The following is a 144,179-nucleotide window of genomic DNA, read 5'->3' as shown; positions in this document are numbered from 1 at the left end:
ATGGCACTCTTTAATCACACCCCTGTCATCTGGCAGCGCATCCTTCCCTCTTCTTCAAAGCAGAATCCCCCCCCCCCCCCACTGAACTATACACACACACTCAGTCACTGACATTTGGCAGTGCTTGCTGCCGTTGCTTTCGTGTCGTTCTTCGCCTCGTTTGTGGAAATTGGAACACCCCCCTTTCCGTGTCGTTCATCGAAATAGCTCCGCCCGCGACGTCATGACGTTCAACGTGACAGACGAACCCTTGGCGGAAGTGGCTGGAGCTTGGGGCCTCAATAGAACGTTCAGGTAGCGAATTATGTCTGGAAGGGGCGTGTCTGGGGGTGTGGCTGAGGGCGGGTGTATGAGTGAGAGTGAGTGGTGGCTGACAGGTTACAACAGTACAGGGCTTGAGTGTTTCCCTGCCACTCTGTGAGCTTCAGAATTGGAGGTGAGAATTATTAATATAGATATTCTACCTTGGATACTATTTGGGTGATTATAAAGAATTTCCAGGCCCGGGTATGAAGACACAGCATTTTAATCAAACTTGTGGCATGCAGAAGCTAGATTCTATGAGAATGGAACCTGAAATGATTGTTTTCAAGTACAAGTACTGACCAACTTAGTGTTAGTATGAAAATGATATTATAATGAATTAAGTTTTATATATTTGAAAATAATTTGAGAAATGTATTGCTCTTGATTGTAAATTTTCAGAGTGTATAGTCCTCGCATTCAGTGACATCAGACATCAATGTGCTCTTTTATTCTGGATTGTGTATCAGGCTAGTATGTTCGCAGTGTAGACTATTGTCTGGTTGTCTGGACTCCTTTACCCTGTTTTAGTAAGAATCTATTATCATGCTTGTCCATAATCAGTTTTATAACTAAATACAAAACGGGAAACATCTCAGTGCTACTTTCTCTTGTTACTTGTGCACAGTTTGGGTAAGCATAAAAGCTAGAAATATGATTATTTTTTAACACGCTCTCACAAAGTTCTTGTCTCAGAGGCGATTTAATTACATCTGCATTAACTTGGGAACCTAAACGTGCCAGACTTACTAGCTGAGATGTCTTTGTTAAAATGGCTCTCCCATTTGTCAGCCTGTGCTTGAAGTTCTGGGACTGCAGGAAAATAATCTCCTCTGGGGATTAGCAGAGGGCTACCAACTGCAAGCTTTGACAATCCTCAGTGGGCCACATTGGTTCACATTCACACAACCAGTCTTTAGGTTTCATCTTTGGCCGAAACCAGGCAATAAGTTTAGGCTGCAGTTTTGGTTTCAGCTGAAACTGGAAAAAGCCGTTTTGGTTGGCCTCTAATTTTGGATAGTCACTTTCAGTTCAGAGCAGTGACCTTTGTACTGGCTGTAGCACCTCAGACCTTCTCCAAGATCATGGTAGTGATGGCAGCCTTTCTTCAGACAGTGAGTTCAGATCCTTTCCTATCTGGATGACTGGCTCTTTCAAGCAAGTTCAGACCAGAAGTCCACGGAAGCAACAGCTTTGGTCATGCACTGCTGGAACATCTCAGATAGGTGATGAATTATGCCAGGAGCCAGCTGAACCCCTCCCAGGCCATGGAGTACTTGAGGATCTACTTTTGACACAAGTGAATGATATGGTCATCTTTCCAGAGAAGATCTTGCAGCTTCAGGCCCAGAAAATGAATTATGTGTACAATTTGCTCCCATAGCATGAGATTACATGCAGCTTCTGGGGTTGATGGCAGTGACCACAGAAGTGGTACTCTAGGATAGGGTGCACGAGGCCATTACAAAGAGCCATGCTCTCCAGATGAGCTTCCTATTTCCAGGATTTCAAAGTCCACCTGCTGCTTTTCCCAGCCTTGCAGGTGGTGTTGGTCTGGTGGAACAATTCAGCTCATTTGGACAGAGGTGGTTCTGTTGGACCCATCCCTCCCCCTGAGTAATGGTCACAACAGATGCCAGCCTGGCAAGCTGGGGAGAACACTGCAAGAGCAAAATAGTGTAAAGGAAGTTGCTTGGCTCCCAGGTTCTTCCTTCCCAAGCCTGATGGGGAAGGCTGTCTGGGTGATGTTTGACCATGCCACTGTGGTGGCTTATTTCAACAAGCAGGGAAGGACTAGGAATACAACATTGGCCCTGTAGATGGTGTGGCAGAGAACAAATTGCCCTCTTGGCAGTTCACATAGCAGGCTCAGAGAATGTGCAGGTAGTTTTTCTCAGCCACATCTCCCTTAATCCAGGAAAGCGAGAACTATAGCTGGAAGGCTTCAGTTTCATTGGAGACTCCCATGTTGCAATCTAATGGCCTCATGGCGGAATGCGAGCTGCTGCATAGCCACAGACCGGAGCCACAGGAATAAATGTGCTGGTACAACAGAGCCCCACAGGGACCTCACTTGTAGTCCCCTCATGGCCTCTGATTAGCAGAGTGCTGTGGTGGGTGCAAGTCATCCCTTGCTGGGAATTTTAGTGGCACCAGATTGGCTGTGATGCACAGGATACATAGACCTCCAGTGCCTCCTGAGGGATCCATCTTCCTTTACCAAGGATCTCGGGATTAGAGAGTTGCACGGGGACAGAAATCCAACCCGTCCCCGCAGGGAATCTAACCCATCCCTGCCCGTCCCCGCAAGAATTTAATGGTTCATTTAAAAAAATTGCTGTCGGCTCTCTCAGGGTTTGAGCTGCAGCAATGCAAGCAAGGAAGGAATGGAAGTTGGAACACTCTGGTGTGCACATGTAAGACTTCTCTGATTCACTGGCAGTATGTGCTAAGAGATCACCACATGCACATGCCAGTAGGTCAGGTGATATCTGATGCTCGTGCCTATGTCAGATCTGAGGTCTGCGCATCAGCCCAGGAGCAGAGAGGATTAATAGTAAATGATAGCAGATAAAAACCAGATCGGTCCATCCAGTCTTCCCAATAGTCCCAATCATTATCAATTCATGATTAAATCAACAATGAATGAGATATTATATACTTGCTTGTGGTCTTTCTTTGGTGTTTCTGGGACATAGACCATGTTACTATTAATCCTCTCTGCTTCCGGGCTGATGTGCAGACCTCAGCTCTGACATAGGCACGAGCATCAGATATCACCTGACCTACTGGCACATACATGTGGTGATCTCTTAGCACACAGTGCCAGTGAATCAGAGAAGTCTTACATGTGCGCATCAGATTGTTCCAACTTCCATTCCTTCTTTGCCTGCAATGCTGCGGCTCAAACCCAGAGAGAGACTGAGAGAGCCAACAGGAATTTTTTTTTATGGACCATTAAATTCTTGCGGAACTGGGTGAGGACAGGTTAAATTCTTGCAGGGACGGGATAGATTCCCTGCAGGGATGGACGGGGATGGGTTAGATTCCCTACGAGGACGAATGCGGACAGGTTGGATTCCAGTGGGGACGGTTTGGATTTCTGTCCCCATGCAACTCTATCCTAGAAATAAGCAGTGTATTTCCCCCAAGTCATTTTAATAATGGCTTATGGACTTTTCTTTTAGGAAGTCATCCAAACCTGTTTTAAAACCCTGCTAAGCTAACTGCTTTTACTACATTTTCTGGCAGCAAATTCCAGAGTTTAATTACACGTTGAGTGAAGAAATATATTCTCTGATTCATTTTAAATTTACTATTTTGTAGCTTCATTGTGTTCCCTCTAGTCCTGGTATTTTTGGAAAGAGCAAACAAGCAATTTGCGTCCTCCTGTTCCATTCCACTCATTATTTTACAGACCTCTAACATATCTCTCCTCAGCCGTCTCTTCTCCAAGCTGAACAGCCCTAGCAGCTTTAGCCTTTCCTCATAGGGAAGTCGTCCCATCCCCTTTATCATTTTCGTTGCCTTTCTCTGTACCTTTTCTAATTCCACTATATCTTTTTTGAGATACGGTGACCAGAATTGCACACAATATTCAGGGTGTGGTTGCACCATGGAGTGATACAAAGGCATTATAACATCCTCATTTTTGTTTTCCATTCCTTTCTTAATAAAACCTAACATTCTATTTGCTTTCTTAGCCGCTGCTGCACACTGAGCAGAGGGTTTCAACGTATTAACACCCAGATCCCTTTCCTGGTTGGTGACTCCTAATGTGGAACCTTGCATTATGTAGTTATAGTTCGGGTTCCTCTTTCCCACGTGCATTACTTTACACTTGTTCACATTAAATGTCACCTGCCATTTGGATACCCAGCCTCCCAGTCTCGTAAGGTCCTCTTGTATTTTTTCACAATCCTCTTGCGATTTAACAACTTTGAATAACTTTGATATAAGACCAATTACTACTCTAACTGATGAAAGGTTATTCCATTGTGATTGTGGACATCCCTATGCTGCACAAGCCAGCATGTTTCTAAGTATAACAGATAAGATATCAAGAAACAACAATGTGGATGCAGCAGCAGATAGTTTGTTTTGGACATACTAAGATGGCAGCTGCTCAGTGGTGTAGGAAGGTGGGGGGGGGGGGCGATGGGGCGGTCCGCCCCAGGTGCATGCAGCTGGGGGGGTGTCGGCTTCGCTGGTTCCCTGCTCGCTCTGCTCCGGAACAGGTTACTTCCTGTTCCGGGGCAGAGCGAGCAGGGAACCAGCGGAGCCGACGCAGCTCCCAGCAACGTGCAGTCGGGGCGGATCGGCCCTACCGCCCGTCCTTGCCACTTTGCGATGTAAGTAGGCGCTCCAGAGGGGGGAGGGTGTGCCGTGCTGCACCTGGGGGGGGTGTGCGCAGCAGCGACCCGCCCCGGGTGTCAGCTGCCCTCGCTACGGCACAGCAGCTGCTGAGAGAACCAGCTTCAGCCTTATGACGTCATGTCGTCTACTGTCATTAACTCTCTTTGACCCTCTTCTCCGAGTTCCATGAGAAGTAAACACCCGGCGCCCCCAAAGAGGTTTGACTGAGAACAGGAGACAGCATGACGTCAAAAAGTTGAAGCCACTTAGGTTAGTCTATGTTTCTTTCCCCTTCTCCACGCAGCAGTCATTCTGTGTACACTCAAAACAAAGCAAACAAACCTATGAGCTGCTGCATCCACGTTGTCATTCTTTATGAGTGGTAGCATTTTTATTTAATCTCACTTATATTTTCAAACATGCCAGCCTGCCTTGGTGGGATTATGTGGGATATAAATGTTCACAATAAATAAATAAATAAATAATCAGTGTGTTATTTGATGGGTCTGGTTATAGGGACACCTTTGCATAAGATATATTCGTGCAGAGATTTTTTTTTCTCCTGAGCATCAGGTGCTCAACATTCAGAGTTTCTTTCTATCTATCTGTTTATTTATTGGGATTTATTAACCGCCTTTATGAAGAGACTTACTTATTTATGGCAGTTATATCCCACATTAAACATGAATTACATTGAAACCTGGGAGCATTTAAAATCTTTTTTTTTCCTGTGCCTAGATCCAAAGAGAAAGATGATTTGTGGGAACTTGCTCCTTGATCTGTTCACAAAGGCGCGCTATAGGTGCATTACCATTTTTAACACACGTTAATGGTTGATGTATGTTAAATGCTAGCTCGCCTATAGGAATGTATTGGCGCATTAGCGTTTAATGCGTCTTAACTTTAAAGGCACATTAAAAACGCTAACATGCCTTAGTAAACATACCCTCTTTTATTTTGTAGAATGCAGTTGTATATTATAAAAATGCAATTACTAATATTTATTACTACTATTTAAAAGAAGGATATTAAAAAATGAGGGCAAAGCTACCTTCATGCAGAAGTCCTGAGTCAGCCTAAATGTGCCAATATTTTCCAGTTCTGTAATATTTATTTCTTCAAGTCAGTTTTCAACAGCATCTTCTCAGTTATTACCCAAATGCGAACACAAATTTATAATATTAATGTGTTTTAGATCTTACTGAATTCTATTATTCTGTCTCACTGTATTTCCAGTTTTGGCACAGCATAAGTCATCATAAGGACAAAATATAAGAAAACCCAATGGACTGCATTAGGGGCTTATAGCCCATTTCGTTGTGTTTAAACAAATGAGAGATCTGCATAAAAGAAAATATTTATTTTTATTATTTTGACTTATGGAAACCATTTGTTCCTGAAACATGCTCAAAACAGAATAATCCGTTTGTACAAAAGAGATGAGGTGATGTGATTTCATATACCCCAATGAGAGTTTAATTTTACTTCCAATCTTTCTAACACCAGACTTCCCAATGCAGATTACAACAGCAGTTAAGATGCACCCATCAGTAAACGGGATATCGTCACTGAAATTTGGCCATGTATTGCTGTATTGTATAGTGTAGAAAAATGAGCACAAAATACAGCCATTATTAGTGTTGTTTCCACCAGCTACAATAATTTTTGAAGCTGTTTTAGTGATATTCAGTTTTTCATGATATTTATATCTACATATGGGAAGCTTTCAAATAAAAATCTATAATATATATAGATTTTATCCTCCACCTTTCAAACAACTGGAACAGCTTTTGACTTTTTACAGATGGACCACGCATAGGCAGTCCCTTATTTCTAATAATCGTTTACAGATTGAACCGGAGTGTTTTCTTTGGCTAATGCGGGATATAAATGTCTTAAATAAATAAAATTATTGCTTTCAATAGCGTTTGCTATTGTTTTGGGTGTATTTGTGACTCCGCCTACTACCAATAAGCCACGCCTACTGGCTTCAACCCATATAACGGGCTAGATAGCCTCGTACCGGCTTCTGTTCTCAATCTAACCTCGGGCGCACAGGCCTCACCCCAACCCCCTCCCAATTCGGCATCTCCCTGATCCTCATCTTCGTCCTAACTTCAAACTTGTCTTTGAGGTCGCCTGCAAAAGGCAGAAATTCACACAAGTAACCTAACCAGGCTACAACTGGCCCCGCTATTTCTCTCAGCAACCCACCCCTTCTCTGATAGGATGCACTAAGTGCCCTTCTTTCAGCCGGCACGCCTACCCTGACGCGACTTCCTGCTGGAAGGAAGTGGCGTCAGAAGGGGGTGGGGAGACACTGGAGAAGGACAGGTAAAGAGGTTAGATTGAGCTTTTTGAGGAAAGCTTCAGGCCGTGCCACGGTCAACCGTTAGCAACCTATACGAATTTCTACCTCTGATAGTGACCTTAAAGCCAATCTTGAAGGTAGGAAGTGGGAGAATGAGAGGAAGAGGGACTCGGGATCTTACATGGTGTGAAGAGGGATGCTTGGTGTATGAATGTAATCAAATATGTGTGACTTGGTAGCTCTGAATAAATTACCCCCAAAAGAAAACAGAGACTGAAACAAGGAAAGGAGTGCTGAGCAGCTCCTATGAAGCTTCCCCTCCCCCATTGTTTTGTGGGATAAATGTATATATTCTTAATTTTGAACAAACTCGTGCTGCTAACTTTAGGTAGATTTTGATTTAATGGCCTAGTGAAAATGTGGTTGTTGCAGTTTAAATGCTACCATATGTAATGTATGCACAAAAAAGGTGAAAAGGCAAGAGTTGTATTACGTTTTTGGAAAATAAATGAGAATAAAAATCTATGGTTTCCTTTCCCTCCCCTTAATGGCTTCATTTTGATTACTGTCTGAGGAGGCCTTTTATTAAGTTTCAGTAACAATATACCTTAACATGCCCTTTATATGTGTCTCTTCCACACGCTAAACATTGTTTTCCATTAATGGCAATGTACTAATGTTACTAACCTAAATGATTGATCTACAGGAATCTAAACCTCAGCAATGATATCAAAAGAAACCTGTGTGGAACAAGAGTTTCTAATTTATATATTTTTTAATTATGTTTTACTTACAATAAAGACACTTTTATATATAGAGGGAAAAGAACTCAGTGGCTCTTGTATCTTCTGTAAGGAGGATATGGAAGACCCTTAAAAGATTACCACCATCATTGGTCATAAAAACCCTCACTTGTTTGCATTTTTTAAAAAGTGGCATAATTCTAACTGTCTACACCGTGGGATCACTTAACATCTATTTCCTTAGCATCCCTCCGGACCGGCCCAGGATTGGACTGATGGGTTGTGCTCGCCTTCCAGCAGGTTGGAGACTGAGAAAAAACTCTGACTCTAGCGAGCCAATAGGAGCCCTGGTCATGTGATCCTAGCCTCAGTATTTTCTCAGTCTCCCAGCAGGTAGGAAGTGAGCCCATTAGTCTCTCTTTCTAGATTTATAATTCTTTTAGTATTCTTTTATTCTATCTTTTTCTGTGCCACAGGAATTCTTATGAGGCTTGTTAGTGTTTTGTCAGCTTATTAGCTCAGCCTCAGGGGTGTATACTCGGGTGCCCCGGGTCACTCCCCCTTTTCCTCCCCACCTCCCTCCTATTCTTCAATTTGCTAAGGGAAGGGTTCCTCTTTTGGTTAGCAAAGAGGCTTTACCTTTGGGAGAGGCAGCCAGCTTAAAATTACAAAAGTGAAGCACTGTTTGCCCATTGTTTTAACGAGCAGGCGGCTCTGTTTATTGTGTGGGGTGTCTGTGTTGTGTAGCTGCTCAGCAAAAAAAAAAAAAAAAAAAAAGCAAAGGTTTTGATTTTTCTTCTCCTTACATCTATTTTGTAGGCGGTAAGGGCTTCTGTGTTATCTGTGCACTAACCAGTTAGCACACACTAATGTATATAGCTCATGAAGGCTTATTTTCTGCCCCTGAAATGTCCACTCAAAAATAAAAATAACAATTTTAGTTACCACAGGACACCTGAGCACATCACATTCCTTAGTACTCTATTTTTTTTTTTTTTTTTTTGCTGTGTTAGGCACAAGTTAGAGTCCAAAGCAGTTTAGTAAAGGCTCCTAAATTTTAAAGATGTTTTCCAATCCCTGCTTCTTTTTAACACTGTTATTCGTCCTCATTATCTTAATATATTTGAAGATTGCTATCAAGTCACTTCACCGCTTTCTCTATTCTAGGTTAAATAGCGTTTCCTGTAGCCACACTGTGTGCCAATGCCTGTTCGGCCACCAAGCAAAGAAGCTGAAGAAATGGAAGGGGAAGCAGAGTCTGGTGCAGAGCTAAATGGGGAGGGAGAGGAGAGCGAGGAGGAGCAGAGTGGTAGCCAGTCAGAAACTGAAGAGGAGAGTTCTGGTAAGAGAGCTCATTGAGACCATCCTCCTAGCCGCTCTGAAACTGAGATGGACATAGAACCTCTGTGCCCATGTTCTGTTGTCTTCTCAGCCCTAGGACCTCGGAGTCATCAGAAAAAGCTTTATCACTGATGTTGGTTGTACTATTTATGTGGGAAGTTAGTTTGGTATGAGTGCTTCCTGGGCTCAGCAGGGAGCAAATCCTTTGTTTTCAAGAATGATGGAGAACAGCTGTTGACAGTTATGAAGAGGCTAGGTTGGATGAACCCTTCGATTTTTTTTTTTTTCTTAATTCTACTGTAGAAGAATTTCTGAGTGAAATCATAGGTCTGTCAAACCTGGCATCCTATCTCTGATGGTGGCCAGTCAGGGTCAATATAAATTAATCTGGCAGAGCCCAAAGATCAGATGCATTACTTTCTGCTCAACTTCAGGAATAAGTGATATTCAGTAGCCCAGCAGTGGGAGGGAAGACTATCCAGTCTTTTCCCACATGCATGATTGTCTAACAGTTGGTGAGAGGTTGTATGTTCCACTGGCAACCTTTGTGCTACCTTGGAAGGAAGTGCATCACCTTGATGTGGCAAGAAACAATCCTGTAGCTCAGACCTGCCTTCAAGTTGTGTGGTATCCTCTCACACAGTTAATGTGTCTTCAGGGACAAGCCCAGGAGGGAAGGGTTAGGGCTGCTGTCTGTAGTAGTGATTTGATTGTTAGGAATTTAGATAGCTGATGGATTTGAGGATCACTTGGTCACTTGCCTTCTTGGTGCAAAGGTAGCAGACCCCACCCATCTCTAGATAGGGCTTTAAATAGTACTGGGAGGAGTTAATTGTTGTGATACTTGTGGGTGCCATGTACAGGAAGGAGGTTCTAGAAGCCAAAATTTAAGATTTGAAGTAGAAAATTGAAATCCAGAGCCTTCAAGATAGCATTCTGAGGACTGCTCCCTATTCCATGTGCAAAGTCCAAAAGGCAGGCAGAGCTCCAGAATCTTATTGTGTGGCTAAGGTGATGGTGCTAGGAAGAGGGCTTTAGGTTTAAGAACTGGGCAACCTTTTGGGGAAATGAGGCTGCTGATGCATTTCAAAACATGGAAAAAGATCGGAATAAAGAAAATAGAAAAAGGCATAACCATGTTAAGTTAGATGCAAAGCACTGATGATAAAGGCAAAAAGAACTTGAAAAGAAGCTGCTATAGAGGTGAAAACGTATAATAAAAATCTTAAAATATTGTTTTAGGTACATTTGAAGCGAGAGGCCTATGAGGGAGTCAGTTGGACCATTAGTTGATTGAGGAGTTAAAGGAAGAAAGGAGAACAATGCCATAACAGAGTCTAAATTCATTTTTTGTTTGTCTTTACTGAGGAAAGGTAAGGGAAAAACCAATGGCAGAAATATTTTAAAATTTGGAGGAACTGGAGCAAATATCAGTGAATCTGGAAGATATGATAGGCCAAATTGACAAACGAGTAACAAATTACCTGGGTTAGATGGTATATGTCGCATAGTGTAGGAAGAGTTGAAAGTAAAATTGGAGATTTACTGTTAGTAATATATAAACAGTCATTAAAATTGTTTAGGGTGCCTGAAGATTAGAGGGTGGCTAGTGTAACACCAATTTTTAAACAAGGTTTCAGGGATGATTCAGTGAGCCTAACATCATAAAGTGTTGACATTTTGTCTTTGTGTTTCTGTCAGAGATGGATGAACAAGATTGTGAACAGCGGCGAATTGAGTGTTTGGATGAGATGTCGGACCTGGAGAAGCAGTTTTTGGAGCTTAAGGAAAAGTAAAACTAGGGTGTGATGGGGTGGGGGGTGGGGTGGACCATTCCGTTTTCTTCTTCAGTCTTAGTTTACCTCAAAGTAATGTATCTGTTGAAGTGATCACTAGCGTCCCGCATGTTGAGCAAATTGGGTGGGGGTGGGGTGGACCATGCCATTTTCTTCTTCAAGCCCTAGTTTACCTCAAAGTAATGTATCTGTTGAAGTGATCACCAGTGTCCCGTATGTTGAGTGAATGAGTAAAGTAATAAGAGCCAGAGTAGAACTCTAAAATTCGCTTGACTTGGGAAAGTATTGTACCTCCCTTCTACCACTGTGAATGCAGTTGAATTTTCGATTGCATAACCAACTCAGTGCACTTTTTGCTTTAAAACCTTTGGGTGTTAGAATCTGCCATTTATTCACCCAAGCAGCATTTCACATTCTTTATTATTAATCAACTTGATTATTGTAATGCCTTATTAAATGGTGTTCATGTCGCTGACATGAGTACAAAATACAGCAGTCAAACTTGTTACTAACTCTCAAAAATACATAGAGGCATATTTTCATAGCACTTAGCCTTCCAAAGTTCCATAGGTTTCTATGGAACTCTGGAAGGCAAAGTGCTTTTGAAAATGAGCCCCATAGTAACATAGTAGATGACGACAGAGAAAGACCTCTACGGTCCATCCAGTCTACCCAACAAGATAAACACATATGTGCTACTTTTAATTTCTGTTTATTAGTATATAGTCAATTTACAAGTCATAACACTTGAACATGAAAATCAGAGAGGTAAAAAATTACATCAAATAATACAAAGAAAAGGCAAATGGTTAATCTTCTTTTAGACCACAATTTAAGGGGGCCTGTGTAACATATAACTCATGAGATAAACTTCAAAATATTTTCACAAATAAACGCTGTAACACGCTATTACCCTCCCCTTATTATTTATTCTCACCCGTGGGTAATACTGTGTGGACCTTTTTTTAAATCTATGAAGGCATGCAGTTGTTCTGGAAGAAAAAAGACATATTTTATCCCAGTATACGTAACAACACATTTGCATGGATAATTAAGATAAAAAGAAGCCCCCAATGCCAAGGTGTCCATTCTTAAAGCCAGAAACGCTTTCCTCCTATCTTGTGTTTGCTTTGTAACATCCTGAAATATCCAAACTTTTTTACCATAGAACAAAGTTTGTAAATTTCGTAGGGATAGCCTTTTCGATGCTTCCAAGTCTTGCTCGAATACAAATGAGACCAATAAGGTCGTCCTTTCCAATTCTGCTGATAATGATGTTTCTAAAAGTTCAGATATATTTAATAAATCTTCCTTTCCTTGACCAATCATTTCCAAAGAGTTCTCTGAGATTCTCTTATTAGTGTTATAATATATCCGATTTATCGGTGGAATAGTTTCCGGGGTAAATTTCAAAACTTCAAACAAATATTTCTTAAACACTTCCAAAGGGGTAATGCCCGGAGATTTTGGAAAGTTCAGGAAATGAAGATTTAATCTACAATTGTAATTTTCTAACTGTTCAATCTTTCGATGTATTATCATTTTATCTTTTACCACCATAGCGGAGCAATTTTGTAAGTTCTTTAAATCTTCTTTGATTTTATTCACTCACTAAAGTCGAAACTTCAGTTGTAGATCTGGCCACTGTATTATCCAACCATTGGAGAATTTCCCAATTGCTCTCCAATGTTACCGACTCTGGCTGTTTTAATAGCGCTATGCACTCAGTCGAAGCACAAACAGGCCTCAGACCTCCCTGGGGTCCCGTCTTCTCAACATCTTGATCCGGAGGTCTTCCCTCAGCTTCTTCAAGTTCAGGAGGCCTTGATTGAGACAAACATCCTTTGGGGAGAGGTGGTTGGTTGAGAGCCGGGGAGAGAGAGTAACATCTAGCCCCAAATCTCCGGGGTCTCCTTCACCTGGAGCAACAGTAGGGCTCCTCCCATCATTCTGGGTAGTGGCTCTCGTGGCGAACCTTTCGATGGACTGTTGCTGAGGTGAGGAGGTTCTGGCCATCGAGGAACCAGCCTTGACCGTCCCCTTGTGTTTAGTGTGAGGCATCGGATCTGTGGAAAAGTTTTAATTCAGTGCAGCCCACGAGAGAGTCTGACCACAATCAGCAGTGTGCTACCATCTTGACACGCCCTCCTCATATGTGCTACTTTGTGTATACCTGACCTTGATTTGTATCTGCCATTTTCAGGGCACAGACTGTAGAAGGCTGCCCTGCCTCCCACCACCGGTGCTGCCACCCAACCTCTGCTAAGCGTCTGAGGATCCATTCCTTCTGAACAGAATTCCTTTATGTTTATCCCAAGCATTTTTGAATTCCGTTACCATTTTCATCTCCACCACCTCCCGCGGGAGGGCATTCCAAGTGTCCACCACGTTCATGTAACTCCTTTATTCTGCCTGAAGTATTGGCTACCAATTAGCCATAGAATAATTTTATAAGATTTTGATGATGGTTCACAAAGTCTATTATTCTGGACTCCCACTTTTCCTATTCTACTTCTTGATTTCCTATGTTCCCATCAGGTCTTTAAGACATACACGACACAGCCATCTAGTGGTCCCCTTATTTCACATTATATGCCTTGATAACATCAAAACAAAGATTGTATTTCTGGCCCCTCCCTCTGGAATACTCTTCCTATCTCTCTTAGATTGGAACACTCATTTCTTCAAGCCTTGTTTAAAGGTTTGAAGGCATTTTTAATTAACGATTCATAAGGCATTAAAATGTCCTTCCCTTCCCCTGCCCTTTTCGCTTCTCTAAGGGAACAGTAGACAAATCAGTGCTGAAATTTTTTTCTACAGCCTTTTTACTATCTCCTTTCAGAGATTGTGTTTCCTCTCATACTCTTGTTTCTATTTCAATACATTGATAATACTGAATAAACTTGGAAACTTGCAGTTGCATCCTGTGACCAGTAGAGGGTAGGTTCTCCCTTTGGTTTACTCCTCTCTCTTCATCCCCCCAGGCTATTTAAGGAGAGACTGAGCCAGGTGAAAGCCAAGCTGGAGGAAGTGGCTGCAGGGAAGGCGGCTGAGTACATTGACCCTCTGGCAGTCCTTCAGAATAATATGAAGATCCGAATCGAGGTAGCAGGTAAGGGATGGATGAGCCATTGCTGGTGGCTTATCATGGTCTTCCTGCCTGGTGGGTGCAGCATGCAGTGGGACAGGGTTCCAGCAGGTTTCTGCTTTGTCTCCTTGCCTGGCTCCCCTGTGATTTTTTTTTTTTTTTGTCCCTCCTCTTGTATAGTTTTTCTTCCCCTCCTTTGTTGTTTCCCTTTCCTGGCTTCCATCTGCCCTACTCTCTTTCCTCCTTTATGTTCCCCTACAACACTTAATTTCTCTCTCTTTTCCAACTTTTGCTTCCTCCCTGTCTGCCAACACCGTTTTCCCTTGTTGCTGAATTTTCTGTGAACTTTTGCCATTCTTAGTTTAAAATTATTTTATTGGTGAATAACAAGAATAACCCAGGCCTTAAATGATCAAACAGTCAATACAACATAAGAAACGTGAAGTCGCAGGAGGGCAGATAATTGAAGTTGCCAATTATTTCACATATCAATGAAGAGTTCCCCCCCCTCCCCCCCCAAATCCACACATACACAAAAGCTCAAAATGATACTAGACCCATGACGTCCCGATCTTACAAACACTGTCTGGTAGTTATGTGGGTGTAAACAGGTCATACCATGTCTACAGCCTGAACAACTTCCATTTCCTGATCCTAAGGTCCCCCATCTCTTTAGGCTCCACCATGATCAGTCAGTATCATGAAGCTTGGAAGAGTCTTGCGACTGATGAAAGGAATTGAAGAATCTGTCCTTCCCTCTCTCCACCTCTTGAATAAAAAAAATATATATATATATATATATATATATATATATATATATATATAATATGCCAAGCCACACTAGATAACCCTCAACGTTACCACCAAAGTATTCACAATTCCTCATGTTCTTAGTGAAAGAGATTTGAATGTAACTCTCAGACCAGGAGAAATGTTTTCTTCCTTTTAAAGCTACCTTTTGTGTCCTGCTGTTCTAAGAGCATCAGACCATGGAAGCTATTATGATAGCTCCAGTGAGAAGGCAAATCATCTTGCATCCAGTGGTGCAAAATACAGTTCTTGGCTACCTTCAGATCCTTCAGGCCACCACCAAACCATAAAAGCAAAACTGTCAGGATTTAGCCTGATAACCTGGTCTATAATATGCTCCAGATATCTCAATATTGATACCCAGAATTGAATTACCAAGGGACACGTCGATAAGGCATGTCTGAGTATTTCTGACTGCTTTACACTTTAAACAGATTGGGGAGTCCACCAGGGGGCTTATTTTCAAAGCACTTAGCCTTTCAAAGTTCCATACAAACCTATGGAACTTTGGAAGGCTAAGTGCTTTGAAAATATGCCTGCAGGCCTACTTGATAACACTAGAGTCTGAGCAAAGTATGCTATATATATTGTCTTGTATTAGGTATTCCTTCAGATCAGCACTACAGACTAGTCCAGGAATCCTTTTCACCAAGTCACTCACCTTGGAGGAGCCCTAACAGGAGGATAAGACTATACAGGGCATCTTGTAATTGTGACACAGAGGAACAATCCTGAGAGAGATTCTCAAAGAACTTCTGGTAGTTTGTTTGTTTGTTACATTTGTATCCCACATTATCCCACCTCTTTGCAGGCTCAATGTGGCTTACAATTCGTCATGGATACTGAAATAGAAGAGAGTATACATTTGGTTTTACAGAGTGTTTTGGGTTACATGAAGATGAAATACATGATAGTGTAAGAGCAAAAGGCATTATAAGATAATGCTGGATGTATTAAGGGTTGTACAGTTACATGTGTTGATCATTGTGATATATCTTGTCAAAGAGAGAAGTTTTTAATGTTTTACGGAAGTTGGTCAATTCATAGACCGTTTTCAGGTGACGTGGCAACGCGTTCCAGAACTGCGTACTCATGTAGGAGAAGGTAGGTGAGTGCATTAGTTTGTACTTCAGGCCTTTGCAGTTAGGAGGATGAAGATTGAGGAATGTGCGAGAAGATTTTTTTTGCATTCCTGGGTGGTAGGTCTATTAGGTCCGACATGTAAGCTGGGGCGTCACCATGGATGATTTTATGGACTAGGGTGCAAAGCTTGAATGTGATCCGTTCTTTAAGTGGGAGCCAGTGTAGTTTTTCACGTAGAGGTTTCGCGCTTTTGTATTTTGGTTTGCTGAATATTAGTCTGGCTGCCGTGTTCTGGGCAGTCTGGAGTTTTTTAAGTATTTGCTCTTTGCAACCAGCGTAAAGTGAATTACAGTAGTCCAGATGACTGAGTACTAATGATTGTACCAGATTGCGGAAGACAGTCCTTGGAAAGTATGGTTTGATTCTTTTTAGTTTCCACATTGAGTGAAACATCTTTTTAGTTATGTTTTTCGCATAGTTCTCAAGTGTCAGGTGTCGATCAATAGTGACTCCAAGAATTTTTAGGGTGTCCGAGACTGGTAGATTTAGTTTAGGTGTGTTGATGGTGGTAAATTTGTTCTTATTGTATTGTGAGGTGAGTACTAGGCATTGGGTTTTTTCTGCATTGAGTTTCAACTGAAATGCATCTGCCCAGGAATTCATGATATGTAGGCTTTGCTTGATTTCGTTGGAGATTTCTCTTAGATCTTCTTTGAATGGGATGAAGATCGTTACGTCGTAAGCGTATATGAATGGATTTAAGTTCTGATTCGATAATAGTTTGGCCAAGGGTATCATCATTAGGTTGAAAATGGTCAGTGAGAGGGGGGATCCCTGTGGAACTCCGCATACAGGCGTCCATGTAGCTGAAGTGGTCGAATTTGAAGTCACTTGGTATGAGCGTGTGGTTAGGAACCCCTTAAACCACTTGAGGACTTTACCTCAAGTGGTCTAGTGGTTAGGGTGGTGGACTCTGGTCCTGAGGAACTGAGTTCGATTCCCACTTCAAGTACAGCTCCTTGTGACTCTGGGCAAGTCACTTAACCCTCCATTGCCCCAGGTACAAATAAGTACCTGTATATGTAAGCCGCATTGAGCCTGCCATGAGTGGGAAAGCGCGGGGTACAAATGTAACTAAAATTAAAAAAAAAACCTCCGATTCCGAAGTATTCAAGGATGTGTAATAAAATTCCATGGTCAACCATGTCGAATGCGCTCGACATGTCGAATTGTAACAGTAGTATGTTATTTCCGTTTGCTATCAATAGTTTGAATTTGGTCGTGAGCATAACTAGTACGGTTTCAATAGTAGTTCCAAACCTCACTGTTAGCCCTTGAGAATCTAAAACAATAATATAGTGGCATAACTGAGAATAAGCAAAGGGATTCCCCAGATGATCCGAAATACCTTGTGGACATTCAGAACACAGTTTCAAAGTACCATTATTTTGCAAAAGATGTTCGACAGGTCAGCCCGTCCTCTGTCCAGCGACCAAATGTAGCTTTATCATTTCCAGCAGGAAAATCAGCATTCCACCGGGTTAGCAACTGGTCACTACTTGGCACCTATTCCAGTACAAGGTCATCTCATGCCATAGTTCCCGAAGAGGCTTCAGAAGCACACTACACTGCAAATTTTGTGGCATCCTCTCTGTTCAAGCATGTAAAAGAAAGCTAATGTGTCAAGGGGAAAAGAGCACTGTTGCATGATTCATGGATATACATATCTGTCAAATAGCCAATCGTACAGGTGACACATTAATCAGGACTGGTTATACTTTTTTAGGTCTGGCATACCTAGCCCCCCATATTGCCACTTGCCACAGAGAGATTCCAAGTGAATTTTTGTCTCCTCCCCCACCCCCCTCCCCCAAGCAAAATTTAGTCGCTAACCTGCTCAGAGTTTTGCAGTCTCTCTGTAAGAGTCATAGGAGAACAATTTTTAGCTGAAATTACATTGGTTGCCAATTTCTGCAAGGATTACTTTCAAGCCATTATGCCTTGTTTATAAGGGCTCCCCTAAATATCTTTCCAGTAAGCTGTGTAAACAAGTGAGTCTGTGCTCATTGTGCTCTTCCAGCACTGTCTTGCTTCAGTTTCCTTCACTCAGTTCAGTCAAATTGACTTCAACTGGGAACAGTGCTTTTTGTTATATGGAACCTTCCTTGTGGAACATGCCAGTCAAAATCAGTTGTACCATCATCTATATTGATTTTCGTAAAGCCTTAAAAACTTGCTTTTTGAAAAAATACTTTTGGTAGTTCTTAATTTCCTCTGTTTTTATGATGTCTTGCTGTAATGTCTGTTTATCTTGTAATGATATGGTAACATTTTTATGATTATAAACTGCTTTAAAACCTTGTACTAAGCAATATATCAAATCTATTTAGGGAACAGGGTCATGCGGAACAAACAGACCATACTACTTATAGAAAAGGGCAGCACTGACCAGGTCTCTAGCTGTCTCTTAGTATCTACCAAATGCGTAATCACATTTTAAAGAGAGAGACTGTGAGTGTCCACTAGAAGCTACGGATATAAAGGAGATATTACCCAATGTAGAGGGAAGGACGGGCTCCGCTCTCTTCTGTAAAGCATTGCTTGCCAAAGCCTTCGATTTGGCGAGGTTCAACTTTAAACCCTGAAAAGTCACTAAATTCCTGAAAACTTTCCATCAATATCAGCAAAGAACGACAGGGCTCAGTGGATGCAGCAATTTTGAAGCCATGACCACCAATCCTTATTGGAAAACACAGAAAAATGGAAGAACACTAGGTACCAGGGTGATATAGTAGGCCAAAGGTAATTTATTCATCTTCCAATATGTACAAGTCCCAGATAGGTGTCCTCAACACTAGCCGTGTTTCAGCATGACAGCCTTCATCAGGAGAACACTGCTGACTCATCTTATGGGCACGAATTCTTCACAGGCAAAATGCCTGTGAGGACATCAGAAGTAAATGCTACACCGTTCAAACTTCTGGCTTTCCTGCCAACTATGAAGAATTTGTGTCCATAAGAATATTCAGCAGTGTTCTTCTGATGAAAGCTGTCATGCCGAAACACGGCCACTGTTGAGGACACGTAGCTGGGACTTGTACATGTTGGAAGGCGAATAAAATACCTTTGGCTTATATCATCCTGGTACCATTAGCCAGTGGTGTGCTGGTAAATGTTTAACAGGCTTTCTCCCCAGTCCCCCTCTGTGCCCCCCCCCCCCCCAAATTACAGAGCTGGCTATAGTCGGGGAGAGAGCCTGGGGGGGGGGGGGTGGCAATGCATTACTCCAGGAAAAAAAAATTAAATGATCCCAGGTTACAATCTAATTCATGTTTAATGTGCGATAAAATGCCATAAATAAGTAAATATAAACTTTTAATGTTGAGCACCTGATTCTCAAAGTGAACATACCTTTGTTGTCTGGTGACTGTTTTTCTGATCATGCTGGCCCAGTATCCGATTCTGCTGCTATCTGTCCTCTTAACTCTGTTTCCAGGGCTTCCTTTCCATTTATTTCTTTCCTTTCCTCCTTTCTTCTTCATTTCTGGCCCTCAGCTTCTGCCTATTTTCTTCATCCATGTGCAGTTTTTCTCCTCTCTTCCTTTTCCCTCATCTCATCTCCTTCCTCACTCTTCCCTCCCCTCCATCCATGTCCAGCATTTCTTCTCTCTCTCCTTCTCTCCCCTGCCACCCCTCCCGAGTTGTTCAGTGGCGACTTCTCCTCCTTCCCTGCGGATCCATCCCTCACCGACCTGTCCTTCAAATTCTTCAGAGCAGGCAGTCTTGCCTGCCCGCTGCCAGCGCTGACTCTCCCCCGCTGCCGGTTCGCGCTTCAAAATGGCCGCCGAGACTTCAGCAGAAGTCTCGGGAGGCCGCCTCTGGAAGTCTCAGCGACCATTTTTAAAGCGCGAACCGGCAGCGGGCAGGCAAGACTGCCTGCCCCAAAGAATTTGAAGGACAGGTCGGGGAGGGACGGATCCGGAGGGAGGGAGGAAGGAGAGCCGGCTCGCGGGTTTTAACAACCGGCTCGCAAGTCGGAAGAAAAGTTAACAACCGGCTCGTGCGAGCCGACTCCAGCACACCACTGCCATTAGCCTATATCATCCTGTTACCTATGTTTTTCCACTTTTCTACGTTCTCCGTGTTGGACCTATTAGTGGAAGCCTTTTGTTTTCTTGTATTTTGGAACAACAATCCGTATTCCCATTGTATCAGGGTTTGACGGAATTTCCCATCTCAAAGGGTCTAATGTAAGCACGAAAAGCAGAGGGGAATGGGGAGGAAAAAAATAACATTTGCCTAAACCACTGGAACTGTTCCCTTTTTCATATATCATTGCTTGTGGTGATTTTTTTTTTTTTGCCTGAAAATTTACTCCTGTGTCTTATGTGTCAGGAATATACAAAGGGTTTTGCTTGGAGGTCATTAAGAACAGGAATGACTGTGAACTACAAGGGGCAAAGCAGCACCTGGAGGTAAGGAACACAGACTATATATCTCAGTAGCATGCTAGGTGGGGAGAAATGGGGAGTAATTACATTCTGGGTTGACTCAGTTGTCCTCTTTGCCATCACCTGGTCTACTTTCTAGAGTGAAAAACTTCTGCTCTTTGACAAGATGCAGAGTGAATTGCTGGAGCGGATTCAGCGGCTGGAGGAGGACCGCCAGAGCATTGATATCTCTTCTGGTGAGATAACTAACCCAGTCCTAATTTTCTGATTTCTCTCTCCTCCCTCCCAGCCCTGCTCTAATACAAGTGTTAGGTTAGCACTTGTGCATTATGGATCATGCACAAAGAGGCATCTGCATCTCACTGGCGTAGAGGAGTAGCCAAGTGGTTAAAGCAGCAGGCTGAGAATCGGGAAAGCCTGATTCAAGCCCCACTACTACTGCTTCTGATCTTGGGCAAGTCACTTAAACCTCCATTGCATCAGGTACAAACTTAAATTGTAAGTTTCAGGGACCAGGGATTCAGTTGTACATTCAACTTTCTTCGTCCTGCATTGCATCCGGTTTGTTACTTTCATTGCATTGCATCCGGTTTGTTGTTTTCTGTCACCCATCTGTATCCATACTTTCCTGCTTGCCCTAGTTAGCTCCCATCTCGATTATTGTAATTCCCTTTATGCTGTTCTTCCTCTCGGCTCTTAAAATGCTTCCAACTGATCAGTCCACTGCTGTGGAGCTCCTACACCATGCTTGCCAATTCAAGCATGTAACACCACTCCTCTGGGCGCAGCAGTGGCTGCCGGTCTTGGTGCACATTCAGAGTCCTTGTCACTGTTTTAAAGGTCATCATCCCTCAGCCCCTGCTTACATAAATAATCCACTTATTCCTTATGCTCCTGTTCATCTGACAATAACAATCTCTTCAGCATCCTACCATCTTCCACTGTTCACCGTAACATCTCCCATGAAACAGCCTTCATCTATCTCATCCCTAAGTTCTGGAACTCACTCCCACCTCCCTTCAGACCTGAACCATCCTTGCAGAAATTTAAAGCACTTCTCAAAACCCATCTTTTCTCTCTTGCCTTTGGCCTTTCTACCTAATCCCTCTTCTACACCCCCCCCCCACCCCCATTTTTTTTTTCTTTTTCCTTTTTACAATCGCATAGTTGCCTGCATTGGCTCCCTTGTGTTGTGAAACAAATAAAATAGCTCCTGTACCCTTGAACTGCAACAGAAAATGGCATGAGCTAAATCTGAAAATCACTACACTATATCGCCATGTGCATGTCTAGTTTACTGGGACTGTATACATATGGTGACGCTGTTCAACAAAGAGATGCCACAATTGCATGTTTTAATTTATAAGTTTACACAAAGGTTGAACAGCACAGTGACACTTAAGGAGAGACCTATGGCAGGCAAAAATTAGCTGCATGTGTGATAGCATGACCCATAGAGGGGGGGTGGAGAACTGATGTAGAAAGCATGCATTATGGGTGTTTTCCCCCTTGCTTCTACCCTTCTTAATCTGTATTCTGATTTTCTCCTCTCTTGTGTCTGTGTCCAGAATGGTGGGATGATGAACTCCGGTCCAAAAGGAACCGCAGGAAGTGGGATCCCTTCAGGCCGGAGAAGAAGAAGAGGGCCCCTCTTGTAGCTGATATCCTTATCTTAACGTGTCATTTTTCACAAATAATGTTTTGCACAGGAGGTTAACACAGCCTGCTCAGTCCTGTGTATTACCAAGAACACATGTTTCTCTTCATAGACAAAACTCTGGCAATGAGTTTATTTTTCAGCTTATTTCCCACCTTTATGGGGGAACTTCACTAAAGGCAATAATATTACAGCTTAAAAATGGGAAACCACATGCAAAACACATACACATCAAAACCTAAAATAGCAAACATTGCAAACTGTGACACGTCCAGGAAAAGGATTAGTAAAACCTAGTAGGATATAGAAACAAATTTATCATACCGGTCTTATCTGCTGTCATTTACCAGTTTACCTTGTATTATACTACTCCAAACATTTATAATAAAAGGAAGCAGCAGGAGTGTAAGTCCCCAGAGCAAAATCCTGTCGAGTTAAAACTGCATGAGACACCTGCCTTTTGCCATCCAGCCTGCATCAGGGTCTGTTGATATTTCATGTGAACCTGGTCATTTGGTCAAAGATGAATGATGCCTGGGAGTATAAACAAAGGAAGTGGAAGGGAAAAGGGGGTAACGAAAAGAAAGGAAATAATAATAAGACAAAAGAACTCCCCATTGTTTTTATTTAAAGATAAATTGTCAATATGATACATGAAAAATATTTTCTTTTGGTCCAACCAGACCAGTCAGTAACTTGTAGATTATGTCCGTCGACCAGAGGATAGAGACAGAAAAGAAAGTAGTTCTTCGTGATTTTTCCCTTTGCCCTTTAAGGGCGTCATGCAGCTCTAGTACCCGCAGTATTTTCTTTGTCCAAGCGGATGGTGGTACTTTCTTTCTTTCCACTTCGTTATTTCTTTTGCTTGGGCCTTTCATTGTTAACTGGCTTTGGCCTCTTGCTGTTTAATCTGCTTTGGTCTCTCAGTGTAGGCTATGTTCGACCCATCGCTGTTTCCTATACTTCAGCCTCTCACTGTCTGCTGTATGTTAGCCTCTTGCTGTCTACAAGGCTTCAGACTCTCACTGTTTGCTTTGCTGTGACTGTTGGGCTTTTTGTCATTCCTACGACTTCCCTATGGGTTCAGTTTTGTTATCATTAGATTTCAACTCGCACCATAGTTGTGAACTGCTTTGCTACATCCCACAAGTTATGGACTGGTCTAGTTGTACACTAAGGAAAAATTGTTTTTCTTGATTCATTTTCTTTCTTGTAGTCCTACCAGACCAGACCAGTCCAGAAGCCTGCCCTTGAAGATTCTGCCATTGCTTTCCTTATGAATTGTTCTTTCAGTACTCAAGTTTATTCTCCTTTGAATAGTGGGTTTCTATGCTGTTTTTTTTTTTTTGTTGTTGCTGGTTTTAACAATTCAAGCCACCAGCAGTTGGAACGTGTGTTGCTTCATTACATTAGCTCATCCTTCAGTGCCAGTGCTATAGCTGAACTATGTCTATTCTAGCTTCATTGCTTTGTCATTTGAAATACTGAGGATGCTGGAGCTGTATGATCCCTTAAATCACAAAGAACTACTTTGTCTCCCATCTGCTGGTCAATGGACATAACTACACGTAATGGACTGGTCTGGTAGAACTAAAGAAAATAAAATTATCAGGTAAGATACAACTTTTCCATTAAAAGGCTTATCCTGTGTACATAGGATCCTATATATAAAAGCCACTGATCCCATATGGATGATGACCTTTATCAGGGTCATCATCTATCAGGCTGTGTTCAAGAATACCCAAATAGGAATGCCCAAAAAACACCAATTATTATATAGTAACATTAAGAGATAGGAGAGGAAAATAATAATTAAAAAATATCCAAGCTTAAAATAAGGTTCTCGAGCATCCGAGTGCCAAAAGAGAAAGAAAGCAAAAATCACATTCATAGGGCTAAATAGTACCAATCTCTTCTTTATACATAGAAAACAAGAACCAAACCACTTTACTAAAGACATCACACCAAGTAATACATAAAACTGAAAAATGACTACTGTTGGCCAGTGGCGTAGCTACGGGTGGGCTTGAGGGGGCACGGGGCCCACCCAGTGGCCTCACCCTACATCAACATCTCTCCTCCGCGGCATCCCAGTGTCTGCCCACCTGTCACTGTACCCTGTCCCTCCCTGATGTACCGACGTCCACAGCGCCTGCAATGACTCATTATTGCCTCCTGCGCTGGCCCCACAGACTTCCATCGGCCGGGTTCCGCAAGATGGGAAACAGGAAATGACATTGGCGAGGGTGAGACCTGGCCGATGGAAGCCTGTGGGTCCAGCACAGGCAGCAATAATGAAGCACTGCAAGTGCCGGGGATGCCTGTAAGGTACACCGGGAAGAGATGGGGGTTAAGCGTCGGGCAGACATATGCTGGGATGCCACAGAGGAGGAGAGATGTTGATGGTGGGGTAGGTGGGAAAAATGTATAACTTTTTTTTTTTTTTTTTTCTAATTTCTCAGGGCTGGGGGGGGGGTTAACATGGCGTGGAAGGGCCCATTTACGTTCATTCTGGGCCCATCCAAAATACTGGGTCTGGCTATGCCACTGCCATTGATAAACAAATCTGAAAGGTGATAGACAAAGCCTTCAAACCAAGATCACTTCTGCCCTGCATATAAAACTCCAGAAGACCAAGGTAAGGCTCCCCTCTTTCACCTACTTTATTTAATATCATGTTACAGTCATTGGGAGAGGTATTAGAACAAGCTAAATTACAATTTTTTATATGTGCTGATATCTGTTTTGTCCTGTTTCAGATGACTGGACAGAAACTTATTTGGGCATTTTAAATTGCTTTTATTTAATTAACTAGTAAAAAAAGGCCCGTTTCTGACACAAATGAAACGGGCACTAGCAAGGTTTTCCTCGGAGTGTTTCATTCCTCCCTCCCTCCGAGTTCCAGGGTCGTCGTCCCTCTCCCTCCCTCCCTCCCAGTTCCAGGGTCGGCCCCTCCCTCTCAGTTTCAGGATCCCCCCCGCCTCGGAATGCGACGTCAAATGCATGAGGGTGTTGTCATCTCTCCCTCCCTCCCTCCCAGTTCCAGGCCCCCTACCTCCAAATTTTAAGTCATCTTCACTTACGAAGTTGGGTTTATGGCAGCAGCGGTAAAAGGAGTGCAGGCTCAGCCCTTCTCTCTCTCAGCTCTGGTCCCGCCCTCATTTCCTGTTTCCGCAAGGGCGGAACCAGAGCTGAGAGAGAGAGAAGGGTCAAGCCTGCATGCCTGTTACAGCTGCTGCTGCCGGTTGCCGTAAACCCGACTTCGTAAGTGAAGTTGACTTAAAATTTGGAGGTAGGGGGCCTGGAACTGGAAGGGAGGGACGATGACACCCTCATGTGTGTGACGTCGCGTTCCGTTGCCTGGCAACTTTTTAGCGTTCCCTTCCAGTGATTGGTCTTTACGAACACGGAAGTATGTGACGTCATTTCAGGAGATGGATACAGCAGGAGCACGAATGCTTCAAGGCTTCACTTTCACGGAGTCAGCTTCAGAACGTTGGAGGTGCTTTTTATTATATAGGATAGTTAGACTACATCTCATAAGTTTAAACTTAATAAAGAGTGGAGTGGAGGAGTGGCCTAGTGGTTAGGGTGGTGGACTTTGGTCCTGAGGAACTGAGTTCGATTCCCACTTGAGGCACAGGCAGCTCCTTGTGACTGGGCAAGTCACTTAACCCTCCATTGCCCCATGTAAGCCGCATTGAGCCTGCCATGAGTGGGAAAGCACGGGGTACAAATGTAACAAAAAAAAATTTTTCATTTGGTTAGAGTCAACTGCCCATCCTTTTACGTATCAGCAGGATACTATAGGAGCAGACAATTCTTTCTTTGTAGATTCTGCAAGAATTCTGTGGATTGAGATGGATAGTAGGCTTAGAGGGGCATAATTGAACGCAAACGCCCATCTCCATGGGCATTTATCTCCGAGGACGGGTCCGCGAAGGGGCGGGCCACACCGTATTTTCGAAAAAGATGGGCGTCCATCTTTTGTTTCGCTAATACGGTTTGTGCCAGGCAAATGCATCGGATTTGGGCGGGTTTGAGCTGGGTGTTATCGTTTTTCAGCGATAATGGAAACCGAAGGCGCCCAGCTCAAAAACGAACAAATCCAAGGCATTTGGTCAAAGGAGGGGCCAGGATTTGTAGTGCACTGGTCTCCCTCACATGCCAGGACACCAACCGGGCACCCTAGGGGACACCTGTAACAAAAAAAATTTTAAAATACCTCCCAAGTCCATAGCTCCCTTACCTTGGATGCTGAGCCCCCCCCAAACCCCCCGCCCCCCAACCCACTGCCCACAACTCTACACCATTACCATAGCACTTATGGCTGAAGGGGGGCACCTAGATGTGGGTACAATGGGTTTTGGGGGCGGTTTGGAGCGCTCCCATTTAGCAGCACAAGTGTAACAGGTAGGGGGGGATGGGCCTGGGTCCACCTGCCTGAAGTCCACTGCACCCACTAACAACTGCTCCAGGGACCTGCATACTGCTGTGATGGAGCTGGGTATGACATTTGAGGCTGGCATACAGGCTGGAAAAAAAGTTTGTTTTTTATTTTTTTTTTTGTGGGAGGGGGTTAGTGACCACTGGGGGAGTCGGGGGAGGTCATCCCCGATTCCCTCCGGTGGTCATCTGGGCAGTTGGGGCACTTTTTTGGGACTTGTTCATGAAAAAAAAGGGTCCAAAAAAAGTGACCCAAATTCTCGCTTCTGGCGCCCTTCTTTTTTCCATTATCGGCCGAGCGCGCATCTCTCCTCGGCCGATAAACACGCCCCAGTCCCGCCTTCACCACGCCTCCGACACGCCCCCGTCAACTTTGTCCGTTCCTGCAACAGATTGCAGTTGGGAGGCGCCCAAAATCAGCTTTCGATTATACTGATTTGGGCACCCATGAGGGAAAGGCGCCCATCTGATTTGGGTAGAAATATGGGTGTCTTTCTCTTTCGAAAATAAGCTGGTTAGTATGACGTTTTATGTAACTCATGTTGTGAAGTTACTGGAAAAAAGTTTGCCTTTATAAAAACAGTATTTTGAAATATTTACATTTAGGCTTGTTCAATCTTTGATTCTGTGCTGACTTGACTATTGTAATATCATTTTTTCAGGTTCTCAAAATCCTCTTTGAGGTGTTTGCAAGTGGTACAGAATATGGTGGGAAGATATGTTTCTTTATCCCCTTATATATCTATTACATTGGCTTCCTTTTGAAGCTTGGATTCAATTCAAATTGTTCTGATTCTATATGGTGTAGCCCTAACTTATTTGGTGGATGCAGCCAATCTTTTATATCATAAATCAATTTGGTTACGCAAACAATTTTTATAAAGTCATCCCTCGCTGAGGAAAATCAGGTCTGTCAAATTTTTGTCTGCTTCACTTTATCAACTTTTGATGTTGTGGAACTCTATTGATCTTAAAATCATTGGGATCTACCAAACTTTTAGGTGGTCGCTTAAGTCTTAAATAAGAAATATATGGTGTTAATTTCTAATTGAACTATGTGGTTATCTGTATTTTATTAATAGACTAGTAAGGCCCGTTTCCGAGGCAAATGAAACGGGTGCTAGCAAGGTTTTCCTCCCTCCCACCCACGCATGCACGCAGTTCAATTAACCCCTTCCGCGACCCTGTCAACCCCCCCTTCCCGGCGAAAACCGTCAGCCGAAGTTCTGTTGTCATCTGTGCTGGCGTTGCTTCCTGAATGAAGTTGTGTTCAAGTTTCTGTGCATGCGTCTGAAGTCAGACGCACGCAGAGGAACTTGAACAGAAGAGCATTCAGGAAGCAAAGCAGCGAAAGGTAGAAGAGGAGTTCGGCTGTCGGGGGTTGGGGTCCCCCGTCAGCACAGGTAGTGAACGGCGGCAGTGGTCGGTTTTTGGCGGTAAGGGGGGGGGGGGTCGACAGGGTCCCGGACGGGGGGTTCAGGGGGTCGTAACGCGGAGGGGGGGTGTTGAATTCGGAGGGAGGGCGGAGTGTGGAAGTCGGTGGGAGGGGATGACGTTTAGATTCGAGGGCGGGGCAGGTGAGCGATGCTATTTGTTGAGTGTCATTGTACTGCCCTCGACGTCATAACGTTTTGACGCGAGGGCGGGGCAAACACTTATGGACGAATTTGGGTTTCACCACCATGCACTTAGGACTTGTGGAGGCTTCATTAGAACGTTGGGGTTGTGAATTATGTGCGGATGGGGCGTGGCTGAGGGCGGGTCTATGAGTGAGAGTGAGTGGTGCATGAGTGACAGTGAGTAGTGCTGACAGCCTAGCCTACCAACAGTGCAGGGCATCAGTGTTTCCCTGCCACAGACTGAGCTTCAGAATGTTGGAGGTGAGAATTATTTATATAGATTATTTTAATTATCTTTATGTATTATCTGAACAAATGGTTCATATTTCTTTTTTTTAACTATTGTAACCCGCATTGAACTAATCATGGTATTTGTGGTTTATAAATTTTGTATAATAGCAGCCAGCTTACAAGGACAGTATAAGCAGTATCTGAAGGGAGAACCACAGCAAAGTAGTTCTTTAATGCTGTTTGTTCCTGCTGAAACCTTTGACAGCTGAACCTGAATGGGGAAAGATCAGGCTCAGAAAATTAAAAACCCCTTTTAAACTTCAAGAAGTTTAATTTAAAAAAAAAAAAACTAACTAAAAAAAAATAGGGTAACACTTTTCATCATCAAAACAATACAAAGGATTATTATTTCAAACTATATTTGTAAAATCAGAAGACTGGTTGTGGGAATCACCAGCTACACAGTGTTTATTCTTTATATATATTATATTTTCTCCAAGGACAAGCAGGCTGCTTGTTCTCACTGATGGGTGACGTCCACGGCAGCCCCTCAAATCGGAAACTTCACTAGCAAAGGCCTTTGCTAGTCCTCGCGCACCCATGCGCGGCCGTCTTCCCGCCCGAACCGGCTCGTGTTCATCAGTCCCTTTTGTGCGCGCTCGGTACAGTTGTGTTTGCGCCGTTCGCGCCCCTTAAGTTGACCCTCGCGCGTCTTTTGACTTTTGCTTCTAAAAAAAAAAAAAAAAAAAAGGGATTTCGGAGAAGGGCCTTTCTGTCTTTTTCCCCTTCCCGTATTTCCAATTTTTGCCCTTTAAGATTTCTTTCGTTTTCGGGGTAGGCCCTTTTGAGGCCTCGGGTCGAGTTTTTTCTCCCCCTCTTTTTGGTGCCTTACCACAATTACGAGTTTTGATTTCGCCGGCATGATTTTTCCGCCCATGTCATCGAAGTCTCCCAGCGGCTTCAAGAAGTGCACCCAGTGCGCTCGGTTAATCTCGCTCACTGATAGGCACGCGTCGTGTCTTCAGTGTCTGGGGGCTGGGCACCGCCCGCAGGCCTGTAGTCTTTGCGCCCTTTTACAGAAAAGGACTCAGGTAGCGAGATTGGCCCAGTGGAACGTGTTGTTCTCGGGCTCTTCATTGGCATCGGCACTGGGAGTATCGAGTGCATCGATGTCGACAGCGTCAAGACCTCCGCCCTCGGCCGCGACTGTATCGATTGCATCGAGGCATCGACCCTCTGCATCGTCGGGGCCGAGACATCGGAAGGCTTCGTCGGCGGTACCGGGACCTCCACTAGTGCTGATGTCGTCGGACGGTGGTGCTTCGACTGGAGTGCAGGTGAGGACTGTCCATTCCCCTGCTGGTGGCGGTGAGCCTTCGGGTGGGTCTCCCCCTACCCTGAGGGCTCCTGCGGTACAGCCCCCCGAGACCGACCTTCTTCGGCCTCGGCCCCGAGGAAGCGACGGCTGGATTCTACGTCCTCCTCGTCGGTACCTTGAAGCTCCGGTGACATGCTTCGTTTGAAAAAGTCAAAGAAGCATCGACACCGGTCTCCTTCCCTCGTCGGTACCTTGAAGCTCCGGTGACATGCTTCGTTTGAAAAAGTCAAAGAAGCATCGACACCGGTCTCCTTCCCGCGTCGGTACCGAGAGCTCTGGGTCGCCGAGGGAGTCGGCACCCAGTAGGCATCGGCACCGGGAGGACCGCTCACCCTCTGTTCAGGAGGTGTCGATGCGCTCCACCTTGGACAGCCCGGAACAGCCTCCACGCCCGGAACAGACTCTGACTTCGACACCTGCATCGGCTTCCATGTCTTTCACAGCCGCCCTGCACGAGAGTCTCCGGGCCGTTCTCCCAGAGATCCTGGGAGAGCTGTTGCGCCCTTCCCCTCCGGTACCGGGGGTGCTTGCGCCACCGGTACCGTCGAGTGAGGCGCCGGCTGGCCCCTTGCCCGGGGTGAGGTCTCCGACATCGGTGCCGCTTGCGGTACCGACTGCGGTCGCCTCCCAGGAAGGCTCCCCGTCGGCGGAGGGAGCTTCGCCGGTGCGGGCGAGGGAGTCTACCTCTCGACGCTCACACCGTGGCCGTGTTTCCACGGAGTTGAGCCGGGCACGGCTTCAGACACAGGTTCATGAACTTGTGTCTGTACCGATGGTGAGGCCTCGTGGGAGGAGGAGGAGGACATCAGATATTTCTCTGACGAGGAGTCTGATGGCCTTCCTTCTGATCCCACTCCCTCCCCTGAAAGGCAGCTTTCTCCTCCCGAGAGTCTGTCTTTTGCGGCCTTTGTCCGGGAGATGTCTACGGCCATCCCCTTCCCGGTGGTTTTGGAGGACGAGCCCAGGGCTGAAATGTTTGAGCTCCTGGACTATCCTTCTCCACCTAAGGAAGCGTCCACAGTACCCATGCAACATGTCCTCAAAAAGACATTGCTGGCGAACTGGACCAAGCCTCTAAGTAATCCCCACATTCCCAAGAAGATCGAGTCCCAGTACCGGATCCATGGGGACCCAGAGCTGATGCGCACTCAGTTGCCTCACGACTCTGGAGTTGTGGATCTGGCCCTAAAGAAGGCTAAGAGTTCTAGGGAGCATGCTTCGGCGCCCCCGGGCAAGGACTCTAGAACCTTAGACTCCTTTGGGAGGAAGGCCTACCATTCTTCTATGCTCGTGGCCAAAATCCAGTCTTACCAGCTCTACACGAGCATACACATGCGGAATAATGTGCGGCAGTTGGCGGGCTTGGTGGACAAGCTCCCTCCTGAGCAAGCCAAGCCATTTCAGGAGGTGGTCAGGCAGCTGAAGGCGTGCAGAAAAATCCTGGCCAGAGGGGTGTATGACACCTTTGATGTTGCGTCCAGGGCTGCTGCTCAAGGTGTGGTGATGCGCAGGCTCTCATGGCTGCGTGCCTCCGACCTGGAGAATAGGATCCAGCAGCGGATTGCGGACTCGCCTTGCCGTGCGGACAATATTTTTGGAGAGAAGGTCGAACAGGTGGTAGAGCAGCTCCACCAGCGGAATACCGCTTTCGACAAGTTCTCCCGCCGGCAGCCTTCAGCTTCTACCTCCACAGGTAGACGTTTTTATGGGGGAAGGAAGACTGTTCCCTACTCTTCTGGCAAGCGTAGGTACAATCCTCCTTCTCGACAGCCTGCGGCCCAGGCTTAAGCCCCAGCGCGCTCGCTCTCATCAGCAGCGTGCGCCTCAGCAAGGCCCCTCGGCTCCCCAGCAAAAGCAAGGGACGAGCTTTTGACTGGCTCCAGCAGAGCATAGCCGACATCAATGTGTCAGTGCCGGGCGACCTGCTGGTCGGGGGGAGGTTGAAAGTTTTTCACCAAAGGTAGCCTCTCATAACCTCCGACCAGTGGGTTCTCCAAATAGTCCGGCAAGGATACACCCTCAATTTGGTTTCCAAACCTCCAAATTGCCCACCGGGAGCTCAATCCTACAGCTTCCAGCACAAGCAGGTACTTGCAGAGGAACTCTCCGCCCTTCTCAGCGCCAATGCGGTCGAGCCTGTGCCATCCGGGCAAGAAGGGCTGGGATTCTATTCCAGGTACTTCCTTGTGGAAAAGAAAACAGGGGAGATGCGTCCCATCCTAGACCTAAGGGCCCTGAACAAATATCTGGTGAAAGAAAAGTTCAGGATGCTTTCCCTGGGCACCCTTCTTCCCATGACTCAGGAAAACGACTGGCTATGCTCTCTGGACTTGAAGGACGCCTACACGCACATCCCGATACTGCCAGCTCACAGACAGTATCTGCAATTTCAGCTGGGCACACGTCACTTCCAGTACTGTGTGCTACCCTTTGGGCTCGCCTCTGCGCCCAGAGTGTTCACGAAGTGCTTGGCTGTAGTAGCAGCGGCGCTTCGCAGGCTGGGAGTGCACGTGTTCCCCTATCTCGACGATTGGCTGGTGAAGAACACATCCGAGGCAGGAGCTCTACAGTCCATGCAGATGACTATTCGCCTCCTGGAGCTACTGGGGTTTGTGATAAATTATCCAAAGTCCCATCTTCTCCCAGTGCAGAGACTCGAATTCATAGGAGCTCTGCTGGATTCTCGGACGGCTCGTGCCTATCTCCCAGAGGCGAGAGCCAACAACTTGTTGTCCCTCGTCTCGCGGGTGCGAGCATCCCAGCAGATCACAGCTCGGCAGATGTTGAGATTGCTGGGCCACATGGAGGCTCATTTTCAAAGCACTTAGCCTCCCAAAGTTCCATAGAAACCTATGGAACTTAGCCTCCCAAAGTGCTTTGAAAATATGCCTCATGGCCTCCACAGTTCATGTGACTCCCATGGCCCGCCTTCACATGCGATCTGCTCAATGGACCCTAGCTTCCCAGTGGTTTCAGGCTGCTGGGGATCTAGAAGACGTGATCCACCTGTCCACGAGTTTTCTCAAATCCCTGTATTGGTGGACGATTTGGTCCAATTTGACCCTGGGACGTCCTTTCCAAATTCCTCAGCCACAAAAAGTGCTGACTACGGATGCGTCTCTCCTGGGGTGGGGAGCTCATGTCGATGGACTTCACACCCAGGGAAGCTGGTCCCTCCAGGAACGCGATCTGCAGATCAATCTCCTGGAGTTACGAGCGGTTTGGAACGCTCTGAAGGCTTTCAGAGATTGATTGTCCCACCAAATTATCCAAATTCAGACAGACAACCAGGTTGCCGTGTATTACATCAACAAGCAGGGGGGCACCGGATCTCGCCCCCTGTGTCAGGAAGCCGTCAGCATGTGGCTTTGGGCTCGCCGTCAGGGCATGGTGCTCCAAGCCACATACCTGGCAGGCGTAAACAACAGTCTGGCCAACAGACTGAGCAGGAGTATGCAACCTCACGAGTGGTCGCTCAACTCCCGAGTAGTGCGACAGATCTTCCAGGTGTGGCGCACCCCCTTGGTAGATCTCTTTGCATCTCGAGCCAACCACAAGGTCCCTCAGTTCTGTTCCAGGCTTCAGGCCAACGGCAGACTGGCACCGGATGCCTTCCTCCTGGACTGGGGGGAGGGTCTCCTGTATGCTTATCCTCCCATACCTCTGGTCGGGAAGACTTTGTTGAAACTCAAGCAAGACCGAGGCACCATGATTCTGATTGCTCCCTGTTGGCCGCGTCAGATCTGGTTCCCTCTTCTTCTGGAGTTATCCTCCGAAGAACCATGGAGATTGGAGTGTTTTCCGACCCTCATCACACAGGACGAAGGGGCGCTTCTGCATCCCAACCTCCAGTCTCTGGCTCTCACGGCCTGGATGTTGAGAGCGTAGACTTTGCCTCTTTGGGTCTGTCAGAGGGTGTCTCCCGCATCTTGCTTGCTTCCAGGAAAGATTCCACTAAGAGGAGTTACTTCTTTCTATGGAGGAGGTTTGCCGTCTGGTGTGACAGCAAGGCCCTAGATCCTCGCTCTTGTCCTACACAGACCCTGCTTGAATACCTTCTGCACTTGTCTGAGTCTGGTCTCAAGACCAACTCTGTAAGGGTTCACCTTAGTGCAATCAGTGCATACCATTACCGTGTGGAAGGTAAACCGATCTCAGGACAGCCTTTAGTTGTTCGCTTCATGTGCTTTTGTCAAAGCCCCCCGTCAAACCTCCTACAGTGTCATGGGATCTCAATGTCGTTCTCACCCAGCTGATGAAACCTCCTTTTGAGCCACTGAACTCCTGCCATCTGAAGTACTTGACCTGGAAGGTCATTTTCTTGGTGGCAGTTACTTCAGCTCATAGAGTCAGTGAGCTGCAGGCCCTGGTAGCCCAGACCCCTTACACCAAGTTTCATCATAACAGAGTAGTCCTCCGCACTCACCCTAAGTTCTTGCCAAAGGTTGTGTCGGAGTTCCATCTGAACCAGTCAATTGTCTTGCAAACCTTCTGCTCAGTGTGCTGCTGCGGCTAGGAAAGCGAATAGAATGTTGGGTGTTATTAGGAAGGGTATGGAGTCCAGGTGTGCGGATGTTATAATGCCGTTGTATCGCTCCATGGTGCGACCGCACCTGGAGTATTGTGTTCAGTACTGGTCTCCGTATCTCAAAAAAGATATAGTAGAATTGGAAAAGGTACAGCGAAGGGCGACGAAAATGATAGTGGGGATGGGACGACTTTCCTATGAAGAGAGACTGAGAAGGCTAGGGCTTTTCAGCTTGGAGAAGAGACGGCTGAGGGGAGATATAGAAGTGTATAAAATAATGAGTGGAATGGATCCGGTGGATGTGAAGCGACTGTTCACGCTATCCAAAAATACTAGGACTAGAGGGCATGAATTGAAGCTACAGTGTGGTAAATTTAAAACGAATCGGAGAAAATTTTTCTTCACCCAACGTGTAATTAGACTCTGGAATTCGTTGCCGGAGAACGTGGTACGGGCGGTTAGCTTGACGGAGTTTAAAAAGGGGTTAGATAGATTCCTAAAGGACAAGTCCATAGACCGCTATTAAATGGACTTGGAAAAATTCCGCATTTTTAGGTATAACTTGTCTGGAATGTTTTTACGTTTGGGGAGCGTGCCAGGTGCCCTTGACCTGGATTGGCCACTGTCGGTGACAGGATGCTGGGCTAGATGGACCTTTGGTCTTTCCCAGTATGGCACTACTTATGTACTTATATTCTTTCCCCGTCCTCATTCCTGCCCTGCTGAACGTCAGCTGCACACATTGGACTGCAAGAGAGCATTGGCCTTCTATCTGGAGCGGACACAGCCCAACAGACAGTCCGCCCAATTGTTTCTTTTGATCCCAACAGGAGGGGAGTGGCTGTGGGGAAACGCACTATATCCAATTGGCTAGCAGATTGCATTTCCTTCACTTACGCCCAGGCTGGGCTGGCTCTTGAGGGTCATGTCACGGCTCATAATGTTAGAGCCATGGCAGCGTCGGTAGCCCACTTGAAGTCAGCCACTATTGAAGAGATTTGCAAAGCTGCGACGTGGTCATCTGTCCACACATTCACATCTCATTACTGCCTGCAGCAGGATACCCGACGCGACAGTCGGTTCGGGCAGTCACTGCTTCAGAATCTGTTCGGGATTTAGAATCCAACTCCACCCCCCTAGTCCCATGTTTTTTCTGTTCCAGGCTACACTCTCAGTTAGTTGGATAAATTTTTTAGGTCAATCTCAGTTATGTCCTCGCCGTTGCGAGGCCCAATTGACCATGTTTGTTGTTTTGAGTGAGCCTGGGGGCTAGGGATACCCCATCAGTGAGAACAAGCAGCCTGCTTGTCCTCGGAGAAAGCGAATGCTACGTACCTGTAGAAGGTATTCTCCGAGGACAGCAGGCTGATTGTTCTCACAAACCCGCCCGCCTCCCCTTTGGAGTTGTGTCTTCCCTTGTCTTGTCTTTCTACATATGGGACTGACGAACACGAGCCGGTTTGGGTGGGAAGACGGCCGCGCGAGGACTAGCAAAGGCCTTTGCTTGTGAAGTTTCCGATTGGAGGGGCTGCTGTGGACGTCACCCATCAGTGAGAACAATCAGCCTGCTGTCCTCGGAGAATACCTTCTACAGGTATGTAGCATTCGTTATATACTTATATGCTATATATGTATGTGTGTGTATATATATATATATATATATATATATATATATATATATATACACTTATATGCTATATGTATGTGTGTATATCAAACATATAAACGGCGAGTGACCGTACTCGCAAATGCGCAGTAGGTCGCCCCCACGTCAATACGTGATGACGGGGGGGGGGGGCGGAACAGAGAGGGAAACCGCGAAGGGGAGGGAGCCGCCGAGGTCGCCACCGCTCCCCCTCCCCTCCCCCCCCCCCCCCCAGTTTGCTGCCACTGGTACCCCCCTCCACCCGGCCCGTCTCTTCGCTATTCAACTTACATCTCCGGAGCAGGCAGAGCAGCTGAGCTGCTGTTGGCCTTTCTCCTTCCCTGCCTGTGTCTCGCCAACGTTACGTCACATTAGGGCGGGACACAGGCAGAGAAGGAAGGCTGACGGGAGCTCAGCTGATCTGCTTGCTCCGGAGATGTAAGTTGAATAGCGAAGAGACGGGCTGGGTGGAGGGGTGGCGGCGGTGGCGACTCCGGGGGGGGGGGGGGGGGGGTACCGGCAGCGGCGACCTCAAGGGGAGGGGGCAGCAGCGATCCAATAGCCCGTTTTAATGGGCTCAACAGCTAGTATATATATATGTGTGTGTGTATGTGTATATATATGTATATATATATATATATATATAGCCTACATGTTTTCTGTAGGGATCTGCTGTATTTTTTTAAACTGAAATATTTTTGGATGTGCCAGGAATAAGGGAGATTTTGGTTTAGAGAGGGAGTCCTAGCCTTCTGATTTCTTCTTATATTGAAAACATTTTAATTTAACACTATCTTTATCTAAGAACACTATAAAAGATAAATAGTGATTGTCTTGGTATACATCAGATAATAGCATGCTGAGATTTTAAGCTGGAGAAGGGGTCAGAAACACCCCACAGTTCTTGGTGGTTTTTTTTTTTTTTTTTTTTTTAATTACATGGCAGTAGCAGATACTCCTTTATTGTCCTCCAAAGCTGTCCAGATAAAAAGGTTATGCCCCTCCATCAGCAGATGAGGACAAAACAGACTGCAGTTACAATATAGCCCACATTGCCAGTTGTGCTCTTTATAGGACACGTGCAGCTAGCTCCTCAGTTTTCTCTGTCTCCAGCACAAGGTAGGTACATATCCCATACATTGTCAGACTGATGCTGGAGTATACCCCTTGGCCCAATTGGAGAACTGGTAGAGGAAAAAATACTTGCATCCTGTTGGACTCTGCTTCTAAACCCATAGGGAACAAGCTGAAGGAGTCCACATCCTTCTACCGACTCTGTTTCTGAAGGAAAGAGGAGATTCCATCAAGATTCTTGGTGTCATATTTGACAGCAAGCTTAGGTTCAAACCTCATTAACTCAGTAATTCAGGCCTCTTTTTTTCTTTTTTTTTCTCTCTCAATCATATTTGCTCATGGCCCCTATTGCCCACTCATTCATGCACTGATTATATTGCATTTAGATTACTACAATTCTCTGTATGTGTGAATCTCTCTATATTCTTTTAAGCGTTTACAGCTCATTCAATGTACAGCTGTTAAACTTCTTCACAACACACACTGTTTGGACCATGTCGCCTCACCTTGAAGGCTGACTTCCTGTTTCTGCATTGTCACATTCAAACTCCTCACCATGGTTTACAAACCACATTTGCCTTCGGCTCCCACATACCTCAATACGCTCCTCATACCCTATGCTTTCCTTCATTCTGCTGATCAAAATCTTCTTTCTTTACCACCATTGTCAGCTCCACCAGGCCTCTTCCTGTCATATGGCTGTTACCCGGTCAAAATGGCCCTGATAAAAAGCCCCTACACAAAATAGCCCTGACAAAAAAAAAAAGCTCCCGACATAACAGCCACTGTCAAAACTGCCTGCCCACAATAATAACCCCTGCCAAATTAGCCCCCCGACAAAAGGGGCCCGATCAGGCTGCCTAGAATATGGACAAAGTAACCTGAACAGTAAGACGGGGGAACTTACCTTGCGGCACACTGCAAGAGGATCCCTGTATTGGAGGAGAACTGATCACCTGCCGATCCCGGAAGTCTTGTGTCTGGCTTGTCCCTGCCACGTCCCGCCTATGCGGTAACAAGAAGTAGCAGTAGAGAGAGAGTTCTGGGTTTGGCTGGTGATAAGTTTTTCTCAAATACAGGAAGTCTGCTGAAGTCTTTGCCTTGAGCTAAAGTTTTTAATCCTAATTTTATAGGTAATAATAAAACTAGTTTTAGGTTAAGAGTTCCAACAGTCTATTTGGGTAAATGCCTTTGTTAAGATAAACAGACTGTGTTGGAACTCTTAACTAATACTAGTTTTATTACGTACAGTACTGACAAGCTCATTGTCTGTAGCCACAGTTGTCTGAGGAAATAAAACCTTAAAGTGTATCTAAGCATTATGGTTGCTTATATGAGCAATAAGGCTTTTATTTTCACTAGTGTAATTAAATACCAGAACTATATTTCTCCTATCATCTTTGATTAATACAGTAATATACAATTCATAATGTTAAAATTTGGTTCTTTCTTCAATTTTCTTCGCTACTGATTTCCCTCACATTTGTTGGGGTCGATTGTGTTTTCCTGGTGTGTTTGTATGTCGCTTTGGCTCTGCAGATCAAGGCAATTGATAACCTACAAATATTTTTTTTAAGCTTAACACAAGTTGATTTGACGTGCACTATATTTAAGGAGCATTAAAAAAAAAAACCTGAATGCGCACTAATACACATCTCTGGTACACCCCAATCTGTGAACGTATTAAACCAGCAGCCTTGGTTGAGCACGGGGGGGGGGGGGGGGGGGGGGGGAGGTATTTTGGAGGTGTTTTCTCCTGTATTTGTACTTTTAATGCACAAAACCTTCTATATGAAGAGGGTCTTTGGGGCTGACCAACGTGGATCAGGGTATGTCCACAATCCTTACAATGTCAGGTGCTGGCAAAGAGGCCAAGGTCTGCGGTGGAGGATCTGGACAACATAACCTCTGTTCCTCACCTAGGTTCCTGGGATCCAGCTAGGGATTATTGGGGGGGGGGGGGGGGGGGGGGTCATAGATTTGATATACTTCCTTTTTGTGGTACAACCAAATCAGTTTACATTTATTAAATGTATGCAGGTACTTTCTCTGTTCCTAGTGGTGGGCTCACAATTCTAAGTGTTTGTATCTGCGGCAATGGAGGGTTAAGTGACTTTTTCAGTGTCACAAGGAGCTGCAGTGGGAATCAAACCCGGTTCCCCAGGTTCTCGGCCTGGGCTTCTCCTCCAGGGTACTTGCAGGGAAGGGCCTCAGTAGTGAGGATTTTCCACTGGGATGAGTTGCCCATTCTGAACGCCTAGTGGACAGTGCAAATGGTTTTTGGTTTATTAAAACTTTCTATACCACTCCTACCATAATACCATAGCAGAATGGAGTGGTGTACAATCTAAATTCACAGAAAGGGAAAGGAAACTCTGGAATTCATTGCATGAGAATGTGGTAAAGGCGGTTAGCTTATCGGGGTTTAAAAAGGGTCTGGACGGCTTCCTAAAGGAAAGTCCATAGACCATTATTAAATTGACTTGGGGAAAATCCACTGCTTATTTCTGGGTTAAGCATCATAACATGTATTGAGCTTTTCTGGGATCTTGCCAGATATTTGTGACCTGAATTGGCCACAGTTAGAAACAGGATACTGGACTTGATGGACCTTTGATCTGTCCCAGTGTGGCAATACTTATGAGCTCCATTATTGACATGAAAGACATGTATTCACACCTGTTGGAAACAGGATACTGAGCTAAATGGACCATTGATCTGACCCAGTATGGCTACTCTTATGTTCTTATGGTCTTGTCCATTGCACACCCAGGAAACCCACAGGACCCATCAGTCTCTGAATGCTTGCCTAAAAAGTCAGGTCTTCAAGTTACCCTTAAAGGATTTAAGCGAGAGGTCACTATGGAGACGAAAGAGATAAGGTATTCCAGATGTGAGGTGAAAGGGGGAAAAAATGCACAATGTCTAGTGCTTTCAAGGTGAGCAAATTTGGGGGCTGGGTAGGACCAAACGGTTATCAGTAATTGAACAAAGTGCTCTAGTCAAAGAATAGGGTATGGTAAGGCTGGAGAGATCATCAAGGATACCAATTCAAAAAGCTTTAAAGGTAAGAAATGCTGTTTTGTAAGTGATCCAGAACTCAACAGGCAGCCAATGTTAACGTTTTAGCAAAGGAGTTATATGATCTGTATGATGAGCATGGTGTAAAAGTCTTATTGCAAAATTTTGTAGAGTTTGTAACCTTTTTAGTGTGAACCGTGGTAGACCAGCATAAATGATATTACAGTCGTCAAGTTGCGAAGTAGAGTGAGAGAACAAGTATGAAAGTTGTTCTGATCAAAAAAGCGGCGAACAGTCCGCAGTTGATGGAAAGTAAAGAAGCAGAGTTTTTATATTTATTTGAGAAATCTGAGTTATAAATGAAAGGGAGGAGTCCAGAATAACTCCCAAATAGCGAAATGATGGCACTGGTTGGAACAGAGACCCAAAAAGTGTGATGGTTGGAACCGAGACCCAAAAAGTGTGATGGGGAAGATGAAGGGATAGAGAAACCTGACAACTAGCTTATGACAGTTTTATCCTTATTAAGAACAAGTTGTTCAGAAACCCAAATTGCTACAGCTTCAAGGCAGGTCTGTAGTGGAGTGATCAAGAGAGATGAATCAGTAAGAAAGATGAGAAGAATGTCGTCTGCATATAAATAGGCTGAAATGCCAAACGAGTGAATAAGAGTTGCCAGAGGACTTAGACGAAATTGCTCCCCTTCAATCCAGAATTTTAAGTAAACGTCAACCATCACCATGGTTTAATGACGTACTAAAAAACCTAAAATCACAAACTAGAAAAGCATGGAGCAGATCAAGAAATAACTTCACCTTTAACGCCTGGAAACAGTCACAGCGAATTTATAAGAACGCAATAAAAAGAGCAAAAAGAACCTACTATACTCAAAAAATCACAACCAATGGCACAGATATAAAGAAACAATATCAACTAATAAAGAGTCTCCTCAACACTAATCCAGTTACCTTCTCACCTTCAAATTGCCCATCTGCAGACCAATTGGCTAAGCACTTTTATAATAAAATTAATAATCTTCGTAACTCAATTCCCCATGACGGTAACTACATAGATACCTTTCTCGATGAATTGGATCCCAGCATTAATGAAATTCTGGCTGACCGATCGTGGGCAAGTTTCACCCTCCTCACCACTGAAGAAGTTTCCAAGGCGATCTCTAAACTCTCCAGATCCCATTGTCATCTAGACTCCTGCCCCAGCCACTTAATGAAAGATGCCCCTGAACGCTTCATCACAGATCTCACTGCCCACCTTAACTTCTTGTTACAACAAGGTTCCTTCCCTATAGAACACGGTAACATATTACTCACACCAATACCCAAAGACTCCAAAAAACCTATAAGTTATGTTACCAATTACCGACCAGTGGCTTCCATCCCCCTACTAACTAAATTAATGGAAAACAGAGTGACCTTTCAAATCAACAAGTATATACAAAAATTCTCCATCCTTCATGAATCTCAATCGGGGTTCGGTCCTACCCATAGTACAGAAACAGTATTGCTTACTTTAATATCCAGATTCAAGCAAGAAATATCAATTGGAAATAGCGAACTCCTTTTGCAGTTTGATATGTCTGGAGCATTTGACATGGTTGACCATTGTATTCTTACTAGACTTCTGGATAAGTTGGGAATTGGTGGCAATGTTTTAAAATGGATTGAAGGCTTTATTACCTCTAGATCCTATCAAGTGAAATCATCTACTGCAATTTCATCTCCATGGTCATCAGATTGCGGTGTACCTCAGGGTTCTCCCCTATCCCCAATTCTGTTCAACCTTATGATGATTCCTCTGGCTAAATCCCTTTCCAAACATGGTCTCAACCCTTTTATCTATGCTGATGATGTTACCATATTTATTCCCTTCAAATCTAACCTGGCAGAAATTTCCAACAAAATCTTGGGCCAACGGTTTCAAAATGAAATTGAACAAAGACAAAACTCAATGCTTAATCCTCTCCTCCCAATATTCCACATTCCATCCAACTACTCTCACCACTCCTGATATCACAATTCCTATATCCAACAATCTGAAAATCCTTGGAGTTGCATTGGATAAATACTTAACCCTTGAAGACCACGCAACATCCATCACCAAGAAAATGTTCAACATGATGTGGATGTTGAAACGTGTGAAACCTTATCTCCCCTTGAATACCTTCCGCAATTTGGTACAATCCACGGTACTCACCCATGCTGATTACTGTAATAGTATCTTCGTTGGATGTAAGGCCCAAATCATGAAGACTTCAGACTGCCCAGAACACGGCAGCTAGACCTATTTTTGGGGAAACCTAGATTCGAAAGTGCAACACCTCTCCATATGAAACTTAATTGGCTCCCTATTAGAGAACGAGTCAACTTTAAGGCCATTACACTAATACACAAGATCATCCATGGAGTATCACCAGGTTACATGGACAATCTATTAGATCTTCCATCCAGAAACAGGTCAACATCATCATGAACATACCTTGACCTGCACCTTCCCAAATGCAAAGGACTAAAGTATAAAACGTATCATGCATCTAACTTCCCCTACCTGGGATCCCACCTCTGGAATGCTGTACTCAGATAATTCGATCAACTAGTGAATACTTTCCCTTTAGGAAACTATTGAAAACCCATCTAATCAAACAGATTTACCCAAATGACTTGACCTACCATAAGCAAACATAAGCAACCCATCCATTTACCGGTTCATCTAATCATTAACGACTCGGAAATTACCTCCTACCAATCTTCTTACCCTCCATGCTCTTCCCCTACCTCTTCTTCATCGCTCCACTTCCTTACCTATCTCTATCCTTTTTCTCATACCTCTTTTATCCCATTTACCCTTGTTCATTTGTCCTACCACATACCTCCTTTGTTGATTCAGATACTACAGATTGTATTCTCTTGTTACTATGTAAGCTGCATTGAGCCTGTGATGAGTGGGAAAGCGCAGGATACAAATGTAATAAATATAATAATAATAACAAATTAAATAAAAGCGGAGAAAAGATTGAGCCCTGGGAAGCACCACATCAAAGTTATCGCTTTTGAGATATTGAGATAGGGGTAAGTACCTGAAAGGAGCAGTTTAGAGAGGGTGTGAATCCAGGCTAGAACAACATCTGAAATTCCCATTGAAGATAGATGAGAGAGAAGAATAGAGTGGTTAACAAGGTCAAAACCAGCTGAGAGAACAAGGGAGACTGCTAGAACAAATTTATGTTGGTCAAAGTAAGAATGAAGTTCACTTAGCAGGGCAGAGGATCCCTTCTGGAGAGGATCAAGAAACCCTCCAAGACCTTCCCTATGTGTAGGGCTATAAAGGAAATGATTTTGGCTGAATGAGGAATCCTGGAAGCAGCTTTACCCTATTCTTCTGGAAGAGGAGGAGGAATTGTGCCTGTGGAAAATGGGTATTGTGATCAAGAAGACGGTGATTCCTGTAGAAGGAGGAGCAACCTTGAGGGACCCAGTAGATTTCCAGCTGTGGAGGCTCTGTTAAAGCAGACCTTTGTTAGTGGCCCTAGCACTCGGGCAACAGTATGTGGGGAATGTGGCTCGAGTATCTTTTTGATATTTGGGACAGTTGTCAAAGGGCTCCATGGTGGGCTCTGTGATGAGTCTCCAATGCAGATTTGGTTAAAAATGGGATCAGCCTTTCTAGTGGATACTTTGTATGAACTCGTATTGACGTTGGCCAAGAGTATGGCTTTGGTGGCCTCATGGCATTTCCAATAGCTTAGAAATTGGTGCACAGATGTTACATCGAAGGCTTAGCTTAGCAAGCTTTCATTTGAAGGGAGGCTATTGTTTAGTGAGGTCCTGGAGAAATTGTTTAAAAGCTTAGGGAACTCTATTGTGCCTCGGCTTCCAGAGGATGGTCCTAGGGTGTCTGGTAGGGGAGCTGACTGCCAAAGGGGAATTCAAGGAAAGTGTAGAAGGAAAAGGCCTAAGAGAGTGAGTGGTACCCAGCTGATCCATTTTATGGCCAGGGCCAGTCTTTACAGAGTGGTTGCCATACGCAGCACTGTTCACTAAACATGTCCCTGCATGACAGAGTTTACAATCTATTCAAGACAGACAGGTGCCAGATTGTCTGAGGAGATTGGTGTGTGGATTTGATCAAACTCAGATCAGAAAATGTTTGGAGTTACCACAGGACAGGGGTTGGCCCCTGTGGCAAAGTGATAGACAAGGAGAGACCTGTGACAGGCAGGGTCTTCTGGTTCAGGGCCCAATATGAATGGAAGATGCATCTCCCTTTCTGTGCCAAGCTCCTAACATTTTTGCTGCGCTAAATCCACCCCTGTTGTTACCCAGTTTTTATGCTTCTAAATTCAAGTGTTTAGTGAAATTTAGAGCATAAATTTACATAGCATAGTAGATGACGACAGATAAAGACATGTACGGTCCATCCAGTCTGCCCAACAAGATAAACTCTTAGCATAAGGTATGATGTGATACTACATATGCACAAGAAAAAGTTTCACACCATTACTGGAAATGGATCTTGGGAGGGCAGATGATTATTTGAGGATTTTCCTGTCCCTTCTTTACTCCAACCCACCAAACAAGGTGAACACCAAAGGGAAATTAAAGCAACACCCCAAAAAGAATATTACCAAGACCCAGTTTTCTATACTGTCCCTAACAGCAAGAGACTTCAAACTTTGTGGCTTTCCAGTGGAAAAATATGAGACAGGGAAATCGTACCTGTACTTTTCAATTTGCAGCTTGTACACCAGCTTCATCATGTAGCTGCTGCTAAAAAGACATTGGTGTTTAACCGAAGTAAAGTTATGATCATAAAACCTTTGAATATTGGCCTTAAAATGTGTATAGGAGAAAAGGGAGCATGGTGACTGGAAAGGATAAACTAAAGTTCAAATTCCAGTAGCACAGGACAAACTAAACAAACAGAAAAAATGGTTAAACAAAGCAAGGCAGTTAAAATGTAGCACTAATTTAAACAAAGGAAAAGAGGTAAACCTGAGAAATTCAAAAGATATAATCAAAACACTTAGACTGCAGGGCTTCCGTGGGTTCCTCTCCAAAAGGCAGGATGACCTTGAATAAAAGAGTGATGCCAAACCATTCTGATTCCCTGTATAAGGAGAAACACAGTGCATATGGTCATGGTAGCATTGTTGAGCAAATATCATTATTAATAGAAAAAAATAAATCATTTGGAAGCAGAGCAACAAAACACTCCAGCCTTTCCTCTGCTTCCTGAAATAAAAATAATCCGGATTAGGTTTAATTCTTTAGGGAGTGAAGGGAGGGAATTGCAAAATATTGTCAGACAATTTGGGCAAACTGTTCCCTTAGATATACTGATCTGTTTTCTCTTAGGGCTTTACCGGTAGTTATTAATGTATTTAAATTTGTCACTGTGCAACTGTTAACCACTGGAGGTTCTGTAAGGTAAGTGAAATGTGTGTCCAATGCTTGTAACAATCTGCAGCCTTTTGAATCTATTAAGAATATAAGCATTGCCATACTGAGACAGACTGGTATCTTGTTTCCAACAATGGCCAATGCAGGACACAAGTACCTGGCAAGATCCCAAAAGAGTGAAACATTTAATGCTGCTTATCCTAGAAATAAGCAGTAGATCCAAGGCCATTTCAATAATGGCTTATGGACTTTTCTTTTAAGAAATTATCCAAACCTTTTTTAAACCCAGCTAAGCCAACTGATTTTACAGTTAGCTTATTGAAGCTGGCACCAGCACTGTTTATTTTGTTGCATTTGTATCCCACATTTTCCCACCTCTTTGCAGGCTCATTATACAACTCATTAGCATAATCCAGCCACACAGGTGTATTGCAGCATGAACCACATGCCTTCTTAATAAAGAGCCTTAATTTATGCATACAGCACTGACAATTACAAGTTCTGTTCGCCTTAACTCATTTGCACGCCCATACATAGTATATATGCTGAGGGATCTGGACATCCTGGAAGACTGGACTGCAATTAAGAAGGTATAACTGCTCTTCCCCATTAGTCTGGGGGGAAAAAAATTCAGTACAACACTTCACATTCATAGTAACATAGTAGATGACGGCAGAAAAAGACCTGCACGGTCCATTCAGTCTGCCCAACAAGACAAACTCATATGTGCTACTTTTTGTGTATACCCTACTTTGATTTGTACCTGTGCTCTTCAGGGCACAGACCATATAAGTCTGCCCAACACTATCCCTGCCTCCCACCACCATTCCATCTACCTCGGTTAGTAAGGAAGAGTTGTTACCTGGCAAGCTGTAGAGCCTGCAGTAGTTTTTTGTTTTTTGAGGGGATGGGTGTGGGGATGGTGGAGGGGATAAAAACCAGGAAGGAAGAATTGCAGCATAGAAAAGACTCAAGTGGAAATGCTGCCCTAATGTTTTCTTTAATACAAAAAATGGAGGGAGACACAGGAGCTTTGCTGCCTTATCTTAGCTAGTACCCTCCAACAGCTCCAGGCACTTGTCAAAGCAGATGTGTTTTGAGCAAGAGCATAGGGCTTCTGATCTGTAGGCCTTGTCTTGGCTCCACCAGCTCATCATTTTACTACGTGACCTGACGCCAGTTATTTGCATTCTTAGAACTGTAAGAGTAAACTCTTGTGACAAAAAGCTTCACAGCCATGTAGGTCAGCTTGCACAGTGCTGATGAATTGCTTTCTTTTGCCAATGGCCCTGGATAAGCTCCTGTTTGACTCTTTGCAATCCTCTCCCTTGTCTCTCGCAGGCCAAGGCGGCAGTGTCCCCACAGAAGCGGAAATCGGATGGTAAGAAATGCATAGAGAGGGTTCTCAACAGACAGATGCAGCCTGCACATAAGTTGTTTTATTCTAGTTTGTAAAGAGTGCCTGAAGTTTTTTTTTTTTTTTTTTTTTAAGCTTTCTGTCATTCTAGGTTTAATGTTTATTAATTATTATTCAGTACCTTGTGAAATTGCTCAGTGTTCATCTAACATATCCTTCCATGACACAGCTGGGATTGTGCTGAAGGGCTCACTGTCCCCATTACACGGTCTGCTGTGACAAAGGCCAAGTAGATGACTAATAGCAGGAACTTTATTATTAGTGAAAGCGGTGCCATATATTAGTGCAGCAGGCAAGTAAGGGCCTTATAGAAGGTGCCACAAAAATTGTGAACACCTCTCTTTCTAATGGGCAACTACCAATAGCATTAAAAAGAGCAGTGGTTCACCCTCTGCTGAAGAAAAACAACCTTGACTAGGACAAACTTGAAAGTTACAGGTCAGTATCCAACATCCCGTTTCTAGGGAAACTAATAGAACAAGCAGTCTGTGTTCAACTTAATGAATGGCTAGAAAAGAGTAACTGGCCAGATCCATGTCAATCTGGATTCAGACCCTGTTATGGAACGGTCCTCGTATCCCTGCTAAATGATCTTCACAGAAACCGAGACAAGGGATTCGCCTCTGTTAGTATTGCTAGATTTCTCAGCAGCTTTTGACACTGTGGATCTTGATATCTTGCTAGCACGACTGACAGAAACAGGTGTCAATGGTACAGTGCTTGCCTGGTTCAGATCCTATCTATCAGACAGACAACAATCCATAATGTTTGGCAGCAACTCATCACCTGCATGGACACTGACCGGGGTACCACAAGGATCGATACTGTCACCTATTCTGTTCAGTATCTACCTCAAGCCACTAGCTGAGCTGATTCGGTCAATGGACACTCAGTTCTACATCTATGTGGATGATGTGCAGCTACTCATACCCATTGAACCTGACTTACCTACAGCTTTGAATAAACTGATTACTTGCCTAGCATCAATTCAGGAATGGGCTAAACACAACAAACTTTGCCTGAACCCAAGTAAAACCGAGCTTCTCTGGATCCCTAACACAAGTGGATACATACCTGACATCAAAAGCCCTTTTGGGAAGTATGAACTCCCCCCTCAAATCACAAGTCATGAACCTTGGAATACAGTTAGATTCAACACTTACTCTGGTTCCCCAAATCCAAGCAACCTTCAAGAGCAGCTTCTACAATTTGCGACAGCTACGCAGCCTCTCTCCTTACATTGAGAAGATAAATCTTATCCTAGTTGTGCATGCCATGGTAACATCAAGACTGGATTACTGCACAATGGTCTGACTACAGCTCCAGTTGATTCAGAATGCAGCAGCAAGACTCATAGAAGGTTGCAAGCGACGTGACCACATCACAACATTTATGCAAAAACTTCACTGGCTACCAGTACAATACAGGGCTAAATTTAAAACTCTGATCTTCAAGGCCCTAAAAGGAAATGGCCCCAAGTATCTGAAGAATAGGATGATCCTCTACACACCGCCAATGACACTAAGATCCTCCCAAGGACTTTTACTAACTACACCCTCTCCAAAACACATTACACGATGTGATACCTGCAAGCGAGCCTTCTCTGGAGTAGCCCCCACACTCTTGAATGTATTGCCTGAAAAGCTCCGCTTAACACAAGACTAGCTCTACTTCAGGAAGCAAGTGAAAGCTTGGCTCTTCAACCAAGCCTTTAATTGAAGAAGTAACTAACTTGTTAGTCTCACACACACACACAAGGATTGACTCGGGCTGCACATACTGCAGTGGGACATGTTTATCCACTCCTAGCCTAACTGAGATATTTAACCATCTCTCAGTCACCTTACTTTCAAATTCTTCCTACTTCCTTACTCATCTATATGTTACAACTTTGCCTTACCCTTCACTACCAATTATAATGCTCTATTACGTATTTTGTTATTGCAAGTAGTATACCATGCCATATTTTGTATTGTTAATTGAATATTTTTACTGCTGTAATTGCCTATTGCTCATGTTTGATCTATTCTTACTGTACACTGCCTTGAGTGAATTCCTTCAAAAAGGCGGTAAATAAATCCTAATAAATAAATAGAGAAGCTCAAAAGGAGAGCTAGGAATAAGACAAACAAAAGGGAACAGTGAGTGGGGGATCCTCTGAGTGTGCCCAAAGCTCTGGGTACACTCTGCCTAGTCTTTCCATACAGCATAGAAGGCTGCCTGGTGCATTCTGTGGCCTGCCTCAGAAAGGGCTTTAGCCAACTCAATGCTGGTTATTCTTTGGGTTTTTTTTTTTCTTTCTTTTCTCCAGTAGCGTTGAAGGCAGAGAAGCAACAGTACTCTGCCAGGTGTGAGGATGGGCGGCTGTACTATGAAGGCGAATGTTTCTGGAAGGGGCAGAGTATCGTAGTTGAGATCAAGGATGAAGCACCGTGCCAGTAAGTAAACGGTGCACCTGTTAACCATGAGAACTTACCTGTGGAAGGGCAGAATTGCAGAGTGTAATGTGAGCAGTTTATTTATTTGTTGCATTTGTATCCCACATTTCCCCACCTATTTGCAGGCTCAATGTGGCTTACAATTTCCGTCATGACTTATGCCATGTCGGAGTACAGATACAATGTGCAATTGGTATCACATATTGAATACGAATTACATGATAAATAGGGAGAAAATAATCAGACTGTTAAGTAGATGATGAAGAATTATAGTTCCAATTATGAGTTAGCGTCTTTGCATTGATAAAAAGCTGATATACTGTGGTGCCCATTTAAAAGATCCAAATCCCGATTTTGGAAAGTCAGAACTTGGATATATGCCCAAATAGCAAAGAGGGGGAAGGGGTTTGGGCAGGACTAGTGAGTGCCCAAAAGTAGAACATCAGTGATTTTTTTTTTTTTTTTTTTAACGGGAAGAAACATGTCTAAAAAGGACATTTTTATCTAGACCTGTTCAGTCACATCAAGTTACATAAAAGGTGCTCTGATGGAGCAGCTGACTACTGGAGGGATTAAGGCATGACTCATTAATCTCCTCCAAGAACAGAAAATTACATACTGTTCCTGAATGTGCACCACTTCAATAGCCTTCAGACTTGCAGGTGCCCATATCTAGGTACAGTAAGTATTTTTCTGTTCCTGGAGGGAGCCTCAAGAATTAAATTACTGGAGTTACAGTGGGATTTGAACCTGTATCCCTTGGTTTATAGTCTCCTGCACTAACCACTAGGCTGTTCTGTAAGGACATGTGTGTGGCCATTTTTAAGAGTGCTGCCAGACGACCCTGTGTCTTGTTTCAGTCTGTAAAATGGTTGTTCACGATAGACCTCCAGTTTAAGGATGTCTTTCTCACATATTTTTGACCAGGAAATCTGGACAGGTTTTTTTTTACGCTGAATATGACGTCGCAATTTTGACTTTGTTGTTCTTTCGAAAATGCCCCTCTGTGTTTCTAAATGCTGTAAAGGTCTAAAATATAGATTAATACATGCGTCCAGCTTTTCATATTTGAGTTCGCAAATGTGGAATGCTTTACCACTCAACCTGAAAATAATTCACAACATAATTAACTTCCGTAAAGCACTGAAGACACATCTCTTTAACATGACATACCATAGTGACTCATAATTGGAACCGTAATTCTCCATCATCTACTTAACAGTCAAATTATTTTCTCCCTATTTAGTACTGCCTAATTTATCATGTAATTCATGTTCAATATGTGATACCAATTGCATGTTCTCCCTTTTTTATATCATCCATGTTTCTATATATATTACCAATTGTATCTGCACTCTGAAATGGCATAAGTCATGACGGAAAATTGTAAGCCACATTGAGCCTGCAAATAGGTGGGAAAATGTGGGATACAAATGCAATAAATAAATGTTTTCAGCCTTGTCATGGAAACATATCTAAATGGTCTTCTGTTCATGATATCCCCCAATTAATAGTGATATCTCTCTCATTATTCCATATAAAGATCCTGAAAACTAGTCTGGCTAGATGTGATTCGAGGGCACTGACCCTAGTGCTGTGAGAGAGAGCTTTGTAGTATTTCTGGCTCTCCAGGGTCCTTAGACCTATGTGATTTGAGCTTTGTCATGTGTGTCTGAGGGGCCCTGTGACAGAATTTATTATTTTGTTTTAAGGCCTTTCTGTCCTGTTTTACAGTGCGGTGATCACAGCCATCAGCACCGGCGAGGTCTGGCTCAGGCGAGATGATGGCAGCAAGACCAAACTCTACGTGTCTCAGCTGCAAAAGGGTAAATACGCTGTGAAGAGTATTTAACCTCTGTCCACAACGCCAGAGGATCAGAGCTGAATCCAGCACTGTTCTAGGTCCTGTTGAGAACAGGCCAAGGGAAACTTATTTAAGCTGCTGGCGGAGTTCAATTCTCGCTGCAGGGGTAGGGGCAACCCAGAGTAGGTGCCTCTCTTCCCCTCCTCCATCCAAGAGACTCCCAGTGTATTCAGTGGTCACTTTTTCCTCCATTCTGGTGTGTCTGCTTAAGTGCAACAGAAAGACTTAGCTGGGTGAATGCTGGTAGGGGCTTAGTGCTCTGCTCTGCTTTGAGAAATGCCCATTTTGGGACAGGGAAAAAAGAAAGATGGAATTCTGAAACTCATCAACATAGAAAATATAAGTTCTCTTCACTTTAGCCAGGATCATCTTTAGTGGTGATTTTTGCCTCTTGTGCTGTATGCAGCAGCTTGCAGCAGGAACTTGGTCTCGCTTTCCCATCGCAGGTCATACCTCTGCATCACACTGATACTGTAATACACAGGAGACAGCAAAGGGTGAGCAGGTACCCTGGAGTCAGGCTTCAAGCCTCTGCACTGTGAAAAGGAGGCCTGGCTTGTGCTTGCTCAGTGATGGAGTACAGCAGTTATACAACTATGCAAACTAGTCAGTTTTTCAAGCTTTTGTCCATGACCAGTAGAAGAAAAGTAGTTCTGGTCAGGAAAGATTTTATTATGTTGTCTATAACCACCAATGCAAAGATTGTTTGGAGCAATATGTTTTAAAGTTTATAAATAAATAACTTTTCTGTGGATTATTTTATCATAAATATGGTCTTTTTTTTTTTTTAATGAATCAGAACGGAATAATAACCCTGCATGGTTAGAAGCAGCCCAGGTATATAGAGCAGTCAGCCCTTCAGAAGGGAAAGAAGAGGTAATGCTCTAAGGGCAAGGCAGTTGGGATCATAGTCAGGAAGTTGTGACTTAGAAGAGACAGGAAATGCTATTTACAGCAAGGGCTACTGGCTAATGTCCCAACAGGGTGGCTCCTAAAAAGCAAGATAAAAACTAAATGGAGAGCTTTTTGGACTGGGAGAAGTGTGTTCTATAGGGACTGGAAGAGATGGACGTGAGACGGCCAGGAGCATCTGCTCTAAATATAAATATTTAGGGTCCTGGCTCTCTTATTCAGAAATGTACAGTTGTGGTTTTGTAACAGTCCTATCAGCAAACATGCTCGATGTCTTCTTCCCCCCCCCCCCCCCCCATACTGTATGGCATAACTTCATTTGTTCCCGTATATTCAGTGTGATTGGCCCTTCCCTTTGGAATGTCCTACCTGCATTTCTTCACCTGGAAAGCTCATTTGGTAAATTTTAAACAGACCTTAAAATGCATGTAGGCTGTAGTTCAGCCAGCTGGCTTCTGGCTTAGGAGGCTAGCATCTTGGCTTTGAACTTTTCTCTCCTTTTTTTCCCTGTGCTATGAGATGTGTAGTACCTTTCTTTTTCTAATTTATATTTACTGTAAACTGCCCTGACAGCTGCTTTAAGAGTAGTATTTCAAGCCTTATTAAACTTAAACCATCTGTAAGTTATGCCTGAAAATGTTGGACACAATGGCATACCAAGGGCGAAGCAGTGGGGGCAGTCCGCCCCGAGTGCAGGCAGCAAGGGGGTGTGCGAAGCAGGCATGCGGTTGTCGGCTCTGCCGGTCTCCTGCCCCCTCTGACGTTACTTCCTGTTCTGGGGCAGGGGACTGGGTTGAGAAGCACGGATTTAAAGGACATCACACCCAGCCAGCCAGGTTTCCAGGATCTCCACAATGAATGTGCATGAAATAGATTTTTATACACTGCCTCCTTGGTAAGCAAAACTATCTCATGCATATTGGTTGTGGAATTCCTGAAAATCTGACTGCCCAAAGACTGGGTTGAGAACCACTGCCTTAAATTATAAAACTCTGCTGTTATATTATCCTCATCCATTTTTAAAAGACTGACTTGTAGAGAGCATAACACATACTCTGGCAACTACATTTATATACCAAGGACTAGATTCTAGAAATGGCGCCTAAAAAATCGGTGCCGAATAAAATCTGGTCCTGGAGGCACCCCAGCCAGTCACGTTTTCGTGATACAATGAATATTCATGAAAGAGATTTGAAGGCATTGCATACAAATCTCTCATGAATATTCATTGTGGGTATCCTGAAAACTTGACTGGCTGGGGTGCCTCCAGGACCAGGTTTGGGTACCACTGGCTTACCACTAGTCTATAAACCAACCTTAGTTACGTATGGTTTATAGACTAGCGCTTAGCACCGGTAACCATAACTGCATTTACATGTGACAATTTACAGCAATGAAAACCTGGGGTAAATCTCTGCGTGTAAATTAAGTACAGATCCCCTCTTAATTCTATAACAACACGCACAAATTGCAGGAACGCTCCTGACCCGCCCATGCGCCTCCCATGGCCATGCCCTCTTTTTGGGTCAGCACACTAGAATTTACACGTGCCTCTTTAAAGAATACGCCTAAAAAGATGCACGCATAAATTCTAATTACCAGTCAATGCCCATAATGGCTTTTTATTTCCCAATCATTGGCACTGATTGGCTCATTAATTCATTTAAAGTTGTGCATGCCTGAATTTACATACACAACTCAAAGTGCCATATATGGAATCCAAGGGCAAGTGTGCTCATAAGTTATAGAATACTAGTAGGGCACTAAGGGGTATTCTATGTTTAGCGTGCAACTTGCTTAGCATGTGAATCGGGTGGAGGAATAGTGGAGTGGTTAGAGCAGAGTGACCAGGGTTCAAATCCTACTTCTCACACTGGTGTCTTCCTACCTTGGATATGAAATTTAAGGCCTTATTTCTTAATGTGCATTAATGGGAGTTAACACTTTTCATAAATAGTAATGAGGCTTGTGTTAAATAACATTAAAGCACACTGTGTTATGTTAACCAGGTTAGTAAATACCCTATGGGGCAGGGAAGTATCTACTGTACCTGATTTTAAATTGCCTGGATCACAGATTTGCAAAGGTGTTAGTAATCAAATCTGTGTAGTACAATAATAGATATATTAATGACCCTTCCAGGTGGGTAATTAAAAGGGCAGACACATGAATGTGGAAAGTGTTTTTGCATTATGCAAGATTGATTAGACTGATGCTAGGATCTGCCCTCCTGGGGATGCAGTGTCCTCTTACATGGAGGATGTGTCTTCAGGGGCTTCTGCCAGGGAGGGATAGAGGTAAGATGGCCATTTTGGTTGGAAATTTGATCATTAGGCATGTAGATAGCTGGGTGGCTGATGGGTGTAAGGATCACTTGGTCACTTGCCTGCCTGTTGTGAAGATGGCGGACCTCAGGCATCACTTAGATAAGATTTTAGACAGTGCTGGAAAGAGCTGGCTGTCTTGTGGGTACCAAGGACATAAGAAAATATGGGATGAAGGTTCTGGAAACCAATTTTAAGCCCTTAAGTAGGAAATTGAAATCTAGAATCTCCAATTTAGCATTTTCAGAAATGCTCGCCACTTCACGCTTGAGAGACAAGTGGTAGAAAGAGCTCCAGAATCTCAGTGTGCGGACGAGGTAATAGTGCAAGGAAGAGAGATTTTGAATTGTTAGGAACTGAGCAATATGCTAGGGTAAGGGGGGGTGCCTATTCTGAAAGGATGGGCTTTACTTTAACTGTTGTGAAAGCCAGGATGCTGGCATCAACATTTTAAAAGAAGAGAGAGCAGTTTTTAAACTAGTTCCTCAGGAGCACCTGGTTCGGGTTAAGGTATCTTTGAAGGATACTATCAAAATGAGGAGGTTAGGGTATCCTCCTCATTAATTCCCCCCTTCCCCCCCCCCCTCCCCCCCCCCCAGGGCCTCTCCCACATTGTTCTACCATTCCCAGCCTCTTTCTTTATCCTTTTTAGTTCAGCATCTGCTTCCTCTTTCTTCGCTCCCCACTCTCATAGCCCAATAACTTCCTGTCCCTTCCACTTCACCCTCCAGCATCTTTCTATCCCTTCTCTCCTGCCCTGCTCCACCGTGTTCCAGCATTTCTCCCTCTCTTCTGTCCCCGCTTTCCCTCCCATTGACCTGCATCTCTGCCTGTGGATCCAACATCTCTTTCTCCCCTCCCCCCATGTCCATCTCTCCCTTTCTCATTGTCCACCATTTCTTTCTCTCTCCCTTGTGCCCCAGGTCCAATATTTCTCTGTTTCTCCCCCCTCTCCATGCAGCATCTCTCCTTACCTCCCCTCCACTGCCAACATTTCTGCCGCCCTTGCAGCATCTCTTCTTCCTATCTACGTACAACCATGTCCAACATTTCTCCCTCCCTTCCCCCTGTCCAGTCCAACAATTGTCCCTCTCTTCCTCCTTCCTGTTATCCAGCCTTCCTGATCTGTGGGAAGTAAGCTGGGCTTGGCTGAGGAGGCTCCCATGGTCCTGAAACTCCCTCCTTCTCAACCTTAGCAATGGCAGCAGTTCCTATAGGCTGCCTGCACCTGACTCCCAATGCCTTCTTTCTGCCACGTTCTGCCCAGGCCAAATTAGGACGTGGTGTCAGAGGGGGTGGGATGCAGCAGAGAGGGTGTCGGAATCTCTGCTGCTGCTAAGGGAGAGCGGGAGGGTGCTGCATGACTGCAAGAGCCTTTGTTGTCAAGTGTGTGCACTGCGGTTGGGTGGGCCTAGCTATGAGGTTTATAATAAAATCCCTAAAAGATAAAACCTAAATATGTCTATGGGAGAGGAGAGCCGGGGGATATGAAGAGACACTGGTGTATATATTAAAGAGCAAGAGTTCATGGTCTGCAGCTCCATGGAGTAACATCAGGAATTATTTCTGCATGGAAAAGGTAATAATGGAACTCAACAATTTGGAAAATGCATGCTATTGATCTTCTGTGCCACCTTTACGTCCCAGTAAATGAAAGGTAGGCTGGGGGATCAACAGTAAAAGTTGTCAGGTAAACTAATTTTGTACCAAATTCAAACAAACTATATCTCCCCACTAGCTTTTAGTCTGTGTCCCCTATGCAGAATGTAAACAATTTCCAGGCAGATGGATGGGCAGACACACCATTGACAATAGATATTTTCACATGAGCGAAACATTTAGGATAAGTAAAGAAGATCCCTATTGACAAAATAGGATGGCAAAGAAGCACTGGAAGGGCATTTGGGCTTCCACAGATTCACAAATGTGAATCTTGGACACTCAACAAAGTACTAATTGCAGATGCTTAAAATAAATCAGGCTTCCAACTTCCAAGAAAAAATTGGGGCAACAGGAGTGGTATGAATGCAGCATGGGGAGGATCTTGGTTAAAGTTCAGACGTCTGTGAGCATAGGGAGGCTGGAATGTTTTGGGCAACAGCCTCACTAATTTTGGTGGCCATGGGGAATTGTTTAAAAACATGGTAAATAAAATGCAATGAGGGATCTAGCAAAGTTTGAAGAATGGTCTACAGCAGGGGTTCTCAACCCAGTCTTCAGGACACCCCAGCCTGTCAGATTTTCAGGATATCTATAATGAATAGGTATGAGAAATTTGCAAGCACTGCCTCCAATGTATGCAAATTAACCTTATGCACTTTCATTGTGGATATCTGGAAAACGTGACTGGTCGTGTCCCAAGGACTGGGTTGAGAACCCCTGGTCTAGAATATAGCAGCTGAGATTTAGTGCTAAAAAATGCAGGATCTAGGCTGCAAAAACCGAAGGGCGAGGTACAGTTAAGGGGGTGAAGTACTTCTGTGCAGAAAAGAAGAATGGGACCTGGGGGTGATCATATCTGATGATCATAAGATGGCCAAACAGGTAGAAAATGTGATGGCAAAAAACCAGAAGGGTGAATAAGGAGAAGAATGGCCAGCAGAAAAAAAAGGTGAGTCCTGGGTAAGTCTCTAGTGACATCTCATTTGGAGTACTGTGTGCAATTCTGGGGATCACACTTCCAAAATATATATACAGGATGAAGTTGGTCCTGAGGGTGGTTGCTACAACAATCAGTTGTCTTTATCATATAGCTTATGGGGATAGACCTAATGATCTCAGTATGTGTGAAAAATGGGAAGGGAGATAAGACATTTAAATATTTATGTGGCAAAAATACTTATATGGTGGGCCTGTTTCATTTGAAAGGAAGCTCTTAACCAAGGGAGCATAGGATGAAGGTGAAAGGTGACAGATGCAGGAGTAAATCTAAGGAAATATTTATTGGAAGGGTGGTGAATGCATAGTACAATCTCCTGGTGAAGGTGGTGGAGATGAAAACTGTATTTGAATTTGAGAAAGCATGGGAATATCTGTTGATCTGTACATTATATTATCTGTATTCTTGACACTTGTCAATAAAGGTCTTTGGAAAACCAAAATAAAACAAAAAAAGGCATGTGACAAGCACAGAGAATCTCTAAGGGAGAGGAAGGGTTAGTAGGTGGTATGGATGGGTAAAGTGAAAAGGTCATATGGTGTTTTTCTGCCATCATTTTCTATGTGTCTTTGACAGGGAAGGGGCCTGGGTAGTGAATCAAGTACTTTTCTTGTCAAAATCAAAGTTGGCAATGACAATACCTGAAATAGCCAACCAATAATAATGGGGGAGAGCACTTTTAAAGGATTTTTGGCACACTTGGGAGTATGGTGGTGATGAAAGGGTTGAAAGATCAGGTAGAAGAGAAGGGGTGTATATGTGTGTGTGAAAATGTGTATGTTCATCTATATATTTGTAACTATCTATATAACTTGTATGTGGAACAAACTCAACTAGACAGCCAGATGTGCCATGTTGGATTTCATCTGCCCTGTTCTACCATGGCTAGATAAAACATATTTATTTAGATTTTGCTCACACCTTTTTTCAGTAGTAGCTCAAGGTGAGTTACATGCAGGTATACTGGGTAATTCCCTATCCCTGGAGGGCTCACAATCTAAGTTTGTACCTGAGGCAGTGGAGGGTTAAGTGACTTACCCAAGATCATGGGCACCTCTGGATGTCAAGACAGGATCTCTAACCACTAGGCCACTCCTCCACCACTAAAATGGTTTAATCATGCATTCATAATAATTGTAGCTATGCTGAGGCCATAATAATAAAACCACATGTTGGCTTTTGTCATTATTCTGTGGTATGGTGTGCAAGACTGCATCATATCTAACTGCCTATATGGGATAGGAATGGTGACAAATTGCTGACTGCCCTAGCAGTTTGCTGAGAGAAATAAGTTCACATTACGCGGGGGCGCTTTTTTGTTCCACGTGGTTAGAGGCAACTCCTCTGTTCAAGACTGTTTCTTTTTTTTTTTCTCAGACTTTTGTCTACAAAGTCAGATTGTATCTTTCTACTGAATGACTGATATATTTGTTTCTGTACATGACCCCTGACGCAGGTGGTTTCGCTGAAACATGGACTATGTCAGGTCTGCTTAATACCTATCTGACGCCCTCCTGTTCTTGAAGGTTCCTTGTGCTTTTTTGGCTACTTTGCCCTGGCTGTGATGCCAGTGTTTAATCATAAAGGTCTCTTAACTTCTGGGATGCTACCAGTCTGAGGAGCAACAGCCTGAGCCAGGAATGGAACCCAGGTCTCCTATTACTGCAGCATTCTCAATTCAAACAGCAGGAGCCTGAGCCTGGAATTGAATTCAGGTCTCATATGCACTGCAGCCTTCTGAGCAGGATGTGAGCAGACATGTTTTCCTGTTTAGATGGTGGGGAAAGACATCAGTGGGGAGGTTTTCTCCTTGTTTTTTCCAGTGAGGTCATTGCATTCACATGTCCGCGGTACAGCTTGTGCAAGAATCCACCACGAGAGGGTAATGAAAACATTAAAGACTGGACACAAACACTGGATTAAACAGGCTGTGGATACAGCTTGAGGAGTTTAGGGGTTTCACTATCTTTTTTTTTTTTTTGGGGGGGGGGGGGGGGGGGGGCAGGACCAGGTTTGAAGCTGAGTAGTAGATTTCACCTCCTGCTGGTGGAAGTCTGAGCTAGGCCCAGTTTTGGTGGGTACCAGTGGGCACCTGGCCACTGCATTTCCTTCTCTTCTCTCTAGGAAGTATTCATGCTCTCCCCTCCATTCCTCAATTTCTCTCTCATGCCCTGAGCCCAATCAATTTATTTCTTACTCACCTTTCCATATAAAATATTCAAAGCAAAATAACAATCAGACAAACTTCATAATGTAAAATCCACAGCAATATAAAATGATTAAATAGATCAAATTTAAAATCACAGTAACAACAGAATTGGCAGCTTATAGTCTAACCATTTTTTTGAGACCTGAGCTTTTGTCAGACCCTCAAAAGCTTAGGTCTCTATAAACTGGTTGGTGTATAAGGTGCCACCTGCCTTTGTCACTTTTGTTACACCAGACTAATATGGCTACCCCTTTTAAAGTAACAACAGAAACATAGAGGCCATTTTACTAATCAGTGCTAAAAAGTGGCCTGCGCAAGCCCCAACATGGGTCTTTCCTGAATGCTAAGGCCACTTTTAGCGCTGCTGGTAAATGGCCGATTTTTCCCATTTTTGCAATAATGTCTATTGTATATTCCTTCCTATATTAGGCCTGTAATATGGCGCTGCTAGCCCTCAGTTTTCCTTGCTTTGTTGTCGTCAGCATATTTTTAGTCTCTTCCTGCAGCTGCATGTAAGCTACAGTGCTTTCTCAGTAAATGGAAAGTACATGTTAAATGTCAATGTGAAACTTAGGAGGAACTGAGGCTTTGCGGCCCCTTATATGGCAGATACAATTGGATATAACCTTGGTGGTGATGAGAGACAGGACCCTCCAAAGAAGGAATTGTTCCTGGCAGATAGAAGGACACCAGGTGTTTCATACTACTTGTATGCTACATGGGTTTTTTTTGCACGCTGTGAGCACACATTACTGATAAGGAATTAGCCAATTGCCACAAAGTTTGCATGTGCACACAAGAGGAGAGGAAGTTACAATGTAGGAAATTGCCATTTTTGTATACATATAAAAAATAACAGAATATTACAGGAAAATCCATATATGATCACAAGTTAGTTTAGGAGAAATCACATGATTTAGGAGAAACGGAACTTACAACAGTACTTATGTGATGGCTAAGAGTTTTTGCTGAGCAGTTTTGTTATTCAGTCTGTGCGTCTGGCTACTGTGTGACAACCTGCTCCAGAAAGAACAATTATTTTGTATTGACTTAGTGAGATACCAATAAAGATTTTTACTGGTTGCGTCTATATCTAAGTCTGATTGTCTCTCTTATTCCAGCCTCTAGGGCTGAAGTGTTTTCCCCTCCCCAGGGGCAAGGGACAGGATTACACACTATGCACACACATCAGAGAGCAGATGGGGATTAACTTGGAGTGGAGGAGTGGCCTAATGGTTAGCATTGTGGGTTGCAGACCTGGAGCATAAGGTTTGGTTCCTGCTGCTACCTGACAGTCAGCAGTGGGTTGAGATCCTGGGGAACCTGTGACATTGGGCAAGTCACTTAGCCCTCCATTACCCCAGGTACAATACACAACTTAGATTGCGAGCCCATTAAGGACAGTACAAAGTACCTGTAACAGAAACTGTAAACAGAGCAGATCAGTTCAAACCTTTATTCTAAACTGATTGCCCGACACAGACTGTGTTTCACCCACAAGGGCTGCATCAGGGGCTTGAAATAGAAACAAGGCTCAATCCGGAGAAATAAAACCAGCGCGGTGTCTCCCTCCAGACAAGGCTAAATAAATTAGCTCAGAGGAGAGACATCATATGCCTGCTGCCTTGTGGGCGAAACACAGTCTGTGTTGGGCGATCATTTTAGAATAAAGGTTTGAACTATACCATTGACTGATCTGCTCTGTTCTGTTTCCACATTGGATTTTGCGGATCGTCTGCCTTCTTGCTTTTTGGGACAGAAACTGTAAACTATGTGGGGGGGGGGGGGGCATAATCGAACGCCCATCTCCATGGGCATCTATGTCCGGAAACGGGTATGTGAAAAGGCGGGACAGACCGTATTATCAAAAAAAGATGGGCATCCATCTTTTGTTTCGAAAATACGGTTAGGACGGACCAAATGCCATGGATTTGGTCCCTTCTGAGATGGGCGTTTTTAGTTTCCATTATCACAAAAAAAAAAAAAAAAACGCCCAGCTCAGAAACGTCCTAATCCAAGCCATTTGGTTGTGGGAGGGACAAATGTACAACACTACCATAGCTCTTAGGGGTGAAGGGGGCAACTACATGTGGGTACAGTGGGTTTTAGAGACCTCCCATTTACCACCACAAGTGTTACGGGTGGAGGGATGGGCCTGGGTCTGCCTGCCTGAAGTGCACTGCAGTACCCACTAAAGGTGCTACAGGGACAGGACTTGCTGCTGCTGTATAACCTTGGCACAGCAGTTGACACCTGAAGACTAATCTCGTTGAAAACATCCTTTATTTGAATAAGCACCTTTACTCACAGCTAACTGCAGATCAGAGGTTGTGCCCCACTGGCAACGAGTCTCGCTGGTACTGAGATTAGCAGTAGGTCAGAGCTGGTAGAATGGTGTACAATGCCCTCTTTCATAGTAACATAGTAGATGACGGCAGAAAAAGACCTGCACGGTCCATCCAGTCCGCCCAACAAGACAAACCCATATGTACCACCCCCTGTGCACACCCCACCCTGATCCGCACCTGTCCTCCCCAGGGCAAACAAATGGCCACTACCTCATGGACTACCGGAAACAAAACAGGGCACACTCTGACCCAGTAAGCAGAGGGAAAAGCACCATGGGAGTAGAGCCTACCAACTACCAACATCGTGAGCATTTAACACAAGCTAGTGGAATCACAGAGCTCAATACCCTACACCCACCACAATGCATTGCTGATGTGACTCTGCAGTGCCCTTAACAGAAAAGGTGTCACACTCACCCGAGAGCCACATCAGAACCAGGGAAAGGCTGTCACAGGATAGAACACATTCTGCTGTCATGGAGGTGGGTACGGCATTTGAGGCTGGCATACAGGCTGGGAAAAAAAGTTTGTAAAGTGTTTTTTTTTTGGTGGGAGGGGGTTAGTGACCACTGGGGGAGTCAGGGGAGGTCATCCCCGATTCCCTCCGGTGGTCAGTTGGGACACTTTTTTGGGACTGAAAAAAAAAGGGTCCAAATAAAGTGGATCAAATTCTCGTCAAAAACGCCCTTCTTGTTTCGATTATCAACTAAAGATGCCCATCTCTCCTCGGCCAATAACCACACCCCAGTCCCACCTTCGCCACGCCCCCGTGATCTTTGTTCGTCTCCGTGACGGACTGCAGTTGAGAACGCCAAAAATCAGGTTTCGATTATACCGATTTGGGCGCCCACGGGAAACGGATGCCCATCTCCCGATTTGGGTCAAAATATGGGCGTCTTTCTCTTTCGAAAATAAGCTGGATAGTAACCTACTTGTGGTATATGAAGTGTTGAAAATAAATAAAGTTATTGATAATGATGTTTACATTGGATTCAAGGAAGGCTTGTAATTTATCATTTCTGCTACATTTACATCCTATGCAGACATCTTTGTTGTACTCTCTGTTAGAAAGGTAAGAACAAAAAAAGATAAAGGGTGTTTTTTTTTTAGTGGCAGAAGCAAGTCTTTGGAATTTGCTGCCAGCTGAAATTAGATCTCTTTCCAATTCTATCAATTTCTAGTAAGGAGCAGTAACCTAATGGTTTGTGCAGTGGCCTATAAACACAAGAACTGGGTCATAGGAGCCGGCTCTGTGGGTGCTGTGGGTGCTTGAGCACCCCCAATATTGAGAAAATGTCTTGTATATGTCCAGGAAGGGGTTAATTGCGCTGGGCTTAGCACCTCTATTAATTTTGAAAAGTTGGCTCCCATGAACTGGGTTCAATTCCCAATTCAGTTCCTGCCCCAGGTACAAAATAAGTGCCTGTAAATAAACCACTTTGAATGTAACCACAGAAAGGGTATGTCAAATGCCATTCCCTTTCACAACAGAAGTAAAGATATTTTTGCTTTCTCAAGCTTTTAATATGCAATATCAGAATTGCCTAAAACCATGGTGATTGGGCACATATAAAATTTTTAAATAAATAAATAAAGCTCCCCCCCAACACACACACACACTCATACACAGAGCAGAGAACTGACAAGGGCAGTGCATGCTTCATACACCCCTCCCCCCTCTGCAAACACACACACGTTCCAACAGTGGTCAACCCAGGTCACAAATAATAAGTGTATAAGTGTGCATTAGGCTTGTATGCTAAACTTCAGTGCACAGGTTCCTAATGCATGCACTCAAAGGAAGATTTATTCCACAAACAGTAAACTGTATGCAAGCAATCGGTGCATAAAAGTTTTAAGCGGGTCTGGTGAAAGGCAAACAAGCTTTCGTCTACTAAGTTCTCAACCCAGTCCTTTGGACACCTAGACAGTCAAGTTTTTAGCATACCGACAATGAATTACCTAACTGGCTTGATATTCAAAGCCATTTATGTTGGTGTTTAGTTACAATGTTCTATACCGCTTTTCATACAAAACATTAACGGGGAAAATGGCTTAGCCAGGCCTATCCACTGTTCTTCATACTGCTTTTCATGCATTTATTTCTCAAATAGATTATTGCAATGTTATTTATGGAGGTTTACCTAAAATTTAAATTCTCCGGCTTCAGACACTACACAATACTGCACCTAGAGTATTATGTAAGGCAAAAATATACGATAATGCCACTCCATTACTAATCCTCTTCATTTGTTCCCATTCCCATATCACATTTGGTTTAAGATTTTAGTGTTTGTTCATACAACCTATTATTCTGGTGAACCTGCCTATTTATCTTCACCGCTCGTTCCGTATACACCCACTTGGTTATTACATTCCTTAGATGCCAACAGACTGGTTCCTTCCTGGCCCAAATCTTGCTGTATATGAATCTATTCACCAATCAGCTTTTTTCTTTATGGCACCCAAATTGTGGAATGATCTCCCACCACAGATATGGGGTGAAATGTAATTTCCTAAATTTAAAAGTGGATGGAAAGATTATTTTACCCTGGCTTTTCCTTCATAAGTACTTTTTGTTTTGGGTTAGCCAAATAGCCAGTGGCCTGGATTTAGACTACGTGTGTATTATGTTGGGCTTGCCTGTTCTTGAATGATTGTTTTCTCTTTCCTATCTACAATATGGGGTTCCTTTTACTGATTTATATATTTTTAGATTATTGTATTGTACATTCTCCGAGGACAAGCAGGCTGCTTGTTCTCACGACTGGGTGACGTCCGCGGCAGCCCCCACCAACCGGAAAACGCTTCGCGGGACGGTCGGCACGCAGGGCACACCCACCGCGCATGTGCGGCCGTCTTCCCGCCCATGCACGACCGCTCCCGCCAGTTCCTTTTTTTCCGCGTCTGGAGAGAGTCGTGCCTCGCCGCTCTCTCTGTTTCAGCCGCCGGATTTCGATCGCGTTTACGCGGATCGTGCTTTTTCTTTGTTTCACTTTGTTTGTTACCGTCCGGTTTCTTTTTAAAAAAAAAAAAAAAAAAAGAAACCCTGCGCGTGTGGAACACGCGCTCCCTTTTTCCCTCGCTTCCAGCGGGGACGCCGCGTTGCGGCCTAGTGGCCGCACGGTCGTTTTCCTTTTCGTGGTGTGATTTCAGCCACCATTGACGACTTTGACTTCGCCGACGCGATTTTTCCGTCGATGTCCTCAAGGGTCCCGAGTGGATTTAAAAAGTGTGGTCGCTGCGGCCAGCCGATCTCGCAGACCGACACCCACGCTTGGTGCCTCCAGTGCCTCGGGCCGGAGCACAATATCAAGTCGTGTTCCCTGTGTCTCGGTCTCCGGAAACGGACTCAGGTTGCGAGGCAAGTTCTGCGGGACCGTCTTTTTGGAACTTGCGCCGGCCCCTCGACGTCGACCTCGACGGCATTGGTATCGACGCCCGGCCCTTCGGTACCGGTATCGATTCCCGAGACATCGGCACCGATGGCATCGACCCCAGGAGAACAGGTCCCGTCGGCCCGCCGGTCCGCTGGCGAGGGTAGAGGTGAGCGGCCGCGTGGGCAGTCGGCCCCGGTCACTCCCTTAGCCCGTGGCCCTCGGGACCGAACCCTGTCTGACCCGGCTCCCCGGGACCGAGGGGGATCGTCCTCCTCCTCCTCCATACCTCCCGGCATCGGTGACGCGCATCGGAAGAAAGACAAGAAGCGTCGTCACCGGTCGCCCTCGGTGCATCCGGACATTGGAGAGGAGGCGGCGCCGAAGCGTCATCGTCGAGAGGAGAGGTCCCCGTCGGTCGTGGAGGTACCGACGCGTCAGGGTTCCGGCACCTCGGTGCCGTCTCCTGGCCCCCATCAGCTTCTGGCACCGACACCCCTACCGGCCCCACCGCCTTTCCCGGCAGCGGGCCTGGACGAGTGCCTCAGAGCCATCCTTCCGGGGATCCTGGAAGGGCTGATGCGCCAGGCTGTGCTGGCGCCGGGGGTGCTTGCGCCCTCGGCGCCGATGTCTGTGGCACCGGTGAGCTCTAGCCCGGCGCCGGGGCCGTCGACACCGCCGCCGCTTGCGGCGCCGGTCTCGACCGCCACGCAGGTGGAGTCCCCGTCGACGTCGATGGAGGGAGCTCCGTCCCCGCCGGCGCGGGAGTCCACCGCTCGACGACACCGAGACCTCGGTGCCTCGACGTCGAGCCAGGCCCGGTTCAGGACTCAGCTACATGAGCTTATGTCCGATACCGAGGATGAGGACTCGTGGGGGGAAGAGGAGGACCCTAGATATTTCTCCTCAGAGGAGTCTACGGGCCTTCCCTCGGACCCCACGCCTTCACCGGAGAGGAAGCTCTCACCCCCCGAGAGCCTCTCCTTTGCCTCCTTTGTGCGGGATATGTCTATCAGCATTCCCTTCCCCGTGGTCTCTGTGGAAGAGCCGAGGGCCGAGATGCTCGAGGTCCTCGACTATCCATCGCCACCTAGAGAGTCCTCCACGGTGCCGCTGCACAATGTCCTCAAGGAGACACTGCTTCGGAACTGGGTGCGACCGTTAACTAACCCCACCATTCCCAAGAAAGCAGAGTCCCAATACAGGATCCACTCCGACCCAGAGTTAATGCGGCCCCAATTGCCCCATGACTCGGCGGTCGTGGATTCTGCTCTCAAGAGGGCAAGGAGTTCGAGGGATACCGCCTCGGCGCCCCCGGGGCGGGAGTCTCGCACTCTGGACTCGTTTGGGAGGAAGGCCTACCAATCCTCCATGCTCGTGACCCGCATCCAGTCATACCTGCTCTATATGAGCATCCACATGCGGACCTATGTGCAACAACTGGCGGACCTGGTCGAGAAGCTCCCGCCGGAGCAGTCCAGGCCTTATCAGGAGGTGGTCAGGCAGCTGAAGGCGTGCAGAAAGTTCCTGTCCAGGGGTATCTATGATACCTGTGACGTGGCATCTCGTGCTGCGGCCCAAGGTATAGTGATGCGCAGGCTCTCATGGCTGCATGCCTCTGACCTGGACAACCGCACCCAGCAGAGACTGGCCGACGTCCCTTGCCGGGGGGATAACATTTTTGGTGAGAAGGTCGAGCAGATGGTGGACCAACTGCATCAGCGGGAAACCGCTCTCGACAAGCTCTCCCACCGGGCGCCTTCAGCATCCACCTCAGCAGGTGGACGTTTTTCCCGGGCCCGGCAGGCTGCACCCTATTCTTTTGCAAAGCGTAGGTACAACCAGCCGGCCCGAAGGCCTCGTCAGGCACAGGGACAGCCCCAGCGTGCTCGTTCCCGTCAACAGCGTGCGCCTAAGCAGCCCCCTGCGCCTCCACAGCAAAAGCCAGGGACGGGCTTTTGACTGGATCCACGGGAACATAGCCGCCCTCAAAGTGTCCGTACCGGACGATCTGCCGGTCGGGGGGAGGTTGAAATATTTTCACCAAAGGTGGCCTCTCATAACCTCCGACCAGTGGGTTCTCCAAATAGTGCGGTGCGGATACGCCCTGAATTTGACCTCCCTGCCTCCAAATTGTCCTCCGGGAGCTCAATCCTTCAGCTCCCATCACAAGCAGGTACTTGCAGAGGAACTCTCCGCCCTTCTCAGCGCCAATGCGGTCGAGCCCGTACCACCCGGGCAGGAAGGGCAGGGATTCTATTCCAGGTACTTCCTTGTGGAAAAGAAAACAGGGGGGATGCGTCCCATCCTAGACCTGAGAGGCCTGAACAAATTCCTGGTCAAAGAAAAGTTCAGGATGCTTTCCTTGGGCACCCTTCTGCCAATGATTCAGAAAAACGACTGGCTATGTTCCCTGGATTTAAAGGATGCATATACTCACATCCCGATACTGCCAGCTCACAGACAGTATCTCAGATTCCGCCTGGGCGCACGACACTTTCAGTACTGTGTGCTGCCCTTTGGGCTCGCCGCCGCTCCACGAGTGTTTACAAAGTGCCTCGTGGTGGTGGCGGCGTACCTACGCAGGCTGGGAGTGCACGTGTTCCCATATCTCGACGATTGGCTGGTCAAGAACACCTCGGAGGCAGGAGCCCTCCGGTCCATGCAGTGCACTATTCAACTCCTGGAGCTGCTGGGGTTTGTGATAAATTACCCAAAGTCCCATCTCCAGCCCACCCAGTCTCTGGAATTCATAGGAGCTCTGCTGAATACCCAGACGGCTCAGGCCTTCCTTCCCGAAGCGAGGGCCAACAACCTCCTGTCCCTCGCTTCGCAGACCAGAGCGTCTCAGCAGGTCACAGCTCGGCAGATGTTGAGACTTCTGGGTCATATGGCCTCCACAGTTCATGTGACTCCCATGGCTCGTCTTCATATGAGATCTGCTCAATGGACCCTAGCTTCCCAGTGGTTCCAAGCCACCGGGAATCTAGAAGATGTCATCCGCCTCCCCACCAGTTGCCGCACTTCACTGCTCTGGTGGACCATCCGGACCAATTTGACCCTGGGACGTCCATTCCAAATTCCGCAGCCCACGAAAGTGCTGACGACGGATGCATCTCGCCTGGGGTGGGGAGCTCATGTCGATGGGCTTCACACCCAGGGTCTGTGGTCCCTCCAGGAAAAGGATCTGCAGATCAACCTCCTGGAGCTCCGAGCGATCTGGAACGCACTGAAGGCTTTCAGAGATCGGCTGTCCTACCAAATTATCCAAATTCGGACAGACAATCAGGTTGCAATGTATTACGTCAACAAGCAGGGGGGCACCGGATCTTGCCCCCTGTGTCAGGAAGCCGTCGGGATGTGGCGTTGGGCGTGCCGGTTTGGCATGCTCCTCCAAGCCACGTACCTGGCAGGCGTAAACAACAGTCTGGCCGACAGACTGAGCAGAGTCATGCAACCGCACGAGTGGTCGCTCCATTCCAGAGTGGTACGCAAGATCTTCCGAGAGTGGGGCACCCCCTCGGTGGACCTTTTCGCCTCTCAGACCAACCACAAGCTGCCTCTGTTCTGTTCCAGACTTCAGACACACGGCAGGCTAGCGTCAGATGCCTTTCTCCTTCATTGGGGGACCGGCCTCCTGTATGCTTATCCTCCCATACCTTTGGTGGGGAAGACCTTACTGAAGCTCAAGCAAGACCGCGGCACCATGATTCTGATAGCGCCCTTTTGGCCCCGTCAGATCTGGTTCCCTCTTCTTCTGGAGTTGTCCTCAGAAGAACCGTGGAGATTGGAGTGTTTTCCGACTCTCATTTCGCAGAACGACGGAGCGTTGCTGCACCCCAACCTTCAATCCCTGGCTCTCACGGCCTGGATGTTGAGGGCGTAGACTTCGCTGCGTTGGGTCTGTCTGAGGGTGTCTCCCGGGTCTTGCTTGCCTCTAGGAAGGATTCCACTAAAAAGAGTTACTTTTTCAAGTGGAGGAGGTTTGTCGTGTGGTGTGAGAGCAAGGCCTTAGAACCTCGTTCTTGCCCTGCACAGAACCTGCTTGAATACCTTCTGCACTTATCAGAGTCTGGCCTCAAGACCAACTCAGTAAGGAATCACCTTAGTGCGATTAGTGCTTACCATTATCGTGTGGAAGGTAAAGCCATCTCTGGAGAGCCTTTAGTCGTTCGATTCATGAGAGGCTTGCTGTTGTCAAAGCCCCCTATCAAGCCTCCTACAGTGTCATGGGATCTCAACGTCGTCCTCACCCAGCTGATGAAACCTCCTTTTGAGCCACTGAATTCCTGCCATCTGAAGTACTTGACCTGGAAGGTCATTTTCTTGGTGGCAGTTACTTCAGCTCGTAGGGTCAGTGAGCTTCAAGCCCTGGTAGCTCATGCTCCGTATACCAAATTTCATCACAACAGAGTAGTACTTCGCACTCACCCTAAGTTCCTGCCGAAGGTGGTGTCGGAGTTCCATCTTAACCAGTCAATTGTCTTGCCAACATTCTTCCCCAGGCCGCATACCCGCCCTGCTGAACGTCAGTTGCACACATTGGACTGCAAGAGAGCATTGGCCTTCTACTTGGAGCGGACACAGCCCCACAGACAGTCCGCCCAATTGTTTGTTTCTTTCGACCCTACCAGGCTAGGGGTCGCTGTCGGGAAACGCACCATCTCCAATTGGCTAGCAGATTGCATTTCCTTCACTTACGCCCAGGCTGGGCTGGCTCTTGAGGGTCATGTCACGGCTCATAGTGTCAGAGCCATGGCAGCGTCAGTGGCCCACTTGAAGTCAGCCACTATTGAAGAGATTTGCAAGGCTGCGACGTGGTCTTCTGTCCACACATTCACATCACATTACTGCCTCCAGCAGGATACCCGACGCGACAGTCGGTTCGGGCAGTCGGTGCTGCAGAATCTGTTTGGGGTGTAAATCCAACTCCACCCTCCAGGACCCGAATTTATTCTGGTCAGGCTGCACTCTCAGTTAGTTGTTTTTCGTAGGTCAATTTCTGTTGTACCCTCGCCGTTGCGAGGTTCAATTGACCTGGGTTCTTGTTTTGAATGAGCCTGAAAGCTAGGGATACCCCAGTCGTGAGAACAAGCAGCCTGCTTGTCCTCGGAGAAAGTGAATGATACATACCTGTAGCAGGTGTTCTCCGAGGACAGCAGGCTGATTGTTCTCACCTACCCTCCCTCCTCCCCTTTGGAGTTGTGTTTCATATTTTATTGCTTGTCATTCAACTGGCGGGAGCGGTCGCGCACGGGCGGGAAGACGGCCGCGCATGCGCGGTGGGCGTGCCCTGCGTGCCGACCGTCCCGCGAAGCCTTTTCCGGTTGGTGGGGGCTGCCGCGGACGTCACCCAGTCGTGAGAACAATCAGCCTGCTGTCCTCGGAGAACACCTGCTACAGGTATGTATCATTCACTCTGCTTAGATACAGTGGGGGAAATAAGTATTTGATCCCTTGCTGATTTTGTAAGTTTGCCCACTGACAAAGACATGAGCAGCCCATAATTGAAGGGTAGGTTATTGGTAACAGTGAGAGATAGCACATCACAAATTAAATCCGGAAAATCACATTGTGGAAAGTATATGAATTTATTTGCATTCTGCAGAGGGAAATAAGTATTTGATCCCCCACCAACCAGTAAGAGATCTGGCCCCTACAGACCAGGTAGATGCTCCAAATCAACTCGTTACCTGCATGACAGACAGCTGTCGGCAATGGTCACCTGTATGAAAGACACCTGTCCACAGACTCAGTGAATCAGTCAGACTCTAACCTCTACAAAATGGCCAAGAGCAAGGAGCTGTCTAAGGATGTCAGGGACAAGATCATACACCTGCACAAGGCTGGAATGGGCTACAAAACCATCAGTAAGACGCTGGGCGAGAAGGAGACAACTGTTGGTGCCATAGTAAGAAAATGGAAGAAGTACAAAATGACTGTCAATCGACAAAGATCTGGGGCTCCACGCAAAATCTCACCTCGTGGGGTATCCTTGATCATGAGGAAGGTTAGAAATCAGCCTACAACTACAAGGGGGGAACTTGTCAATGATCTCAAGGCAGCTGGGACCACTGTCACCACGAAAACCATTGGTAACACATTACGACATAACGGATTGCAATCCTGCAGTGCCCGCAAGGTCCCCCTGCTCCGGAAGGCACATGTGACGGCCCGTCTGAAGTTTGCCAGTGAACACCTGGATGATGCCGAGAGTGATTGGGAGAAGGTGCTGTGGTCAGATGAGACAAAAATTGAGCTCTTTGGCATGAACTCAACTCGCCGTGTTTGGAGGAAGAGAAATGCTGCCTATGACCCAAAGAACACCGTCCCCACTGTCAAGCATGGAGGTGGAAATGTTATGTTTTGGGGGTGTTTCTCTGCTAAGGGCACAGGACTACTTCACCGCATCAATGGGAGAATGGATGGGGCCATGTACCGTACAATTCTGAGTGACAACCTCCTTCCCTCCGCCAGGGCCTTAAAAATGGGTCGTGGCTGGGTCTTCCAGCACGACAATGACCCAAAACATACAGCCAAGGCAACAAAGGAGTGGCTCAGGAAGAAGCACATTAGGGTCATGGAGTGGCCTAGCCAGTCACCAGACCTTAATCCCATTGAAAACTTATGGAGGGAGCTGAAGATGCGAGTTGCCAAGCGACAGCCCAGAACTCTTAATGATTTAGAGATGATTTCCAAAGAGGAGTGGACCAAAATTCCTCCTGACATGTGTGCAAACCTCATCATCAACTACAGAAGACATCTGACCGCTGTGCTTGCCAACAAGGGTTTTGCCACCAAGTATTAGGTCTTGTTTGCCAGAGGGATTAAATACTTATTTCCCTCTGCAGAATGCAAATAAATTCATATACTTTCCACAATGTGATTTTCCGGATTTAATTTGTGATGTGCTATATCTCACTGTTACCAATAACCTACCCTTCAATTATGGGCTGCTCATGTCTTTGTCAGTGGGCAAACTTACAAAATCAGCAAGGGATCAAATACTTATTTCCCCCACTGTATGTGCGAGCAGTACAAGTGGATTATCAAGTTCCATAAATGAATGAATGAAATTCTAATAATGACACTGAATTTCACTGAAGACCACCCCAGCACCATCCGGATACCAGGGCAGAGCAAAGGAGGAGCTGAAAATTATCTAGTTAGTAGTGATATTCAGTCCACTAACAGGATAACTATCCAGATAGGGCCCAAAAAGGCTGTCCTACCTTTATTCGGTTAGTTCTCCGGATAGTAGGCTTAATATTATTCGAATAGCAGCACCGGTCACCGCTCTGTCTAAACATTCAATGCTGTCTACTATCTGGATGTCAGATTTTTATAGCTGTGGTAGCTGGCATTTAAAAAAGAAAAGCCGGCTGCTGAGACTGAATATTGGCCCAAATATTTTTTGTTTCTTTATCATATTCTTACAGTAAATATAACTGTTTCACGGTGTCCAATGGTTATTTGTGGCTATTAATCACCTACTAATAGGTGTTTCAAAGTGAGGAAATGTTGTGAAAGCGTTCTTCCTTTAGCTCTCAGTGGGTAAAGTCAGTAAAACAAGAAAAAAGAGTTGAGTTAGTTCATGATGGCACAAAACCCTCAGTAACACTAGCTATAGGAAAGTGAGCTTACTTTTTACTCCTCAGACCAACAAGGTAGTAATCCTTGAAGTCTTTTGTGCACTTCTCTGCCTATCAGTTTGGGGACGAGATAGTTGAGGAGGAATATGATAGATGTCTACAAAATTCTGAGTGGAGTAGAATGGTTAATGTGAATCAATTGTTTACTCTTTCAAAAAGTACAAAGATGAGGGAACCCTCCATGAAGTTATGTACATCCTAATACTTTTAAAACAAATAGTAGAAAATATTTATTTTCACTCAAGGAATAGTTAAGCTGTAAAACTTGTTGCCGGAGGATGCGGTAGCACTGGCTACTGTATCTGGGTTTTGGACAAGTTCCTGGAGGAAAAGTTCATAAATGCTATTACGGAGAAAGCCACTACTTCTCCCTGAGACCCCTAGCATGGAATATTGCTACTATCTGGGTTTCTACCAGGTACTTGTGACCTGGATTGGCAACTGTTGGAATCAAGACACTGGGCAAGATGGACCCGGGTCTGACCCAGTATGACAAATTCTTAAGTTTTTATGTTCTTTTGATTCGTGTTTAATTGCTAACGCCTTCATTACCATCGGATTTAAGTGAGCGGTGTGCTCATGCCTAGGCATTTCTTTGCCCATAGTTTTCTAATGCACTAAGGAGCCTTAAGGAGTCTTTTTACTAAGCTGCAGTAAAAAGGGTCCTGTGCTAGCAGCAAGGGCTGTTTTTGCCGTGTGCTGAAGCCCTTTTTACTGCAGTGAATAAAAAGGCTGAAAAAGACATGGCCATGCGGTAAGATTGCTCTTACCGCATGGCCATGCCAAGGGGGGTGGGGGGTGGAGCGCTTACCACCAGCCACTGAGGTGGCAGTAAGGACTCCCGCGCAGCGCTAACCCAGTGGTAATCAGGTAGAATGCGGCACTGCCCGATTACCACTGGGTAACCCCTGCAGAAATATTTGTTGAATATTTCTGCTAGCGCCGGAAATTATTATTATTATTTATTATTTGTTGCATTTGTATCCCACATTTTCCCACCTATTTGCAGGCTCAGTGTGGCTTACATAGTACCGTGATGGTGAGCGCCAATTCTGGTGTCAGAAATACAGAGTAGTAAATTGCGTTAAAGTTAATGAGTAACAGGGTGTCGTAAAATAGTTACTACTTACTACTTAACATTTCTAAAGCGCTACTAGAGTTACGCAGCACTGTACAAATTAACAAAGAAGGACGGTCCCTGCTCAAAGGAGCTTACAATCTAAAGGACAAAATGTCAAGTTGGGGCAGTCTAGATTTCCTGAATAGAGGTATAGTGGTTAGGTGCCGAAGGCGACATTGAAGAGGTGAGCTTTGAACAATGATTTGAAGATGGGCAGGGAGGGGGCCTGGGTATGGGTTCAGGGAGTTTGTTCCAAGCATGGGGTGAGGCGGGAGAATTAAGTGTTCTGTTCTGGTACAGGTTTTGTTGTGTTGCAGGGTTCAGGTGTTTAGGTTGGATCGTTGTGGTAAGCCTTCTTGAACAGATTTGTCTTTAATGATTTCCGAAAGGTTGCTAGGTCATACATTGTTTTCGTGATATTTGGTAGTGCATTCCATATTTGTGTGCTTATATAGGAGAAGCAGGATGCATATGTTGATTTGTATTTTAGTCCTTTGCCGTGCGCTGGGGTGGAACAACCACCAGCGCCCGCATTGCGCCTCCAGTAGCTCCAGATTGGCGCACGGTTCGGGCTTACCCCCGCTTAGTAAAAGGGTCCCTATACTCAATTCTACCTAGAGCAGCCATAATAGCTTCAGGAAATTTTGCACAGAACCCACACTAACCTGTGCGTTAAGCTTCTCACGTTTTATTATATCAGTCTTTAAAAAAACAAACAAACAAACAGGTACAGCAGCAGTATGTTACACCTCCCCCCAACACGGAAGAGCTCAGCCTTATACTCCACATACCCTGGCTTAGGAGTGAGGGCCATTCCTGTCATAGTATAACCCATTTGGAGAGATGATGATCCCCCCCCCCCCCCCCGAGCAAACAGGGGCGGTGCATGTTTCAAACGACTATAGCAGACTGGCAGCGTGTGCAGAGCTTCATACCCAGACACGGGCAGGAGCAATGCAACCTTCACATCCACACAGAGCTAGAGCAGGGTGTGCTGGCTTGGAAAGAGAAGGAGGCGGGGTGATCTTGCTCGTGGCTCCCGGAGGGGAATTTCTGCAGGAAGGTGTTAGTGAAGTTCCTGAGTAGTGAGCAAGCAGTGCTCCTCCCTCCTGCCCAGACACAGTCACTTCCTTAGGGGAAGGCTGGACGGGTTCCTGGGCGGGCTGCAGCATGCACACTCCGCTCCTCGTCCAGTCCGTGTCCGGAGAGAGGGAGAGAGTTGCGGAGGGAATCCCCTATCCCATCCCGATCTGTGGCAGGGACTTCTCCGTGCCAGCATGCAGGTATGTCACTAGGATCCCGCTGCGGTCACACGCTCATGTCTAACAAGTTACAGTGGCTGGCTGCTGCTGTCGCACACGGACACACCGATCTGCCTCTCTCTCTCTCTCACACACACACACTCACTATTTCGGTCATGCACATATGTCACAATTTACAGCTCCTGTCACACACGTGTGTCAGCCAGTAACTGTCTCCTTTCATAGAATTTTCTCTATAGTTATTGCGTGTGGTTCACATGTTACTAAGTGGTGTGGCTGGCCACTTGTATGTGTAGCAATGGGTTGTCCTTAATATACAGGTTACCCATAAAACTTGTACCAGTGTGCACAGCTTCTCTTTTCATGTTCTTATGGCACATGAAAAGACAAGGGCATTGGTTCCCTCTTTAAATGGTGCCCTGCTTTAGGAAAGCTCGGACCCTTCCCTGCCAAGTCTTTAGATCAGCACTGGTGCCCCCTGCCCTAGCTTTCACAGCAGTAACTTCAGTAAGCTGCTGCAGACCCATCTTAGCATTTCCTGGGAGGGAGCATGGGGACACGTGCCTGTCCATCAGAGAAATGTAGCACTGGTACAGGAGTGCGGCGCATTGGCAAAGCTAGAGTTTTCCTAACCCTTAAAACAAAGCCTTAGTTCAGGCTGCAGCTGACGTCACCAACACATTATTCCAGCATGAGGAGGGAATTTTGAGGTTTAGGGCTGGCTGGTGTTACCATGGATACGATGAGCTGTTTGAGTTGGGATGGTAGTGCAGACTGTAATTACAGGCGCGTGGGTTGGGCGCAGACCTGCCCTTAGTAGAGAGCCTGAAGATACTGCCACATGCACGCCATGCAATCCCCTTCCATCTACCCCAAATACACACCCTGACTCTCCTCACACCCCAGCACAGTCCCCACACTACCAAACACTCCTCCAAAATTCTCTCACAATATCAAATACACACTCTGATTCCTCTCACACCCCAAACATGCCCAACACTTTCTCAAATCCTTTCACAACCCCAACTCCTCTAACACCCAACACACACTCACCCAAATCCTCTCTCACCCTGTCTCCCCTCATACTGCCAGACACACACCCCAACTCCCCTCATACCCCCAACACAACCCCAGACAACCACCCTGACTCTTATCACACCACAACCCCTAACTCTCCTCTCACCCCCAACACCTCCTCACACTAACACTTCCCAAAATCTTCTCACATTCCAAACACCCATCCTTACACCCCCACACTGCCAGACACCCCCAGCATCCTCACACTGCCAAATAAACACACACACACTTAACACCCCCATATCCTCTCACACCCCCAAACACTCACCCTGAATCCATCACACCCCTAATTCAGCCCCACAATGCTCTCACACTCCAAAATACACACCCTGACTCCCTTCACCCCAACACGGCCCTCACACACTGCCAAAGACATACCCCTAATGCAGCTCTCACTCCCAACACCCTCCCCAAATCCCGTCACACCCCCCAAATGGCCCCAACACACCCCCACATGGCCAAACACACCCTAACTCCCCTCACACCCCCAAATCCTCTCATAATCCCAAACATCCATTCTAACTCCTCTTGCACCCCCAGCACACTTCCGTACTGCTAAACATTCTTCCAAATCTCCTCATACTCTAAAATACTGACTTTCCTCACACCCCAGCACTCCCTCACTCTGTCAATCCTTCCAAATCCTCTCACACCCAACACACACATTCACATTGCCACACATTCCAACTCTCCACACATCTACAATTTCAACCCAAATCCTCTCATACCCCCAAATAGACACACTGACTCTCCTCACATCTCCAACACACAGTCTGATTCCTCTGACACCTTGACGTTCACCTCCCCAGACATAACAAAAATTTAGGACTCCAGCCCGCCCCCACACATACACCTTGACTTCCCTCGCACCCAGCACTAGTGGAAGGGTACTAGGCACCCTAGGCAAAACCTTACTTTTTGGGATCTGTTGCATACTGTTGTAGACAAGATGCTGGACTCTATGGACCTTGCTCTGACTCAGCGTGGCTTTTCTTATGTGCTTCTGGTCAATCTTGTGCCCCTCTCTTTCTCAATTATCTTTCAGGCCCTAAGACCTCCTCCTCTCTGAGATTTTGATAATTGCATTCAAAAATCATAATACCAACATCAGCCTTCTCAGAGCAGTGTATGTGTGTGTGTTCCATGCTATACATTCCATCCTATGACTACCCGTACATTGACAACCTGTCTCATACATACCCCATACCTGGACATCCCATCCCATATACACCCTGATACCTCATTACATCATCTAGGCACCCAGACCTGAGCACATCCTTCCACCTATATCATGACACTCCACGCCATCTTCCGAGCACCCATACCCAGACACCTCATCTCATACACATCTTGACACCCCATTCCATCTTATGGGCACTCATACCTAGACACCCCATCTCGTACACATCTTGACACCCCATTCCATCTTCTGAGCACTCATACCTGACCTCAACCCATACATATCCTGACACACCACTCCATCCTGTGAGAACCCATACCTGTTCTCCCCTTTTCAAACACATCCCATTCCAATCCTCTGAGCACCCTACCTGGCCACCCCATGCCATACATATGCTGATACCCCCTCCCATTCTCTGAGTACCAGTACCTTAACAGCCCATGCCATTCACACTCTAACACTTCATTCTAGCCTCTGAGCACTGATACCTGGATATAACATGCTAATCACAACTCGACACCTCATTCTACTTCCACATCCCACATACTCTGTCACTCCTATCACCTCCTACACCCCTTTCCCATCATGACCCCTCTCCCACACCTATACATCACTTTCCCATCCTCTCAAACATATACTTGGATAGCCCATCACATGCATACCCTACTATTCCACTGTACTCTCCCAACACACACATGCTATTGCCCCTCCCCAGCTCCTCAAAACTAACAAACAAACAAACAAACACACACACACACACACCAGTGTTAATGATCCATTTATTCAGTGTTTTGCATAAATAGTTTTGTGACTCATATGCGTGGGGGTCCGCTGCATTAAGCAGAGGCAGAAACAGGAGAGAGAACATTAAGAAGAAGGATCGCATCCCACCCCCAACTCCCCCCCCCCCCCACCCACACATATCTATGTGACTCTATTGAGCTGGGAAGGACTGTTTCTCCCTGGCATTCCCCTGCAGTTGGCTGGACGTTCTGGCATCCCTCACCCCCTCTTCGTGATTCATGCGCTCATCCTGTTGTGCCTAACGCCCTCCACGCTTGACAATGCCTTTCTCCTCTCCTAGCCCAGGGACCCCACCACAGAAGCAGCAGCCTGAAGAGAGAGAAGGGACAGAGTCTACACTGCTGGCTCTTCAGGGGATTCTGCTGAGCTGCGCTATGGAGTCCCAGGATCTGGGGAACAGGGTCTCCCAGCCCTGTCCATCATCCCAATCAAGGTAAGGAAACACAAAAGTTTGGGAAATAGCAGAAGAGGATTGGATTGGGGAGAAGGAGTTCAAGTGAGGGGAGGCAGATAAATGGACAGGTGGAACCTGCAGACCCCTCCCCAGCATTGACTGACTCCCAGTCACAACCAAAAACTGCAGCATCTCCTGTCTGAAATTCTCTGCAAGGAATCAGTCACCAGCTCTTCCTCCCAGCAGAAGGAGCTCCCTCCAGCTCTCACACTCCTCCTCTCCAGCTGTCTCAGAGTTAGATTCTGGAAACTTTATTGGTGTGACAGTTTGTACTTGTGTTGCCCAGAGAGTGGTATTTTCTAAGCCATTTTGTGGGCAAAGCAGTGGTTTCTCTATGGAAATAGGCTTTTAGTAAATTGCTTTCTGTGGGAGTGAAAATACTTGGGCATCATGTTACCAACAGTGAGATGAGGCACTCCCAGAGACAGGCCTGGAGAGGGGTTGACAATTGACATGTGCACACACTTTGAAGTTTCAAAGGTATGTGCATATTTTTTCTCAGGAAACTATTCCCCACAAACTGGCAGGTGTAAATGTGTGCAGGCAATTTTCCTGGGGAATTTTCAGAGTACAAGTTTGGTTCACATTCACTTTGAAAATTGGAGCAAAGTGTGAGGACAAACAGTACCCATGGACTTTCACACATGCGAGCAGCTGCAAAATGATTCCCCAGAAAAGAGATTTTCTGAGAAAATACTTGCTGGCTTGCAGGCACTTTGAAAATGTCCTAAAACGTGTGTGAGAATTTCAAAATAAAATGAATGCAAGTATATGAGCTGTCCTGCCCTGGGCCTGTCTTCTGCTCTGCCTGTGAGGAAAAAGCACAAAACATTCTGAGATCTGGAGGGTAAACGTCCCATTTACCTGAGGAGAATCCGTTTAAATAGGATAAATTCCATGTGTACTTTTTACTTGTGATCTTTGCACCTAGTGTGATAGTAAAGGTACATACTTCCATGTTAACACCAGACTTCTGTGCCTCCTTTCTGCACAGGTACCTTTTTCATGGAGAATAACAAATGGGGGGTGGGGAGGTCGTTGGCCCTGTAGTTCCTTTTTAATTCTTCCACTTCATTTGGAACCAGTGCAAGGGTCCTGATACCATGAAACTTCATTCCCACCTCCCCAGGAATTTTATCAATATCTCAGAGCTGCCAAGTTACCCAGTTAGTTTCTTTACATTTTCTATACTACCTTTACTGACTAGCAGGTCAAAGCAGAGGCGTAGCCACAGGTGGGCCTGGGTGGGCAGGGGCCCACCCACTTTGGACTCAGGCCCACTCAAAATCGTAACACTCTTGCTGTGGCTGGTGAGGAGGATCCCCAAACCTTGCCAGCTGAAGATTTTCTTTCCTTGGGCAGCCAGTGCTCTTCCAAATGTCAGCCTGCAGCACTTACCTTGAGCTGATGCTGAGATGGCCCTTCTGCACATGCTCAGTTTTTGCATATTGCAAAAGCACTGAGCATGCATGGTCTGCTGGCAGCAACATCAGTTTGAGGCTGCTGTTTCGAAGAGTGCTGGCTGCTCGAAGAGGAGGAGGAAATCTTCAGCTGGCAGGGTTTGGGGATCCCCGCCAGCTCAAGTATTTAATATTTGGGGTTTGTGGGAAGGGAGGGGTGGAGAGAGGAGCAAATCGGAGGGGGGCCAGGGGGGAATTCCATGCCCACCACCTTGGGCTCAGGCCCACCTAAAATTGGTCATCTGGCTCCGCCCCTGGGTCAAAGCGGTGTACAGGCTAGGGGGTCCTTTTACTAAGCTGTGGTAACTAAAATTTTGTATGGGAATGCTCCTCTTTATATGTTAGAACTAATTTGCTTCCCTAATTTAGGGGCCCTTTTCCAAAGCATCGGTAAGCCCAGCACGGATTTACCACATGCTAACTCAGGACTACCGCCAGCCCAGTGCAGCTGCAGCTGCAGCTGCAGCTGGTAGTAGTTCTGGCTTGAGTTTGCGCCATTTCCAGCGTTCTGGGCAAAACTTTTTTTATAGTGCGGTGCTATTGGGCATCTCCGCGCACTGCCCGGTTACCACCAGGTTACTGCTGAAGCCCTTACCACCACCTCAGTGGTTGACAGTAAGTTCTCCCCATCGCATGGCCTTGTGCTAAGTGTTATCTTGCCACATGGCCATTTTTTTAGGGCTTTTTACCTGCTGCTGTAAAAAGGGCCCTGGCGCATGGGAAAAACAGCCCCTGCCGCCACCGCAGGGCCCTTTCCCCCACAGCTTTGTAAAGGACAGGAGCATTTAGAAATTCTCTGAAGCCGCAATATCCCAAAGGAATTCACTTTAAAGTGATATTTTCATTTAATTTTCCTTTTTCTGTAGCTCGCAATTGGAATTTGTTGCCAGTTTCAGTTAGATCTATTTTGAATTATCATTTATTTAGAAAACATTTGAAGTTTTTCCTTTTTAGGAAATGTTTGTCATGCTGATTGTCCACTATTTTAAGAGATGATGTGTTATTCTCCAGGGATTGGCTGGATTTCTTGTATCTTGTTATCCGCATAGAATTTGACGGTAATTACACAATATAATTTTGTTTGGAATGGCACCAGGTTATATGGTGGATTTAATTAATCTATTTAGAAGGAATGAAGACCCCAAAACAAGAGATGGCTGAGGGGAGATATGATAGAGGTCTATAAAATAATGAGTGGAGTGGAATGGGTATTTTTGAATCGCTTGTTTACTCTTTCCAAAAATATTAGGACTAGAGGGCACACAATGAAGCTACAAAGTAGTAAATTTAAAACAAATTGGAGAAAATATTTTTGTGCTCAATGTGTAATTAAAAGAATGTAGTAAAAGTGGTTAGCTTAACAGGGTTTAAAAAGGGTTTGGATGGCTTCCTAAAGGAAAAGTCCATAGACCAATTATTAAAATGGATTTGGGGACAATCCATTGCTTATTTCTAGAATAAGCAGCATAAAATGTATTATACTGTTCTGGGATCTTGCCAGGTAGTTGTGACCTAGATTGGCCACTGTTGGAAACAGGATGCTGGGCTTGATGGACTTTCAGTCTGTCCCAGTATGGCAATACTTATGTACTTCTCCACCTCTCCAGTTGCAAAAGCATAATCTATAGGTCAGCTCACACAGCAACTCTAAGAGGGTCTTTTACTAAGTTGCGGTAGCATTTTTAGCTCGCAGTAGAAATCAGTTGACGGTATAATGGGCATCTCAACGTTTACCACCAGCTGATCTATACTGCGAGCTAAAAATGCTACCGCAGCTTAGTAAAAGACCCCTTAAGTTACTTGGGATCCAAATGGTGGAATGGAATTCCCAAGGAAATAAGAGGTATAAATAATGTTTAATTAAGATTGCATTTTAAAATTATATATTTATGACTGATTTATTCAGTATATTGTTAATGTAATTGAGTTCTGTTAAATGTAAGCCACATTGAACTGAAATTAATTTTCAGATAATGTGGGATATAAGAACAAATAAATAAATAGATTGTGGAATATAAGCATAGTTTGTAAAAGGTACTGCCATGGGGTGTGCTGCAGCGTCCCATGGTAGTTTTGTGTACGGCACACGCTGGTGGCGGGTCTGGGGGCAGAGAGTAGACGTGCCCTGCACTAAATGGTTAGTGCAGCTACATTGCCACGCACTAACCAATTAGCACGTGGCCATTAATGGAGTAAATGGAAAATATGGCCTCAGTGCTCACGAAACACACACACACTAGTAAGAGCACAGGCCGCTTTTTAGCACAGCTTAGTAAAAGAGCCCTTAAATAAAGTATTAGAAAAGAACTTCAAAGTAAAGTAGGAAATTTGGTAAAATCTTCAGTCACTCCTGCAAGACACAGCAAAAAAAGAAAACACATATACATGACATATTAAGTGGAGTGTTAATAATACAAAACCACCCAGCGCAATATAGCTGAGCTATTTTAGTGTGAGTCTAATAATGACCTGTGAATAGAGACCTCAGTAGTGACTCGTTTCATGCCGGGATCACTGCCCGACAAGTGATCCCAGCATGAAACGAGTCACTGCCGAGGTCTCTATGCACAGGTCATTATTAGACTCACAGTAAAATACCTCAGGTATTTTGCGTTGGGTTATTTTGTATTATTAACATTTTGGATGCTCCCACATAAGAAGTATTTTAATTGTTTGGGACACGTTAAATTTTAATTTAACATTAACTGGAGGCCTGAACATGCGCAAACATCAAAAGCCTGCTTGAATAGCTCATTTTAATTGCTCTCTTAAATTTCTTAAGTGACAGTTCTCCACAAATAGACAAAGGTAAATTATTATTCCAAGTAAATGGAGCAAACAAATAGAAAGCAGAATTTCTTATAGATTCCACCTGGGCAAATGTCGGTCTAGGCAAAACCAACTGTTGATCATTCAAAGAGCGGAGGATCCAAGGGGGCACTTATGGAATCATCAAAGAGCTTAAATAAAGTTGAATACCCATCCAGAAAGCCTGAAATATTAGTAGGAGGATCTTAAACATTATTCTAAATTCTACAGGAAGGCAGTGTAGTTTTTTTTTACAAGAGGGGGTAACATGATGAAATCTACTTGCATGACAGAGGATAGCAGTATTTTGTAAGATCTGAAGTTTTTTAGATTAATTTTGGAAATCCCACAATGAACTACATTGTAATAGTCTAACCCTGATATTAGTAATTCATGAAGCAATGAATGGAAGGCATCATAATTGAAACTGCATACACAACACAATTGGCAGAGAACACAATAACAAAACCTAAGTATAGCAGTAATTTGTGAGGAAAAAGATAGCCGACGATCTAATACAACTCCCAAATAACGAAAAGGTTCAACTGGCAGAATATCCTTTCCAAAAACTGTGAGATTAACACCTGGACAAAAGACACATCCAGTCAACTAGCAGGCGGTGTTGCTCAAGTTACTTCGTAAAAGTAATGTATTACACTTACGATTTAATAAAAGTTGTAAGTTATGTTACTGTGAAAAGTAATATATTACAGTTACTAGTTACTTATTTAATAAAAGTAATGCTAAGTTACTGTGTCTGTGTAAAGTAATGAGACATTAAGAGTTGTATTTTCAAAGCACTTAGGGCCTCTTTAATCAAGCCGCACTAGCCTGTTCACTTTGAATGGGCTCCATTGGCATTGCCATGTAGGAACCACTAGTGTGGCTTGATAAAAGAGGCTCTTAGATTAAGTTATATAGAGGTGTATTTTCAAAGCACTTATACAAAGTTCCATGGGGCTCATTTTGAAAAGAGAAAAACATCCAAAAAGTGGAGTAAATCTGTATTTGGACGCTTTTCTCACAAAAACGTCCAAATTGGTATTTTCGAAACCAGTTTTTAGACTTTTTTTCTATGTCAGAAGTGCAATCAAATCACAAGGTGCACGTTAAGGGTAGGATCTGAGTGTTCCTAACACTTGAACGTTTTTCTACCATAATGGAACAAAACAAAAACATCCAGGGCTATAAGTTGGACGTTTTGGTCTAGACCTGTTATATTAATGAGTAAGCCAAAAAAAAGTGCCCTAAATGACCAGATGACCACTGGAGGGAATCAGGGTTGACCTCCCCTTACTCCTCTAGTAGTCACTAACCCCCTATCACCCCCAGAAAATGTGATAAAAAACATTACTTACAAGCCTTTATGCCAGCCTCAGATGTTATACTCAGGTCTATTGAAGCAGCATGCAGGTCCCTGGAGTAGTTTAGTGGTGGGTGTATTGCAGGTGGACCCAGGCCCATACCTCCTCCTACCTGTTACACTTGTGGTGGAAACTGTGAGCCCTCCAAAACTCACCAGAAACCCACTGTACCCACATACTGGTGCCCCCTTCACCCATAAGGTGAATTGTAGTGGTGTACAATTGGGGGTTTGGGGCTTTAGGTGGGGTTTGGGGGGCTCAGCAGACAAGATATGGGAGCAACGGTGAGATGTGCACCTGGGAGCATTTATTTGAAGTCCATTGCAGTGTCCCCCAGTTCCTAGGTCAGCTGCCACCAGGGGCGGATCACCGCTGCTCACCCCCTTGGCACATAACCCCTGGCGCATCACCTCCACCCCCCCCCCAAGCGCATTGCTCTTACCTCCTGGGAATGCAGTTGCACGGCTGTTGGCTCTGCCAGTTCCCTGCCCCAGAACAGGAAGTAACATCAGAGGAAGCAGGGAGCCGGCAGCGCTGACAGTAACACAGCTGCTTCCTGCACCCCCTTGCAGCGTGCACCCGGGGAGGACCACCCCCACCACCCTGCCCTTGGTATACCACTGGTGCCCCCTAGGGTGCCCCATTACTCTCCTGGGATGTCTGTGTAGCCAGTCTACTGTGAATGCTGGCTCCTCCTACATACCAATGGCTTGATTTTGTGCATATTTCACTTGGACATTTTTTTTTTTTTTAATGGACCAAAAAAACAAACACATAGAGCACAGGAACATCTTGCATGTGGCCATTTTCTGTTTTGAAAATGGTATATTCCTCACTTGAATGTTGGACATTTTTAGCAAAACGTCCAGAGTTGGACTTAACATATGGACAATGCCCCTTACAGTAACCTATGGAACTTTGTAAGTCTAAGTGCTTTGAAAATGAGCCCCATAATTACTCATTAGTGGAAAAAGTAATGATTAAAGCATGTAATGGACATAACACAACTCTTCCGTTCTCCGATTCCCTAATGTGGCTGTGCCACATGAACTTGACCTTACCACAACATCACACTGTATTTGTTTACACCGGAGCCTGCAAAGGCCTCTCCGGTACTATGTAAGCCACATTGAGCCTACAAATAGGTGGGAAAATGTGGGATACAAATGTAACAAATAAATAAATAAATTTCATTACATTTACATGAAAGCAGTCATTACAATTACTTGTTACTTTTAAAAGTAATATATTACTGGTACTATATTACTTATGAATATATTACTGCCCAACCCTGCCAGCAGGCTATAGTCTCCTCAGGACTCAAAGCTAATTGATGGTCACTCAGCCAATGGAAAACAGAATCCAAGCATTCTGGCAAAGGAGAGATATCAATGTGTTCTTGGTCTGTGTAAAATGGTAATAGAATGTCACCTGCAAAAAATAAAAAGAAATGGCAAAGTTTTGAATCAAGGCAGCTGGTAGACTTAGAAATAAATTGAATAATGAAGGGGATAACACAGAACCCTGTGGTACTCCACAATTGAGTTCCTTTTTCTGAGATGATAAATCTGGCATTCCTGCACTAAAAGTGCGATTTCTTATAGAAGATTCAATCCAAGCAAAAACTGTTCCAGTAAATGCGAAGGCTGAAAGTCTAGCAAGGAGTAACTTACAATCAATAAGATTAAATGCTGCAGAGAGATCCAGGTAGCAGAGATACCAAGCTACCCAGTTCCAGTCTGGAGACTTTTTGGTCAGTCCTGGTTTTGAACTTATATCCCAAAACAGTGTGTGACTTTCAGTGCTCAATCCTACCCATTGAAAGCAACGCTGCAAGTCCCAAAATGCACCAGCCTGGAACTGAGGGAGACTGCTAGCACTATCTCACCCTTATCTAAGTCTGTCTCTGTGCTATAATGAGACCGAAATCCTGACTGGCCTGGATATAAAGCTGATGTGGTTTTGAACGTACTGATGTTTTGTTTCATCATTTTATTTTATATGTGTAATGTTGTAATCTGCCTAGAACTGGTAGATAGTGTGGAATATAAATTTTGAAAGAAATAAATCCCAAAGCAGTGTGGGATTGCAGTCCCTGTTTCTACCTTTGATATCAAGGAGATGGTACGAGGCTATCTAGCCATTATATGGGTTGAAACCAGTAGGTGTAGGTTGCTGGCAGTAGGCAGAGTCACAAGTATACACAATATTCTGAAGAAGCTCTAGACGGTTCAAAACACCGCAGTCAGACTAATCTTTGGAAAAACTCGCTTCGATAGTGCGCAGCCTCTCCGTGAGAGTCTTCACTGGCTACCCTTTAAAGATCGTATTGAATTCAAAATCTGCGCCTTAACACATAAGATCATTTACGGAGAAGCACCAGTTTACATGTGTGATTTGATAGATTTACCTCCCAGAAATTCATTGGTATCATCTCGTATTTATCTTATTCTGCTCTGCCCTTCCTGCAGGAATCTAAAGTACAAGTCAATCTACGCTTCCTCCAGTGGCATAGCTAGACAGCTGATTTAGGGTAGGCCCGAGGCCAAAGTGGGTGGGCCAAAAATTCCATCTCCACTCCTCCCCCTACCTGTGCCCCCCCTCCAAAGTAAACAAAATACCTGTGCTGGCAGGGATCCTCAAGCCCCACCAGCTTAAGACTTCCTCCCTGCTGAAGAACCCTACCTCTTGGGTGGTCATTGGCAGTGTCCGCGAGCCACAGCTGTCAGCCACTGGCTCAATCCTGCCTGCCCTTAATTCTTTTCCCCAGGCTCCGCTTTGCTGCATCGCTCCATTGCTCCATTGCTCCCTGCATTCTTCTACTCGCTTGTCACGCAGCGCTCCCCTTTGCCGCGTCCATCCGGTCCTCTCTGATGCACTTCCTGTTAGGACCAGATGGACGCAGTAGGGGGGGAGCGCAGCTGCTTGTGTGAATGGCAGCGCTGTGTGAGAAGAATGCAGGGAGTGATGCAGCGAAGCAGAGCCTGGGGAGAAGAATTAAGGACAGGCAGGCAGGCTACGCTGAACGCTGCCTCCCGGACGGCTGTACCCGGTGGAGCCGCGGGAGAAAAGGCAGCGACAGCGTCAGTGAGCAAGGATGTAAATGGGCAGGCCTGGAGGGAAAGTGGCTGGGCCTGGGCCTGGGCCTGGGCCTGTCCAGGCCCACCCGTGGCTACACCCCTGGCTTCCTTCTTTTCATACATCAGCCCGCAATCCTGGAATGCTTTGCCGAGACTACTGAAAGAGACAACAGATCACCCAACATTTAAAAAATTACTAAAAACTTATTTGTTTAGTAAAGCCTATTCCAAAGCCCACAATATTATTTAAACCCCTATTTCCGTTTTGTTTGATTTCCCGCTTTTGGCCTTATGTCCGCTTCCCTTTTGTAGCTCCTGTTTTCCCATCCGTATTCTCTTAATTAGCAGCTTACGTTACTGTATTTGTCAATTTTTATATAACTATTATAACCTGCTGTACTATGTAATTTTCTTGTAACTTTGTTAGCCACATTGAGTCTGCACAAACTGGGAAAATGTGGGATATAAGTGAACCAAATAAATAAAGTACACCCAAAACAATAGCAAACGTTATTGAAAGCAATAGTAAAAGATTATTAGAAATAATGGACTACCTATGTGTGGTCAAAAAACAAGGAGTGGGAACTGGATCAGGAGCTTCAAAAACAGGCTCAGGACTCCAAATTATAGGTGTTTAATTAAGCTGAGAACACGGTACCATGTTTTGGCACATACGTGCCTGCCTCAGGAGTCTTGATGCATATACTTGACAATCAGGACAATTCAGTGTGCTGCTGCGGCTAGGAAAGCGAATAGAATGTTGGGTGTTATTAGGAAGGGTATGGAGTCCAGGTGTGCGGATGTTATAATGCCATTGTATCGCTCCATGGTGCGACCGCACCTGGAGTATTGTGTTCAGTACTGGTCTCCGTATCTCAAAAAAGATATAGTAGAATTGGAAAAGGTACAGCGAAGGGCGACGAAAATGATAGTGGGGATGGGACGACTTTCCTATGAAGAGAGGCTGAGAAGGCTAGGGCTTTTCAGCTTGGAGAAGAGACGGCTGAGGGGAGATATGATAGAAGTGTATAAAATAATGAGTGGAATGGATCGGGTGGATGTGAAGCGACTGTTCACGCTATCCAAAAATACTAGGACTAGAGGGCATGAGTTGAAGCTACAGTGTGGTAAATTTAAAACGAATCGGAGAAAATTTTTCTTCACCCAACGTGTAATTAGACTCTGGAATTCGTTGCCGGAGAACGTGGTACGGGCGGTTAGCTTGACGGAGTTTAAAAAGGGGTTAGATAGATTCCTAAAGGACAAGTCCATAGACCGCTATTAAATGGACTTGGAAAAATTCCGCATTTTTAGGTATAACTTGTCTGGAATGTTTTTACGTTTGGGGAGCGTGCCAGGTGCCCTTGACCTGGATTGGCCACTGTTGGTGACAGGATGCTGGGCTAGATGGACCTTTGGTCTTTCCCAGTATGGCACTACTTATGTACTTATGTACTTATAAATATCCAGTGTACCTGAATGTAACTCACCTTGAGAAGGTGTGAGCAAAATCTAAATAAATAAATAAAATCACATTTGTCCTTGGCAATACGTCTGGTTAAAAACCCCCCAAAAACATAAGCTGGTCTTTAAAAAGACTGTTGAGGAAAGAAAAAAAATGAGTAGCATGTAAAATGCTGCTGTATGGGGTGGTCAGAAATCCAGAACTGTCCCATAATCTCCAGCCTGGAACTAGGTAACATGGCATCTCTGTGTATGTGCATTACGACAGTTATGATTGCTATAATGTGCTCCTCTTTCTACAGGCCTTCGACAGACCCGGTGTATGATTACCCGGACTCTTGCTCATCCCACAAGCCCATCCATCGTGGCTCCCTGAAGAGCATCAGTGTCCTGGACCGTCTGCTCCTCACCCAGTCTGTCTGGCTACCTCTCACCGTTAACTCTGCCACTGCTCTGCACATCCTTCAGCGTGAACCACCAGGGGTGAGAACTAGACCCTCTAATAGAGAAATCTATGACTTAGGGCTGTCACTGCTACAGAAGTCTGTCATTGGGGTCCTTGTGGTCAGGGCAGTGGCGTACCTACCTTAGTTGAAATAAAAAGAAGAAAGGGGTATACCAATGTGATTTCAAAGCAAGTGGTCTATTGATGATGAATAATGGCTAAAAGTGATTCGACACAGTCCTGTGTTTCGGTGCCTGATGCACCTGCCTCAGGAGTCAAGCATTTTTTTTTCAGTCACAGATGATGACCAAGGGACATAAGAGCAAATGTGTCTACCAAAACAGCATCAAAGATACTGACAGACTGAGTTTAGATAAATAGCGCTGGAACAAGAAGTTGACATGAAAGGGGGCAGGGGACCAGCAGAACTGACAGTCACATGCATCCTCAGCGCACCCGTAGCATCAGTCTTGCAGTATTATCATTAGGGGATTCAAGCTGCCATATAAGAGCATTTTTCTGTTATATGACAGCTTGACCACCCTAACGCATTGGTTCCCATACAAACCACAGCCAGTTAGGTTTTCAGAATGCTCATAATGAATATTCATAAGTTAGATTTGCATGCAATGGAGGGGGGGGGGGGGGTCAAAGCAAACGTTGACTCAGGAAGCCACAATCCCTTGAGGTGGCCCGCCTGTGGTTTGTATGGGCAGATGATCAGAAGCAAACACGGGCGCTAGAGGCTATTAGTGCCATACTAGCGCCTGTATTTGCTACTGCCCCATGATCAAAGCCCCCAAGCGCGTGAAAATGCGCTCGCGGGCTCTGAATGCAAATGCAAGCGAAACAGGACTCTTAGCACAAGTAGCATGGAAATGCATGCTAAACCTATTCCTACTCAATGATCAGCGAGTGGCACGCCAAACATTGACACACTGTCTGCGGCAAACCCTATGCCAGCTTGAAGCTGGTGTTAGAGTTTGCAGACCATTGGGGAGGAATAGTGAGCCCTGTCCAGCATGCATTTGCATGCTAGCAGGTCCCCTATTCCCCCCAATGCAGCCCCTCCCCCTCCACTGGACCTCCAGCCCCCATGTCGCTTGGCTCGGGGTGGGGGTACTAGGCCACCAGGGCCATGCTGTTTGGGGTCTGGTGGTCCCATGGACCTCCAGCCCCTGTGTTTGACAGGTCTGGGCTTTTGACAGCTCAGACCTGTCAAACAAGTGCAGGAGGATTGTGCCTGAGCACATCAGACACAATCCTCCTGCACTTTACCCTATGACCCCAACAACCCAACATAAAATACCTGAACACTTGTGACACAATATAACCAAAGACCGTAGTGGACATTACCTGACTCTTCCTCTCCTCTCCCTCTCTAAGTTCCCCCCAATTACCTACCATACATGTACCTCATTCTACCACAATATCACTTTGTATTCATTCATACTATGTATTTGTTCAGACTGGAATCGGCTAACGCCGTTAACGGTAAAATTTAAGCCACATTGAGCCTGCAAAAAGGTGGGAAAATGTGGGATAGAAATGTAACAAATAATAATAATAATAATGATAAATAGGGTACAGAAATTTGCATGCTATTATATCTGAACATAGGGGCAGTAAAGCCCTGCGCTGTTCTAGCGCTATTTTTACAGCGTTGTTTGGAACAGCCCAAGGTTTTCGATCATCTGGGCATTAGAGAGAGGCCTCTGAATCTCATTTGAGTTTAGAGGCCACTGTGACCAAGGATATGTGTGTGATGGGCAGAGGATATAATTTTTAGAGAAGTCTGTCATCTGCCCCATAACTTTCAGAGAGGCTGTTGTCACTTACGGTGCAGAACAGAATCAGACAATTCCCTTCTTGGATATTTTCCAGTATTCTGATTATGTTGTTATGGAGGTAAAAGCATATTCACTTACTCTGTGGTGCTTGGGAGCTAGAAAGTGGACATAAACAGGCAGGGCAAGGCTGTAACCACCTCAGACCTGATCTACCCAATGATTCGCTGTCTTTTTCTCCCTTAGACCTTCCTGGTCCGGAAATCCAAAACAGAGCAACGGAAGGTCCTCTGTGTTCGTCTGTCTGACACCTGCCAGCCCTCCTTTGTTACCCACTTCTACATCCAGGAAGGTCCCTCAGGTAAGGAGATGCACTCCCTAGTGATAAGGGAATGGCAATGCCCCCATTTGCACATTTCTTTAAATTACTCATCTTATTTTTTAACTCCTCTTATTCTCTTACCTATCTATATGTTCCATATTTGCTTTTACCCTACACTGTCAAATAAAATGTTCTATTACGTATTGTGTTGACGTTGCAAGTAGTGTACTATGCCATACTTTGTATTGTTATTTGAATATTTTTACTGCTGTAATTGTCTATTGCTCATGTTTGATTTATTCTTACTCTACACTGCCTTGAGTGAATTCCTTCAAAAAGGCGGTACATAAATCCTAGTAAATAAAATAAATAAATCAAGGACAGCTTTATGGAGCAGCTGGTGCAGCAGCCGACAAGAGAAGGAAAAATTCTAGACTTGGTCCTTAGTGGAGAGCATGATCTGGTGAGGGACGTTATGGTACTGGGGCCGCTTGATAACAGTGATCATAATATGATCAGTTTTGATATCAACCTTGAAGTAACTATACAGAGGAAGTCAAATACGTTAGCGTTTAACTTTAAAAAAGGAGACTATGATAAAACGAGAAGAATGGTAAAAAAAAAAAAACTTAGGGGGGCAACTGAGAGGGTAAAACCTGTACAACAGGCATGGACGCTGTTCAAAAATACCATCCTGGAGGCCCAGGCCAAACATATTCCGTGAATTAGAAAAGAAAGGCGGAAGTCCAAAAGACAACCGGCATGCTTGAAAAGTGAGGTGAAGGAAGCTATTAGGGCTAAAAGAAACGCCTTCAGAAAATGGAAGAAGGAACCGTCTGAAAATAACAAGAAGCAGCATAAGGAGTGTCAAAGCAAATGCAAGGCGCAGATAAAGAAGGCCAAGAGGGATTACAAAAAAAAGATAGCATTAGAGGCAAAAAACATAGCAAAAAAATGTTTCGGTATATTAAAAGCAGGAAGCCGGCAAAAGAATCGGTTGGGCTGCTGGATGACCGAGGGGTAAAAGGGGCGATCAAAGAAGATAAAGACGTAATGGAGAGATTGAATGAATTCTTTGCTTCGGTCTTCACCGAGGAAGATTTGGGTGGGATACCGGTATCGGAAATGGTATTTCAAGTGGACGAGTCGGCAAAACTTACTGACTTCACGGTAAACCTGGAGGACGTAATGGGGAAGTTCAGCAAACTGAAGAGTAGCAAATCTCCTGGACCAGATGGTATTCATCCTAGAGTACTGATAGAACTGAAAAATGAGCTTGCCTAGCTACTGTTAGTCAGGGGCATAGCTACGGGTGGGCCTGGGTGGGCCCAGGCCCACCCGATCTCAGCTCAGGCCCACCCAGTTTTACAGCAGCTGAGCAGCCACAGCCTTAGTTTCTGCCCAATCTGCTCGCTGTCGGCCGCTCAGCCACCTCCCACCTGTTTTTCCCAGCAGTCGCACTCACTGGCAGCTCCTCCTTGGTCAGACGCCGGGCCGCTTGTAACCTCGCGCTAAAGTCTTGCGGAGTTGCGGCCAGCGCTACGCACGCGTGCTGGTGTCATGCACGCACGCTACCACACTGCCGTCTCCCCCCCAGCCTGGCCGGGGCCCACAGTGTGCAGTTGCGCACAGCACGATGGCGCCATGCGGCGCCACACGCAGCAGCACATGGGAAAGGTCACGGTCGTGGCAGCACGAGAGCGAGCAGGGACTGGAGCTGCTGCCAGGGCATCTCCACTGGAATCAGCCCTACGCTGTAATGGGGTCTGCACAATAGTCTGAAACCGGACAGGGAGGAGCAGGGGGCTGTACTTAAGTTTCAGGAAGGAAAACGTGTTGGGAACAGAGCAAAATGACCAATTCTTTCCCCTCAGTAAAAGGCTGTAGCGCTATAGAAATAAGTACTCCACCCTGTGCCCTGTCCTGCTGGCTGGGTCTATGATTTTCAGTCAGGTCTCTTGGGGAGTCAATCAATCACAGCAACAGTCCCCCTGTGGTCCCACAGAGCTATGGGAGCCAGGTAAAGGTAATAAATATATATGTATTTTTAAATTTTTTTAACGTGTCATGTATGAATTGATTTGTGTTTGTACTCATACTTGCTGGTGGTGGTGGGCTTCTGGGTGGGGTAATCACTTCACTGCCTAAGGCAAAAAAGGTATATTTAATGATTAAAATATACCTTTTTTTGGCCCTAGGTAGTGAAGAGCCCACCCACAGCGAGCATTTTGATTACTCTTGTAACCAAAAGGATGGCTCTGGTGGTGGGCTTCTGGGTGGGGTGGACTCTTCACTGCCTAGAGCAAAAAAAAAAAAAAAAGTATATTTAATCATTAAATATATCTCTTTTGCCCTAGGCATTGAAGAGCCCACCCCCACCCAGAAATTCACCAACAATAAATGTTAGTAGTGCCCAGGTTAAGTTTTAAAAAGTTGTCTTTCTCATATTGGTGGGTTTTTGGGTGGGGATTGTCTCTGCAGTGCCTAGGTTAAAATGAAAAAAAAAAGTGTAGGCGGTTTTCTTTGGGTGGACCGGGTGGAGGTGGGTTCTGCAGTACCCAGAACATTAAAAAAAAGTCTTATATCTAATGCCAGGGGGATGGGTAGGGAGTAGGACAGGGCTGACGCTAGATGACAGGGAGAGGTGGGGTGGTAGGATAGGCCTCATGCTTAGCTATGGCATGGATGGTGGGGAAGGGAAGGATTGATACTGGTCTACAGGGATGGATTTGGGGGGGGGGGGGTAAGGTAGAGAAAGGAAAGGCTGATACCAGGCTGCTGGGATAGATGGGGGGGGGGGGGGGGTAGAGAAGGGAAGGTCTTTATGTTTTTTGTAATATGTTTTAAAATTATGTGGGTTGAGTTGTGATCTGCTTAGAATTGCAGATAGTGTGGCATAGAAATTTAGAAAATAAATAAAAAAATTTCTAATTTTTGGTCCTTTATTCTGTAACTGATGAGGGTTGGTATGAGGTCTGCATGTGACCGAGCAGGTGAGAGTTTCTGCTGGCATGTAGTTTGTATGGGGGATCTATGAGTCTGACTTTTCTGGCTTTTTCAATGGGATGCGTATTGCTGTTGTGTATATTCACTGCTGCCTTTTTAAAGGTACTGTTATTGACAGTTTGCAATATAGGCTCTAAGAAGCCTCCTTGCAGGATTTAGTGTTACTTCACAAAGTACTGGCAGTGATGGGATTTTGTTGTCATTATTGAGATGCTACCAGAATTTGAATATATTGTTATATGTCATTGCTGTGATTATAATGCAGGATCCTGTCATGTGCATTGAGATGTTTGCCATTATTGTAGACTTATGTCTGATCATGTTTGATATGGTATAATGTAACTATATTAACAAATATTGTTTTTTTTTCCATTGAGTATGTATGTGGTTTATATTACTACTAGTACTACTATTTAACATTTCTAAAGCGCTACTAGGGCAGCTGTTGGGCAGCATTGTAGTATCCCAAGAAACACTACTCATACCTACAGTGGTGGAAATAAGTATTTGATCCCTTGCTGATTTTGTAAGTTTGCCCACTGACAAAGACATGAGCAGCCCATAATTGAAGGGTAGGTTATTGGTAACAGTGAGAGATAGCACATCACAAATTAAATCCGGAAAATCACATTGTGGAAAGTATATGAATTTATTTGCATTCTGCAGAGGGAAATAAGTATTTAATCCCTCTGGCAAACAAGACCTAATACTTGGTGGCAAAACCCTTGTTGGCAAGCACAGCGGTCAGACGTCTTCTGTAGTTGATGATGAGGTTTGCACACATGTCAGGAGGAATTTTGGTCCACTCCTCTTTGCAGATCATCTCTAAATCATTAAGAGTTCTGGGCTGTCGCTTGGCAACTCGCAGCTTCAGCTCCCTCCATAAGTTTTCAATGGGATTAAGGTCTGGTGACTGGCTAGGCCACTCCATGACCCTAATGTGCTTCTTCCTGAGCCACTCCTTTGTTGCCTTGGCTGTATGTTTTGGGTCATTGTCGTGCTGGAAGACCCAGCCACGACCCATTTTTAAGGCCCTGGCGGAGGGAAGGAGGTTGTCACTCAGAATTGTACGGTACATGGCCCCATCCATTCTCCCATTGATGCGGTGAAGTAGTCCTGTGCCCTTAGCAGAGAAACACCCCCAAAACATAACATTTCCACCTCCATGCTTGACAGTGGGGACGGTGTTCTTTGGGTCATAGGCAGCATTTCTCTTCCTCCAAACACGGCGAGTTGAGTTCATGCCAAAGAGCTCAATTTTTGTCTCATCTGACCACAGCACCTTCTCCCAATCACTCTCGGCATCATCCAGGTGTTCACTGGCAAACTTCAGACGGGCCGTCACATGTGCCTTCCGGAGCAGGGGGACCTTGCGGGCACTGCAGGATTGCAATCCGTTATGTCGTAATGTGTTACCAATGGTTTTCGTGGTGACAGTGGTCCCAGCTGCCTTGAGATCATTGACAAGTTCCCCCCTTGTAGTTGTAGGCTGATTTCTAACCTTCCTCATGATCAAGGATACCCCACGAGGTGAGATTTTGCGTGGAGCCCCAGATCTTTGTCGATTGACAGTCATTTTGTACTTCTTCCATTTTCTTACTATGGCACCAACAGTTGTCTCCTTCTCGCCCAGCGTCTTACTGATGGTTTTGTAGCCCATTCCAGCCTTGTGCAGGTGTATGATCTTGTCCCTGACATCCTTAGACAGCTCCTTGCTCTTGGCCATTTTGTAGAGGTTAGAGTCTGACTGATTCACTGAGTCTGTGGACAGGTGTCTTTCATACAGGTGACCATTGCCGACAGCTGTCTGTCATGCAGGTAATGAGTTGATTTGGAGCATCTACCTGGTCTGTAGGGGCCAGATCTTTTACTGGTTGGTGGGGGATCAAATACTTATTTCCCTCTGCAGAATGCAAATAAATTCATATACTTTCCACAATGTGATTTTCCGGATTTAATTTGTGATGTGCTATCTCTCACTGTTACCAATAACCTACCCTTCAATTATGGGCTGCTCATGTCTTTGTCAGTGGGCAAACTTACAAAATCAGCAAGGGATCAAATACTTATTTCCACCACTGTATATACATAGTGCCCACCCATATTAGCTCTGGGCCCACCCAAAAAGTCAGGTCTGGCTACGCCACTGCTGTTAGTGATATGCAATTTATCCTTAAAATCAAGTGTGGTACCGGAAGATTGGAGGGTGGCCAATGTAACGCCGATTTTTAAAAAAGGTTTCAGGGGAGATCCGGGAAATTATAGATCAGTGAGTCTGACGTCGGCGCAGGGGAAGATGGTAGAGGCTATTATCAAAAACAAAATTACAGAGCACATCCAAGGACATGGATTACTGAGACCAAGTCAGCACGGCTTTTGTGTGGAGAAATCTTGCCTGACCAATTTACTTCAGTTCTTTGAAGGAGTAAACAAGCATGTGGACAAAGGGGAGCCAGTTGATATTGTGTATCTGGATTTTCAAAAGGCGTCTGACAAGGTACCTCATGAAAGGCTACAGAGGAAATTGGAGGGTCATGGGATAGGAGGAAATGTCCTATTGTGGATTAAAAACTGGTTGAAGGGTAGGAAACAGAGTGGGGTTAAATGGGCAGTATTCACAATGGAGAAGGGTAGTTATTGGGGTTCCTCAGGGGTCTGTGCTAGGACTGCTGCTTTTTATAGGTTTAAATCTTTTTTATTGACAGTAACATAACTGGTACAACATCTCAAAGCAGAACACAATCACCACATATCAACATCGTAGCTAATGTCATTATACAGTTTTTTCATTTTCTCCCCACCTCCCAACCCCTCCCCCTCCCCCTTAACCCCATACATATTCTATAGTACCATCATATTCTGCAGTCACATTGCAGACGTAAGGCTGTGTCTTGCAGTGTAAAGAAAGATACAATCAACATAGTGCCTAACAACGTGTCAGCAACAAGACATAAATCTGTGTAATACTTAAGGCAAACTGCCATTCAGAGTAATATATTGCAAAGGGCCTGGGCTCTTGTCCCCTGCACCTAACGGTATCACCTCTATTATTTTATGTTTTATATTTCAACAATTATTATGGATGATGCAACATAAGAAATAACCACCAGTCACAGATCACAACAAGGTTAAAAAAAATGGTTCTGACTAACAGCACACTACTAAGCTCATCATTTAATTCGCAACAGTGTTCTCCCCTCCCTCCCTTGACCAAACTTACATTAACATCAATCAAAACAACTCCCTCACCAATGAACCCACCCCCTTCCACTCCCCTCCCCCAACTCCCCCCTGAGGAGATGCCCGAATCCCCAATCTAAATAAAGAGTGAGTGGCCTATACCTTACTCCACTCCTAAAGTGAATTTACCACCAAACTCCTCCCTCTAGCAGAAAAGCTGTGAACGTATGGCCCCCAAGCAGTGGCGTAGCAAGGGCGGGGTGGTGGGGGCGGTCCGCCCCGGGTGTCATTGGGTGAGGGGGTGCTCCGCTCCCGCTGCTCCGCCTTTAAATTTTCTTTTTTTTCGAAGCGCCGGAGAGTGGCAGGCAGCGCGCCTCGCGTCTGCCCTGCTAGTAAAGAAGATCTCGCTGACGTCGTCGTCCTTCCCACACTGAGTCCCACCCGCCCTCGCAGTAATAGGAAGTTGCCTCAGAGGGGGGCGGGACTCAATGTGGGAAGGGCGACGACGTCAGCGTGATCTTCTTTACTAGCAGGGCAGATGCGAGGCGAGCTGCCTGCCACTTTCCGACGCTTCGAAAATTTTTTTTTTAAAGCAGGACAGGGTAGGAGAACGGATCTCGGGTCGGGAGGGGGGATTCAGAGGGGAGAAGGGGATTGGGGAGGGGTGGGGGCACTTAAAGGGGTGCTTAAAGGGGATTAGGGAGGGTGGGAGAGCATCAAGAAGGGGAGAAGGGGATTGGGGAGGGGTGGGGCGCTTAGAGGGGTGCTTAAAGGGGATTAGGGAGGGTGGGGGAGCTCAGAGAGGGGAGAAGGGGATTGGGGAAGGGTGGGGGAACTCAGAGGGGTGCTTAAAGGGGGTTAGGGAGGGTGGGGGAGCTCAGAGAGGGGAGAAGGGGATTGGGGAAGGGTGGGGGAGCTCAGAGGGGTGCTTAAAGGGGATTAGGGAGGGTGGGGGAGCTCAGAGAGGGGAGAAGAAGATTGGGGAAGGGTGGGGGACCTCAGAGGGGTGCTTAAAGGGGATTAGGGAGGGTGGGGAGCTCAGAGAGGGGATTGGGGAGGGGAGGGGAGGGGGACCTCAGAGGGGTGCTTAAAGGGGATTAGGGAGGGTGGGGAGCTCAGAGAGGGGAGAAGGGGATTGGGGAGGGGGACCTCAGAGCGGTGCTTAAAGGGGGTTAGGGAGGGTGGGTGAGCTCAGAAAAGGGGATTGGGGAGGGGTGGGGGACCTCAGAGAGGGGAGAAGGGGATTGGGGACCTCAGAGGGGTGCTTAAAGGGGGTTAGGGAGGGGAGAAGGGGATTGGGGAAGGGTGGGGGAGCTCAGAGGGGTGCTTAAAGGGGATTAGGGAGGGTGGGGAGCTCAGAGAGGGGAGAAGGGGATTGGGGAGGGGTGGGGGAGCTCAGAGGGGTGCTTAAAGGGGATTAGGGAGGGTGGGGAGCTCAGAGGGGAGAAGGGGATTGGGGTAGGGAGGGGAGGGGGACCTCAGAGGGGTGCTTAAAGGGGGTTAGGGAGGGTGGGCGAGCTCAGAGAGGGGAGAAGGGGATTGGGGAGGGGTGGGGGACCTCAGAGAGGGGAGAAGGGGATTGGGGAGGGGTGGAGGACCTCAGAGGGGTGCTTAAAGGGGATTAGGGAGGGGAGAAGGGGATTGGGGAGGGGTGGGGGAGCTCAGAGGGGTGCTTAAAGGGGGTTAGGGAGGGTGGGCGAGCTCAGAGAGGGGAGAAGGGGATTGGGGAAGGGTGGGGGAGCTCAGAGGGGTGCTTAAAGGGGATTAGGGAGGGTGGGGGAGCTCAGATGGGTGCTCAGAAAGGGGAGAAGGGGATTGGGGGGGAGGGGAGTGCTCAGATGGGAGAAGGGGTCTGAAGCTGGAACTGGGGTCTGACAAGGGGGCAGGAGGGAAAATGGCCCCATGCCTGGGGCAGGTGGGAGAATGGGTCTGGGGCTGAAAGGGGGGGATGCAAGGCATGTGGTGGATGAAGGGGACTGGAACTGGGGGCTGAAAAGAGGGGGCAGAGAGAGAGAGGGGACAGATCCTGGATGGAAGGGGGGCACGTGAGGGAGGGCAGACCCTGGACAGATGGGAGAGGGAGGGCAGACGGATTGAAGGGGCAGAGAGAAAGGGCAGATGGTGGGTGGAAGGGGAGAGAGAAAGAGGGCAGACTGGGGCAAATGTTGGATGGAAGGAGCAGAGATAGAGGGCAGATGTTGATGGAAGGGAGAGAGAGAGATGGCAGACTGGGGCAGATGGTGCATGGGAGGGGCAGAAGTGGATGGAAAGGGCAGAGAGAGAGGGCAGACACTGGATGGCAGAGAGAGAGAGCGAAGACAGATGCTGGATAGAAGGAAGACAGTGAAAAGATGAGGAAAGCAGAAACCAGAGACAACGAACTGTAAATATATATTTTTATTTTTTTGCTTTAGGATAAAGTAGTATTGTAGCTGTGTTAATAAATGTTTATAATAGAACATGTAAATAAGGTAATCTTTTTATTGGACTAATTTTAATACATTTTACTTTCAGAGAACAAAACCCCCTTCCTCAGGTCAGGATAGGACACTAACAGTACTATACTGAATTGACCTGAGGAAGAAGGTTTTGGCCTCTGAAAGCTAAATGTATTAGTCCAATAAAATGATATTATTTGTTTTATTTCTATTTGTATTTGTTAATTTGTAAAGTGGTGATTGGTATTTGTTAGTTTTTTCAAATTTACATCTGCTGTCTTTATATTTTGCACAGTACTAGAGGACATTTTCTGTTTCTGTGGTGTTGCATTGTATGCAGAGTCTGGCATTGGGGGTTCAGTTTAATTTTTGTCTAAATAGAAAGTTTGTGATTACTTATTCTATAGTGGATTAGGGTGTATCTATTTGTGAAAAAGACATGGCTTTCGGTTGGCATTGACTGTGCAGGATCGACGATCTGTACTAATCTGTCTGTTTTCGTTTTACAATAGGTGAATTGATGTTCTAGTGCTCACTGTAGTGTTTAAGATGCTTTCCTTTTCCTTGTGTGACTCGTACAAATTACTGCTTATGGTATGGTAGAATTGCTCTATAGGTCCTGAGTGTTTTGTATTCTTGGTATGCCTAGTATTGGATTTCGGGGGGGGGGGGGGGGGGGGGGTGTTAAAAAATGACCGGCCCCGGGTGTCAACTACCCTAGCTACGCCACTGCCCCCAAGTTTCAAGAAACAATCTCCGCTGCCTGGGGGAACTGCCCACACCTCTACTTTCGAATAACATAAATTCATGCAATTTGTTCCGCCAGTGCCAAAAATCTGGTGGAGAGTCCACCACCCACTGGCCCATTATAAGCCTCTTACCCACCAGACAGGCTTTCCGAATCAACTGACGGGCTGAACGTCCCTGCAAAATAAAAAGCTCGGACCGCTGCTTTTTAATATATTTATAAATTATTTAGAGATGGGAGTAACTAGCGAGGTAATTAAATTTGCTGATGATACAAAGTTATTCAAAGTCATTAACTCACAACAGGATCAGAAGGCGGGACTAAGGGCACAAACGAACTCATCGAAGCAAACAGGGAAGGCTGGAGACGGGTAGCAGGGCTTTAAATAATGCGCGCTTCAATGGAGAGGTAATAGAAAAGATGGATGGGAGTGGGAGGGGACGGTGGGGGCGAAGGACAATCGCTGGACATGTTTGGGAGCGGGAGGGGAGGTAAGCATGGCCTGTGATGGTGCCCTCCTGCCATGCTTACCTCCCGTAATGGAGCTGGCTCACCCCCAAGAACAACCGGCTCGCAAGAGCTGTCAAAATTTAACAAGCGGCTCTTGCGAGCCGTACCGAGCCGGCTCCAGCACACCACTGCATAGATGACACAAAGTATGGTACAAGTATCAAGAGATGTTAAAGTTATAAAGAGTAGAACAATATGAAGACATGTGGGGGAGAGGATTGGATTATAGGTAGTACTGATGGTGAGGAATTAAGTTCAAGGGTTAAGTTGGGTTGTTTGGGTAAGCTTGTTTGAAGAGGTAAGTTTTCAGCAGCTTTCGGAAGGGTAGGTGTTCATTGGTTGTTCTGATGTGTCGGGGTATTGCGTTCCAGAGTTGGCTGCCTATAACGGAGAAGTTGGACGCATAGTAGGTTTTGTATTTGAGGCCTTTGCAGTTGGGAAGATGAAGATTGAGATATGTACGAGAAGATTTGGACCCGTTCCTGGCTGTAAGGTCGATCAAGTTGGTCATGTTGCTTGGAGATTCGCCATGGAGGATCTTGTGGATCATTGTGTGGGCTTTGAAGTTTATGTGTTCTTTTCTTTTACGGCAAATTTCATTTTGTTCAATTTTTTTCTGCAATTTTTTCATTATGGGAGCAATATTGCTATTAGTACGCACTCTGTTGGAAAGAGTGCACATTTAACGATACACAAAAATTTCTAAAATTTCAGGTTTTCCCTTTAGTTTTAAACAGAAACCAACACAAAATGACACTGGGAAGTCATTGACATCTCTGATGTCTTATCAAATGAATGCACATCCCTAGTAGGAATATAATGGATCAAAAGATCATAAAACTAGAATGGGGAACCACTATAAAAGGCGTTATGGAATAGAATTAATAAATTAAACAATACGATAGTAGGTCAGAAGAATCCAACGTGCACCTCTGAACAGACGTATAACATGGTCCAGTTTTCATGCATTAGTAATTAATTTAATTGCTGTATTCTGGACCACTATCAAATAACATTACTTACTATAGCAATGAGTAATAAAATAGAGCTAAGAATCTAAGAGAAAACCTATATTAAAGGGAAGATTCAAACGGAAGGGTAAGGCCTGTGTGAGACCTCAAGCGAGGATTGGGAGTGGCCGGAGAAATAATGCAGCCGGGCAAAAGGTATGAACACAGAATAAGTATTTATTTACAGAACTCCCCAGGCCTGTTTCTTCACAGGGCCCGAGACATAGTGTGGGTAAACCTCTGCGGTTTAGGAAACACAGTTATTAAGCAGGCCTCTAGTGGCAGGGTTAACACAAGTTGTGACTGCCAGGTTGCCACTCCCCAAATACAGCCTACAGTTCTTGTTTTCCCTCAGAGGTCCAGGCCTGGTTCCAGTCAGACCTCAGCAAAGCTTGCAAGTTCAAAAATACCATCCTGGAATTCCCAAGCCAGATATGTTCCATGTAATAAAAAAGGAGGAAGAAAGGCCAAATGACAGCCAGCATGTTTAAAAAGTGAGGTGAAGGAAACTATTAGAGCTAAAAAAAATCCTTAAAAAATGGAAAAAGAATCTGAATGACAATAATAGGAAACAGCATAAGAAATGGCAAGTCAAATGCAAAGCCCTGATAAGGAAGGCAAAGAGAACTGAAAAGAAGATTGCGTTGGAGGCAAAAACACATAGTAAAAACCTTTTTAGATATATTAGAAGCAAGAAGCTGGCAAAATAAATCAGTTGGACAGCTACATGACCGAGGGGTAAAAGGGGCACTCAGGGAAGTCAAGGCCATTACGGAGAGGTTTAATGAATTCTTTGCTTTGGTCTTTACCGAGGAAGATGTGGGAGAGATAACGATGCCAGAAATGGTATTCAATGCAGACGAGTCAGAGAAACTGAATCAAATCTCTGTAAACCTGGAATATGTAATGGGGCAATTTGACAAATTGAAGAATAGCAAATCACCTGGACCGGATGATATACATCCCAGAGTACTGACAGAATAGAAAAATGAACTTGCGGAACTATTGTTAGTAATATGTAATTTATCTTTAAAATCAAGCATGATATCAGAAGAGTGGAGGGTGGCCAATGTAACACCAATTTTTAAAAAGGGTTCTAGAGGTGATCCAGGAAATTATAGACCGGTGAACCTGATGTCGGAGTCGGGCAAAATGGTAGAGACTATTATAAAGAACAAAATTACAGAGCATATACATAAGCATGTAAGGCAATGCCAACATGAATTTAGTGAAGGGAAATCTTGCCTCACCAATCTACTACATTTCTTTGAAGGGGTGAACAAACATGTGGATAAAGGTAAGTCAGTCGATATTGTGTATCTGGATTTTCAAAATCCTTTGACAAATTACCTCATGAAAGACTCCAGAGGAAATTGGAAAGTCATGGGATAGGAGGTAGTGTTCTATTGTGGATTAAAAACTGGTTAAAAGAGAGAAAGCAGTGAGTAGGGCTAAATGGTCATTATTCCCAATGGAGAAGGGTAGATAGTGGGGTCCTGCAGGGGTCTGTACTAGGACCACTGCTTTTTAACATATTCATAAATGATCTAGAGATATGAATAACTAGTGAGGTAATTAAATTTGTTGACAACACAAAGTTATTCAAAGTTGTTAAATCGCAAGAGGATTGTGAAAAATTGCAAGAAGACCTTATGAGACTGGGAGACTGGGCATCCAAATAGCAGATGACGTTTAATGTGAGCAGGTGCAAAGTGATGCATGTGGGAAAGAGGAACCAAAACTATAGCTATGTGATGCAAGTTTCCACATTAGGAGCCACTGATCAGGAAAAGGATCTCAGTGTCATCGTTGATGATATGTTGAAACCCTCTGCTCAGTGTGTAATGGCAGCTAAGAAAGCAAATAGAATATTAGGTATTATTAGGAAAGGAATGGAAAACAAAAATGAGGATGTTATAATGCCTTTATATCGCTCCATGGCAAGACCGCACTTCGAGTACTGTGTGCAATTCTGGTCACCGCATCTCAAAAAAGATATAGTGGAATTAGAAAAGGTACAGAGAATGGCGACAAAAATGATAAAGGGGATGGGAAAACTTCCCTATGAGGAAAGGCTAAAGTGGCTAGGGCTGTTAAGCTTGAAGAAAAGACGGCTGAGGGGAGATATGATAGAAGTCTATAAAATGATGAGTGGAATACGGGTAGATGTGAAGCGCTTGTTTACTCTTTCCAAAAATACTAGGACTAGGGGGCACGCAATGAAGCTGCAAAGTAGTAATTTTAAAACAAATTGGAGAAAATATTTCTTCACATAACGTTTAATTAAACTCTGGAATTCATTGCCAGAGAATGTTGTAAAAGCAGTTAGCTTAGCGGGGTTTAAAAATGGTTTGGCTAGATTCCTAAAAGAAAAGTCCATAAGCCATTATTAACATAGCCTTGGGGAAAATCCACTGCTTATTTCTAGGATAAGCAGCGTAAAATGTATTGTACTGTTTTGGGATCTTGCCAGGCATTTGTGACCTGGGTTGGCCAGTGTTGGAAACAGGATGCTTGGCTTGATTGATCTTTGGTCTGTCCCAGTATGGCAAATGCTTATGTTCTTATGTCTTAACAAAAACACAAGGTTGGCTTACCTTAGCCAGGTCACAGCAGTAGACGTATTCAGTCAGGGCATAGACTGGGGTATCACTTCTTCCTTCCCTGGGCCTCCTCAACCTCAACTAAGTTCGGTCTTATATACTTCCTGGTTTTAGGCTGCACCTCTCCTGCCAGCTCACTTCTTCATGGGCAGGACTAGTGCTCTTAAGGTGGCTCAGGCTGCCCAAGGGTCAGGGTGAGGGGCAGAATTCTATAAACCCTCTCACAGCCTGATAGAACAAGTGCAGTGTTTGGAGTTGAAGCCCGGCCAGGAGGAATCCACATGACCTTAGATGTTAAAGGGTTTAAGCCTTTATCTAGGAAAAGGCTGTAGAATAAAGGTCAAGGTCTGCTGGGTCAATGTAAGTTATCATCTACAAAGAGGTGCCTGTCTCTTGTGTGTTTGTGCACAGTGCTGCTTAGCTCTAGTAGCACTAATTATAGAAATGATTAGTATTAAAAGCAGTAGTAGAAGTGAGCACTAACTCATAGTGACTGAACTAGAAGAGCTAGGGGTCTCATGGACAAAGTCATTGAGGGGAGAGAATGAATCCTTGTGGCACACTACATGGGAGTGGGTACTTCTTAGAAGAATAGATAATTCATGGACTCCTTCCTTTTTCTTGATCAATCCCAGCTTGTCTACAGGTTCTGTCCCAGCTGTATGGAAACGGGCCTTAGTTTATCCTATTTTGAAGAAACTTTCCCTTGACTCTCTTTCACTGGCTAATTAATATCCTGTCTCCAATCTGTGTTTTAAAATATAAATTGACTGAAAAGTGGTCTTTTTTTCATCTATTGTCACATGTAGAACATATGTCTATTCTTCGCCCTTGTTAGGATTAACCATAGACATCTCTTTTGAGTGAGCTTCATTCCTCTCTGGATGATGGTCAGATAATTCTTTTAGTTTCTTTAGACTTATCCTCTGCTTTTGATCTGGTTGATCATTCTCTCCTCATGGCTTGGCCTAGGTAGTAGGGTGCTTGATTGGTTCAGTTCTTTTCTTCGTGGTCATTCCTCTCTTTCTTCTTTTTCTTCTGTCTTTGTGTCCTTTGCCCTATAGAGTCCCTCAGGGTTCTGTTTTATCCCCTTTGCTGTTCAATATCTTTCTTAGCCTATTGGTTACGCTTATTCAGGATACTAGTATCAATACCTTTTTTTATTGCACTGATGATATTCTTCTGTTTTACCCATTCTACAGTTGGACCTAATGCCATTGCAACATTGTTTGCGACTAGTGGCAGCTTGGCTCTCTGACCACAGCCTAATACTGAACTTACAAAAGACTGTAGCATGCTGGGTCACTGGTCGACTTCCTCAACCTAGTACTTCAGTTACCTTGAGTAATGTGTGCAATTCTGGTTGCTATATCTCAAAAAAGATATAGCAGAATTAGAAAAGGTACAAAGAAAGGCGACCAAAATGATTAAGAGGATGGAACTCCTCTCGTATGAAGAAAGGCTTAAGAGGTTAGGGCTCTTCAGCTTGGAACAGAGACGACTAAGGGGGGATATGATAGAGGTCTACAAAATTCTGAGTGGTGTACAGTAGGTAAATGTGAATTGATGGTTTATTCTTTTGAAAAGTACTAAGACTAGGGGACACTCAAAGAATTTACATGGTAATAATAGGAGGAAATATTTTTTTATTCAACGAATAGTAAGCTCTGGAACTTGTTACCAGAGGATGTGATAATAGCGGTTAGAGTGTCTGGGTTTAAAGTCCTGGAGGAAAAGTCCATAGTCTGCTATTGAGATAGACATGGGGGAAGCCACTGCTTGCCCTAGGATTGGTGGCATGCAATGTTGCTACAATTTGGGTTTCTGTCAGGTACTTGTGACCTGGATTGGCCACTAATGGAAGTAGGATACTGGGCTAGATGGACCATTGGTCTGCCCTAGTATGGCTGTTGTTATGTTCTTTAATGTACCAGTTTCTATTGTGGATTCTTTTTGTTATTTAGGGATTGTCCTTGATTTTGAGCTCTCATTTCATCAGCAGATTTCAAATGTTTTGACCTTGCTTCTCCCTCATTATTCAAACTATATTAGTTACCCATTCATTTCCATATTCAGTTTAAAATTCTCTGTTTGACTCACAAGGCCTATTATTTAGGGGTTCCCCTTTAGCTTTCTACTTTGATCATTCCATACATCCCTACTTGTTCTCTTAGTTCACTGAATGCATATCATTTGGTTTTACCATCTCCTTGATCTGCACATCTTCAATCCACTAGACATATGGCAGTTTTCTTTCTTGCTTTTAAGTTATGGAATAATCTCCCAGCTCTTTGTGCTGAGAATTTAAACGTGCATTAACAACTCACTTTTTGGGGTTGAGGTTTGGTTACTTGTTTTGAGCCTCTGTTGGTTTTCTGCTGTTTTAGTTGATTTGATTAAAGTTTATTAATTCCTGATATACTGCCATTTAAAGACAACCCAAGCAGGTTACAATCAAAAATATTATTTTAGAAAGGAATAACAAAACCAATAGGAAAGAAGAACAAAAAAGCAATTTAAAAACAGGAAAAGAAGAAAAACTGCAGCTCATGCAAGTGTCACTGCACCACTACGCCTGGGAAGGTTTTGGTGAAGAGATAGGACTTCAAGGCAGGGGCGTATCTGCGTGGGGCCTCAGGGGCCTGGGCCCCCGCAGATTTTGCCCTGGACCCCCCTACCGCCATCAACCCTCCCCCGCTGCCGTTCTTACTTTTGCTGGCGGGGGACCCCAACCCCCGCCAGCCGAGGTCTGCTTCCACCTGCCGCTGCCTTCAAAACTTCTTCTTCAGCCGGCGGGGGACCCCAAACCCCCGCCAGCCGCCCCGCGCTGTTTAAAATTCATCTTCGGCCTCCGTGGCCGTGCTGCTAGGATAGGCGGCGCTGTTGAAATCCACTTCGGAGTCTGACGTCGTTGTACGTTGTACGTGCTGCGACGTCAGACTCCGAAGTGGATTTCAACAGCGCCGCCTATCCCAGCAGCACGGCCACGGAGGCCGAAGATGAATTTTAAACAGCGCGGGGCGGCTGGCGGGGGTTTGGGGTCCCCCGCCGGCTGAAGAAGAAGTTTTGAAGGCAGCGGCAGGTGGAAGCAGACCTCGGCTGGCGGGGGTTGGGGTCCCCCGCCAGCAAAAGTAAGAACGGCAGCGGGGGAGGGTTGGCGGCGGGAGGGGGGTGGAGAGACTAAGTCATTGGTGGCGGTGGGGGCTCGGCGGCGGGGGGGGGGGGGGGGGGGGGGGGGGGGGCGCTAAAATGTGCCCCCTCTCTCTGGCTCTGGCCCCCCCTACCGCCGGAGTCCAGATACGCCCCTGCTTCAAGGTAGTTCTGAATTTAAGTTCTGCTCAAATGGGGACAGGGAGGGAGTTCCAAAGTGAAGGGACAGTACAGAAAGAAGTGCTGTGTTGTGTGGAATCCAATTTAGCCCTAAATACTGATGGGAGGGATAGCGGTGTTCATAGACAGAACAAAGTATTCAGGAGGGATGGTATGGGGTCACCTGAGAATGTAAACAGGGAGGTAAACCAGAGTGAGGGACCTTATGTGTTAAGGTCAAAATCATATGTTGGATGTGAAATGTGATTGGAAGCTAGTGGTATTTGTGCAAAAGAGGGGTTTGTGAGGGAGTGACTGACATAGGGGCAGGAAACACTCCCTCACTAGTGCAGTTCAGCCTCCTTTCGCAGATGGCGCCTAGGCTGAGCCTGAGTCAGAGGGGTGGGACTTAGGCCAGGAGGAAGCTAAAGACCCTGAGGCTTCACAGTTTAGAGAGGCCTCGATTCAGAGGTTTCTACCAGGGAGGAGAGATGCTGGAGTGAGGGACTCCAAAGCTTGTGTGTAGTAGCTACCCGACCCAATACAAGGTGGGCTAAACTGTTAAGCTATATAAGGACACTGGTGGGAGGCAGACCCGTGTAGCAAAACATGGGTCAAGAACAAGGTCCAGGAACCCTGAACTAAGAAGGGACAGTGTGTATATTGAAGTGTGGAACCTGTCAGCGACAGAGTTCACGGCTTATGTGTAAGAGACTTGACAAAGAGTGACAAGACTGTGAGGGAACAGGCGTATTTATGCTCTTTTTTTTGGTATAAAATAAAGCTTTCCTTTTGACCTTTGTACTGCCTCCATATGTTTTATAAGGACTTCATGCTCTGCTGGGGCACACATTTTCACAGGTGACTCAGTTAAATTGGGTAGCATGGAAAAGCATCCTGATCACTGTGTTCTGTACCGACTGAAGGCGCTTCAAAAGGGAAGGCCTGCATAGGCTACGTTGCAATAACCAAGTCGCGATGCATAAAGCAGAATCACACAGGATGAATTGTCAAAGTAGGCACATACCAAATGAATGTAGGAGGAGGGCAGGAAAATTTGATTTAATAACTGAGGCTATCTGGCTTTTACATGTAAGTTGTGTGTAAAGGAGAACTCCTAAGTACCTAAAAGAGTTCACCAAAATCAGAGGAGCATTGTGGAAGAGAGAAGAGAGAGTCGGGTTAAGCAGACATCCAGTAAGCAAGGCTGCGGCCATCTTTGAAGAGTAGAGGATTAAATGGTGAGAAGATAGGCAGTCACTTACTGAGTCTAGACAGGCCTGGAGAGTGGAAAGATCAGGTGAGGGAGGATCATTGTAAGAGATAAGAAGGATATTGTCTACATAGAAATAAGCTGAGATGGAAAACTCTTGGATAAGATATTAAAAAGAAGAGGAGCCAACACTGATCCCTGGGGAACGCCGCAAGAGAGAGAAGAGGTGTTCTTTTCCGTAGTTCTATTTAATTTGCATTTTGGAAACCACCTTGACTTGCTTGTCAGATGGGTGGTATATCATGTTCTTATAATAAACATAAATATAAGGAAACATAATGAAATGAGTAGCTAAGAAAGAATATAACCATTGTAGTACGGTTCCCCTAAAGCCACATTCCTGCATGTATCGCTAGTAGGGTATAATCCACTAAATCAAAGGCTGCTTTGAGGTCAAGGGAGACTACTAGGCAGTCTTGCCCCTGTCTAAAATTCCATGGATCCCACTGTCTGCATGTGGCTCTGATGCAGATCTGCTCTTTATCTGTCTGTGCTGTATTCATGTATCAGTGTGACACTTGCAGGGGGTTCTGATAAATATCTGCCTTTCGGGAATTCTTGCAGTGTTCCGGCTTTACATGTATCAGTGTGATGCATGTATCAGCTGTCTGTGCTGTGTTCCTGATTTAAATATTTGAAAGGTATTAATCCGCAAACGAACCTTTTCCGGAGATGGGAAGGCGGTAGAACTAGAGGACATGAAATAAGATTGAAGGGGGGCAGACTCAAGAAAAATGTCAGGAAGTATTTTTTCACGGAGAGAGTGGTGGATGCTTGGAATGCCCTCCCGCGGGAGGTGATGGAGATGAAAACGGTAACGGAATTCAAACATGCCTGGGATAAACATAAAGGAATCCTGTTCGGAAGGAAGGGATCCTCAGGAGCTTAGCGGAGATTGGATGGCAGAGGCGGGGCTGGTGGTTGGGAGGCGGGGTTAATGCAGGGCAGAATTATACGGTCTGTGCCCTGAAAAAGACAGATACAAATCAAGGTAAGGTATACAGAAAAAGTCTTGTTGGGCAGACTGGATGGACCATGCAGGTCTTTTTCTGCCGTCATCTACTATGTTACTATGTTACATCTTATGTACCAGTGGCAGGAGTTTGAAGGTGAATCTATAAGAGACAGGTATCCAGTGTTTTGTGCACAGAAGAGGGGTGACATGGTCATATTTTTTTGAGCCAGTAATTAATATAGCAGCCAAATTTTGTACGAGCTGGAGACAACGAATATCTTGTACTCAAGAACCTTGTAACAGAGAATTACAGTAAGCAAGTCTTGTCATGTCTAAGTAATGAAGGAGAATTCATAGAGCTGATGTATCAAAGAGATGACGTACATAGTAAATCTGTGTGACACCTGCATGGGGTTCTGATAAAGATCTGCCTTTCAGCTGTCCATGGTGTATTCCTGCTTTACATATATTAGTGAAGTTACTGTTTCTCTAAAGACGGAGTTGGAGTTGGTAATTTATCCTTGGTTTCTATCTCTCTGTTTCATCTAGCAGTGCCCATATGTTTTCCTTTTATTTCATTTATTTATTTATTATATTTTTCCTAGGTATTACCTGTAAGATCTGTGATTCTGATACATGTATTTGCTTGTTTAAGTTCTGCTATTACAACTTTGTTTGCTTATTTAAATCGTTATAGCAAAGGAATCCTGTGCAGTAGGAATGGATCCTCAGAAGCTTAGCCGAAATTGGGTGACGGAGCAGGTGGGGGAAGAGAGGTTGGTGGTTGGGAGGCGAGGATAGTGGAGGGCAGACTTATATGGTCTGTGCCAGAGCCGGTGATGGGAGGTGGGACTGGTGGTTGGGAGGCGGGAAATACTGCTGGGCAGACTTGTACGGTCTGTGCCCTGAAAAAGGCAGGTACAAATCAAGGTAAAGTATACACATATGAGTTTATCTTGTTGGGCAGACTGGATGGACCATGCAGGTCTTTTTCTGCCATCATCTACTATGTTACTATGTTAGGTGAATTTCTTTCAGAAGGTGAGTGATAAATCTTAGTAAATGACTAAATAGCTTTTCTGCTGGTCTTCACTTCTCAGGAATCTCACTGGAAGGATCCAATGTCACCTTTCCGGACCTTTTTCGTCTCATTGCGTCCTACTGTGTGACCAGGTGAGAGAAGTGGCGGCCCTCCAAGTTCAGGCACTGTGAGATGCTACCTTATTTCACATTTAATTGTTAAGTTCCCTGGTTTCTTTTTCTCTTCTGCAGGGAGGTCCTTCCATCCATCCTGAGGCTGCCTGAGGCTATTGTGAAGGCCACCTCACACAAACAACTGGAAGCCATCTCTCACCTTGGGGTTGGTGAGTGCCTGTTTTCCCTCATTCTTGCCTCCACCTAGCCCACTTCTTATTTATTTATTTAAAAAAAGAAATTTTTCTGCACAGTCTTAGGGCCCCTTTTACTAAGCAGCAGTAAGCCCAAACTTGGGCTTACCGCTCGCTAAACAAGAAGTACTGCCGGGCTACCGCAGCAGTACAGTGGTACTTCCCACCCCAGCGTGCCATGTACCACTGCCCGGTTACCACTGGTTTAGTGCGGGAGCCCTTACCACCATCTCAATGGGTGGCAATAAGGGCTTCCCCCCAAAATGGCCACACGGCCATTTCCTGCAGCAAAGAGAGACTTCCCTTTTACCCGCTGCAGTAAAAAGGGGCCTCGGTGTGTGTGAAAAGCATGCGCCAACACCAGCACAGGCCCCCTTTTGCCACAGCTTGGTAAAAGGGGCCCTTAAATTCTTGTCAATTACAAATATCATAAAATAATGTGGAAACAAAATATACAGTCACTTAAATTCAATTAATAACACACTAAGGGACACTTTTACTAAAGCTTAGCGCACTAAGGGCCCTGTTTACAAGGCGCACTAGCGTTTTTAGTACACGCTAACCATGTAGATGCCCATAGGAATATTATGGGCATCTGTATGGTTAGCACGTGTTAAAAATGCTAGCACGCTTTTGTAAACAGAACCCTAAGGGGTAAATTCTATAATGGTGTCTAAAAAATCAGCTCTGAAAAAAACCCTGCTTAAGCAGTATTCTATAAGACGCGCCTAAAGTTTGGCCTGGTGTATAGAATACATGCTTAAGCAGAAAGTCACTTGTAAATTTAGGTACGGCCATTTGTACTAACAAAAATGTGGTGTAGATGCCCGCGCTGACATTTAAGTGCATAGAACCATTATTCTGTAATTACGCATGTAACTCAAAACCACACCCTCGTTCCACCCTGAAATGCCCATTACCATCCCATTTCCATGCCCCCTTTTTTGGAATTCGCGTAAATTTTAGGTGTGGAAATTGCACTTAATTTTACATGCATTGGTCCAAATTAAATCTAATTATTGCCAATAATTGCTTGTTAAAAAGACAATTATTGGCACTGAGTGGCTTGTTATTCAGTTAAATCGTGCATGCAAATTGGGAACACGCCTAAATTTTTGTGCGCAAATTTTGGCGACCTTTACAGAATCAGGGGGTAAATGCTGCATGTCCTACCTTATATCTGTGGGCCACATGGCACTTAGCACACACTAATTTCTGATAGCATGTGCTAAGCTTTAGTAAAAGGGCCCCTAAAAATATATTGGATGAGAGCTGTGGAGCGGCATAATTGAACGGGGATGACCATCTCTAAGGACGCCCATCTCTGAGGACGTCCCCGCAAATGGGCGGAGCATCCCGTATTATCGAAACAAGATGGGCGTCCATCTTTTGTTTCGATAATACGGTCGGGGACGCCCAAATCTCAACATTTAGGTCAACCTTAGAGATGGTCGTCCCCGGTTTTCAGCGATAATGGAAACTGAGGACGCCCATCTCAAAAACGACCAAATCCAAGGTATTTGGTCATGGGAGGAGACAGCATTCGTAGTGCACTGGTCCCCCTCACATGCCAGGACACCAACCGGGCACCCTAGGGGGCACTGCAGTGGGCTTCAGAAATTGCTCCTAGGTGCATAGCTCCCTTACCTTTGGTGCTGAGCCCCCCAACCCCCCCAAACCCCACTCCCCACAACTGTACACCACTACCATAGCCCTTAGGGATGAAGGGGGGCACCTACATATGGGTACAGTGGGTTTCAGGTGGGTTTTGGAGGGCTCACATTTACCACCACAAGTGTAACAGGTTGGGGGGGGATGCAGTGGAGTTCCGGGGGGGGCGGTGGGTGCGGTCCGCCCCTGATGCACGCTGCTGGGGGGGGGGGGTGCTGCGCGCGCCTGTCCATCGTTCGTTCCATGCTCCCTCTGCCCTGGAAGTTTGTTCCGGGGCAGAGGGAGCATGGAACGAACAACGGACAGGCGCGCGCGGCACACCCCCAGCGGCGTGCACCCGGGGGGGTGTCCCTTCGCCGGGGAGGGGGTCACGCTGCATCCAGGGGGGGCGCTGCACCCGGGGGGTGGGGCGCATCGGCGATCCGCCCCGGGTGTCAGCCCACCTAGGAACGCCACTGGGGGGATGGGCCGGGTCTGCCTGCCTGAAGTGCACTGCACCCACTAAAAACTGCTCCAGGGACCTGCATACTGCTGTGATGGACCTGGGTATGACATTTGAGGCTGGCAAAAAATATTTAAAACATTTTTTTTTAGGGTGGGAGGGGGTTGGTGACCACTGGGGGAGTAAGGGGAGGTCATCCCCAATTCCCTCCGGTGGTCATCTGGTCAGTTCGGGCACCTTTTTGAGGCTTGGTCGTGAAAAAAAGGGGACCAAGTAAGGTCGGCCAAATGCTCATCTTTTTTCCATTATCAGCCGAGGCCGCCCCCGTCAGGAATTCGCTATGCTGCCGACACGCCCCCGTGAACTTTGGTCGTCCCCGCGACGGAAAGCAGTTGAGGATACCCAAAATCGGCTTTCGATTAGGCCGATTTGGGCAACCCTGAGAGACGGACGCCCATCTCCTGATTTGTGTCAAAAGATGGGTGCCCTTCTTTTTCGATTATGCCCCTCATAATAATTCAAATAATATCCTAAATGATATAAATTCAAGACACACAAAAAAGCATGAAGCCAACCTTATGAAAAAGACTTTTTAAACAAGTAGGGGGTCGATATTCAAAGCAATTTAAATGGCCCGAAATGGCTCCGTGCTGTTTAAATTGCTCATCTAGGGCTAATCGAGCAGATTCAGTGGAACTTAACCGGTCAGTAGCGCTGAAAATATCCAGTTAGTGCCCAAACTGAAACTGGCTATTTTGTGGGTGTTCTGGGGACAGAGTCAGCACTTAGGGGTCCTTTTGCTAAGCTGCGGTAAAGGAGGCCTGCGCTAGTGTCAGTGTGTGTTTTTGACGCACGCTGAGGCCCTCTTTTACCACACCTACTGCGCGGCCACCATTGAGGTGGCAGTAAGGGCTTCCATGCTAACCAGGCGGTAACTGGGCAGCTCACAGCACTGCCGGTTAAGTTCCAGGACTAGGGGTAGTTCTGGATTGGCACGCGGTAACTGCCACTTAGTAAAAGGGCCCTTAACCGGCTAGGATAACTGCATAAATAGGATTGCATAAGACACAGTCCTCTTTACTTGGCTCTTCTTAGCCAGTTCGTAATGATCACCAAACAACTCCACCTGCTCTTGATTTCCTTCATGTAGTCCCACCACATGAACCTTTTCCTACCACAACTTAACCTTGTAACTGTAATTGTTTACTCCGGAGTCAACCAACACCTCTCCGGCACCATGTAAGCCACATTGAGCCTGCAAATAGGTGGGAAAATGTGGGGTACAAATGTAACAAATAAATAAATAAATATCGCAGTTAACTGGCTAAATTTTTTTTTTTTTTTAATTTTTAGAAGTCTTTATTGAACATTATTAATTCTGAACATAGCGTAACTAACACATTCGCAATACAAGTTTGCACATAGCAATGTGCCAGATACATAACAAAGAATACACAGTTAAGTTTGCCGTGCATAATCAAATACAGAATATACTTCAACTTTTTAATTATGTTTTATAAGTGACCTCCCATTTCCTACCTATCGACTTCCCTCTCTTCCCCCCTCCAATTCCACCCCCCCTAAACCCTCCCCCCTCCCCCTTCCCCCAGTGCTGTCTCTGGTCCTTCACACTCATAAACTACATTCTATCTTTTTTTTTTTTTTCTAATTAACTGCATTTACAAAGAACTGCCATGTTGAGTGCCAATAACTGGCTAAATTTTAGCAGGCTGCGTATGCCCGGATATTGAGTGCCAGGGCTCGCACATGGCCTGGCATTGAATATCTAGGCATAAAGCCGTCGGTGGCCAGCAAAGCACTAGGTTTTCAACTGTTTCTGAAATGTAGTCCTAAAGGCACAGCTTTCTATAACTGAGGTCCTGCGCCTTGAAAGGTGGAGGAATGAAGATCCTTTAAACTGACTGCACAAAAAGATGGTACCTCCAGTACATTTTTATCTGTTGATCGTAGTGCTCATGCAGGATGGTAGAGTTTTAGGGCTGTTTTACCAAGCCGCCATTGAGGTGGCGGTAAGGGCTCCCATGCTAACCTGATGGTAACCAGACAGAACACGGCACTGATCGATTTCCGCCTGGTAACGCCTGCACTAGAAAATCAGACCTGATTTTCTGTAGTGCCAGAAATGGCACACACTGTGCCCATGTTAAGCCTGCGGTAGTTCCAGTTTGGCACACGGCAAGCCTGTTGCTGCACGCCAACCCTTTAGTAAAAGGACCCCTTAGAGTCATAGTTCTGGAAGAAGGGCCTTCATTTTTGTGGCCTTATAAATCAATAATAAATTTTTTTCTCCGAGGACAAGCAGGCTGCTTGTTCTCACTGATGGGTGACGTCCACGGCACCCCCTCCAATCGGAATCTTCACTAGCAAAGACATTTGCTAGCCCTCGCACGCCCATGCACACCGCACATGCGCGACTGTCTTCCCGCCCGAAGTGGCTCGTGTTCGTCAGTCTTCTTTTGTCCACGCTCGGGACGGTCGTGTTTTGCCGCTGTTTCGTGCCCCTCAGAAGACCTCGCGCGTCTTTCGCGTTTTCTACTTTTTTCTGTGTTTGTTTTAAAAAAAAAAAAAAAGAGGAAGGTTCCCCTTTTTTCCCGTATTTCTAGTTTTTTCCCAGCGTAAGTGTCCTTTCGCTTTCGGGTTTTTCTCCCTTTTTTTCGGTGCCTATTGTCATCATCATGAATTTTGATTTCACCGGCGCAATTTTTCCGCCCATGTCATCGAAGCCTTCCAGCGGCTTCAAGAAGTGCACCCAGTGCGCCCGGATAATCTCGCTCACTGATAGGCACGCTTCATGTCTTCAGTGTCTGGGGGCTGGGCACCACCCGCAGGCCTGTAGTCTTTGTGCTCTTTTGCAGAAGAGGACTCGGGTAGCGAGATTAGCCCAGTGGAACGTTCTGTTCTCCGGCACTTCGACGGCAACAGCATCTCGGGATTAGTCGAGTGCATCGGCGTCGGCAGCACCAAAGTCTTTGGGGAGTGCATCGGCGTCGACGGCATCGAGGCGTATTCCTCCTGCATCAACGGTACCGAGACCGGAAGAGTGCGTCGGCGTCGGTGGTACCGGGACCCCCGCTGGTGCTGATGTCGTCGGACGGTGGTGCTTCATCTGGAGTGCAGGTGAGGGCTGTCCATTCCCCTGCTGGTGGCAGTGAGCCTTCAGGTGGGTCTCCTCCTGCCCTGAGGGCTCCTGCGGTACAGCCCCCCCCCAGGATCGACCATCTTCGGACCTGGCCCTGAGGAAGCGACGTCTGGATTCAACGTCCTCCTCATCGGTACCGGGGAGCTCCGGTGATATGCTTCGCTCGAAGAAGTCGAAGAAGCATCGTCACCGGTCACCTTCCCGACTTGGTACCGGGAGCTCTGGGTCGCTGAGGGAGTCGGCACCCAGCAGGCATCGGCACCGGGAGGACCGCTCACCCTCCATCCAGGAGGTGTCGGTGCGCTCTACCCCGGACAGCCCGGTACTGCCTCCGCGCCCGGAACAGATTCTGACCTCGACGCCTGCACCGGCTTCTCAGTCTTTCTCAACAGCCGCTCTGCACGAGAGTCTCCGGGCCGTTCTTCCAGGCATCCTGGAAGAGCTGTTACGTCCTTCTCCTCCGGTACCGGGGGTGCCTGCGCCACCGGTGCCGTCGAGTGAGGCAACGGCTGGCCCTGGCTTCGGCTACCTCCCAGGTGGACTCCCCGACGACGTCGGGGGAGGGAGCTTCGCCGCTGCCTGCCAGGGAGTCCACCTCTCGCTCCCACCGTGGCCGTGTTTCCACGGAGTCGGAACGGGCGCGGCTTCAGACACAGGTTCGTGAACTTGTGTCTGATACCGATGGTGAGGCCTCGTGGGACGCGGAGGAGGACATCAGATATTTCTCTGACGAGGAGTCTGATGGCCTTCCTTCTGATCCCACTCCCTCCCCTGAAAGACAGCTTTCTCCTCCCGAGAGTCTGTCTTTCTCGGCCTTTGTCCGGGAGATGTCTACGGCCATCCCCTTCCCGGTGGTCGCGGAGGATGAGCCAAGGGCTGAGATGTTTGAGCTCTTGGACTATCCTTCTCCACCTAAGGAAGCGTCCACAGTACTCATGCATCATGTCCTAAAAAAGACATTGCTGGCGAACTGGACCAAACTGGACTAACTAATCCCCACATTCCCAAGAAGATTGAATCCCAGTATCGGATCCATGGGGACCCAGAGCTGATGCGCACTCAGTTGCCTCACGACTCTGAAGAAGTCTAAGAGTTCTAGGGAGCATGCTTCGGCGCCCCCGGGCAAAGACCCCAGAACCTTAGACTCCTTTGGGAGGAAGGCCTATCATTCTTCCATGCTCGTGGCCAAGATTCAATCATACCAGCTCTACACGAGCATCCATATGCGGAACAATGTGCGGCAGCTGGCAGACTTGGTGGACAAGCTCCCTTCTGAGCAAGCCAAGCCGTTTCAGGAGGTGGTCAGGCAGCTGAAGGCATGTAGGAAATTCCTGGCCAGAGGGGTATATGATACCTTCGATGTTGCGTCCAGGGCCGCTGCTCAAGGTGTGGTGATGCGCAGACTCTCATGGCTGCATGCCTCCGACCTGGAGAATAGGATCCAGCAGCGGATTGCGGACTCCCCTTACCGAGCGGATAACATTTTTGGGGAAAAGGTCGAACAGGTGGTAGAACAGCTCCACCAGCGGGATAACGCTTTCGACAAATTCTCCCGCCAGCAGCCTTCAGCATCTACCTCATCAGGTAGACGTTTTTATGGGGGAAGGAGGGCTGTTCCCTATTCTTCTGGTAAGCGTAGGTACAATCCTCCCTCTCGACAGCCTGCGGCCCAGGCTAAGCCCCAGCGCGCTCGCTCTCGTCAGCAGCGTGCGCCTCAGCAAGGCCCCACAGCTCCCCAGCAAAAGCAGGGGGCAAGCTTTTGACTGGCTCCAGCAGAGCATAGCCGATATCAAAGTGTCCATGCCGGACGACCTGCCGGTCGGGGGGAGGTTGAAAGTTTTTCACCAAAGGTGGCCTCTTATAACCTCCGACCGTTGGGTTCTTCAAATAGTCCAGCAAGGATATGCCCTCAATTTGGCCTCCATGCCTTCAAATTGCCCACCGGGAGCTCAGTCTTTCAGCTTCCAGCACAAGCAGGTACTTGCAGAGGAACTCTCCGCCCTTCTCAGCGCCAATGCAGTCGAGCCCGTGCCACCGGGGCAAGAGGGGCTGAGATTATATTCCAGGTACTTCCTTGTGGAAAAGAAAACAGGGGGGATGCGTCCCATCCTAGACCTAAGGGCCCTGAACAAATATCTGGTCAAGGAAAAGTTCAGGATGCTTTCCCTGGGCACCCTTCTTCCCATGATTCAGGAAAAAGATTGGCTATGCTCTCTGGACTTAAAGGATGCTTACACGCATATTCCGATACTGCCAGCTCACAGACAGTATCTCCGATTCCGTCTGGGAACACGTCACTTCCAGTACTGCGTGCTACCCTTTGGGCTCGCCTCCGCGCCCAGGGTGTTCACGAAGTGCCTGGCTGTGGTAGCAGCAGCGCTCCGCAGGCTTGGAGTGCACGTGTTTCCTTATCTCGACGATTGGTTGGTGAAGAACACATCCAAGACAGGAGCTCTACAGTCCATGCAGATGACTATTCGACTCCTGGAGCTACTGGGGTTTGTGATAAATTATCCAAAGTCCCATCTTCTCCCAGTACAGAGACTCGAATTCATAGGAGCTCTGCTGGATTCTCAGATGGCTCGTGCCTATCTTCCGGAGACAAGGGCCAGCTCGGCAGATGTTGAGATTGCTTGGCCACATGGCCTCCACAGTTCATGTGACTCCCATGGCTCATCTTCGCATGCGATCTGCTGAATGGACCCTAGCTTCCCAGTGATTTCAGGCTGCTGGGGATCTAGAGGACGTGATCCACCTGTCCACGAGTTTTCTCGAATCCCTGCATTGGTGGACGATTTGGTCCAATCTGACTCTGGGACGTCCCTTCCAAATTCCTCAGCCACAAAAAGTGCTGACCACGGATGCGTCTCTCCTGGGGTGGGGAGCTCATGTCGATGGGCTTCACACCCAGGGAAGCTGGTCCCTCCAGGAAAAAGGTCTACAGATCAATCTCCTGGAGTTACGAGCGGTCTGGAACGCTCTGAAGGCTTTCAGAGATCGGCTGTCCCACCAAATTATCCAAATTCAGACAGACAACCAGGTTGCCATGTATTACATCAACAAGCAGGGGGGCACCGGATCTCGCCCCCTGTGTCAGGAAGCCGTCAGCATGTGGCTGTGGGCTCGCCATTACGGCATGTTTCTCCAAGCCACATATCTGGCAGGCGTAAACAACAGTCTGGCTGACAGGTTGAGCAGGATTATGCAACCTCACGAGTGGTCGCTCAACTCCAGAGTAGTGCGCCGGATCTTCCAAGTGTGGGGCACCCCCTTGGTAGATCTCTTCGCATCTCGAGCCAACCACAAGGTCCCTCAGTTCTGTTCCAGACTTCCGGCCCACGGCCGACTGGCATCGGATGCCTTCCTCCTGAATTGGGGGGAAGGCCTGCTGTATGCTTATCCTCCCATACCTCTGGTGGGGAAGACTTTGTTGAAACTCAAGCAAGACCGAGGCACCATGATTCTGATTGCTCCTTTTTGGCTGCGTCAGATCTGGTTCCCTCTTCTTCTGGAGTTGTCCTCCGAAGAACCGTGGAGATTGGAGTGTTTTCCGACCCTCATCACCCAGAACGAAGGGGCGCTTCTGCATCCCAACCTCCAGTCTCTGGCTCTCACGGCCTGGATGTTGAGAGCGTAGACTTTGCCTCTTTGGGTCTGTCGGAGGGTGTCTCCCATGTCTTGCTTGCTTCCAGGAAAGATTCCACTAAGAGGAGTTACTTCTTTTTATGGAGGAGGTTGCCGTCTGGTGTGACAGCAAGGCCTTAGATCCTCGCTCTTGTCCTACACAGACCCTGCTTGACTACCTTCTGCACTTGTCTGTCTGGTCTCAAGACCAACTCTGTAAGGGTTCACCTTAGCGCAATCAGTGCATACCATTACCGTGTAGAAGGTAAGCCGATCTCGGGACAGCCTTTAGTTGTTCGCTTTATGAGAGGTGTCATGGGATCTCAATGTCGTTCTCACCCAGCTGATGAAACCTCCTTTTGAGCCACTGTACTCCTGCCATCTGAAGTACTTGACCTGGAAGGTCATTTTCTTGGTGGCAGTAACTTCAGCTCGTAGAGTCAGTGAGCTTCAGGCCCTGGTAGCCCATGCTCCTTACACCAAATTTCATCATAATAGAGTAGTCCTCCGCACTCACCCTAAGTTCTTGCCGAAGGTGGTGTCGGAGTTCCAACTGAACCAGTCGATTGTCTTGCCAACATTCTTTCCCCGTCCGCATTCCTGCCCTGCTGAACGTCAGCTGCACACATTGGACTGCAAAAGAGCATTGGCCTTCTATCTGGAGTGGACACAGCCCAACAGACAGTCCGCCCAAATGTTTGTTTCTTTTGATCCCAACAGGAGGGGAGTGGCTGTGGGGAAACGCACCTTATCAAATTGGCTAGCAGACTGCATTTCCTTCACTTACGCCCAGGCTGGGCTGGCTCTTGAGGGTCATGTCACGGCTCACAATGTTAGAGCCATGGCAGTGTCAGTGGCCCACTTGAAGTCAGCCACTATTGAAGAGATCTGCAAGGCTGCGACGTGGTCATCTGTCCACACATTCACATCTCATTACTGCCTGCAGCAGGATACCCGACGCGACAGTCGGTTCGGGCAGTTGGTGCTTCAGAATCTGTTTGGGGTTTAGAATCCAACTCCACCCCCCTAGGCCTATTTTTTATTCTGTTCCAGGCTACACTCTCAGTTAGTTGGATAAGTTGTTAGGTCAATCTCAATTATGTCCTCGCCGTTGCGAGGCCCAATTGACCATGTTTGTTGTTTTGAGTGAGCCTGGGGGCTAGGGATACCCCATCAATGAGAACAAGCAGCCTGCTTGTCCTCGGAGAAAGCGAATGATACATACCTGTAGAAGGTATTCTCCGAGGACAGCAGGCTGATTGTTCTCACAAACCCGCCCGCCTCCCCTTTGGAGTTGTGTCTTCCCTTGTCTTTGTCTTGCTACATACGGGACTGACGAACACGAGCCGGTTCGGGTGGGAAGACGGTGCACATGGGCGCGCGAGGGCTAGCAAACGTCTTTGCTAGTGAAGATTCCGATTGGAGGGGGTGCCGTGGACGTCACCCATCAGTGAGAACAATCAGCCTGCTGTCCTCGGAGAATACATTCTACAGGTATGTAGCATTCGCTTAACTGGATTTGCCAAAGCACAGGAAACCAGAGTAAAGAAGACAAAAAGTTAGATATTAATCTAACAGCCATGTTCTACGCCAGTTGTAAAGCATGGAAGACGTAAGCTGGAAGCCCTAAATATAAGGCATTACAAGAGTCAACATGAGGCAATATTGTGCTTTATAAGACTGTCTGAAAATTGTCTAAGGTTAGAAAATCTCATAATCAATTTACCAACCACAGTTTCTGTTGCAAAGGGATTACAATATAAATCAATTTTTCTTCAAGTTTTTATCGAGCTCCATTTATTTGGAACTCTCTTCCTACACAAATTAGAGTTATACTTCTTTAGGAAATATTTTACTTTGTAATTATTTAAAAAGTATTTGTATATTTTAAGTGAATTCGATTGTTATACCCTGAGATTGTCTGGTCTCTTTTGTGTGTAATCCACGTAGAACTTCTAAGGTATTTGTGGAATACAAGAACAATTGTATAGTAAAGTAAAGAAATTATCTCATACAGTAGAGGGGTGGGGGAGGGGTGATGAAAAGACTTTTTTATGAGGAAGTGTAAAAAAGCATAATGTTAAGACAGAGAGAGGGAGGGGGGGGGAGGATGACGTAGAGGTGGACAAGAAGAAAACAGAATTGTGAAATGAGTATTTCTGTTCTGTGTTCACTGTGGAAAAAGCTAGAGTAAAACCACAAAAAAACTGTCAGTTATAGGAACAGAAGTGGGTAGACTTCAGCCCCTTCTCAGAAGGCTGTCTGTGTTCACCAGGAGTTAACAGGTTTCAAAATAGATAAGATAGAAGGGAAGGGAAGGGAAATGGGACTTGATATACTGCCTTTCTGAGGTTTTTGCAACTACATTCAAAGTGGTTTACATATATTCAGGTACTTATTTTGTACCAGGGCCAATGGAGGATTAAGTGACTTGCCCAGAGTCACAGGGAGCTGCAGTAGGAATTGAACTCAGTTCCCAGGATCAAAGTCCACTGACTGCACTAACCACTAGGCTACTCCTCCACTCCAGAAGGGTCCAATGGGGTATAATCAAAGGTATTAAGAGAACTCTGGGAAGATCTGGTCACTCCGCTGCCTAACATATTGCTTTTATTTCATTTAACATTTCTTTTACCCAGATGTAATCCACTACTGATCTCTGTGGATTACACCTTCTTATGCTTATGGCACAATTTTTAGTCACTACCTGTAAAACAAACAAAAACATCACTTAGACCCAGCTCCCTCTCACACTGTACTTCACTGGAGCCAGGAGTGGTTCTGCAAATGGGCACAGAGAGAGAGGGATGGCTTAACCAACAAGTAGATCAGGCGGTTGCCTAGGGTGGCAGCTTCTGGGGGCTGGCAAAAAGCAGCTGCAATCAAAGTAAAACAGTAGATCCTGACAGCCCTACAAACTGAAAGAATCATCAGCATGTACTTTAACCTCAGGAAGGGTGGATAGTTTTCAAAGAATCTATTTACTCAGGCAATTGGTTTTTAGAAATAGCCCTCATTATGTGTGCATTGAGCACAGACAGATCCTTCATAGCCCATGAGCTGAGCATATGGGAACCCCATCACTCCCTTGCTAGAGTTACCATATGTCCAGTTTTACCCGGACATGGCCTCTTTTTGAGGACACAGTTGGGCAACTGGGTGGGTTTTGCCATCCTGCCCGTTTGTCCAGATTTGTGGACGAACGGGCAGGCTGGCTGACAGGCAGGTGGGCGTCCTATCCTCCCCTCCTTTACCTTAGTGTCGTGCCCTGATGATCTAGTGAATAGGGCAGGAAAGATCCCCCTCTTTCCTGCCCGGCGTGTCTGCAGATTCCTTTCTTCCGGCGCTGATTCAAAATGACTGCCAAGAGTTCAAGAGGCTGCCTCGTGAGACTTCCACAGGAGTCTTGCAAGGTCACTGCTTAAACTCTTGGCAGCCATTTTGAATCGGCACCAGGGTCCCCAGATTCTGCTGTACAAGTTCAGTTGGCCAGCGCCATTTAGAAAACAAGAAGTGGCAGGGCAAGAGCAACCAGGGGATTCCTCCTGCCCAAAGATCTGTGGTGCTGCTAGATAGGGTAGGGAATGGGATGGGGGAGCTCGAGGGGGAGTCAGCCTCAAGCCTGGGGGAGGGGAACAGGCCATGGATGCTTGCAAGATTCCAGTGTGGTGGGAAGTTATGACCACAGCAATGGTAGGATAGTGGACCCCAAGTTAGGCCTCTTATCTTTTAAGGACTGGGTTGCCAAAGTAAAAATAACTAGCCCCCTACTCCCAAATGCCTATTTTTGAAAAAGTAGGATTATACCTGTGACCCTCCCCCCCCCCCCCCCTACACACACACACACTGCACTCCAAGTCCCTCCACTTCCTACTCCCAGTAGAGTGTAGTGGAGGGTGAGAAAGGAGCAGAAGAAATCTTCAGACTCTCCTGTTCCTGCAGTTGTCTTATTCAAAATGGCATCCATTAGGCCTCTGGCAATAGTCTCACGGTTCTGTCACTAGGGGTCAGGCTGCCAAATAAAGGAATCCTACTTTTAAAAAATAGGGATTGGAAATGGGTGATTGAGTGGTGAGACTATTTATTTTTTAAAGATCAGGGGTGGGGCAAGTTGTTTCTTATTTGCCAGTTTCACTGCTTATTATTATTTAATGCACACTGCCATACAAGATCTTTAACACAGCTTAGTAAATAGGGGCCTGTTTTGTTCCTGAGGCCATGGAGGGGGAAATGGCAGAGCATCAGTGGGAGAAGCAGGATCTGAACTTTGACTTCCTTGGGTCTCAGTCCACTGTTTTAATCATTGGGCTATTCCTCTTTATTTGACCCAGTTCTGATTGGACTGGGTGAGCAGAGGCCTGGCCTGGAAACTGAACTCAGCTTTCCCACATAGGCATGCACAGCATCATCATTGAGTCACTGGGCTCCCCAAACCCTTCTCTTTGTCAGTGTTAATGATTTAGTGATGCTACGGCTGCTCATTGAGGCAGGGAGCTGGGGGCAGTGTGACACCTTGGAACCCCTCAGTGGATGGTCAGGGTTATAGCCTGTGTCTGGGGGCTCCATTGCTCTTTCTAAGGTGTTCAAGCCAGAAAACACATGAAGCTCTACTTTGTACAGTAGACATCGAGTAAATACAAACTAGTTTTATCTAAATTTTAATTCTGGTATCAACTCTCTTTTTTTCCAACTCTGCCTTTGCCTGTTCCCCTCTCTCTCTCTCTCTCTCTCTCTCTCTCTCTCTCTCGTCGCCTGGCAGAATTCTGGAACTCCTCCCTAAATGCCAAGGAACCAAATATTGGTAGTAATGAATCTCCAAACGCAAGCCTTCCTACATCCATCAGTGTCTCTGACTGCATAACCCCTCAGCAATCTGCCTTCAGCTTCCATCAACCATTGAAGACCCGTGGCCCCCTGGAGCTGGTTCAGGGGACAGGCAATGGTGCCCTCTGTTTTTTTAATCCTCTCTTCCAGGAGCAGGGCCTGGGGAATCCTGGTAGTCACAGCAGCAGCAGTGGGGTCAAACGCTCCCAATTCCAGCGAAGCTTCAAGGTGCGGGTCTCCACAGAGAATTCCAGTCCCCTGTCTCCTCCACTCAATCCCCCTCCACCTATTCCTGCTTCAGAATTGCAGAGACATAAGGAGCTTGCCAAAACCATGCCTCCACCACTGCCACAGCGAGAAACAAGTAACAAACAGGACTATAAGCAACCCCGGGTTTCTCTCCGAGCCCGGCTTCGAAGAAAACTGAGCAAGGGGAGCGTGGAAGAGGGCACCGAGGCCCTGCAGGCTCTGTCTCCCACATTGGAGGAGGAATACCAGATCCCCAAACCTGCTGGGGTAGGTGGACCAGAGGAAGAGTTGTCAGAAGCTCACTCTGAGGACAGTGTTGAAGGGTTGGAGTTTGAGTGTCAACGGCTCCCTTCCCTTCAAGAAGTGGACAGCAGCTCTCTAAGCAGCCTGGAGGAGGTGGAGACATCATCTGTACGGCACCAGTATGCCTCGCCACAGCCACGTAGGAAAAGTTCACAGCTGGAACGCAGGGTACGGGTGCCCTTGCGGGCGGTGAGTGAGGTATTTTTTTCCTTCCTGTCACCAGAGAAAAAGTTGCTGAAGGTAGCGGAGGAGATGGCACAGGATCGGGAGACTGGCTTTGGGAACCTGGTGCAGGACTTCTTGCGACTGATACGTGAGGAACTACAGAGGGAGACACCAGGACTGCTGGGAAGTGTGCGGCAGTTTCTAACGCAGGCCAAGAACTTTCTGCGGGAGAGTGCAGAGTTAGAAGTGCCCCTGGCCACCCTGCTGACAGAGGCAGACCAAGGTGAGAGGGAAGATGGGTCAGGACTGGGGTATGATCTTAAGGAACCTAGTGCAATGGTTTGCTGTGATTAGGTTGGCAGCAGTATATATGGTAGGGTCAACAGAGATTTGTCTCATTAATAATATCAACACTTTTAGGAAGATGTTAAAATCACATCTATTGAAAGCGGCTTTCAATAGATTATGAAACATCACACACGAACATAATATTTATGTATTGATAAGTAGATGACAACACTTAAGGAATGAGCAGATTTGCTGGAGTGCAAAATTTATGTACTGATTATTGGGTTTAATTGTAATTTTAACGTTTTAAAAAAATGTCTTTAATGGTTTTTATTGTTGTGTTTGTTTTTTGTGTATTTGAGTTGTAACCCGCTTAGATTTTTAGATAATGCAGACTATAACATTTGTAAATAAATAAAAGTATGTATATCATGGGTTTCCAGGCATTGGGGATGTGTGTGGCATGTATGGAAGGGGGCAACATAAAAATAGATAATAATTTGGGGGCTGGGAATAAGCTGGCCTATATTTGATATCCTCCGTTGTACTTTCTGAATGTTTCCATTTTTCTCCACCACTGCCAGACCGTGTCCTGGAGAAGGCTATTCACCGCTCCATCCTGAAGCCTCTCAAGCCACATCTGGACTTCTGGCAGCGGAGACTCCTCACCCAGGACGGCTCGCTCCGCCAGCTCCAAGAAAACCTGCTGCTGGTACAGCAGAAGGGGCCCCAGGCTCTTGAGGTCCGGGCAGGCCTTCCTGATGTCCAAGGGTTGGAGAAGATCCGCCTGAAGCTTCTAAAGATAAGGAAACGTTACTCACCCACAGACAAGATGTTTCTCCTCCTGCAGGCCAGCAAACTTATCTACACCTCCATGACAACGCATTCAGGTACTGTGTGAAGGAGTCATCCCCTTCCTCGGCCCCTGACTCCCAAAGAGTATCACTAAGACTAAGTGGCCAGTGGAGGGGGGGGGGAGGGGGAAGAAATGAGGGGCTGTGACAGGCCAAATCTTACCCTCACCTCTGTTATTGAACATGTAGTCCTTGCTTCTCATAGGGCAGTTTGGACCCACAAATCCCACAAAGGGGGAAAACAAGGCCTGTCTCTGGTGACCTGGAGCCATCTGGTGACCATGTCCTGTTCTCATAAACCCTAGGATATGCTGCCGAATATTTACTTCCTGTGCACCTGGAGCAATCTCCCCTCCACTGTATCTGGGGACTTTCTGGATTTGATCTGGTGGTGGCATGGTGGTGGTGATGGTGGTGGTGGTGGTGGGGGGTGTTGAAGAGTGACTGAGGGACACAAGGCAAAAGAAAGGGGAGCATGTTGGAGGATATATTTAGAAGGTAGGGGTCATACATGGGTAAGGAAGAGGAGAAGGGCACAGGGAACAGAAGCAGGAGGGAGAGAGATAAAGGGATATGTTGGGGAGAGTGACACAGGTTTGGGAGGAAAGAAACAAGAGAGGCGGAGGGGAGAGAGTAACAGGGATAGAAGAGAGGGGAGAGCCACTAGGAATAATTAAGAGTGGAGGAGCTGGAGCAGACACAGCAGTAGGAGCAGTCACGTGCCTCTCTCTAATTCCCAGACTCTGGAGAAAAGTCAGGGAGCTGTGAGTACTTTCTGGAGGTGGGAGTGGGAGGTGGAGGGGGTGGGGGAATAGAAAGAGAAAATAAATGTGTGTGAAAGAGTATATGTGGATTAGTTGGGGGTGGAAGAGAAAAAGTCTATAGGTGACAATCTCAAGGTGACCAAAACTCACAAGTTCCCAGGTATGAAAAAGGAGAAGAGAGCGGGGAGAAGGGGATGGAGGAGGAGCAGGTTAGGATTAAGGCCCTTTGTTTATGAGAAGCGCTCTCAGATGTGCCAAATCAATGGCTCCTTATGTATTTTAATAGTTTAAAACAATTTTATATACTAACCTATTTGCGGACATTGGTAAGTCAGTGGCTGGCAGAAAGAAGAGCGGGGGGGGGGGGGGGGGGGGGGGGGAGTGATGGGGGGGGGGGGGGGACATGGGGATGGGGAAAGGAGACCAGATCCACAGCTGCCCACAGAGGTCCAACTAGTCTCCCTATTCTTTATACTTTATCCTCTAGTCAGCAAGCAGATGCTTCTTCCTATGCTGGTTTTCTTTGCAGTGAGATACATTATGAAGGAGAACTCAAAGCACCTGGGAGTGATAAAAGAGAAAAAGACCAGAGAATAAGAGACAAAAAAACAGAAGAAAGAAAGATAGAACTGAAAAATTTAAAGTAAAAAATAAATAAATAAAAAAGCAAGAGGAAAGATTGGCTAAAGAAGCTACAGGGGATCATATGAGCAACCAGGGCTGGCTCTACCACTAGGTGGATTAGGCATTTGCCTAGGGAGGAAGGTTGTGGAGAGCCACAGTGCAGCTCTAGCAAAGTTGGCAAGTCACTGATGGGCAGATGATCGAAAGCCCCACACTGTTCCAAACAGTGCTGTAAAAATAGCAGTGGAACAGCATGGGGCTTTACCACGCCTATGATCAGAGATAATAGCATGCAAATTTATGCACGCTATTATCTCTGATCATAGGGTAAAATGCGGGAGGATTATGCCTGAGCAGGCACAATCCTCCTGTACTTGTTTGACAGGTCCATGGGACCACCAGACCCCAAACAGCATGGCCCTGGTAGCCTAGTACCCCCACCCCGAGCCAAGCGACATGGGGGCTAGAGGTCCAGCAGACCTCCAGTGTCCCCCGACCCTCCTGACATAAGTTCAGGGAGGCTGGAGATCTGGTGGGTCTCCAGCCCCCTTAACGCCCCAGTGGGCTGCGAATCAACCCCTTATAAGGTATGAAGCCCTGCCCAGAGCATCCCACCATTTTTGAGGCAGCGCCAATGGAAGAGTAGGGTGGCTACCTCCCTCCTCCAACAAAGGTAGGGGGGTGGGGAAGAGGGCCGCTAGACCACCAGGTGTGTGGGGGGGGGGGGGGGTTGATTCGCGGTTCAGTGGGCCACCAGGGCTCCATATTTGAGGGGATGCTAGGGGGTTGGGGGGTTGGGGGGCTGGAGACCCATCGGATCTCCAGCCCCCTCTGAACTTGTGTCGGGGGGGGGGGCCCTGGGGGGGGGGATCTGCTGCATTGAAGGGAATGGGCGGCCTGCTGGATAGGGCTCACCATTCATCCCCAATGGTATGCAAACTCTTATGCCAGCTCCGAGCTGGCATAGGGTTTGCCGCAGACAGTGCACCAATGTTTGGCGCGCTGCTCGCTGATCATTGGGGAGGAATAGGTTTAGCATGCATTTGCATGCTACTTGCGCTACGAGCCCTGTTTTGCATGCATTTGCATACTAGTTGCATTCAGAGCCTGCAAATGCATTGTTTCACGCGCTTGGGGGCTCTGATCATGGGGCAGTAGCAAACGCAGGTGTTAGTATGGCACTAACAGCCTCTAGTGCCTGCGTTTATTTCTGATCATCGGCCCATGAAAAAGCAGGGCTTACATGCCAGTAGGTCTTTGAGCACCTGCGTGTGCATTCAAGACCTGCTGCATCCCACCCCATCCGACAGGAAGCTTGCACTGGAGAGAGTGGTACCCAGCAGGCCATGAGTGCAGGCAGTGTTCACAGACCCACCACCTTGCTACCTTTACTGTTTGGGCAAGTTTGGCTGAGTAGGCTTGGAAGGAGGTGGGGTGGTGATGGCAGAGTGAAGAGAAAAGGGGAGAAATACTGGATAACCTGGGGGATGGCAGAGAAAAGGGGAGGTAGCAAAGGAAAATGAAGACCTGGGGGTGATGGGGGTAAGGAGATGCTGGCAACCTGGGGGTGGGGAAGGGAAAGGGGAGATGTTGGATACCTGGGGAGGGTGGTTGGGGAGGGGAAGGGGAGATGCTGGCCACCTGGGAGGGGGGAGGATTAAGGAAGGGAAGGAGGAATTTTACTCACACCTTGTTGCAGTTGTGGCTCAAGATGAGTTACAGTTCACAGAGGGCTTACAGTCTCAGGGGCTGATGCAGAAAGGCTCACAGTAGAGCTGTGCACGGATATCTCAGTGCGTGGGCTTCTACTGCGAGCATAATACCACAGCATGCAAAAAGCTAATTGCATACAAATCTCATGTGTGGCAAACCTGCAGCAAATGTGGGGGGAGTGTGTGCTGGATGCATGCTTACAAGGTTTTGCAGTAAGCACAGCTTCATGTGCACATGTCCAAACCAAACATGAAAGGGTCAGCACACATTGGTGCTTGTTTTTCTGTGACTAAATAGGAGCCTCGCACTTCAAATTTTTGAAAGGCTCATATTTAGGCATAGAAGAACAGGCTTTCATTATCAGTTTTGTTTGGACATGCACACATGTTTATTACTTACCATCTGCCTTTAAAACTTGCACGGGCATCCTCCAACTTGCATAATAAGACAAAACTAGCACTTAAAGTGAAAGATTGACAAGAAATCCTCTCTCCAAACCTTCTACCACACCCCCGACCCTGGTGGAAAAATTCTTGCGTTGTGCACGTGCAAAAAGTGGGTGGTGCACTCTCTGCATGACACAGAATACTTTAATTAACTTGTCTTCCCACACAAACTAACACCAAAGAATTTCTCTGTGTATTGCTCGGCACATACAACCTTTGTTCAGCCCATAGGAATCGCGTGGCTAAGCCCGCGGTTGGTTTCTGCATTGGCTCCTCAGTTTGTACCTGCCAGCGCCACTTCAAAATGTCTTCCGAGAGTTCCAGCGGTGACTTCAGCAGCCATTTTTTTGTTACATTTGTACCCTGCGCTTTCCCGCTCATGGCAGGCTCAATGCGGCTTACATATTATATACAGGTACTTATTTGTACCTGGGGCAATGGAGGGTTAAGTGACTTGCCCAGAAGTGGGAATCGGGCAGCGAAAGGGCTGCGGAAGCCCCGGGCAGGAAAGAGGGGGCTCTTTCCTACCCTGAAGAGAGGCCACTAGACCATCAGGCACGAAAGGGGAAAAGTACGATATGGGAGGGGATGTGGATCAGAATCATGTATGTGGGTAGATGAAGGGATGGAGCTGTAACGTAAGATTGGGGAGGGCCGGGGACATAGGGGAGAGGGAGGGAATCTGGCTTTCTTGGGGGAAGGTCAAGGTGAGCTGAGGTGCAGGGGCGTGATAGGGGCGTGACAGGAGGCGTGGTAGAGGTGTGACGTGGCATGGTGGGGTGTAATGTGTGTCCTCTTTTTTGTCACGGCAAATATGGTAAGCCTGGAATACAGGAGAGAGAGATTACAGGGATGATTGATTACAGGGGAGGGGAGGTCCTTGGGCTTCCCCAGGGTGGGAGGAGGGGGCATTGGATAACCTTGCCCTGCACAGCAAAGGTCTGAAAATCTCTTTATTGTTTTGAAAATATTGGTTCTTTAGCTTGGTACCAATTACCCGAGAGAAAGGGATAAGGGTAATGGGATTCCAGTGCTAGTAAAATATGTGACTGACTGGGAAGGAGGCAACAGTGGTTACCCAGAACGTTAGCATGAGGATGTCCCACTTTTCAGCTGTGACCCAGGTCCTGCAGGGAGACTTTGTACCCAGCCTGGCTTTCAGTTGTGTTTTTCGTCTCCTCTTCCCTTTGTGAATAGGGAAAGCAGCAGGAATCTACAGATCCAGGGCTAGCCCAACCATTAGCCAAGAATAAGTTGTCGCCTAGGACGGCAGTTTGGGGGGGGGGGGAGGGGCAGCAAAGAACAGCTGCAATCAAGGCAAAACAATAGAACCTGACAGCTGCACAAATTCAAATACTTTAACCTGCAGGAAGGGTGGACCAACAGCAGTGAGATAGCTCAACTACGTCTGTGATCCCTTTTCAACTGTTTCCCTCCTCTGTGCAGATGACACATATGGGGCAGACGACTTCCTACCTGTCCTAGCCTACGTCTTGGCCCTGTGTAACATTCCTGAACTCTTGCTGGAAGTGGAGTACATGATGGAGCTGCTGGACCCACTGCTTCTCATGGGTGAGGGTAAGGAAACTGACCAAACCCTCAGCAGGGAGAAATTACTGCTTTTGTTTAGAATTTCTTGGAAGCTTCCCATTGAGGACTTTGAAGGTACAAGTACCACTGTTCCTTCTAAGCCGATCGATCGATCGGGAGTCCTCCACCTACAATCCTGCCAGTGGGGGTTCTATTTTACTATCATATTTTCAATAGTGAGGGACAGGCAAGCTCTGCAGGACTCCAGGGAACCTGCCTGTCTGTCCCTACCAATTGAATACACAGTATTGAAGCATCACCCCCTCCTGGAAACGATTTAGTTGGAGGACACCTGCTCTGCTTAGAGGAAACAGTGGTACAGCCACATACAAAATGCACAGTCTGGCAGGACCTATGTCCCCCACCCACCTAGGATGCATGAAAATTTTACATTGACTTAGAGCTGGGTGAGCTTGAAGTCTAGGAAAATAGAATGGCTTCTGAGAATCAGCAGCACAGCCCAAGAACAGAGAGAGATGAAGTGGTTCCCCTAAGGCAGGGGTTCCCAAACCTATGCTGGGGGAACCCCAAACAGTCCGGTTTTCAGGATGTCTACAAGGAACATACATGAGATTGATTTGCATAACAAAGAGACAATATATGCAAATTGATCTCATGCATATTCATTTTGGATATCCTGAAAACCTGACTGGCTGGGGTTCCCCCAGGACAGGTTTGGGATTCACTGCCATAAAGCCAAAACATAGAGACAGAGCTTGGGATTAGAACTGATGTGCAATAGAGCAACTTGCAAAGGGTCCTGCGGAAGGCTTGAATTAATATCCCAGGACAGAGGACCTGTGGATCCACATCACAAACACAGCACCGTGATCTCCTTCCTGGAAGGAAAGCAGAATGAATCACAGCTAGGCTGGGATTTAGGGTTGGTAATTCTCACTGCAGGCGCTGTAAATCGTCCTCTGATTTATGAGATTGCCTGAAGGTAAGATACTTATTACCATATTTTGCTTTCTTTTAGCTTTACCTGCCTTAAAACTTAACTACCTTGCTTTCTTTACGTTGATGGCGTTCCTTTCCCATTTTCTATGTTCTGCCTGTCAGCTAGAGTTGTATAGAAAGTTTTGCAAATAAATAAAAATAAATATTTGTTGAGCTCTAGTGCCTTTATCTAATTGTGTCTACCCTGGGAGCTACCACATCAGGAGTCTTTATTACTCACCGCAACAGTACAAGAAATAGTATTGGCTCTCATTCATTCTTTCTTTCTTTCTTCCTTCCTTTCTTTTTTTCCTTCTCTCAGCTCTGTGGCCTTTGTATGACAGTGAAGACTAAACTTTCCTTCCTCCTTTTTCTCTTTTTTCCTAAGTTCAGACTGATTCTTTTACAAATTCCAAAGCTACTGTTGTTAGACTCTGTTCTGTAAAACTACTAACAACAGTAGCTTTGGAATTTGTAAAAGAATCAGTCTGAACTTAGAAAAAAAGAGAAAAAGGAGGAAGGAAAGTTTATTCCTCATTGTCATACAAAGGCCACAGAGCTAACAGAAGGAAGAGAAAGAAAGAAAGAATGAAAGATTCTTAACTGCAAAGAATTAGCTCTGGCAAGGAAGCTTCTCATCAGCCGGGCTATTTCAGAGTCTGTCTGCTTAGTACTTTTATAGGACTGTGCTGCCCACTCACCTTTCCCCCACCCTGGACCAGACACCCTGCAAATACATAGGACACCTGTGATAGGGTCCTTGCTGCACCTCTTCTCAAGAAATTATGTTTGCAACAAAACAGTTGGGATGTCATAACAACGGGGTCTTGTCAGTTTGTGTTCAGCCAGAAATTCCTGTCTTGCAACTGTCAGTGGAAACTCACAGAAACACACAGAGAAATAAGCAGACCCAAAAGAAAAGTCCAGAGAATTCCAGAACAGTACCTTAGTGCAGCAGGAGCATTGTATGCTGAGCATACAGTTGTATTCATCTTAATGAGAAAAGTGTTTTCAGACAGTTTATATAAGAGGCACTGAGAGTCTATGAGAATTAACCCGTGCTTGTCTCTGCTGCTTCTCAGGTGGGTATTATCTCACCAGCCTGTGTGCCAGTCTCTCCATATTACGAGGGTACCATGAGCAGCCAGTGGAGGGCAGCACACCCTCACAGGAGTTCAAGAGATCACTGAAGCTGTGGCATCGCCGTCGAGAAGGGCTTCCTTCTGTGAATGATTTTCAGGTACTGCTGTGCCAAGCCAAAGAGCTGAATATTTACATTGTTAAGAGAGATCTGCCCTGGGCTGGGATCTGTTATGGCAGGGTTGGGCAACTACAGTCCTCGAGGGCCACAGTTTAGTCAGGTTTTCAACATTTTCACAATGAATACGCAGAACTATTTGCATGCAATGGAAGCATTGCTTGCATATTCATTAAAGAAATCTTGAAAACCCAACTAGCTTGTGGCCCTCGAGGTTGCCCACCCATCCATGTCTGTATGTGAAATTTCCAAGAAAAAGTGCCCCCTCATTTTCCATTTGATAATTCAGGAATCAGGAAGTGCCAAAGGTTGATTGATTGGGATGAGGTTGGCTCTAGAGGCACCACAAAGTAATATATCTAACTATGGGAAAATAGGAAAAGCCTTTGGCAAAAAACACTCTGGCAGCACAGAGTGCAGACAGAAGGGTCCGGCTGGAGCAGGGGAGTTTGCTTTTAAGGCCTCAGATAAACGAACTACCACTGTTAGAGCAAGAAAAATCAAGAAACCTCTCAAATCTGTAACTTCCCAGCAACATACTAACCAATATTCACAGAGATTTAAGTGGGAAGGAGAGAGCCCTGCCCGCTTAAATTGCCTAGGGCCACCTAACCCCAATAATCAGCGGCACTTTACTGGGTGGTGCTGATGAATATCAGTTCTGACCATCCAAAGAAAAAGTAGGCAAGTCAAGGGCAGTTCAGGAGGTGGCGTTAGGGAGGAACCGAGGCTGTCCTAAATTCACTTACTTAGCTATGCAGGCCCCAGTACTGAATATTGGTTGGGACTCACATAACTATGGAGGCCTAGAAGCCCCCTACCAGCCTCCCTCAAAAGCCCCTTCCTTCCCTTCACCCTGCTGCCATGCAGAACAAACCAACTTCCCTCCCTCCTCCTCCTCCCAAGCAACAGCCCCCCCCCCCCGACCTACCCACTGGTTTGAGTAGGCCCCCCAGGGCTTACCTCTTTATCCCTGGTGGTTCAGTGGAGTCGCTGGGGGTAGGAGCGAAGCCCACTCATTTCTGCCTCTTGTGGCATATTGAGGAAAATGGCTGTCTTATGCAGGCCCCGGATGAATATCTGCCAGGACCCACATAAGCCCTGGTGGCCAGCATCAGCAAATTAGCCCCAGATATTCAGTGCCGGGGCCCCTACATGGCCTGGCACTGAATATCTGGGGCTAATTTAACCAACCACCAGCTGAATACATGTATCAGGGGAATTATGTACAAAGGAAAAAAGGCATAAAAACAGAAGGCAAGCAGCATATATCAAATGCATATAAACCATCCAGTTCAAAATAAAGTCTTTTAAGAGCGTGGAGATCTAGCTTCAAACTGCAATTATACATTTTGTACCATGTTATGTTTCAACGGTTTTTATTGATGAGTCAAAAGACAACAAAATTAAACCAGAATGTAAATCCACCTTCACACATTAATATCAAGACACCATTGCAACATTTGCGGTGGCAACATAACAGATACACCTCTCTGCTTACAGTCATCATACTTTCAACATTTTTTATCCCCCCTCCCACAATTATACTTTATATTCGTGTTTCAGCAACTTTGACTGATATTATACAAGTAACGATTATTTTTGATGTTTTGATAAAACATTTCCCTTCCTCCCTGTCAGCCTTCTAACAGAGTATATTTTAAAACTTATATGTTCCCCCATTCCACATTCCACATCAAAATCTACCATTCTTGAAATGTTCGTGAGGGACAGAATATTACCAAACCCAAAAAGGGTGCTGAACTGTAAATCAAACACTAGTATCCCCCCCTCCCCCCCCCCCCTCTACCCCCCACCCCTTGTTGAGAGATATTCAGATTTCCAATTTATTATCATAGAGGATGGTCTGAGTTCAGTATATGTCTAAAGCGAGTTCACCACTAAACTGCGCCCCTTAGGAGACAGACTATGAATATATGGCCCCCAAACATCCAAGAATCGTCGTAGCCGCCCAGTGGAGCCCCCCACCCCTCTTCTCTCAAACAACATAAATTCGTGTAACTTGTTACGCCAGTGCCAGAAATCCGGGGGGGTCTCTGCCACCCATTGTCTCATCACCAGCCTCTTGCCAATCAAAAAGGCCTTCCGAACCAACTGACGGGCCGATCCCTTCTGCAAAAGAAATGCTTCATATTTGTCTAACAAAATTCCCATCGGAGAGCACATGATTCTCAAGTCCAAGAGATCCGCCAGATATTGAGCGATGGAATCCCAAAAGTGTCTCACTGTATAGCAGCTCCACAAACAATGAAAAAAAGAGCCCGGAACCCTCCCACACTTCCCACATAAGGGTGTATCAACTCCCCCCATCCTAAATACCTGAGCCTTCGTTAAATAGGCCCTATGTAGGATGCGGTATTGGCACTCTCTAAGCCCTGCGTTTCCCGTCAAACTTCGTATCCTGGCCGTCAAAGCATCAAAATCCAAAGAAATATTTGGCTTCTCCAAATCTCCTGCCCATCTCTGCCGAATGCTCTCCCGATCCTTGGGCACCAAAAACTTTCCTAACGCTCTGCATAGCCCTGAAATGGAAAGACGTTCACTTTGTACCGAATGGAAAAACTGCCTCAAAAGGCGACAGTGTCCAGCCCCCAGAGCCTCCGTCTCCAGGGAGTCCACATAGTGTTTTAACTGGGCATAGGCAAAAACACCTCTCATATCATACCCCAGTCCCAATGCTCCTAGGTTCAACATGCAACCTTGTCGACTCAACACATGCTCTAACCGACTTATCCCCTGTCTCGCCCAAGTCCGAAAAACCGCATTCTCTAATCCCGGCCTAAACAGCAGGTTACCCTGAATAGGGAGAAGATCTGAGGTGCATCTATTCAGGCCAAACATCCGCATCACATCTCTCCAAAGCGCTCTCAGAGGGGACACTAAGATACTGGAGCGCAAATCAGGGGGAAGTGACTTACTGGGAGCCTGCAAGAGAAAATAGAAATGGCACGGTGCGTAATATTGGCTTTCCAACTTCCTCCAAGTGTAATCATCTCTCGCCAAAAACCAATCTCCGAGATACCTCAGGAGGCAAGCCCAATTATACCTCCTCAAATCCGGGAGCCCCAGGCCTCCCTCCCTCCAGGCCCCCTGCAGCATCTGTAATGGCAACTTTGCCTTCTTACCTCCCCAACAGAATCGCCTAACCATCTTGGTCAACAAGGTCAAATCTCTTGTTTTCAAATAGACGGGCAGCATATGTAATAGATATAACCATCTAGGGAACTCCACCATTCTGAATAACTGAATCCTCCCACTAAGAGATAATGGTAAATGCTGCCAAGCACGCAGCCTCTCCGTTGTGGCTCTCAACAATCTAGAAACATTCAAGTGATACAATTCTGAGACTTTCATCGAAATATGTAGGCCGAGATACTTAAAAGACCCCGGCGCCCACCTAAGGGGGAATCCCTCTCCCCATGTCCGCCTTAAGTCTTCCATCGAGGATAACGCCATTGATTTACTATAATTGAGGCGGAACCCCGCAAAATCTCCATATTCCGCAAATAGTTCTAATAGAGCCGGCAAAGAAGAGCGCGGTTCTGTGAGATGTACTAGCAAATCATCTGCAAAAGCAGAGAGCAGGAACTCAGAATCTCCTATCTGTACCCCTCTAATCTCCGGGTGTTGCATCACCTCCCGGAGCAGAGGGTCCAGGGACAAGATGAACAAAAGCGGAGACAAGGGACACCCCTGCCTCGTCCCTCTATGAATCCGGAAAGATCTCGAACGTTCTCCATTTACCCACACATAAGCACCCGGCTCCGAGTATAGGACCTTGATCATTTTGTACCATGTTAAAAATATAACTGTTTTTGTCATCCAGGGACCTTATAAGTAAAGGGGGAAATTCTACAGCTGGGCCCCCGAGGCTACGTCGTAGAAGCCTATTCTACAGCGGAACCTAGGCGCTCAAATTTTGTTATAGAATACTAGCGTAACCCAGTATCATGGGCCTAACACGTACATGCTTGCAGTTACACTGACCATAAGTTCGGCAGAGATACATGTGTAACTGGGAGCTCTGCCCATGTGTACACCTCCTTTGCATTTATGTGCTATGCATGTTAGGTGTGCTATTACAGACTAGTGCTTAGGCCCTCTGCTGGCACTTTCATGGATAAGTGTACATTTACATCTGTAAATGCTAGCATTCTAGGCGTTTACACACATAAGAGAGAGGAGTAGCCTAATGGTTGGGACTCAAGAGGGCACATGCTCAAATCTCACAGGAGCTCCCTGTGGCCTTGGGCTAGCCATATAACCTTCCATTATTTATTTATTTGTTTGCTTGCAGCATTTGTATCCCACATTTTCCCACACACAAGCAGGCGCAATGTGGCTTACAAGACAATAAGAAATAGGGTCAGGTAAGGAAGGGGTACATGTGTAAAATAAGGATTTAAATTGTCCTTTGAGGCAATATAATGTAGGGTCTATTGTATAGCACCAGTAGGGTAGGCCTTACAAAACAGAAAGGTCTTTAAAGGTCGCCGAAAGTCTTGATGATCATGCAGCGTTTTCACACAGTTTGGTAATGCATTCCACATCTGCGTTTCCAAGAAGGAACTTCACTCAACTTAGGACCTGCCATGGAAACCATTACACTTGTGACAGTCCCCCAAACTAGTCACAGCTTGGTGCCTGTGCCCAGGGGACAGAGAGAGAGAATGCTGAACTGATGCCCATTCCCCTACTTGCAAATATGACATTACCGTTTTCCCTTCTAAGTAAGCAGGCACACTACATTTATATAGCCAGGGTATAGTAAATCCTCCACAGCCTCCTTTCGGTGAACTCAAAAGCAAGTGCTTCAGATGTTGTAGTACCCTGGGGTTTGCCCAGATGAACCCCATTCCCCCGCTGTCCACAGTGTGTCCTATGCACTCCTCCTATAAGTTTCAGGCTTAAACTTACTTCTCTGTCTTTGCAAAGATCCTAATGAGATCTCTCCTCTTTCCTTCTCTTATGTAAAGCTGAAATCTTCAGGCTAAGCAGAGTATGCTTGTGGTACAGTGTTCCTGTAATGAACACCTTAATATTAATTCAGGGCACATGCAGTGGGTAGCCCAGGGCTGCTCCACCCTCGCCTTTCTTTTTTTCCCTGAAGACCCTTAACCCCTCCTTATACTCTTTATATATATATATATATATATATATATATATATATAGTACTCTCCAAAAGCTATTGGAGAATGACCTCCTGTCTTGGGATTGCCCTGGAAGACGATCTCCCCATTACCTCACTCTTCTAGGCAGGGATCTAGAATGTTCCTCATTTCATGAAATGGAAGGCATATTTTGGTGTCCTACTACATTACTCTTTAGAACCAGTCTTGACAAAGAGCAGTCAGCCCCTGAAATTATCTGAATAACTGCTTAGTTACCTGGTTAAAAAAAAAACATTTGAAAATTGCCTCCCCTGTGACTTGCTGAAGATCATGCCAACAATTCGTGAGATTCCACCAACTCTTTATGAAACTCTGAATTCCTGATGTGTATTTACTTTTTTATTTTCCTCTGTTCATTTCAGAACTTCCTGCGGATTGGCTACCAGGACCCTGAAAATGGTTGTACCTCGAAAACCCTCTTGGTGCGTCCCTCAGATACGGTTGATGATCTCCTGGGCCGGTGTGCCAAGAAGTTCCAGGTCTCCCAGCCTGAGGCCTATGGGATTTTTCTTTATACCAATGAGAGCTACCAGAGGCTGGGACCCAAATCACGGCCTCAGGAGATGAAGTCCGAGCTGCAGAGCCAAGGGGGCAGTTTTTACTTTGTCTACTGCAGGGTAGAAGATGAGGAGAAAGATGAGGAAGCTGCCAAGGACGGAGAGCAGAAGCTGACCAGCAGGGATGCCAGTGGTGTAGAAGAAAGTTCATGACCTTGGGCTCACAGAAAGTGACATGAAAGAGTGAGGGAGAAATCTGACAGGGTCACAGAGGATTTTTTATAGAGGCTTCAACATATTTATTTTTCGGATGAGGACCTTCTTTGCCTTATTGCTCCAGGACATTTCTCCATATTTTGTTTAAACTTCTAATCCTGGTAAACACAAAAAGGGACATATTTCCAATTGCCATATTGCTTCAGAGTCGATGAGTATTTTTACCAGCAGGCACTGCCTCAGTTTCAAAGCAAAAGTATTTGGGGTGGGAGGGGGAGGTTTCTTTTACACTTTGAAAACTGCTGTGCAAGTAAAGTCTCTCCCCCGCAAAGTGTTTACCCCCTGCTTTTCTGCACATTTTTCCCATGGAAAATAGCATGTATGGAATTAAAAATCTCATTCCAATAAATTTAGAAATCACTTTTCCATACCCACGACAATGCACATCAATAAAAATCCGATCATATGGCACATTAACTTAAAATAAGCAAACAGTGTACAGCAAGACACCCCCAGGAATGCCTCTGAATTTGGGTAAAATTACATGTGTTGTGGAACCTGGTACATATTTTTAGCTGGGTTATGGAAGGACAATTTTACCCAGATAAATAGCTTTTGAAAATGTTCTTCCCCAAATGTATAAAGCATAGAGAACTGAGGAGAGACCCAAAGGATGAATACAGGGAAAGAGACAGTTAAAGACCTCCAGGGGGCTGCAGTCTTTATAATGGTCCGTCTTTATGTCTAAACCTGAACATTCTTTATTTTCAAAGTGTTTGGTGAGCTCTTTAAGGGAGAAAGTTTAGACTTACAAAAAGATCACCAAACAAAGAAAAGGCAGTGAGGACCATGGTTTATGGGGCATTTTCAGAAGGTTTTCTGGGGCAAAAGCCTTCTAAAAATTTCTCCATCTCAGAGGCAGGGAAGAAGGTGGTAGTAAGCAGTGAGTTTAGGGTAGGCATCTGCAAAATATGCAGGCTAAAGAGGCCCTGCAGCAGCACTCCACTGGCAAAATTTCGAAGGGAAACTCCATGAGGAGCAGGGGCGGACTGGGAGTACTCTGGGCCCCCAGGCACTCAGAGTGCTCTGGGCCCCCCCCCCCCCGCCATGCTGCTGCTGCTGCCACCAATACCGCATCCTGCCGTGCCACTGCCCCCCCCACCTTGAAGGGCCCTGGTGGTCTAGGGCTCTTTCCTGCCCACCCACTGCCTCTACTCTGCCGTCTTTCCAAAATGGCTGCCGAGACTTCCCACGGTAGCCTCGGCAGCCATTTTGTAAACACAGTGGTGCAACCAGGGAGAATAGCAGCAGCGGCCACTAGACCACCAGGGCCTCGTGGGGGCTGTATTGTGCAGCTCTGGGCCCCATAGAGCCTCTGTGCCCTTGGGCACTGCCTGGTTGCCTGAATGGTCAGTCTGCCCCTCATGGGGAATTTCCCTTTGAAATTGAATTTGTACAAAGTAGTCAGGGATCTGCAGGCTCCCTGCTATGTCTACCAGTGACACTAGAGGCATATCTGAAGTTCGGCGGTAGGGGAGGCCAGAGCCAGAGTGAGGGGGCACATTATAGCCCCCCCTCGCCGCCGCCATTGCCGACACTGCTGACCCCCCCCTGCCGCCGTCACCTACCTTTGCTGACGGGGGACCCCAACCCCCGCCAGCCGAGGTCCGCTTCCTCCTGTCCCTGCTTTTAAAAATATTCCTTCAGCTGGCGGGGAACCCCAACCCCCGCCAGCCGAGCCGAGGTCTTTTAAGTTCTTCTTCGATCGTCCTCCCAATCTTCCTCTGTGCTGTTCAAAGCTGCTGAATCCAGTTTCGGAGTCTGACGTCGTATGTGCAGGACGTCAGACTCCGAAACTGGATTCAGCAGCTTTGAACAGCACGGAGGACGATTGGGAGGATGATCGAAGAAGAACTTAAAAGACCTCGGCTCGGCTGGCAGGGGTTGGGGTCCCCCGCCAGCTGAAGGAATATTTTTAAAGGCAGCGACAGGAGGAAACGGACCTCGGCTGGCGGGGGTTGGGGTCCCCCGCCAGCAAAGGTAGCCCACGGCGACGGCGGGGGAGGGTTGACGGCGGTAAAGGGGTCCAGGGCGAAATCTGCGGGGGCCCAGGCCCCCGTGGTCCCACGCAGATATGCCTCTGAGTGACACTAACCCATATTCCTGTTTGATTTCTAACTGATACTCTGATTTCAACTTGTGTAGCAGGCTAATCTAGTGACACTGTTTTAGCTAGTATTATTGTGGCCACATTATGGCTACACCTTGAAAAGAAAGAAGTGTTATATCTCAAACTGTATCCAAAAAGGATTTGCTGGTTCAAACCCTTTTCCAGTGGGCTGCTCTGCCTCTGTATTAAGGTAATATTTGTACTGCAGATTGCTGGAACAAAAAGTTTATTCTCTCAGCCTTCCATTCTCCCACCACCATGGCTTCCAAACCCTTCTCCTCAGTCTTTTCCTCCCCCTAGGCTTGTGAATTGAACCTAGGTTGCAGACTGTGGTCACAGCAGCTACAAGGCCAGAGGCCACACTCAGTACTTGCTACAGTTACCAGTACTTGTGATGTCTGGTTAGACTTAACAGCCCTGTTAAACACCTGGATCAAGTCAGAACCAGTTTTACTGCAAAATGGACCTGTACATGTTTATATCATTTTGATACCTTGCAAATTAATCTACCCATCAATTCATTATTGGGTGAGAGAGAGAGAGATCACCCACCCCCTTCTGCATATTAAGGACTATCTCTCCAGAGCACAAGTGCATACATCCAGGGCTGCCGGGAGACAAAGCTAGGCCCAGTGCAAATAATGTTAAAGGGCCTGCCACCTGCCCCCCCCCCCCCCCCCCACCAGCCCTCCTGTACTTGCTATTGGCAAGCAGCAGTGATCGAGAGACACTGCTCTGCCTGCTTGCCACAGGACCTTCTTCCTGTCTCATCCTGCCTATATGGAAACAGGAAGTTACTTCACAGGAGGCGAGACGTGGCAGGAGAGACGTGTCTCTCAATTACTGCTGCCTGCCATTCAGTAACTCCATGCAAGTGGGGGGGGGGGGGGGGAGGAGGGTTGGAAGGGAGAGAAAGATGCTGGGTTTCACCTGGGCTGCAGGCACTGGGCTCCCCATGGAGGCTGGGCCTGGGGGAATCTTGCTCCCCCTGCTCCCCTCTCTCTTGGATGCACTGCACACATCACTGAGGTGTATGAACAGAGCCACTTCTAGCATTCATCTTGAGTGAAAGATTGAGGGCCCAATATTCAGAAAATGTTGAGTTCATAAGTTAGCCTTTTAAATGTAAGAGCATAACTTTCAGCTGAAAATTAATCTTAATTTAGGACCTTATAGTTATGGGGAAAGTATTTAGCCAGCAGCACTCGGTATTTTGCTGACCGCTGCTGGTGTTATCCCCAGAAATTCAATGCCTGGGTCATATCCATGCTCCGGCATTGAAGTTCCAGGTATACACAGGTGGTGAAAGCATAGTTGGTTAAAGGGCTTATTTTCAAATGAGAAAAACATCCAAAAAGTGACATAAATCTGTATTTGGATGTTTTTCTCACAAAAACGTCAAAATTGATATTTTCAAAACCAATTTTTAGACGTTTTTCTATGAAGTCCGTCAGAAGTGGTCATGTCAGGGGCACGTTAAGGGTGAGATCTGGGCATTCCTAACACTTGGATATTTTTTTCAAAAATGGACCAAAAAGATAAACTCGCAGAGCACAAAAACATCTAGCAAATAGAGATTTAAAAAAAGATAGACGTTTTTCTGTTTTGAAAATGGCTATATTCCCCACTTGAAGTTTAGACATTT

General features: G+C 46.1%; 2 protein-coding genes across 5 annotated transcripts; both read left to right on the top strand.

Annotated features, from left to right (window-relative positions):
- Nucleotides 1–6,783: 6,783 nt before the first annotated feature.
- BRMS1 (BRMS1 transcriptional repressor and anoikis regulator) lies at nt 6,784–51,312 on the top strand. Of its 3 annotated transcripts, none has more exons than XM_030219052.1 (11): nt 6,784–6,993; nt 8,881–9,055; nt 10,756–10,846; nt 13,835–13,962; nt 20,227–20,306; nt 20,422–20,518; nt 21,851–21,943; nt 45,824–45,888; nt 46,640–46,679; nt 49,027–49,153; nt 50,888–51,312. In XM_030219052.1, the coding sequence occupies exons 2-11, from the start codon at nt 8,917–8,919 to the stop codon at nt 51,003–51,005; spliced, it is 978 nt and encodes a 325-aa protein (XP_030074912.1). In that variant the 5' UTR covers nt 6,784–6,993; nt 8,881–8,916; the 3' UTR covers nt 51,006–51,312. The 3 variants fall into 3 exon arrangements, with proteins under 3 accessions (XP_030074912.1, XP_030074914.1, XP_030074911.1); XM_030219054.1 differs by lacking the exon at nt 6,784–6,993 and adding an exon at nt 7,001–7,107 and having other exon boundaries at nt 49,030–49,153; XM_030219051.1 differs by lacking the exon at nt 6,784–6,993 and adding an exon at nt 7,001–7,107.
- Nucleotides 51,313–74,597: 23,285 nt separating this feature from the next.
- On the top strand, nt 74,598–140,794 carry RIN1 (Ras and Rab interactor 1). Of its 2 annotated transcripts, none has more exons than XM_030219192.1 (11): nt 74,598–74,901; nt 78,222–78,374; nt 88,874–89,054; nt 91,050–91,164; nt 111,258–111,330; nt 111,430–111,521; nt 125,202–126,266; nt 126,856–127,161; nt 132,119–132,244; nt 134,284–134,441; nt 140,014–140,794. In XM_030219192.1, the coding sequence occupies exons 1-11, from the start codon at nt 74,789–74,791 to the stop codon at nt 140,359–140,361; spliced, it is 2,730 nt and encodes a 909-aa protein (XP_030075052.1). In that variant the 5' UTR covers nt 74,598–74,788; the 3' UTR covers nt 140,362–140,794. The 2 variants fall into 2 exon arrangements, with proteins under 2 accessions (XP_030075052.1, XP_030075051.1); XM_030219191.1 differs by having other exon boundaries at nt 74,599–74,901; nt 132,119–132,250.
- The last annotated feature ends 3,385 nt before the right edge of the window (nt 140,795–144,179 follow it).

This window comes from Microcaecilia unicolor, chromosome 11 (assembly GCF_901765095.1).
Source record: "Microcaecilia unicolor chromosome 11, aMicUni1.1, whole genome shotgun sequence".
NCBI classification, from domain to species: domain Eukaryota; kingdom Metazoa; phylum Chordata; class Amphibia; order Gymnophiona; family Siphonopidae; genus Microcaecilia; species Microcaecilia unicolor.
This window is presented reverse-complemented; position numbering and strand designations above follow the sequence as displayed.

What these genes read in the sequence shown, in the direction of transcription:
- BRMS1 (XM_030219052.1), top strand. Translation starts at nt 8,917, where the DNA reads ATGCCTGTTCGGCCACCAAGCAAAGAAGCTGAAGAAATGGAAGGGGAA. An exon ending in GATCCGAATCGAGGTAGCAG is followed by an intron (nt 13,963 to 20,226) that starts GTAAGGGATGGA and finishes CTTATGTGTCAG; the next exon opens with GAATATACAAAGGGTTTTGC. An exon ending in ACAGAAGCGGAAATCGGATG is followed by an intron (nt 46,680 to 49,026) that starts GTAAGAAATGCA and finishes TCTTTTCTCCAG; the next exon opens with TAGCGTTGAAGGCAGAGAAG.
- RIN1 (XM_030219191.1), top strand. Translation starts at nt 74,789, where the DNA reads ATGCACACTCCGCTCCTCGTCCAGTCCGTGTCCGGAGAGAGGGAGAGA. An exon ending in TGTCCATCATCCCAATCAAG is followed by an intron (nt 78,375 to 88,873) that starts GTAAGGAAACAC and finishes CTCTTTCTACAG; the next exon opens with GCCTTCGACAGACCCGGTGT. An exon ending in CTCCATGACAACGCATTCAG is followed by an intron (nt 127,162 to 132,118) that starts GTACTGTGTGAA and finishes TCCTCTGTGCAG; the next exon opens with ATGACACATATGGGGCAGAC.